General features: G+C 41.1%; 1 protein-coding gene across 5 annotated transcripts; it reads right to left on the bottom strand.

Annotated features, from left to right (window-relative positions):
- Positions 1-40520: 40520 nt before the first annotated feature.
- Positions 40521-125657, bottom strand: TET2 (tet methylcytosine dioxygenase 2). 5 transcript variants are annotated; one of them, XM_073340826.2, is made up of 11 exons: positions 125336-125657; positions 81828-82100; positions 68877-72267; positions 66876-66966; positions 58470-58563; positions 57005-57213; positions 55525-55675; positions 53151-53240; positions 51233-51370; positions 49140-49500; positions 40521-45218 (listed from the first exon to the last, which is right to left on the bottom strand). In XM_073340826.2, exons 3-11 carry the CDS (start codon positions 72220-72222, stop codon positions 43822-43824), a joined length of 5877 nt encoding a protein of 1958 aa, XP_073196927.2. In that variant the 5' UTR covers positions 72223-72267; positions 81828-82100; positions 125336-125657; the 3' UTR covers positions 40521-43821. The 5 variants fall into 5 exon arrangements, with proteins under 5 accessions (XP_073196927.2, XP_073196926.2, XP_073196925.2 ...); XM_073340825.2 differs by lacking the exon at positions 81828-82100 and adding an exon at positions 73531-73761; XM_073340824.2 differs by lacking the exon at positions 81828-82100.
- Between the last annotated feature and the right edge of the window lie 18522 nt (positions 125658-144179).

Here is a 144179-nt window from a genome sequence, read left to right as displayed (position 1 = left end):
GCAGGAGCTGCAGAGCTGCCCAGGAGCGGTCCAGAGCGCTGGCGGCGTGGCAGGCTGAGGCTCTGCGAGAGGGGGGGAAAGCGGGGGAGGGGCCAGGGGAGCCTCCCCAGCTGGGAGCTTAGGGAGCCGTAACAATTTTTAACAACTGGTTCTAAAACTGCTTCAAAATTTAACAATCGGTTCAAGCTCACCACTGGATACAGGCATACAAATTTGGATAATCACTTTTAGTAAATTACAACCTTTGGATGATACCTTACAAGACGCATCTTGCACAAAATATATCTGTTTGCCATATCCATATCATAAGCATATTTCCATAAAGACTGTGGGGGGTAACGTCACATAGTGTTTCGGTTGGGAACCAAGAACTTCTGAATTCTAATTCTTGGCTTGGATGCTGACTTGTTCTGTGGCCTGGACAATTCACAAAGGCCCAGATCTTCAAAGGTGGTAATTAGGCATCTAACTTTCTCATTGAAATCTATAGGAGTTTGCCCATAACTACCTTTGAGGATCTGGGCCTTAACCTCTCTGCCTCCATTTCTCCATCTGTAAAATTGAGAAAATACCTTTTTACCTCCCAGCGATGTTGTGAACATTAATTGATGCTTGAAAAACACTAAACATCAAGTAGTCTTTTATCATGATCAACAGACTGCTCTGCCACCCCACAGAAAATCACAAAGCTTCTAAATAAATTTCTTAAATCAAATCTATGTAGACAGCAATAGCTTTTGCAAGTGGAATTATGGAATTGTCAGACTAAATTTTTATTGCTGAGTGTGTGGGTATGTCTACACAGCAAAGAAAAATCCCCGGTTGGCCCGTGCCAGCTGGCTTTGGGCTCTTGGGGCTCAGGCTGCAGGGCTGTTGCACTGTGGTATATACTTCTGGACTTGGGCTGAAGCCTGGGCTCTGGGACATTGCGGGATGCACGTGTCCCAGAGCTTGGGCTCTAGCCCAAGCCTAGAAGTATACACCACAATGAAACAGCCCTTCAGCCCAAGCCCTGCAAGCCCTTTGCTGTGTAGACATACTGTATTTTGTGGGGGGGAGCGCTGGCAAAAAAAAAAAATCTTGCAAGACCAGTTGATCTGGGGTGTGAGGATAGTGCAGTTCAGAGAGGATCCGTTTAAAGTATGAATGGAAAAAGAGGACAACTTTGAAAGACTGATGTATCAGCAGCATGAGAAAAGGTCCAGGGAAAACAGAAGTAATTCAGAAGATACCTGAGGTATGGAGGTGATGAGTTTCCATATATTACAGAGACTGGATAAATGTGACCCAGATGGAAGGAAAACTACACCTCAGGGTTCTGCCAATAGCAGAATGGACTAACACTTCAAGATCTTGGGGGGGGGGGGAGTTATATCCTCAGAAGACCTTGGTCTATTTCTATATAATTACAATTGTAATTGTAATGCAACGAAATTGTAGGTCTCTCTCTCTCTCTCTCTCTCTCTCTCTCTCAAAAAACCTTTTCAGTTCTCATTTCCTGGAGGCAATGACACAGTTCTTGAAAATATCATAATGGTGTTTCTGTGACGTATACATTCCTTCAACTGTACACACAGTATGGCTCATCAGAATCATACGGGTACCCTCAAAGTCTACCTGAAAGTATCTTGGGTGCTCGTGGCAAGGCCTGGGAAATTTTTGAAATTTGAATGTATATTTGAATGATGTCATATAGAAACAAAAGAAAGACCTAGAGGGGAGGAAGAAAAAAGGTTGACAATTGTTTTTGTTCAATAAATTTTGATCAACTGTAATGCGAATTCTGAATTTTTAAAAGTTATGCTGCTCTGTGTGAATAAAAAGTCATAATTCCAAATTGGCTACAGGGATTTTCATCAAATTGTTCATATACACAGAAATCCCCATTTGCACTGAAAAGACCTGGAAAATCAGCTTGAGACATAGTTTCTGACAGGTTGGGGACTGAACCTACTTCTGAAGCTCTTTCCAATGTCCTAACCTCTAGGTCTTCCTCCCTCTCCTCCTTCCTTCTTCTAGCCTTAGTCCTATATGAGGTCAGCTCTTTGAGTCCTTCTCCATTCCAGTCTGTCTTGAAGCAGTTGCTCGGAAACAACACAACTGATCAAATCCTTTTGTATCCATCTAATTTTGGGTTTTCCAACCCTTCCCTTACCCTCCACTTCTAAGTTTAGCACCCTTGTTTCTATATATTCTTCTGATCTTTTCACATGCCAAAACCATCTAAGCCTGGATTCCTTCCGCTATCCTTCCACCTTCACACTTCCCATAATTTGTTTGTTCTGAACATGGTACATCCTTGTAACTTCAAGCATCTGTCTTAACAATTTCATTTCTACCATATTCAAGATCTGCTCCCATTTCTTCCTCAGTGCCCAGAATTCAAAGCTGTACAAAATTGCAGATCTGATGACCATATTGTAGATTTTACTACACTAAAATCTTAATAGACATTCTTCTGTTGCACACACTCCGCTCATTTTTCTCCAGGTGAAGGGGAGAAAGGGTAACTGTGTGGTGGTGCAAGGACACACGGGGACGGGGAAGATGTGCCTGACTGAATGAGAGAGGCTAGGGGTCAGCCATGGTCTGCATGGTGGAGGCTCCTTATCAATCTCTCCCTGCTCAAAAAACCCCGTTCCATACTTCTCCCACCCACAGCTAACAACCCTCCAAGTTCACACCCAGGCTCCTTCACAGCAATTACTTCCCTCTCCCTCAGCTCCGTTACCCTGGACTCCCCCTGAGCCATTGCATTTCTTTTGAGGGGTGCAGGAAATATGCTTCTGTACAGGGGTGGCAGGTTTGTATTTTTTTTTTTGGCGGTGCACATAACAAAATTAACGGGGTGGGGCTGAGGGGTTTGGAGTGTGGGAGGGGGCTCAGGGCTGGGGCAGATGGTTGGGATGCCGGGGGGTGAGAGCTCAGGCTGGGGATGAGGAGTTTGGGGTGTGGGAGGGCCTCAGGCTAGGGCAGAGGGTTGGGATGTGGGGGTGAGGACTGCAAGGTGGGGCTGGGGATGAGAAATTTGGGATGCAGGCAGGCTGCCCCAGGGCTGGGGCCAGAGAGGAGGACTCCACAGTCCCCCCAACCCTCTCCCCACTGGCAGCAGCGAGCTCTGAGGGAGCAGCCTCCCTCTCCCGCCTGGCAGCACACTCACCTGGCACCGTCACTGAATGTGCTCCTAGGGGCCAGGCCCCTCTCAGGTCCAGGAAGCCCCCTCGCCTCCCCGGTAGCGGGTGCCGGGGCGATGTGAGGGGGGCCGCCATCACATGTGTGCATCCTCTCTCCGCAGCCTGCCACCAGCGCTGCTCCCTTTTGTAGCTGGCAGCAGCCACTGAGGGAGCGCAGTGCGGAGCGGCAGGGCAGCCGCCCGCTGCCCAGGGCGCAGGCAGGGACGCTCTGGGGGAGGCACGTGGAGGAGGCAGGTGAGGCGGGGGGATGTTCTGGGGGAGGAGTGCAGGTGGCAGGCAGGGCCGGGGAGAGACCGGGCCCCAAATATTGGTGGAGCCGGGTCCCCAGGCCCTGAATTTGCTGGAGCACGGGCACCACGGGCCCATATAAATTGCTGCCCCTGCTTCTGTATTGTAGTTTAAATAAATTATTACTCCGAGTTCTGTATTCATATGTGTAGTAAGGAAACTATTTGTCAAAAAAACATTTCCTGAATCTCTCTTGTTTGTATTGTTACAGACATACTTACTGACAGGTATTTTGAAATAAATGCCAAAATAATTGAAACTGGCATGATTATATTGTGTTATTTTGACAAAATATGCAGATTCTTGCCAAATTTTAAAATATAGTATGCAGAATTTTTTATTTTTTGGCTGAGAATTTTTAGGTGTCTCGTCTCCTCCCCATCCCCTGCCCCCGAATTCCCCCAGGAGTAATATGCTCTTTCTCCAGGCATCATCTCAATCCTCACGATGCAATTAAGCAGTTGTCAATATGTTCATGCATTCTTGCCCACGCACTTCCATACTTCTGCTGTTATGCCATAGAAACCGAGAGCTTTCTTATTTTTCATGTTTCAGAGTAGCAGCCGTGTTAGTCTGTATCCGCAAAAAGAAAAGGAGGACTTGTGGCACCTTAGAGACTAACAAATTTATTTGAGCATAAGCTTTCGTGAGCTACAGCTCACTTCATCGGATGCATTCAGTGGAAAATGTATTTTTGAATGCATCCGATGAAGTGAGCTGTAGCTCACGAAAGCTTATGCTCAAATAAATGTGTTAGTCTCTAGGGTGCCACAAGTCCTCCTTTTCTTTTTTGCTTATTTTTCATGTTGCTCAATGCTTCTGCAGCTTCTTTCAGACTAGTGCATCAGACCCTGGTTTGGTTTTATCATACTGCGTAGTTCTCTTGGATTCTCTTCATTCGTAAGTCTTTCCAAGTAATTTCTCCAATGTTTTCATTGGTTGATGTATTTCCACTTTCATCTTTAATGAATTTGATGTCACCATTGTCTTTAGTTTTCTTATTGTGGGTCTTTACCTATCTATATATTTCTTTCTCACCCTCCTTTGTTTCAAGATAGCCATATAAAGTCATCTTCCATCTCTGAATGCTATTATTCAGTAAGTAGCAGCAAAGTTCTCGGTGCTGTACCTGGCCCAACATACAGTCCCTGTTCCAAAGAGCACACAATTTAACCAGGAATAGTTTTAAAAGAATTTCTAATGTACTTCCAAATAATAAAAGTATAATACAGCAAGGACCTCATTTAAAAAGAAACTCTTCCATTAGTTTGATCTATATTCTTCCATCTTCATAGCACTGTCTGTCTGGACTAAGTATCACATTTTGCTTTTGTCTGGAAAGTAAAGTCCTGTATTCCCAAGAGCGATAAAGTGCACTATTCAGCTTGGGGAGATATTTTTCTTTCCACTGGGCTAAAAGCTGGTAATTTTGTCCTTATGCCAGGTGCATGTTAGAGCTTCCTGAAAGAGAACATAAGTTCTTTTCTGTTGTGTAGCCAAATTGTGATGTGACTTATTGTCCTTGGGGAATTAAGCTGCTGTCACTTCCATCATTTTTGTTAACCTCTTAAGCTTGGTAATCAGAATTTACTGACATGCTCTGTTAATGTAAAACACACACTACTGTCAGGGAGCTATCAGCCTAGGGCTGGTCCCAAGGGGATGCGGTTAAAATTGTTCAGCATGCAAGGCACTGTACATTAATTTGCTCATGAGATGAGATGGCTCTGAAAATGAGCGCATAGTGGGGGGACAGAGCGTGGGGGGAGAGAAGAAAGGAGAACAGGATGCCAGTTTTATCTTTGTTTACTACCAATCTGTCATGTAGATAAATGCATGAAGTTGATACCTTTGGAGTTACAGAAAAGCACTAGATCCGTATTGGTACAATGGGATGAAAGTCATTCTGAACACACTACTCCTACAGTGTTGATAACTAATTTCAGTTGCTGATTTTTCCATTAACCAGAAATTCTGGTGGACCAGTCAATGCATATTTTTGGCTTTATCCAAGCTGATGACGTTCTTTCATGGAAAGTGTGGTGTTTTGACCACATGCTTAAGAGTTAACATGTTCTATGGCAGCTGCCTCTGCATGCTTACATTAAAGAACTCTAAGCCACGTCAAAGTCCAAGAGGGCTGTTTGCAACTTTATTAAGTGGATTACACTGTTAGCGGCAGAAGTAATTGGGACGATTGAATAACCTCTTGCTATGTTAATTTTCAAAGCAGGTTCAGGTAAAGATATCCTCATTCCAAGATTGTTTTAAATATTAGTGGAACTGATAGTGCTGTTCAACAGAGTGAGAATAAAAAGAAAAACTCTAATTGGCCCTTGAGTGTACAAGAAAAAAGAAAAGCTAAGTCCAGGTTTTACCCCTAACTCTTCCCTCCTACCGTTGACTAGAAAATAATGTGTATTTCCTTCATTTGACATTTACTATATTTTTCCAACATTGAACTTCACAATACTTCATGGAGGTAGATTATACACAGGGGCAAACAGAAGCATGGAGAGGTTAAATGCCTTACCTTGGGTCACAAAACAAGTCAAGGGCAGAGTTGGGAATAGAAGGAGCCCCGACTTTTGTTCTTTGCTCAAAGCACTCGTCAATGCTATTTCTACATCTCCAGTTGGGTTAGGACTAGTGGTGGGAGGGTAACCTCAGAGTCTGTAAGAGCATACAGTATTTTGGATGCTGATCTAAGGCCTTGTCTACACTACACAGTTTTGTTGACAAAAGACAGCTTTCTTTGACAAAAGAGTGGAGGTGTACACACTGAAATGCTCCTCCCGCCGATGTAACTCTCCTGCTACTCTGCCATAAAACCACCTCCAGGAGAGGCAGAGAACTTTTTGTGACCTCGTCAGAGCAATGCAGTGTCAGTGTCAACCCTAATTGGCTTCCAGGCAGTGTCCCACAATGCCCATCATGACCACTCTGGTCGTAAGTTTGAACTCTGCTGCCCTGAAGGTACACAGGTATGCGCCCCTTTTAAAGCCCTGGGAATTTTTGAAATTCCTCTTCCTGTTTGCTTGGCATGGACAGTTCATCTTCCCAGCTGACCCTGCTCGCTTTCCACAACAGATGAGCTCCCATGTGGAGTAAACCAGAGCTATTGGATCTGCTGGGTCTGTGGGAGAGGAGGTTGTATAGTTGCAGCTTTGCTTCAGGTTTAGGAACTTTGATACTTACATGCTGATTGCTAGTGGCAAATAGGAGAAGGGGCATGAATGGGACATGCAGCAGCTGTGCTAAGATCAATGAGCTGAGGCAGGTGTACCAGAAGGCAAGGGAAGTCAACTGTTGCTCTGGTGTGGTGCTGAAGACATGCCACTTCTACAAGGAGCTGCATGCCATCCTCAGTGGTGGCTCCACTGCGACTGCCAAGAGCTCCGTGGATACTTCTGGGGGACTGGAGGCAATAGCCAGTGGAGTCAACCCCAAGAAGAACGTGGAAGACCAGGAAGTGGTGTTGGAGTAGGATGTGGAACACACGACAGAGTCATCTAGTGGTGTGGTGAGTCAGGATCTATTTTTGAGTCTGGAGGGGTCTAGCCAGTCCCAGCACTCTGGCTCTGGTGTGCATGAAGCAGGGGACACGAGCAAGGGTAAGCACACATTTTGCTTTGATATGTCACTGAGAGAGGAGATTGAGCGCTCACTTACTTTGTTATATGGTGGAGAAGGGATATGGGACATAAATTAACAACAGAGCCTATGCAGCTACACAGTGGGGGTTCTGCGGAAAAGTTTAATGTACACCAGGATGTGTCGGGAATCCTCCATAGAGATCTCTAGGAAACTTTCTTATCAGTATTCTGCAATTCTCTGCCAAAGGTTCCTTGGCAGAGCTGCCTTGTTTCTTTCCCCGCTGTAGGAAACTTTTGCCACGCCAACCGGCAATTATTTCCACAGGGACCTGAGCGGCACACAGTCAAGCAGTATACAGAGCTGGTCTGAAGCTGCACACCTGCGGGAGATGCACTCTGGAATCCTTGGTAACCCCCAGGAGTAAGATATTTGGTTTGATTACGCCTGCCTGTGGAAAAGGGCGCCAATATTCATTGCTTGTAGGAACCCCCTTCACTGACCACCCAGACCCCTTGTACTTTCTTGTCCATTCCGCCTTCCCACCCACCCTGCCAAACTCACCATATTTCAGACTCGCGCCAAGCTGTGTGCTAGCGAAGGGACAGCGAGAAAGAGATGTGTGTAACTTTTGTGATTCACGGCTGCGAGCACATTTACAATACTTTCTCTGTTCGTTGTTTCTTTGGCTTCCGCAGATATGCCCTTGAGGACCCACTCTGCTACACTGGCAGAGCGCCTCTGTCAGATAAGGCGGTGAACCGGGAGGATTAAGGAGGATATATTTTGTGAAGAGCTGCAGTCAACAGATACAGAAGACAGCAAAACAAGAGCGTTGAGGGAGACAGTTAATGAAAAATGCAGGCTGGAAAGGAGAGGGGGCAGGAGAGGATGATTAAGCCACTAAAGGACCAGAGAGAGATGCTCAAGTCTCTCATTACACTGTAGTCAGAGCACATCCGTGTACAAGTCCCCTTGCAGCCAATACAGAACACCGTTCCATGCCCTCCCCAAACTCCCCCACCACATTCTGTGCGTGTTCCTGGTCCCTCGCATTACCCCTTGCGCTCCAACCCTAGGGACTGGTTTCACAGTGAAAGCTAGAGAGACTCAGCTGTGAGAGCAGTAACCAAGAGACTGTTCCTCATTTCCATGTCCCCTGTTTGACGAAAAATGTGTATTTTTTCCTGTTGTTAAACTTTATTCTTTGATACAAATTGACTCTTTGTGTCATACATACGTTAGTTAGTGCTAACATTCAAACGCAATGGCTATTGGCAGGAATATTTTCTCAGTACAATTAACGCTCAGGAATCAAGCACTACAGGGGTCATTCAGGGCAGCAAGTAAAGATTGCCTGGACAAATGCCTCACATATAGACACATTCCCAGGAATCATTGTCAAAATGCTTCTTCAAAGCCTCCCTAATTCGAGTAGCATTCCGCTTTGCACTGCTAATTGCCCTAGTATCTGGCTGCTCAAAATCAGCAGCCAGCTGATCAACCTCAGCATTCAACCCCCGGGAAAACATTTTCCTCTTCGCTTTACAGATATTATGCAAAGTACAGCAGACTGCAATGACCATTAGAATATTTTCCTCACTGAGATTTAACCTGCCAAAAAGGCAGCACCAGTGACCTTTTAATCTGCCAAAGGCACATTCAGTGGTCATCTGGCACCTGCTGAGCCTGTGTTTGAAGCACTCCTTGCTGCTGTCTAGGTTCCTGGTATAAGTCTTTATGAGCCACAGGAGCAAGGGGTAAGCTCACTATAGGCATGTCCACATTCCCCCATTGGAATCTTTTAGTCTGAAAAGAAAGTCCCTGTTTGCAGGTTTCTATACCATTCCTAAAGATGCGTGCATAATACACCTTCTCTGACCACCCCACACTGTTGTCCACCATCACCCCTGGTGATCCACCATCACCTGCAAGACCATGGAGAAGTAGTCCTTGCAGTTGATATACTCTACTGCAAGATGGTCCGGGGCTAAAATTGGGATATATGTTCCATCTATCACCCGCTACAGTTAGGGAATCACATTGCCTTGAAGCCATCAAGTACTTCCTGCACAATACCAAGAGAGACAGTCCTGCGCAGAAGGAGATGATTAATGACCCTACACACTTGCACCCCCGGTGGATTTTCCAACTCCAAATTGATTTGCGACTGACTGGTATCACTCTGGAGTTTCCAGCTGCCACACAGTGATCGCTACTTGCTTTTCAAATGTGAGGAAAGTTCTCATTCTGGTATCTCTGTGTCACCAGGAAGGTGGATTTGCACATCTGAAAGTTCTGCAGCCAATGCTAGTTATCCCATACATGCATCACAATGCAATCCCACAGCTCGGTGCTTGTTTCCTGAGCCCAGTACTGTTGGTCTACCATGTGCAGCTACTCTGTGCATGCCAGCAGCATTCTTGAATTATTTCTTTCCATGGCACACAGCAGGGCAGGCACCATGGATTCACTTTCTGTTTCGTAGCTCATTAAATACTGCAGGACCAGGCGCATTGTGTTCCTAACATGCATCACCAGACTGGGCAGCAGTTCAGGAGCCATGCTTTCAGGCAGAGATGTAGGCACACAGTTTACAGAGGCTGTTAAAAATGGTGCAAAATGAAGTTGGAAGCCCACGGGATGATGGGACAGTAAGCATGCTTCCATGATTCACCACAATCTGTTCCCAAGGTTCCCAGTGGCAGAGGGTTGTGAGTTGCACAGTGGGATAGCTTCCCACGATGCAACACGCTCTGTCGATACAAGAGCAGCAACCAAGGATGTGCTGTGTTGACGTGCACAACCAATGCAATTAAAGCGGCTTATGACTGTCGATGTCACTTAAGTTGACTGAACTCTGTAGTGTAGACATGGCCTTAATCTCTTTGGGATGGAGCGAGGTTGAAAATTGCATGAGAAGAGCCTTTCTTACAGTGTTTCCTCTTCCATCTGAAACCAAGAACTATAGAGCCAAACTGGCAAAAAAGAAGAAGCTGAAAGATTTTAACGGTTTGTGGTTCACATGTTGGGCAAATGTTCCGGTGGTTTGTTTCATCCAAACTTGTTTACATGTCCCCAGTTATCTCAGAAAGAGCAGAATTAGAGGCTAATGGGGCTAAGCCCCACCAATATCGACACAACTGTGTTATGCTGCCAAGGTACTGCAGACTGCAGTATCACCTTCTGCCACTGAAAGATTTCAGACCTTGGAAGTTGCAGTATACCTGACTGCCTTTTAAGAACTTCTGCCTTGCAGCACAGAGGGAACAGGGTACAGAGCAGAGCTGATGATCAAAATCTGAATTTCAATTTTTTTCACAAATTGTTTGATCAGCCCTAGAGCTCCTGGAGAAATTTCAAAATGTTTCCATATGCAAAAGGGACACTTCTGCATCTGGGCATGTGTTTTTTGAGTCTGGAGGGTTGTCTATGTGAGAGAGGTCCAGAGCCAGGGGATGTTGCTTGGCAGGATTTAGTGTGAGGGGAATTAAGTTAATCGGTGAATCAGGTGGGGTGAATTTGTGGCATGGGAAGGTGACTGGGGCAATGAGAGAAAAAAAGACAGCAGGATAAATACTATTCTCTCTCACTCTGCCCATTACTGTAGTGTCCTAGTTTTCCATTCTGAAGGAGGGAGGGAATGGGAGAGAACCCTTTCTTTTACTTCTCAGTGCCCCACCAATCTCTCTTAACTCCCAAGAAAATCCCATCAAACACAAACTGTGACCACAGAGTCAGTTTCTCACTTTGAAAACATGATCCACTTTGAAAACAGGGCTGGAGCAATGGTGGCGAAGAAGATTGCTACTTACAGATGCACCAATTATTTTGAGCACCAGCTGCCACTGAAGGAGGACCAGATTAAAGGGGTACAGTGTTTTGTTGACTCATGTAATTTATCACCTGCCATAAACTGGGGTTCTTTCCTAGTGAGTATCCTTTCCCCTCTTCTCTGCAGAAGAGAGCCAGAGATGTGCAAGCACTTGCTCCACTCTGCCTCCCCCACTCCCATGATGAGGTGGAAGCGTCAGAACAAATGAAGGGAGTACTTCCAGGTTTATAAAAGTGTAAATTTCTTACCAGTTTCATTGATGATTTCTGCATGACTTTAATGAAGAGATCCAGTTCCCCTCAATAAGTTACAAAAGACTCCCCTATCCCCCGCCACGTATGAAATAGATCATGTTTGGACATGAGTTGAAAAGCACATTTCAAAGGTAGGCAGGTAAACAGAAGTTTAGCATTTAAAAAAAAAAAACTTTGAAGAAAATGTAAAGCTTAATTACACACTTGTAACCTTCCATCCAAAGTAAACAGTTAGCCTGTCCAATTTCCCATTAATTTTTCCTTTCTTGGACTACCTATGAAGTGACAACTGATTCTGTGAGTTCAAGATTGAAAGCACAGCCACATATAGCAAGACTTGACTCTCAGTAGATGTTTTATAAATGTTGATTTGTATACACACTTTAGTGATGACAGCCAGAGACAGGTTAGGGCATCAGGATTTTCGAGTTTTATTCCAGACTGAGTTGCTTTGTGACCTTGAGCAAGTTAATAAGGTCAAATTTTCAAAGCTGGGTGCTTAAACTTAAGCACCTTACCTCATATTTAGGCACCTGCAAAAATGGCCTAATCTTAAATGGTGGTGAACACCTCCAGTTTCTGTTAATTTCAGCTGATCCAGAGCAAATGCAAATCCACCTTTATCAGGCTTTCACTACAGGAAAGCAGAAACGACCTCTGCTAGGAGGCTTTTAAACTCTGAACAGCCTGCAGTTCCTGCCTCTCGTCAGTTGGAGTAGCTGAGCTGCAGCCTTCTCTCTTGTTTATCCAACAGCAAGCCCTTGCTCCTTATCCCCTCTGACCATAGCACTGGCAAGGGGGAGGGAAAAAGAGACACCAAAGTTTCATTCCCCCCCTCATGCATACACATGCACTAACCATGGCACCATCTTCCCAGGAATGTGAGGCAGGAGGAGGAACAGACAGATGAGCCAACTCATTGACTGCTTTGCCTCTAAATTTAGAGGTGGGACTCAGAATTCTTAGACTTCGCTCTTAACATTAATGTTGCTCTGTATGAGATTGAGATTAACACCACTCTCTCATAGCTGGCCCTACTGAACAGTCAGCCATTCAAGTGCCTAACTGTAGGTCCTCAGCAATGTTCCCTCTAATTTTTGACAGGCCGTGTGCGCAAAAAATTTCTTCTATGCAAATTTTTGTGCGCGCGATGTTTCGCTGTGTGTGTGAAGTTTAGGATCTGTGTGCGCGCGCACACGTGCACAGCTTAGAGGGAACAGTGGTCCTCAGGTATGTCTATTGCCCTCATTTTGTTCCTTACTATGTCCATCTACCTAATGGCTGTAATACCATTTACCTCACAAGGGTTTCATGATCCTTTATTAATGCTAGTAAATAACTTTTAAGATCCCTATGAAAGATAGTATAGACTGGGGTATAATTTCATATGGCAGGGCCGATCCAATATTCTGCCATGTTCAGCGAAAGTTAATAAAACAGAAACAGATAAAGATAAACCAGGTTGGTAATTTACTTATATTCACCATTTGACTTATCTGAAGTGTCTTTTTCTTTGACTTGCCAGTTTTGGGGTATCTATTCTCTAGTTGTTGAATAAGCACTCTTCAGTGCCACTTCTCCTCGCCTGGACATGTACCATCTTCTGCCAGACATATACCTCTACAGAGCTTCTTAAATGGAACCAAGTGGTTCTACACTTGTATGTGAGGTTTTGTTGGATTGCTGCGCTGAAGTCTAGACTGCACGAGTGTGATTTGTAGAGCTCATCACTGTATTGCACTTTAACTTCCTCGTGTGGACCCTGTTGGTATGCACTAGATGTTCTTTCGTGTGCATCAACATAGTCCTGTTTCAAACAGACTTACATCAATGCACATGCTAACCAAGTCTCTACAAGGGAGTTAGAGAGCAACACACTGGTATGCTCCACAAATCTCCTCCAGTAGCATGGACTCGGGTTGTGCAGACAAGCTCAAAGTTTCATGGGAAGTCTGTAGGCCCACTGAAACTGTTCTTAGGGCTGGATCCAGCCCGCGGGCCTTACATCTGACACCCCGGGTATAGACTGTAAGTGGAAATTAGTAAAGTCATGTTGTCTAGTTCTTACAAGAATTGTTTGCATATATATAGCTCAGTAGTCTGTGTCTTTGTGCAGCAACTACTGTACATGTCCAATCTAGTCTGGACAACTGAGAAGTCACTCATGCTGCATTTTTCTGTTCAAGCTATTAAATTGTTTTGCCTCCCCTCCCCATGGTTTTTAACATTAAAAATGATGAAATTCTAAGGCATTTAGCCAACAGTCTTGCAGTGTGAAAATGAATCAAGGATTACTTAGAGGAAGTGAAACCAGTGAATGACTGCATGTCCCTCTGTTTCACATTATACAACATCAAAAAACACGCTACGTAAAAAAAAAAAAATTGGTCATATCATTACCCTTAAAAATACTAAAACACAATGGGCCAAATATAAATGGTGTTCCTCAATTGGTCATCAGTGGAGTTACACTGGAGGAGAATTACATTCTGTTTTAAAAATACATACCATGGGTTTAACCCCAAGAGTAAGCGGGAGAAGGAATGTGGGGAGAAAATGGGAAAATAGCTAACTCATTTAGCCCCTTTGTCATAAACCTACCACACAATGAGGACTTTTTCATAGGGCAGCAGAAGAGTAGGGGACAGAAGAGGATGCAGGGGGTGGGAAATAGCACCACTCATGCCCCACTTGGGATGGGCTAAGAGGATATGAATCAGAAACCTCAAATCATCATGACCTCAGGCGAGTTTCCTGTAATTAGAGGGAGGGATGGAATTAGGATGAAGAGGAGTATGGCATAGGCCCAGTCCAGCACCAATTAAAATCAAAGGGCGATCTTCCTTTTACAGCTGTGGGAATTGGAGTGGGCCCAGAGTGACTATATGATGTTGGGCCTGGCCACCAGAAAAGATTAGTGCCCCCTACTCATGTATGACTGAGGCCTGTGTTTTGAGAACTGAAAGCCACTGGTTCTCTGGGGTCTGTGTGAGAGATCCTTTTCTCAGCCATCTGGCTCTGTTATACCCATCTGCCACTCCTTGATGATGAAGGGCCTTAGGGAGATGGTGCCCTACAACCTCCCTGCTTATTCACTACCATAGGTCATTCTTACATGGCAGAGGTTATTTGGTTAGACAGTCATGGTGTAGCTATCTGGGCCATCCCTCATCAAAACCCATCAATGCGAGTGTATGTTTGCAAAACAGCCTAAGCAGATGAGTCTCTAGCACTGCAGTTCTTTCATTTTCTCAAACACACTCTCGCTCTCCTTTTAAACCTATTACTTTTTCATTGGGGAATTTTTGACTGTTCCGATTTAATGGCTATTCTTCAGATGTTGTTGTCATTAAAAATCTCTAGTGTGAGCCATCAAGAGAAAATAACTCTCTTCACTCAAGGTGAATGAAGTTCATCACTGATTTCCTGCAACTTTTCAACTTGCCACCTGGGCAATGGCTTACAAAATTTTTATGCTAATGGTATAAAAAGCTTAAATAATGATATTGAAGATGTATAAATGCATCCTGGGAGTCATAAATTATGGGAGCTACCATCAATTACAGTTGGAATTAGATGTTTGGAAATGACCTAGTGTGAGGAAATTTCATCTAACCAGATTTTGGTAAATGCTATGTACCGGTTAATACTTGGGTGACCACTTAATAACAATGCATTAATTTTTTTTTTTGCTTCTGTGTGTTAGCAGAGCACATTATTTTTTTAAATAAAAGGTTAATAGTGAATTTTGAATTCCATAAATTGAGACATTTTAATACAGTTTCCACCACAATGTTTTCATTATACTCTCACAATGCTGCAGGGTGATTTATTGCTCAGCAAATAATATAAAGGAAGGACACTAACAACTGGGATACTGGTACAATTTGTAGCATTTGTTTAACTCTATATGCTGATTCATCTTGAAGTGAAAAGACTGTGTTGTAATGAACAAGTGTTAAGGTTGCTGGGTGAATCATTCCATAGAATGTCCTGAGGCTATGGTCAGTAAAGAGACTATATATTAATAAAAAAGGGGGGGGGTTCTGTGTTGCTTAACAGATCTTAATAAGGCCAATCCTGAAAAAAATGGAATGTGAGAAAATCCCAAAGACCCCTGTGCCTGGAGGGTTCCCTGGTCAGATCTGTTTACTGTTCTGAGGAACCTATATTTGCTCTGCAGAACCAACATAGCTGAGAGACAGTGAGCTGCGTTGTATTCTGACTGGTGCATCCACAACAACGACAAAATTGAATTGTGTTACAGCTTCAAATAAGAGAGGAAGAAATAACATGAAATAAAGGCTTGGAAACGTACACTTTTGACTTTCAGATTCTAAGATGAGTTTCAAAGGCCAGCGATTACATAGCCCTCCCCCCATTTCTATCATGAAAACTGAGTCGATTTGATCTGGAATCACTAGAACACAGTAAAAATGGATCTCTGCAATGCTATTTGTAGAGTCCCTTTTCAGAGTAGAATTGCACTTCAGGGTCAATTAATTTAGCCCAGCGGTGGCCACCCTGAGCCTGAGAAGGAGCCAGAATTTACCAATGTACATTGCCAAAGAGCCACAGTACTATGTCAGCAGCCCCCCATCAACTCCCTCCCTCCCCCGCTCCCAGTGACTCCCACCCACCAGCAGTCCCGCCGATCAATACCTCCCTCTCCCTCCCCGCACCTCCCAATCAGCTGTTTCGTGGCGTGCAGGAGGCTCTGGGGCGGGCGGAGGGGGAGAAGCGAGGGCACAGCAGGCTCAGGGGAGGGGGCGGGAAGGGGTGGAGTGGGGGCAGGGCCTGTGGCAGAGCTAGGGGCTGAGCGGTGAGCGCCCCCTGGCACATTGGAAAGTTGGCATCTGTAGCTCCAGCCACGGAGTCGGTGCCTGTACAAGGAGCCGCATATTAACTTCTGAAGAGCCGCATGCGGCTCCAAAGCCACAGGCTGCCCACCCCGATTTAGCCTTTCTGGGTAAGATATGGAAGTAAAGGCACTGGAACATGCTGAGGCAGAAATGTCAGACGTGTCATAACCAAAACAGCATGGAACTTTGATTAAGCTCAGATTCTGGTCTGTACCTTGCGGTTTGGACCTCTTCTCAGCAATATATGCGGCACAGGGCCATTTCAACTGGGTGGCTGTGTGTGGTTTGCCAGGGACTTGGTGTGTGATGTAAAGAGCAGCGAGGGCTAAAGGGGGGGAGGCGGGGAATGGATGTGTCTGACTCAGGAGGTTGCAAGCTGTGGTGCCACCTGCAATGCCTCCTTGTAGCCACCATGTGGCATCAGGCACCACAGCAACCCTCCCCCCACAATGTCCTGCTTAGCTGCCTGCTGCCTGCTTTAGCTGTTCAGGGAAGCAAAAGGGACTCAGATTCCCAGCTGCAAGGAGCTGAGACCAAGAAGCCAGTGGAGCAGCTTTCCCCTTACCCAGGGGCTCTTCGGGCGGGTCACAGGAGAAGAGAACTGGGATGGAGGAAGGAGACTTGGAATAATGACAGTGGAAGAGAAGTGCTGGATTCTTCATCTGACTCAAACCCACGGTGTCCAAACAGTGATTTGGACAGAAGCCTGGCCTGATTTAAAATGCTGCAGCCCCTAGTAACTCACAACCTGATATACATTAAACATGTCAGAATAGAGGTAGCCACAGGAATTACATAGTGTAATAGGTTTCAGAGCAGCAGCTGTGTTAGTCTGTATACGCATCATCGAGGATCTTCAACCTATCCTGAAGGACGACCCATCGCTCTCACAGATCTTGGGAGACAGGCCAGTCCTTGCCTACAGACAGCCCCCCAACCTGAAGTAAATACTCACCAGCAACCACACACCACACAGTAGAACCACTAACCCAGGAACCTATCCTTGCAACAAAGCCCGTTGCCAACTGTGCCCACACATCTGTTCAGGGGACACCATCCTAGGGCCTAATAACATCAGCCACACTATCAGAGGCTCGTTCACCTGCACATCCACCAATATGATATATACCATCATGTGCCAGCAATGCCCCTCTGCCATGTACATTGGTCAAACTGGACAGTCTGTACGTAAAAGAATAAATGGACACAAATCAGATGTCAGGAATTATAACATTCAAAAACCAGTCGGAGAACACTTCAATCTCTCTGGTCACTCGATTTCTGACCTAAAAGTGTCTATTCTTCAACAAGAAGACTTCAGAAACAGGCTCCAATGAGAGACTGCTGAATTGGAATTAATTTGCAAATTAGATACAATTAATTTAGGCTTGAATAGAGACTGGGAGTGGTTGAGTTATTACACAAAGTAAAACTATTTCCCCTTGTTTATTCCCCCCCCCCCCCACACACAAACACTGTTCCTCAGACATTCTTGTTAACTGCTGGAAATGGCCCACCTTGATTATCACTACAAAGGATTTTCTCTCCCCCCCCCCCCCCACTCTCCTGCTGGTAATAGCTCATCTTAAGTGATCACTCTCCTTACAGTGTGCATGATAAACACCCATTTTTTCATGTTCTGTGTGTATATAAATCTCCTCATTGTATTTTCCACTGAATGCATCCGATGAAGTGAGCTGTAGCTCACGAAAGCTTATGCTCAAATAAATTGGTTAGTCTCTAAGGTGCCACAAGTACTCCTTTACTTTATACTGTAATAGCAAGGTCTAGATTAACACATACCCCATATCCATCTTTCTCCCTTGCTACCATTCTGGCAGTGTAGGTTTCTGTGGGGAAACACTACGCTATGAGGTTTGTGGGGTATGTGACACCCATAAGAGTTAATGTATAAAAGCCAGTTCTCTGACGCTGCATGGGCGGTGAGCCCAGGGGATCACTGATCAGCCAATGGCAGTTTGGTGTGATATGTTTTATTGGTTGAGTGCTTTGTCACTATAGCCTGCAGGGGAGTTTGGTGAGGGCTGTTTTCTGTAAACCAATATGAACTGGTTCAGCCTGTTTAGAGGGTATTGCAGTTTTCTTGTTCGTCCAGTTGAATTTCAGCACTTTCATTAGAGAAGTAGCTTTTCTTATTTGCTTCTGGACTCTTAACGGTGTCTGTAAACACAATAATGATGTGTGTACTGATCTTTTTTATCTTCTAACATGACACTGTCAGGCCTTTCTTAATATAAGAAGGGGGATATCGTCCTGCCTTGAATGACAGTTTTCTGTTCTCTTTGGAAAATAAATATTTTAATACACTACGGTGGCATCTGAGCTTGCTCTCATAAGATCACCATGATCCTACTACTCCCAATACCATGCATTTGAAGTGCCTCCTGTCCCCTTCCTCATGCTTTCTGAGTGTTGGAATCTTAGTGCTTTTTTGTCTGCCACCACGTGACATCTGTGTTAAGGATTTGGCCTGAAATATTCCCCACCGTTGTGCCCACTGATTCAGATCCATCAGTGATACTGACAGAGGGAGAGCTAGCATAGCAAAGGTGCTCTTGGTCACCAGATCTTTTACATCTTATGTCAGCTTACTCTTAGTATGGTTAGATGACAGGGTGCTAAAAACCAGTTGTTGCCTGGAGCCTTATCTACACTCATATTTTCGCTGTTGCTGGATGTGTTCCAATGCTAGCAACAGTGAGAAAAACTTAGTGTACTCACAGTTCACACTGAATGCTAGAATTATGGGACAGGTTTCAGAGTAGCAGCCGTGTTAGTCTGTATCTGCAAAAACAACGAGGAGTCCTTGTGGCACCTTAGAGACTAACAAATTTATTTGGGCATAAGCTTTCGTGAGCTACAGCTCACTTCATCGGATGGGAGTGATTATAATTTGTCATTTTAAAATAATATATACATCTTGTGTATAAAACTTATAATAAATGTAAGAAAAATCAGCCCAACATCAGCACAGGTTTTCAAGTTGGTTAAGGTGACCTAGCACCCAGCCTCATTATTACCACGATTCAAAACTACACTGTATGTTTTTCTGACTAAACAATATGCATAACAGCAAGAAATAGGAAAAGAATTCTTCCAGCTCTGGCTGGTACAATGTGTTAATAGCCCTGTTCATATAATACTTGAGAAGGGAATCAACCACAGACTGTCTTTAGATGACAAAAGATTTGAGGTGTTGTGTATTATGCACACTGCCTGTTGGTGGGATGGATAAATTCTCGCTTTCTGACCTAAGGTCAAACTAGTTTTAATCTGAGCACAGAAGTAATTCTAGTTGCATATAATGTATATCTGTGTATACAAACCTCCTCAGTGAAATAAAACTGAGGCCATGTCTATGCTCCTGTATCAGCTGCCTTTTACCTCAGGCTTCAGCATGATTATGTGCGTGTGGACAAGTGCATGCATGCTTTAACTTTTTACTAGACCCACAACTAGTCCTGGCAGCAAAGGTGGGGGCTGGGGCAGGCTAGAAAAAGATAGGATCACACAGTTACATTTAAAGTACACAGTTAAATGAAGGTTTTCTTCCACTTAAATCAATTAACTGGAATGAATGGAAGAACTGACTTTCACATTTTCACATTTTCAAGGTAAACTAGGAGGGAAATGTCCACAACAGGAAATTCATTTAACATTGAACAGCATAACATTTTTATGTGTAAAGGGAGGCAACAGCAATGAGTAAAAACAAGGAAAGATTATACATGCAACTGTTCTATTTCTACAGAGCTTACTATTGTAGCTTTGTTTCTCCACTTTATATGCTCATTTACAGCTGTGCAAAGTGGGTGTGAAAATGCTACCAAATCAAAATGGCAATGTGTTGCACACACTGTGCCCAGGTGTCATCTATAGTAAGGCAAGGGAGAATTTGGCCCCTTAGCTCCTCCCCACCCCTCTTTTGGGGGTTGGTTTAGCCACAGCTCAGAATGTAGTTTCCTGTGATGTCAGGTCCCCAGTTCTAAAAAGACAGACAAAGTTCTTCAGGAAAAGAGGTCAGCACTTGAGATTTATAATGCAGAAAAACAAAGGAGGGGAGGAGGGACTCACAAAGTAGGGCTTCAATCTCCCTTTTGCTTGAAGGATACAGCATATCTTCTCCAAATTTACTGCACTATCTGTAAGCAAATACTGAATTTTTTTCTGGAGATTTTTCAACTAAATCTGTAAGTTTGACCCAGACAACTTCAAAAAATGAAATATTTAATAATTTTTCAGTCTGGCCTATTTCTCAATCCTTTTGCTAAAAAATGGCTGGTTTGAAAGGAAGAGAGGAAGAAATAACATGAAATATAGTTAATACTCACTGCTAGCTACCTTTAAATGTATATTTGAAGTAATTAGGTTCTTCTCCATTGCTGCCCCACCCCATCCCACCCTTACCATTATATTCACAGTTTTCCTTTACTCAAAATGGCTGCCATTTCTTCTTGACTTACAATTGGACTGAAGCTACCTATACCCACAGGAAAGTATTACTTCACTGAGTCACACTGTGTGTCAAAAGCCATTGAAAAGTGTATAAAATAACCAAATGTGAAACATGTATTTTGTGGCGCAATACACAAACGATAGTTTTTTGCTATAACACTTGTTTTTATGGATATTTTTTCACAGTGTGAATTAAAATAAGACCATTGGAAAAAACCTAATTTCAATCATATAGCCCCTATTTCAAATATTCTCACTCTTTGCATGTACCTGCATGACACAGGCATTTAGGGAGAATCCATGACCCCTTTCCATGCCTCTCACCCCCAAACTGAAGCAATTCCATAAATAAAAAACTTCATTTAAAAGGGTTTATGGTTGGGCAAATATGAATGAGTGGACAGATTCAGTGTGTGGGGTGTTATGTTTTTATGGGGGAAGCATAAGGTTGTGATTAAAGTTTTGTGTTATTCTGTGAGGGAGATTAATGGGTTGTGTGTAGTGTGTTTCCTTATCAGTTGGAGGCAGAAGGAAGTTCCTTGTGATGATGCAGACTCTGTCACTGTCAGTGGAAACATGCTGTGTTGGCTTTAGGACACAGTTAAATGATATCCCATAATTTATTATTGCCTTGCTTCTGTGTATTTGGGTGGATGGGGATGTCATACTTTCACAACCATAATACATTTAAAAAGAGTTTTTGTGTGTGGTATATATATGAAGATATATAATCTAATATACAATTTTTACTCTTCGCCTGTATCATAAGGACATAGGAACTGTCAGTCCAGAATAGATCAATGGTATATCTAGTCTGGTATCCCATCTCTGACGGTGGCACAAAGGTTCACCTACATACTTTGGCTGGCAGGACCAGGGCCCTGGTGAACAGCTAATGTCTGGGGATTTATGAGCCTTGGGAGTTTTGAATCCTAGCTTGTTTTATAGAAAGGTTAATTTTGGAACACTAACTAAATGGGAAGATTGTAGTTAAATTGTTTCTGACTTAAGTCATTTCAGATAGATTGTTATTGATACATGAGATTTGCTTCTGTTCCAGCTAAAATGTGTAATTTAATTTGTCACCTGAATGTTACTGATTTCTTTATTCCATGTTTACTTTTACTGCTTCCTCAACATGTAAGCATGGGGTTATATTTTGCAATTGTTTCTCATGATTGGGTACATGAACATTTTTGTAAAGATTGCTGGAATGGGAAGCTTCTGTCTTTGGCCAATGTTGTGTTTGCTTTTATAAGATCCGGATTCGGATTCCAGCGTGATGGCCCAGAGTAAAGCACTACTTAGTGAGCGTGTCTGCACTAGGATTATTAACTAAAAAGTGTTAATTAACACACTTAAAAATCCTAGTGCAGACAAGCCCAGTGTGAGTAAGGCTGGCAGAACGTGACCCAAGGGGAATATATACATATATAGTGAAATTTAGGCCACCTTTATTAGGCAATCTTCTGTGTTAAGGCCACTTACAATGAAATCTTTAAAGTGCTCAGTACCGGTCTATTTCACCTTTACTAGAAGTCCATCTCTGTTAAAGAGCCATTTTTGTCTGCAAATGATTTTAAGAAAATCATTTTCTTTCCTTTTATGATGTATAAATAAGGCCTTATGCTCTTTAGGTTGTGTTGTGTTCATTTATTTTTTTTTCTCCCTCTCCTTACTTGTTTGATATCATGAAAATATGTGTTTCTAGGGTTTTTGTATAAAGATCTCTGGATGGTCTCAGGGATTTTTCTTTTATAAGCTCAAACATCTGACTTGAAAGGAAAACGGTGTTGATCTTTAAAAAGGCTTCCATTATCCAAAACTAGATAAAACTGCATTTAAATAGACGTTAATAAAAAAAAAGTTTTGTTTTATATAGTCTGACAAAAACTCCTTTCCTCTCTTTGCTACTTAACTTTCATTCTCTTGACTCTTTGAATGTCACGTTTTTACTAGATATCCAGTCATCCTACAGCCTTCTAGCCTGGATGGACCAAATTTCTGTTTAAATTTGCAGGTCACCTGAAAATTAAGTGCAAAGAAACTGAGGGCTGGATGTGGTGGTCTTGTTTAAGAAAGGATTTGAAGGTGAGTTGTCTGATTTGTTGGTTAATAACTTACATTGGATGAGATTATTCACGGTGAATGCCCTTAAAGTTTCTGTTTTTATGCTTCTCAGGGTAAAACATGAATATATTGTAGGCTACGCGAAGATGTCAAGAAACATGTGAAATGACTGTGAATTTTGACCTTTTAGTATATAATTTAGGTGTTTCTTTAAAAAGTTTTTCCCCTACAAGTTAAGAATTTTCTCCTCCCTTATCTTCAGTTGTAGTTTGAGCTAAACGTATTTATTAAGCAAGTTACTGTGTTGCTACCTTGAGAGGGGGATGGGAAACACAAACAAATGTTGCTAGCTTCTGTCACTTTGGCAGTGTGTTGTCCCAGGGACTGCTCTTCAGTTATTGTTTCTACTATGAGGTTAAAGTCCCTCCCCACCTAGCAAACATTAACTAATGTGCATGCCCCTCCCTGCTTACAAGTGAACACACATGACAGAGGACAGGATTTTCTCAGCCTTCCTGAATTGATGCAAGTGATCATGGTAACTCATCTTCCTGATGGCTTCTTGCCTAGGAGCTAACAGTGGGTGTTGCTTTTGGTGGGTAGTGAGTACCAGATGAGCACATGGGGGAGAGGGACTGCAAAACAATTTACTGAAATAATCAGCTTTTAAGGAAAATTGTATAATGCAAAATAAAAACGGCTAAAAATAAACGGAGTCTTGAAGCCCTTTTCCCGTCTGAAGTTTTTCAGCAGCCTTATTTACATTAATCAGGAAAAAGTGTTTAGTAGAGGGGAACAGTACAATACCCTGTAAGGTTGCCAACTCTGATGGCAGCTATTCAGTAGTCACTGGGAAATTGATGCTGATTCCAGGAGACTCCCGGCCAATCCTGGAGGGTTGGCAACCAGGAGACTTTGGGCGCTTTCATTGAGTTTAGCAGTGGGCTGTTCCTTGGTCTCTCTCTCTCTCTCTCTTATCCACAGGAAACTGTAATCAAGACTGGCCAATTTAAAATGTAAAGTTTCCTGGGGAGGAGGGGAAGAGCAATTTCTCCCTAGGGAGGATAAGCCGTGTTTCCATAGTGGTGGTGCTTGTCGTTATATATTTATATTGCAGAAGTGCTTAAGGATCCCAAACAGGGATAATGATTAATTATTATTTGTATTAAGGTGATGACTAGATGGACTATTAGTCTATGCTAGCAATTTAAATATTTTTAATGTGATGAATTAGCATTTCCCCTGGATGCTTTATCCATACCTCCTTCCTAGCTGGTACCACCCACTAATTAGGATGCACTGGCTCCTGGTGGATGGGTGTTGGTGGCTGCATTGTCTCATTGCAGATGTCTGTATGGTGGTCTTTCTACCACCAGGGAGCCTGCTACTGCAGAAGCTAGAGTAAGCCAAGAATGAATTTGATCTTTCTCCTGCATATTTCATTTCTCATTAATTTCACCAGCTGAGATGTAGACCCAAAGTCCTGATCATTTGCGGACCTTTAGTTATATCACCAGGGGATCCTTAAAGTTGTAGGGGTGTTAACACCACTGTTCAGCCAAAGGCCAGCTCTGAAAATTATATTCTGCCTTCCTAAATTTCCCCTGCAGTTTGTTTGTGAAATCACTTTCCGTGCTAAACCATTGTGTTCCATCCCAGAGGTGGCTGAATTTCTTGGGTAGATAGTAATCTCTTTTAATGGTTTGTGTCTTTGTAAATGCCTGGGGATATAGAAGGTGCTTTGTCAAAATATTATTTAAACAGATAATGTGTCATTCAGTAAAATACATTATCCTTTAATAGAGTGCAGAAATATTACAATCTTATAAACAAGCTGCCTCCTTTCTCTTTGACCTGGCTTCCTAGAATATTGCTGTAGGCGACTCTGAATTCACATCTCAGACTATCCTCTCTACTCTTCCTTTAACATAAAAACCAAAGAATGGCTATACTGGCTCAGACCAATGTTCCATCTAGCCAGAACTGTGCCATCTGACAGCGGCCAATGCATATGCTTCAGGGGGAATGAACAGGGCAATTATCAAGTGATCCCATCCCATGTCATCTAGTCCCAGCATTTGTCAGTCAGAGTCTTAGCCATCTTGGCTAATAGCCACTGATGGACCCATCCTGCATTAACTTCTGTAATTCATTTTTAAACCCAATTATACTTTTGGCCTTCACCACATCCCATGGCAATGAGTTCCAGAGGTTTACTGTGCATTGTGTGAAGAAGTACTTCCTTTTTGTTTGTTTTAAAACTGCTGCCTATTAATTTCATCAGATGATCCCTATTTCTTGCAGTATGTGAAGGGGGAATTAATACTTCCCTGTTTGCTGTTTCGAAACCATTCATGATTTTACAGAGCTCTGTCATATCGTCCATTAGTCATCTTTTTTCTAAGCTGAACAGTTCCAATCTTTTAAAATCTCTCCTCATAAGCTGTTCCATACCCCTAATCATTTTTGTTGCTCTCTCTATACCTTTTCCAATTCTAATATGTCTTTTTTGAGATGGGGCAACCAGAACTGAACACAGTATTCAAGGTGTGGGTGTACAATGGATTTATATAGTGGCAAATTCTGTCCTGCTATCTATCCCTTTCCTAATGGTTCCTAACATTTGGCTAGCTTTTTTGACTGCTGCTACACATGGAGCTGATGTTTTCAGAGAATTATCCACGATGACTCCAAGATCTTTCTTGAGTTGTAACAGCTAATTAAGGCCCCATAATTTCATATGTATAACTGAGCTTATGTTTTCCAATGTGGATTACTTTGCACTTATCAACATTGAAATTCATCAGCCATTTTGTTGCCCAATCACCCAGTTTTGCCAAATGCCCTTTTAACTCTTCACACTTTGCTTTGGACTTAATTATCTTGAGTAATTTTGTATGATCTGCAAACTTTGTCACTTCACTATTTAGCCCTTTTTCTAGATCATTTATGAATATATTGAATAGAGCTAGTCCCAGATCCTTGGGAAACCTTGCTATTGACCTCTCCCTGTTCTGAAAACTGACCATTTATTTCTGCCCTTTGTTTCCTGCCTTTTAACAAGTTATTGATTCCTGCGAGGACTCCCTCTTATCCCCTGAATGCTTATTTTGCTTAAGAGTCTTTGGTGTGGGACCTTGTCAAAGGCTTTCTAAAAATCTAAGTAAATTATATAAATGGGACCACCCTTGTCATATTTATTGACTCCCTAAAAGAATTCTGATGAATTGATGAGACATGATTTCCCTTTACAAATGCCATGTTAACTCGTCTCCAACAAATAGTGTTTGTTTATATGTTTGATAATTCTGTTCTTTACTTTAGTTTTGACCAGTTTGCCTGGTACTGAAGTTAGGTTTACTGGCCTGAAATTGCCAGGATAATCTCTGGAGCCTTTTCAAAAAATTGGCTTTACATTAACTCTCCTGCAGCCATCTGGTACAGAGGCTGATTTAAGTGATAGGTTATGTATCATAGTTAGTAGTTCTGCACTTTCATATTGGATTTCCTTCATAACCCTTGGGTGAATGCCATCTGGTCCTGGTGATTTATGACTGTTTAATGTATCATGTCACATTTCCAAAACCTTTCCTACTGATACCTCAGTTTGGGATAGTTCCCTAGCTTTGTCACCTAAAAAGAATGGCTTAGGTGGGGAATCTCCCTCACATCCTCTACAGTGAAGGCTGATGCAAAGAATTCATTTAGTTTTTCTGAAAAAGCCTTGTCTTCCTTGAGTGCTCCTTTAGCACCTTACTCATCCGGTGGTCCCACTGACTGTTTGACAGACTTCTGCTTCTGATGTACTTAAACCAAAATTTTCTGTTAGTTTTTGTGTCTTTTGCTAGTTGTTCTTCAAAATCTTTTTTTTTTTGCATGCCTAATTATATTTTTACACTTGTCTTGCCAGAGTTTATGCTCCTTTCATTTTCCTCAGGAGGATTTGACTTCCAATTTTTAAAGGATACCTTTTTGCCTCAGTCTGTCTCTTCTACTCTGTTGGTATGCCATGGTGGCATTATTTTGGTCTTTTTACTGTTTTAAAAATTTAATTACAGCCTCTATTGTGGTGTTTTTTAAGTTTCCCTGAAGCTTGCAGGCATTTCACTCTTGTGACTGTTAGTTTTAATTTCCATTTAACTAGCTTCCTCATTTTTGCATAGTTCCCCTTTTTGAAGTTAGGTGCTACTGTGGATGAGTTTCTTTGGTACTTCCTGCCTCACAACCCCACCCCCAAGGATGTTAAATTTAATTACATTATGGTTGCTATTTCCAGCTGATTGAGCTATATTCACGTCTTGGACCAGATCCTGAAGAATTGCTTCTGCTCTTGTGGGTTCCAGAACTAGCTGATCCAAGAAAGTCATTAATGATTTCTAGAAATTTTATCTCTGCATCCCGTCCTGAGGTGACATGTACCCAGTCAGTATAAGGATAGTTGAAATCATCCATAATTATTGAGTTTTCTGTTTTTGTAGCCTCTCTAATCTCCCTGAACATTTCATAATCACTGTCCTGGTCAGGTAGTCGATAGCATATTCCTACTGCTATACTCTTATTATTCAAGCATGGAATTTCTATCCATAGAGATTCTGTGGTACAGTTTGATTCATTTAAGATATTTTACTATATTTGACTCTGTTTTCTTTTACATATAGTGACCTTAGAACCTATTAAAAATTGGGTACTCAAAAGTGGAAGCACCCCAAAATCACTAGTCCCTTTTGGCATATTTAGGCCATGTAGCTCTCGAATTCTAGACCTTTTACAAAGTTGTTTCATATTTTTCCCCTGCCGAGAGAATCACAGGGGCAGCCTTTTGAATATTTGGTGTTAGACTTCAGTAAAGAAAGCTTAAATTTTTATTAACTTGTTTTGACTCTGAGATAAAACAAATGCACATTTAAGTCTGCTGTAACAGTGGATAATCCTTTTGCCTTGACTACAGCCTCATCATCTAAGAAAAATGTTCAAGCAGTTTTTTGTCATTTGCTATTCCCAGTTTATAATGATGTTGCCCTTAATGCCCATCGAGCTGGCAAAGAAATTTTAGATGCACTTCTCTGCAGCATTTCAGTCTCTGTGAGACGTTGTAGAGACTTTTAATCAGGGCAATTATGTCATGAAGGAGGCTCAGAGGAGTTTTGCACAATGGAATATTTTGTTTAGCACTTTTTTACAGCTAGCTTCAAATGATGAGACAGACAGTGTGTGCATAAAGCTGGAGGCTATTCTTTTTGCATTAAATGTTACTGTTGCAGACAACAAGCTATGCTTTTGTAGAACTGTGTGGCACTTCTTTAAAGCCGGCAAATAAAATACTAGTTGTGGTATCATAAGGCATCAGGAAAGAAATAATTTGCTATAGATCTTTATTAGCAACAGGTCAGCAGATCTATATTTGTTCTTTTGCAGACAGATGACAGCATCTTTCCTATCTCCTGGTGATGCGCACAGGATTTCACTGGCCATACTGAAATATTTTATTGATCACATTATGAGAAATCAATTCAAAAGTTGCCCAGGTTGTCAATTCTGTGATATCTTCTATGTATGCAACATCAGGTCTGATTGCTCGTCACTGTGGCTGAGAACAGAATACCTCGGGGTGCCCAATTATAACTGAAGTGAGGGAAAATTCAGAAAAGTAATTTTGGCTTCTTTCATTGCCTTTATGTTGGCCTCCAAATGAGCAACCATTCCACTCCTTTCAGATTTCACAGCAGCAAGAGCACTAATGGCAACTCTCTGCAATTTCAACTTCTCATGTCCATGAGTTTGAATCAATGCTTTCCTCTCCACGTTTAGTAAAACAATTTTCCACACATGCTGAGCAGCTATTCTTGTCTGTACATGTTTTCAGGTGGGCTAGATAAACTGGAAAATTTTATGGAGAACGTTCTCCCCCGCCCCCCCATCAGGTATGGATCGATAGCAGACCACAATTCTTTGAGGGGGTTGGGAGATCATGCAAGTAGGGGGACCATTCCAAAAGCAAACCCCTTAAACAGGGCAGAAGAAGTAGGAAAAAATGCAGGTCCAATTAGCAAGATCTTTTCCTTAGGGATAAATTTTCAGATATGAAAGTGAAATGAGTTAACACAGGGCTGGTTCTAGGGGTGGACACCCTAGGCACAAACATTATTTTTGTTTATTCTGCTGATGGACCAGGTGTGTTGTGGGTTTTTGTTTGTTTGTTTATTTGTTTTGGTTGGCCACTATGGAGGGGTGGGCTAAAAATGCTTTTCCACCCTGGCTGGCAAAATGGTTAGGGCTACTCCAGACTTAAGATAAGCAGGAAAGAAAAACAAACTCCTCCATTTCTATCTAAGGTACATACATTAGTCCCCATTACCAAAGTATCTGAGCACTCACAGTCTGTAACATGTATATCTTCACAACACCTCAGTGACATAGGGAAGTGAATATAAGACCGTAAGAATGGCCATACTGTGTCAGACCAATGGTCCATCTAGCCCAGTATCCTGTCTTCTAACAATAGCCAATGCCAGATGTTTCACAGAGAATGAATGGAACAGGGCAATTATTGAGTGTTGTCCATACCCAGCTATTTGCAGTTAGAGGTTTAGGGAAATCCACAGCATGGGGTTGCATCCCTGACCATCTTGGCTAATAATCATTGATGGACCTATCCTTCATTAACTTACCTAATGCTTTTTTGAACCCAGTTATATCTTTGGTCTTCACAACATCCTCTGGCAATGAGTTCCACAGATTGACTGTGCTATTTGTGAAGAAATACTTCCTTATGTTTGTTTTAAATCTGCTGCCTATTAATTTCATTGGTTGACCCCTGGTTCTTGTGTTATGTGAAGGGGTAAATAACGCTTCTCTATTCACTTTCTCCACACCATTCATGATTTTATAGAGCTCTGTCATATCCCACATTAGTCATCTTGTTTCTAAACTGAATGGTCCCAGTATTTTTAATCTCTCCTCACATGGAAGCTGTTCCCTACTCCTAATCATTTTTGTTGCCCTTTTCTGTACCTTTTCAAATTCTAATATTTTCTTTCAGCTGGGGTGAACAGAACGGCACACAGTATTCAGAGTGTGGGCATATCATGGATTTCTATAGTGGCATTATGATATTTTCTGTCTTATTATTTATCCCTTTCCTAATGGTTTCTAACATTTGGTTAGCTTTTTTGACTGCCACCTCACACTCAGCAGATGTTTTCAGACAACTATCCACAGTGACTCCAAGATCTTTCTTCAGTCGTAAATGCTAATCTAGACCCCATCATTTTGTATATATAGTTTGGATTGTGTTTTCCAATGTGCACTGTTTTGCACTTATCAACATTGAAATTAATCTGTCATTTTGTTGCCCAGTCACCCAGTTTTGTGAAATCCCTTTGTAACTCTTAGTTAAGTCCAAAGCAGACTGCTATCTTGAGTAATTTTGTATGATCTGCAATTTTTGCCACTTCACTGTTCACCCATTTTCCAGACCATTTATGAATATGTGAATATGCTCTAACCATTGCACTAAAAGTTATAAGGTGGCACCATCATCCCCTCCCTCCACCTCTTTCCATTTTGTGGGGAGTGGGACAGGCTCCTAACCATGGGCGGTGGCTGGAGCCCCCCTTTGGGGAGGTTAGCCCTGGCTCCACCACTTCCTCCCCGCCACCAGGTCTGGAGCCCTGAGATCCCCTGCCCCTTCTCTGCGGGTGGAGCCCTGAGAGCCCCCCGCCCCCAGTTGGCCGGAGGAGCCCTGGGCCAGCTGGAGGAGCACCAGGCTGGCCGAAGTCCCAAGCACCCCCCCCCCCCCCACACACCTGTTCAGAGGAGTCCTGGGCCAGCTGCAGCTGTGCCGCTCCTCCCCTCCCCAGATCCCAACCCGCCCATGGAAAAGTATCTCTCAGGTCCAGAAGAAGCTTTTTATTATGCCCCATGCATGTGACGGGGCGGCTGAGGAGTCCAGGGAGATTACTGATGAACCCAGGAAGCTAAATAGCACATACCGCCTCCTCAGCCAGCCCAGAACCTGCATGGGGCATAATAAATCAGAAACTCCCCCCCCGAATCCCACAATTGAGGGTCTGGCGGCCATGACAGCACCAGGGGAGGCTGAGCCTCTCCTGGCCTATTATATCCACCACCCATGCTCCTAACACGTTTTTACAAGACATGACTTTGGTGTCTAATCTGTCTGACTCCAGGAGAGGGGTTCCCAGTTGTGGGCCACTAGCAAAGGTAGGCACCCCTCTTTGGCCCACACTTAGGCACCTATCTCAGTGAGAGGGGTAGAGCTGAAAACATACCTCTGTTGTCAACATCTCCATTTGGCTAGCATAGGCAGCTCCGCACCTAAGAATGTGAATCACATTCTTAGGTGCCTAGCTCTCCCCAGGCATTGTATAGGAACCCTAGATACCTAACTCAGGTTTTTTGGATTGCAGTGTTGTTCCTGGGATTTTCTAGGCACCTGAAAATTAGGCATCAAAGTTCCTTGGTGGATCCAGGCCTCAGTGACTTGCCCAAGGTCACACAGGAAATCTTTAAGAACAGAGAATTGAGCCTAGATCTCCAGTCTCAGGCTAGCATGCATGGGTCAATCTTTCTCTCAGTTGGTGTTCAACCCAATCCTCTGAGACTGGGTGTCCAACCTTGCCATACGATATAGGGGCACTGCCCCAGTGAACAAGGGATTAACCTCAAGTCAGATTCCCCCATCCCTTGAAAATGTGCTCAGGGTAAGAACTATAGAAATGGTTTGTACCAAAAACAGAAGGGAGAGGAGGGGCCTTTGAGAAGGTCAGGTTTCACACCCAGGATCTCTAGAACTTCTATTTGGGCTAGGTTTCACTTCTTCCCATTACAGGAAGAAGGGCGAACATATGTTAACTTTATGATCGGTTTCTTTTATGGTATATAAATGTGTCTACTTTAGCTGATAGAATAAGAACTCAGTTAATTTACTATTCACGAGAAGCTAATATCAGTACAGTTCTTGCAGCAGACATCAAGTCTCTGACTTTGTTGAGTCATATGTACTGGAATTGTGCAATTAAATATGACCAAATAGACAACAATCATATCTGTAGGGAATCTGGGTTTTGTGATATTTCTAGTCATGTGTATTTATTTAAAAAAATCTCGATGAGTGCAATGTTCTCTCTAGAGACAAAACCAACAAACTGCGTTGTGCGATTTATATAAAGAAGCAATTAGTCCCACTCAGAAAACACATTTATCATATATCCCAGCTGTAACTAGAAGAATTAACTGGGGTCTTTCTCAGGGAAAAAACTAGCAGCTGACACTCCTATCTAAAAAGGCATATATTAGTCCTCTTCTGCAAGCACTTACACCTGTGCTTAACTTTATGCACATGAGTAGTCCCGGTAAAGTCAATTGAACTACTCCTGTATGAAGTTAGGGGGTGTCCACCCACCGTTTGGAACACTTTGCAACACTGAAAAAAAACATACAAAATGAAGCACCACCGCCTTAATGTGTTATGTAATTTATGGGCAGCCCCTTAAGCACATGTGTAAATGCTTCCTGCATCAGGGCCATACTTAGAAAAGCCCCTCCTCTGAGGAGATCACATAATTTTCCTATTTCAGTTCTTTCTGGAAGGTAATTTAAAGCTCCTGTCCCCCTCCACAGTTAGTGCTTAGGAGTTCTTTGTTTAAGTACAAAATGTTTCCTTCCATCTACTCTGTTTCATCAGACTTCTTCATGCAATCAAGTTATAATATCCTAATTTGTTACCAGACGTATTGTCCTATCAGAACTAATGGACTGTATCATCTTTGCATAGAAAATGATCATAAGATGGACTCGGAGGACCTCCCCCAAACATTCATTAATATTAAAAATTAAGTTAAAGTTTCCGTAAATAACAAATGTTCTGATTCTTAAACATTTGATTTTAAAATGGTCCATGCTGTTGCTGAGATTTGTAAAGACTCTGTTTACACAGGACCCAACACATTTTTGCATTGCTACTGTAAAGCCAACCATCAGAGGGAGGACAAGTTTATTAGCAAGTTATTTTCCCAGAGTTATATGTGGGAGAAATCAATGTGACTGATGCATAGATGAAGAAATTGGCTAAACTTTTAATTTTATTGGTTAATTTACCTACTTAATTTCAAGTTCAATTAGGAACAGATGGTGGTGGTGACAAAGCAATAGCTGCGAAATAGCAATAATAAGCACAGTGGTGGAGGCAATGCTTTTTTCATGCACTGTAAGACGTTGCAGACAATAGAGAAGGAGAGAGCTAAATAAGCTGGATATTTTTAAAGCACATTCTTTGTTATCAAAAATGCATTTTAAATCTTCAGGCTTTGTTCTGAATTTAACAGATATCACAGCAACCGTGACACTATCTGTGAACACTGAAAAGTATGTGATGCTACCTACTCAACAAAATCTCCATCAGCTGAAAATAAAGATTACAAATCTGCAAGCAGTTCAGTGTCCTTTAAGCAGTCATCTGGCAGAAAAACGACTTTGTCTCATTTTCTTTGATGTCTAGAGTTCATACTGTTGAGAATGTCTGTACTGCAGTATGCCATGGAAAGCCTTTTAAAATCCCATTTTAATTTTTTGTCCCCTCTATTGTCACCATTAGACAGGCACCACAGCAGTGGAGGTTGATCATTGCAACTATCTACTGTCCTAATATTAGATCCTTGGTTCCATCAGTTGGTGTTTGGTGCCTAAGGCTTCAGAAGGATCTAATATGTAGCACTCTTTTCATGGCCAGGGCACTTTATGGTTGTTATCCAATTAATCTTCACAAGAGCCAGGGAATCTGAGACAGAGAAGTTAAGTGACTTGCCCAAAGCCACTGGTGGAGTCAGTGTGAAAGTAAGGACTAGAATTCAGAATGTTCTGATTCCTAAATCATCTGGCTGCTCCCTATACCTCAGTGTAATTTTTTCTTTACCTGAAGTAAGTACATTGGTAAGTGAATGCTTAGCACCTTCTAATTGCCACAAATTATAATTCTAAAGGTCCACTAAAATGCACTCTCCTGTGTGAATAGTGGTAACCAATCAATACACAGCATAGCAGGGAGGATCAGGGAGAGATATTTGGTCAAGGCCAGTGGGATTAAAAGAACCATGGCTTCTTTAAATTACATGCAGAGCAGAGAGGACCTAGGTTTTAAAGGTCTTTCCTGCAAGACCTACATGAAATTCTTTTAACCTGGATGAAGGACGGAATCAACCCTACTGGGATTTGAACTTTTGTTTGCAGGGAATCTGGGTATTTGAAACTTGATGCTGAGGTTCTACCTCACAAAATGAATATGGAAAAAATGAGATCTTCTTACCCGACAGATCTACTTCCTTTATGTGGTCTGTCATAAACATACAGCTAAGGGTAGCATAAAATCCCTCCTTTATCTGTAAGGGGTTAGGAGCTCAAATAACCTGTTTGGCACCTGACCAAAAAGACCAATAAGGGAAGAAGATCCTTTCAAATCGGTTGCGGGGCGGGGGGAGGCTTTGTTTGTGCTCTCTTTGTTGTTCTCTCCAGGAAAGAGAGAGACCAGGGCAGGAAAAAAATTCTCCTAAAACCCTACCTGAAATAAGCATCTAAGATTGCAAATTGTAAGTAATAGCAAGGAAATGCATTAGATTATCTTTTGTTTTAGCTTGTGAATTTTACCTATGCTAAGAGGGAGGTTTATTCCTGTTTTTTGTAACTTTAAAGTTTTGCCTAGAGGGGAATCCTCTCTGTTTTAAATCTTATTACCCTGTAAAATTACCTTCCTTCCTGATTTTTACAGAGGTGCTTCTTTTACTTTTTCTTTATAATAAAGTTCTGTTTTTAAGAACCTAATTGGTTTTTAGTGTCCGGTCTGTGCTCACCTTGTTTACCTATTTGGTTGGTATATTATTCTCAAGCCTCCCCAGGAAAGGGGGTGAAGGGGCTTGGGAGGATATTTTGGGGAAACAGGAACTCCAAGTGGTCCTTTTCCTGAATCTTTGTCTAATTCACTTGGTGGTGGCAGCAATACCGTCCAAGGACAAGGAAGAATTTGTGCCTTGGGGAAGTTTTTAACCTAAGCTGGTAGAAATAAGCTTAGGGGGTCTTTCATGAGGGTCCCCACATCTGTACTCTAGAGTTCAGAGTGGGGAGGGAACCCTACCATCTCTGCCACCATGTCAGCTTTTAAGTGATTTAGGAGCCTGAGGCTATGTCTTGACTACAAAAAAGAAATGTGTGTTTCACATTGAAATAGCTAATTCACTGCAAAATCCTAGTGGAGACAAGACACAAGTAGTTTTTACCTCATTATAGCTAGTCAGGCCCAAGTGGGGCTGTAGGATTGACTTTGACTATGAGTCTATTAGAAATTAGTTCTTTAAAAGAGAGAGACAGGATATTTTTAAATTAAAACACAGTAGAAGTTTCAAAAAGTTGAACTCAAAGAGAGGTTCTGTGGCCTGCGATGTGCAGGAGGTCAGACTAGATGATCATGATGGTCCCTTCTGGTCTTGAAGTCTATGAGTCTATAATCTGTTTGAATCCAATGCTAATTAAATTGAAAAGTGTCATGTTTTTAGAAGAGAGCTTCATGAAGGGTTTTATGACTTCTTTTGAATCATTGTGTTCTTATCATGATGTGTAAACAAGGGCTGAAATGTTTATTTTATTTATAAATATATTTTATTTATAGTGATATTATTGCTTATTACCTTTAATATCAGAAATATCACATCTGGTTTTTCTGTAATACTGTTTGGAGAGCTCAATTTATGTGGACTGAATTCTCTCTCCTTAACTGAAGGATAGAATAAAGTGATGATGGTGGATCTTTAATTAAGACATTTCATAACAACTGGGGAGTTTTCTTTGTTTGGGTTTTTTTTTTTTGAAAGCAGGGGAAAAAATTGAAAAACTCACCAACAGCAAACCTTCTCAGGCCTCTTTTATACAACTTTATTTTCCCTATGCAGGTCACTATTAGGCAGAATGTAAAGTTTAATTCTGTTGAACCATCACAAGCAGTTAATTCCTTTCACAATATTTATCTTAACAAAACAAAGTGAGAGAAAAAAGTCACAGACCAAAAGTGAAGGGACTTGCTTAAGTACATGAGGTCAGTTGAAAAACAAAATATGTGGTGGTGAGTGATAGAGAAAATTGTCAATTGGCTCTTGGAAAAATAAAATTGTCAGGCCACTCTTTCTGAGACAAAGTTGTCAACTGCTGTATGTCTCAAAGAACAAAATGATTAGTTGCTGAATAAGGTAAAAGTAGTTGGGTGTAAAAGAAATTTCAGATGCGTATTTTTTATGCAAAGTTCTTAGCCATGTCAGTAAAATAATAGAGTATTAATTCACTTGCAAACTGAAATTTATCATTTTTAACATCTGCGCTGTTTGAACTGAAGTAAACGTCAGCAAGACAAGCACGATATGCATAGCATAAGCACAGAAGAAATTAAGGCCCCCCCAGTTCCGCAAACATTTAAATACTACTACTTATCTGAATGATCCCACTGAGTTCAAGACATGAATAAAAGGTGGCGCGTGTATCTTTATTATACATAGATAGGCCCAGGACACAAACTACACATTTGAATCCAGAGTTTAATTTCCCCACTTTGTGGCCCATGTAGGTAAAAGGTTTTGTTTTTAAAATATTTCCTAATGTGTGTCTTAGATTAACGGTAGGTAGTCCATACTGGGACGAAGTCTTCCACTTTTAATAGGTCATAACTTTCTTTGTGGCTGATATTTCCAAGCTGGGCATTATCTCAGACGTTTGAGCAAAATCACTATAATTGCTTTTGAATTCTACTTGTATACATTAAAAAAAAACACCCCATGATCCACTCCTCAGTTTTGCATATTTTGTAACTCAAATATGTCTGAAGAAATCTTGTTCTAAGTTGTCTTATTTTGTAGACATTACAAAGATCTAAGGCATTAGCCAGTTTTATAGGAAATTGGCTTAGTCGCTTCATGAGCATTTGAAGTTCATCCAGGCACGCTAATATTTGTTTTCTGCTTAATCTAAATCTAGAGCAATTTAGAACATTTTCAGTGCAAAGAAGTGCTTTAGCTTTGGATTAGTATAAAGTGTGGCACCCTAAATGATTTCAACAATGTTGATCTACGTGAATATGAGGAAAAAGCAATTCTACTTGGCGTTAAGGCCTGAAATATCACACCACCTTCCTTATTTTACACACACAATAAGCCTCTTCAAGTAGAATTTAATGGGACAAAGTTTGTGTTTAAGTGTTTTGCTGATTCAGGGCCTCGTGTAAGGAGATAGGTGGCTTTTCAAACTTAATGGCATGTCTACACAGCAAAAAAGTGTGTATGGGTTAGCCTACCCAAGCTAGCTTGAATCCAGTACGCATGGGTAACAATAGCAGTAAAAATGCTGTGGGTGTGGGAAGTGCCCAGACATTAGCTCCCCAAAGACAATATCCAGGGGGGATAACCAACACCTGGGTGTGTGTTGAAAAACTACCAACAGCCATTGTCCAGCAAGGGAGCTACAACGCAAGGACTCACCTACACAAGGCCACACCAGTGGAATTGCTCAACCTTGCCAGGTGGTGACTCAGCAATGCCCACCAGACATGCCTGGACTTGTGTTCTCCAAGCACATGAACTAAGGGTATAAAACAGAACACAGGGGCCTCATGCTTGGCCTTTTCTCCTCCCCCCACCTATGCTGCAAGCAACAAGGGCACTCAGAAGACTGATGGTTTCAACAGAGGAGATTGCCCAGGTTAAGGGAGAAACCTGTATATTAAGGACTGTAAGATCCAGTGGGGTGAGAACATTGCTTGATCTAAATACTGTCTAGTTCAGGAGTTCTCAAACTTCACTGCACCATACCCCCCTTCTGACAAAAATTACTACATAACCCCGGGAGGGGGGACCGAAGCCTGAGCCCGCCTGAGCAGCACTGCCCTGGGCGGAAATGGAAGGGGTCAAAGCTGAAGCCCAAGGAAGGGCTTCAGCCCCAGGCAGGGGGCCTGTAACCTGAGTCCCAATGCACAGGGCTGAAACCCTCAGGCTTTGACTTCAGCCTCAGGCGGTGGGGCTCGGGCTTTGGCTTCAGCTCAGGGGCCCAGCAAGTCTAAGCCAGCCCTGGTGACCCCATTAAAATGGGGTTGTGACACACAGTTGAGAACTGCTGGTCTAGTGTGATAAGGTCTCTCTCTCTCTCTATATATATATATATAAAAAAAATTTGGTAACCATTCTGCCTTTTTGCCTATCACTCTTTTGTAATCAATAAACTTGTTTTACTGTTTATTTTTACCAGTGAGTTTGCCCGAAGTGTGTGGTTAATCTGCGCAGGTTTACAAAGTATATCCACTTTCCATTGATGAAGTGGTGAACCAATTAATAAACTTGCATTGCTCAAGAAAGGGTCTTGAGCAGTGCAAGATGGTATATTCCTGAGGTACAAGGCTGGGAACTGGGTGGATTTGGCTGGTGTCTTTCTCTGTGTGATTCATAAGTGGTTTTGAGAGCATTCATGCAATCTAGATGGGTGTGGGGCTCCACATGCAGTTGTGCTGAGTGATAACAGGGCCGGGGGGGGTTTGCTGCTTGTCACTAGCAAAAGCATTGTGAGAGACAGCCCAGGCTGGAGAGTTAAGAGGGCACAGCAGTTCAAGGCTGCACCCCAGGAATCCCATCACAGGGGTATATTATAGAACTCTGTAAAATCATGAATGGTGTGGAGAAAGTGCGTAAGGAAATATTATTTTCCCCTTCATGTAATACAAGGACCAGGGGCCTCCCAATGAAATTAATAGGCAGCAGGTTTAAAACAAACATAAGGAAGTACTTCTTCACACAATGTGCAATTTGTGGAACTCATTGCCAGGGGATGCCAGAGGTATAACTGGTTTCTAAAAAGAATTAGATAAGTTCATTGAGAATAGGTCCATCAATGGTTATTAGCCAATATTGTCAGGGATGCAACCCCATGTTCTGGGTGTATCTTAAACCTCTGACTGCCAGGAGGTGGGACTGGATAATGGATGGATCACTCGATAAACTGTCCTGTTCATTCCTTCTGAAGTATCTGGTGCCGGCCACTGTCAGAAGACAGGATACTCGACTAGATGGACCATTGGTCGAACTCAGTATGACCATAATTATATTCTTGTACCAATAAAGTCAGTGGGATTATTCCCTCATTTAAATTTTCTTAGCCAGCTCCAAAACAGGTGTTAGTGAAGCCGGTATTAGTGAAGTCAATGGAACTATGCTGATTTGCAGTAGTTCTGGCCCACTGTGTTTGTCAAGCCTCTCAGTGACTGAAGTCATGCAGCTTGCAGGACATTCAGACAGTTTCAGAGTGCAATATTTTAGATTTTAAACAGTTAGACCATTAGATTTTTCCCCATGTTCAGCCTAAACTTTCTTGTACTCAACTGTATCAGGAGTAATTAGTTAGACTATCCTTCTTAACCCACCCTAAATAATATTTCTTTTGTGGCTTCAAACTTTAAGTATTTAATAGTTATGTTTTCCCCTTAGCTGCATTTAGCAAAGCAATACCTATTTAACTCTAGTTTCTCCAATACCCATTTAACTCTAGTTTCTGCAGTCCTTTTGTGACATTGCATCCCATAATGCTTTATAGCAATATGCTTATGAATGTAAATATGACATAACTGGAATATGTTTTATGCTAGATATGCCGTGTAAAATCTCTCTGCAGAGGTTATGATCTACTGAATATATTCATCCTATTTGTATGCATGTATCATTTTTGTATTTGAAGTTATGAATATTGGCTATATATTTCTTTGATTCTAAGTAGCCTCAGTGAAGCATTTGGTCAGCTTCTTAAGAAAGGACTATTCTCAGTAAGTGCTCCGTCAAGAAACACTTAACTGACAATGGACTTTGGAAGATGCCAATCCACATCTGAGCTTTCCTGGGAACGTTCAAACTAACAATGTAAACAATGGCGTCGGCCTGCAAAAAGCTGAATCATTCATAGACATGTGACTTGCCCAGGTGGCTAGAGACCACATCTTGTGGCTGTGATGTTGCACAAGAGAGAGGATATAAAAGGCCCTGAAAGCCCCTCCATTTTGTCTTCAGCTAGCTCAAAAGATAACCTCAGCAGCCCCAAAGAGATACCTGAAAGAAACTGGAACAAAGGACAGTAACTACTGGGGTGTCAGTGATTGCTGGACCCAGACTAGGAGGAAGTCTAGTCTGCAAAAGAAGCTCACTGGAATATCTCTGAGAGTGAGATTTACCTGCATTTAGTTTCCTACTGTATTAGGCTTAGACTTGCATGTTTTTATTTTTCTTGGTAAATTACTTTGTTCTGACTGTTATTACTTGGAACCACTTAAATCCTACTTTTTATATTTAACAAAATCACTTTTTACTTATTTAATTAACCCAGAGCAAGTATTAATACCTGGGGGAGCAAACAGCTGTGCATCTCTCTCAATCAGTGTTATAGAGGACAAACAATTTATGAGTTTACCCTATATAAGCTTTATACAGAGTAAAACGCATGTATTTGGGGTTTGGATCCCATTGGGAACTGGGTATCTGGGTTGGAGACAGGAGCACTTCTTAAGCTGTTTTTGGTTAAGCCTGCAGCTTTTGGGGGACGTGGTTCAGACCTGGGTGTGGGTTTGTAGCAGGCTAGCGTGTCTGACACAACCACACAGGGTACTGAAGTCCCAAGCTGGCAGGGAAAACGGGCTCAGAAGTAGTCTCAGCACATCAGGTGGCAGTCCCAAGGGGGTTTCTGTGACCCAACCCATCACACTTTTAAATAATTTTTCTTTGGCTTCTTCAAATCCTTTTCAGTTTACTGACCTCTTCCTTGACCCGAGCAAACCAGAATTGCATACATTCTCTTGTTGGCTGTATGTGCTTGGTAAAAATTATTCATCATGAAAGACAAGTTTCTGTAAGACAGACTTTAGAGTGCATTAAATAAATATAAATTTTATTAAAAACACCCACATCTCAGCGTTATCAGGAATGATATAATAATAAACAGCTTTAAAATAACCTGCATTCATTACATTACAATACTTACAGTATTTATAACCATCCTCAGATTTTTATAGACTTACCAAACATTTCATGAAAATGAGTGAAACTAAAGTTTTTTAAAAAAAAAGTAGAACATAAGCATGGAAAACACACACAGAAGTTCATTATCTTAGTGTCAAACTGCTAAAGTTTCCTACACAAGTTAACCACTAGCTTTAGAAGTGAACTTTACACCACTGTGCATCAATCAAGATGAAAAATTCATTCAAGTAAAGTTGACACCACTCAGAAGCATCTTCAAGTATGGCTATAGTCAACCTGATAATCCTATACACGCAATTTTATGTCTGCTTTTTCATTCATTCTGAGGCAGGGTTCTGTACACCTAAATTACAGTTCAGGTATTTACAATACATAATTGAATCCCCAACTAAGCTTCCTGCTATTGTTTGCCAGCAGTTTGGCAAATGACAGTGAATGGTATATTAACCAAACATCAACTATGGATGGCATGATGGATATGATTCAAATAAAAAAAATCAAGAGATTAAATTTAATGATTTAATTAACCTAATACATAAGGAAATTATAGTTAAGGTTTTAAAAACTTAAAACTCCTGTTTCAATGAAAACAAACATTTTTTTTAAAAATTTTGTATTTATAGTGGTTAAAGCCACATATTAAGAATTTCAAAAATTGCCAGAATATAAATATTTGACCAATAAAACCAAAAGGCCTCCTTTTATTGAATAGAGTTAGTTTGTAATTCTGCTAGACAACATGTGTTTAGATCAATCTTACAGTATATTGCACAACAAATATCTAAGTGATGGAGGTTTGCTTGTTTAGGGAAGCCCTCATGCAGACTGTACCTTTTTTAAAAAACTTATTTTATTCGTTACAGTATCCCAGAAGCCTTGTTTAGAGAGCGATTTGAAACACTCTAGCAAACGGTCACTTGCCAAACCTCTGCCTTACAATTTTCCCTTTAATTAGCTCAGTGCATTCTACTTTCTTTGTCTGAAATAGGCAAAACAAGTCTAAAACTTTTAAACACTTTCATTACAATAAAAAGAGCTAACAAATTTACAAAATTAGTTTGTTACATCAATACATATACAAGTAAAAGTAGAAGAGGGATTCAAAAGAGAAGAGTTAAATCCCTGAAAAAAATAAAAAAAACCCACAAGAATAATATATTTATTAACCTACAACAGCTTACATACACACAGGTGACATGTTGGCATAAGGAGAACAGGAGCTGAAATATCCCTGAATTTTTAGGAAAAAAAAAAAAAAGCTTGAAGTTCAAGTTATACTTGCTAAAATATCAAGTACTGAGAAAAAAGGTATTTTTTTCAAAGGCTATGGGAGGTGGGGGAGGTGGTATACAATATTATAAACTTTCACTCTCAGTTCAATATCCTATTGCCAAACTAGTGTTGAGGTATATGACAAGTAGGAACATCACTCAAATCTTTTAATGTATTTTTAGCTCACATTATGATATATTTGTAGCAGGCTGAGTAGCACCATGATGTGAATTCAGCTTCAAACCCAAATATATATCTGTGTGTGTGTGTGTGTATATACATATATATACACACAAATTTTTACAGTACTAAAATACTAAAGCATTGCATTAAAAAAGGTTTTGTTTACAATTTAATTTACTATACAACTTTTGCTTTTTTTTATAGAAATTAATGATTTAAAACCACCACAGCAAGCCAGCTGCCTTTTCCCCTCCATTTAATCAATGGAATCACACAGAACTAACCCTTCTTCATTAATTTTATGTAGGCATCAGTCTGCTCAATCTTCCTGGAAAAGAGGACACTTGCACTGAGAAATGACATACACCACAATTTACATAATTATCAACACAAAAACAATCTGCCATTCAATTATCTGAAGAAGCATACAGATCTTTTAGAAATAGCAGAAACCTTAGCTAACTAGTTGTAGAATCTGTCACATGCTGCCAATTATTACCTGTGGTTACTATAAAATTCTCTCCTTAAAACTGTACTCATTTGAGCAATAAACTTGTCATAATAATTGTAAAAAACTGTTACAATATAGCTGTGAGAGATGAGCACCAGTAAAATATGTGTTGTGTACTAAAGTATTCCCTCTTGTATCCAGTAAACCCCATTTCTACTGTAACTGACTTATTAAAAATGGATATGTAGCCCACCAGCAGATGTATGGCTAAAGCCAAAAGTATTTAAAAGCTTTTTAAAAAAAAATTCTTTGCATTTTAAAATCAAAGTAAACGTTCTTTCTTTCTTTTAACGTCTTAGTACCTTAGCACTGTTCAAGTTGCCAAGCTTAGGTAGACAAAGTGCTTCTGAAACACTATTTAAAAAAAATATCTCTCTCTATATATATTATTGTCCCTTAACCAGGACTTGACTGGATGAGCAAAATCCAGAGGTCTTTAATTCCCATAGGTTAAAAAGTAAGCGTGTTTTAGTAACAGGCAAATTTGATACAAACATGAATGAAAAGGTCCCCCCTATTGTTCAAGGATATTTGAATACACCATTAACATTTTAAACTATTATAAAGGCATTAACTGTTCAACGGTTATAATAAAGACACCATTTTCTTAGATAGCACCATGTTTTAGAATATCCAAACAAATTCAGTGTTTTGCTGTCTATTCATTATGTTCTATATGTATCTATTTTGTTAAATAAAATCAAGAGACTATTAAGATTACAGTAAAAACTGCATGTTAAAAAGCCATAATTCCAGTATTTCAGTACATCATAGATTCAGCACCAGATGGTATTTTAAGATTCCTTCTGTTGTAATACTACAGTATTTTAATTTTTTGCTCCTGTTCCATGACTATGCAAAGTCGATATTATTAAAAGTGGTCACAGATGTGCAAAACTAAGGAAAAAAGTTACATTTGCAGATTCTCTCTTCCAATAATGGAGCCAGTGTTTTTTAATGTAAATTGTGAAACACTTTTTTTTTTTTTTTTTTGCATAGGATGCTTTGGTCTTGTTTCCACATGCCATCTGTGACCACTTACAAGTCAGTGGAAAATAAGTGCGGTGGTAAGATTACCTCTTTTTGCTGGTGTGCCGAGGTTTTTCCACTGACAAGTCTAATGAAAATACTGTTTCTTTCCCTGCCCACCCCTCCCTGCAACCTAAATGAGAACTATTCTATTGACAACTTGTTTTTTAAAATGAGGTAACCAAAAAGGTGTGAAGTTATATATATCTGTTGTAAGGCCCTGTAACCCGTGTAAAGGCATATGGAGATGTAGTTACTGTGGAGTTTGTGGTGACTGACATAGTCCTTTGTGCAAGAGACTTGACAAAGCGCACGTATGTTGGTTCTGAGGGTTCGTGTGATTCAGTAGGCTCCCGCTTTGATTTTTTGCCATAAGATTTTTGAGGCACGTAATCAGGACCATATTTTTCACACTCCTCTTCTTTTTCTCTTGCCTTCTCAGCCATCTTTGCCTCCCACAGAGCCAGACCGTGTTTTGGCTCATTCATACTCTTATGTTGATAGAAGACAAGTGATATCCTGGTGGGATGGTTCCTGTTGGGATTTTTCAAGGGGGTCGTTGCATGGAGCTCACGTTTTGCACATTCAATGAGAATTGACCCATGAGATGGGGCAACTGCCACTCCTCCAATATCTGCATCCAGAAAGCTGTGCTCGCTATCTGACCAGACATCATCGGGATCCTCTGCTTTTTCTGCATTCAGACTATCAGTTTTATTTAAACCATGTTGGGGAGTAGTCCTATCGTGGTTAAGACCTGGAAGCATATTAGACAACCCATTAGCTGTGTGTGAAGTCATTTCACTATCCTTATTTTGGAGATGTAGTGAATGAGGAGGACCACTGAATATACTTGAAGCTGAGTGGTAATCATGTGCTAGATGTGAAGGTGGATGTAGGGGATGTTCACCATTTTTATTCATGGAAGTATAGTCCACACTTGGATTACTAAAATTAGATTTTAATCTTGAGGCAACATCCATAAAGTGGCTGTCAGCCTCAAGGGTGGAGTAAGGGGAAAAAGACCCTGCGTGGTGTACATTTGGTCTATTGGTGCAATTATTGAAGGAGTCTACCTGCATATTTTGGTTTCCATAATTCAAGTACTTGGGACCAAAACTCTGGTTATTCCCAAGTCTATGCTGGTATAGTGTATGAATGGGTGGCAGACTTAGTTTAGATAAAGGGTCTTGACTCTGACACCTATATAAGTCCAAGTGTTGAGGTTGTGAAGGGTAGGAACCCAAGTAAGAGGGGAGGTTGTCCATAGGCATGTTTCCATTGCATTGGTAAGGTGGATATTGGTTATTTTGACTTAATGATCCTGAATAAGGGTTCATAGGATTGGAAGAATTCAAATAAGACCCTGAAGGCTGTGATGAGGTTCTATAAAGGTTCATGGGGTTGGACCCTCCATAGAGATCTGAAGTGTATGAAGAGCTTGGATGAGCATTGGCTGGATTAGGTAGCCTCATATAAAGATTGGCAGGACCTGAACCAGAGTAAGAGTTGACAGAGTTTGACTGAGGGCTGTTAGCGAGAGTATGCTGTTGCTGTTGTTGTAACATGGCTGGTCCTGAAAGACGTAAAAGATCTGCAGACGTGAAAAGAAAAAAAAACATTTTACATTGACTCTAGATGAAAATATCAAAGCAATTTCCATTAAATTTCTCACAGATTAACAGAAAGATCCCTTTCACACAAATCAAAAACACAGTTCCTCTTACAAAAAGAAAAGGAGTACTTGTGGCACTTTAGAGACTAACCAATTTATTTGAGCATAAGCTTTCGTGAGCTACAGCTCACTTCATCGGATGCAACAGGTGCTCTTACAGTTGACTAAACACTTCTACTTTTCCAAGTTTCTGGCAAGGTGATATGTGAAAACTTGGAACAAAATTCATAGTGTGACCTGTCCTAAAGAAGAGTCAAATGCATAAAATCTAAGGGCTAAATTTTCAAAGCAGCCTCTAAAAGGAACCTGCCAGATTTTAAAAGGTATTTATGGTGCGTAGTGTTGCAGATAAGTGCCTAACTCCCACTGATGTAGAGTTAACACAGAGGGCTTTAGGTACCTATCTGCATCTCTAGACACCTAAATACCTATCAATTCTATGGGCCAGAGAATCAGCGAAATATAGGGCTGGAAGGGACCTCAGGAGACAGGACTAAGTATATCTAGACCATCCCTGACATGTGTTTGTCCAACCTGTTCTTGAAAACCTCCGATGATGAGGATTCCATAACCTTTTTTGGTAACTTATTCCAGAACTTAACTACCCTTATAGTTAGAAAGATTTTCCTACCACCTCACATAAAACTCACTTGCTGCAGATTAAACAGAGAACTTCTTGTCCTACAGTCAGTAGACATGGAGAACAATTGATCACAGTCTTCTTTTTTACAACCCTTAACGTATTTGAAGATTGTTATCAGATCCATCCTCAGTCATCTTCTCTCAATGCTGAATATGCTTAGTCTTTTTACCCTTTCCTCACAGGTTTTTTTTTGCTCTTCTCTGGACTGTCTCCAATTTGTCTACATCTTTCTGAAAGTGTGGCACCCAGAACTGGATGCAGCATTCCAGCTGAGGCCTCACCAGTGCTGAGTAGAGCAGGATAATTACTTTGTATGTCTTACACAGGACACTCCTGTTAATACAGCCCAGAATATTAGCCTGTTTCGCAACTGCATCACACTGTTGACTCATACTCAATTTGTGATCCAGTATAACCTCCAGATCCTTTTCAGCAATACTATTGCCTAGCCAGTTTTTCCCCATTTTGTAGTTGTACATTTGATTTTTCTTTCCTAAGTGAAGTACTTTGCCCTTGTCTTAACTGAATTTCATCCTGTTGATTTCACACTATTTCTCCTGTTTGTCAAGGCTGTTCTGAATTCTAATCCTGTCCTCCAAGTGCTACCAACCTCTCCCTGCTTGGTGTCATCTGTACATTTTATAAGCATATTCTCCACTCCATTATCCAAGTCATTAATTAAAATATTGACAAGTACTGGACCCAGGACAGACCCCTGTGGGACCCCACTAGGTATGTCCCCCTCCAGTTTGACAGCAAACTGCTGATAATTACTCTGAATATGGTATTTCAACCAATTCTGCATCCGCTGTACAGTAATCTAACCTAGATCACATTTCCTTAGTTTGGTTATGAGAATATCACGTGGGACTGTGTCAAAAGCCTTACTAAAATCAAGGTATCATGTCTACTGCTTCCCTCCATCCACTTAGCCAGTTGCCTTGTCAAAGAAGGAAATTAGGTTGGTATGATATGATTTGTTCTTGACAAATCCATGTTGCCTATTACTTATCACCCTATTATCCTCTAGGTACTTACAAACTGATTGTTTAATAATTTGTTCTAGTATCTTTCCTGGTATCAGTTACACTGACTGGTCTATAATTCCTCAGGTCCTCTTTGTTATCCCTTTTAAAGATAGGTACTATGTTTGCCCTTCTCCAGTCCTCTTGGACTTCATCCATCCTCCATAGGTTCTCAAAGATAACTGTTAATGGTTCAGAGATTGCTTCAGCTAGTTCCTTAAGTACCGTAGGATGAATTTCATCAGGCCAGGCTGACTTGAATACATCTAACTTACCTAAATATTCTTTAACCTGTTCTTTCCCTATTCCGTCTTGCATTTCTTTCCCCGTATTAATATTAATTGAGTTAAATTTCTGGTCACAATTTACTTTTTTAGTGAAGATGGAAGCAAAATAGGCATTAAACATCTCAGCCTTCTGGATGTCTTCTGTTATTAGTCTTCCTTTAATTAGAAGACCTACACTTTCCTTTGTCTCTCTCATATTGCTAATATATTTATAGATGCTCTTCTTATTGCCTTTCATGTTCCTTGCTAGATGTAACTCACATTGTGCCTTAGCCTTTCTTATTTGGCTGTACATGCTCATGCTATTCTTTTGTACTCCTTGTTAGTAATTCATCTATGTTTCCATTTTTTGAAGGATTCCTTTTTTATTTTCAGATCATTATAAAGCTCCTAATAGACATGTTGGCCTTTTACTATTCTTCCTATCTCTCCTTTACATCAGGGTAGTTTGCTGTTGCACTTTTAATATTGTCTCTCAGAGAAACTGCCGGGTCTTTTTTCCTTAGATTTTCTTTCTATAGGCCCTTATTTCCCAGTTCTCTGAGTTTGTTAAATTCAGCTTTTTTGGTGTCCATTGTCCTTATTCTGCTGCTCTTAAGTTTCCGTAGAATCATAAAATCTATCATTTAATTTTCACTCAAATTGTCTTCAACCTTCAGATTCACAACCAATTCCTCACTGTTAGTCAGAACGAAGTCTAAAATGGCTGTGCCCTTGGTTAGTTCCTCCAACTTCTGAAACCAAAAGTTATCCCAATACATTTCATTTTCTGGTTTGCTGTGTTACTTTAACTACTCAGATTTCTGTTGTTAAAAGTCCCCCATTACTACCAGGCCTTATGTTTTGGAGAGTTCCTTTATTTGTTCTAGGAATGCCTCATCCACCTCCTCCTCCTGACTTGGTGGCCTATAGTTAGGCTTGGCAGGATTCAATATAAATCAATTTATGTTGGTAAACATTGATTTCACTTGAAACATTGAAATGGATGGAAAAAAATATTGATCTGTAACAGTGGGACTGCAGTCTCCCCTGCTTGTGCCTGCAGGGATGGGATGTCACCAGCCCTGTGGCAGCGCAGCGAGCCATCTGCAGCTCCGAAGTCATGGCCTTGCTCACTCGCTCGCTCACTCACCCACCCACCATCCAGGAGTGTTCGAGCCATCCTCGGGCAGGAAATGTTCGTCAGTACGCCATGGCTGGGGGCTTGTCCACTTCATTGCAGTCCTGGCTGGGGGTCTCTGTTCTGCCAGGTCAGGACTGCAGCCTCTGTCACACCTTGCTCCCCAGTGTCTTGGGCCCCTTGGTCATATAGAGAACCCCCTGCAGCCCCGATGTCTGTGCTGAGAGCCCCATCCAGGCCCGCTGTCAGTTCTGCCCAAACCCCAGCCCCAACCCTAACTAGGGTGACCAGATGAAACAGACAAAATATCGGGACACATGGGGGAAGCAAAAACAAAAAAAACCAGCCGGAGCGGCCAAAGCCGCAATATCGGGACAAATGGCGTCCTGACCGTCAGGACATGGGACAAAGAACTAAAAATCGGGACAGTCCCTATTTTATCAGGACGTCTGGACACCCTAATCCTAACCCCCATTAATTTCCAAAAACTGTTAAAACAAAAAAATCTTAAACAAAAATTAATAGTCAAAATTAGAAAAAAAAATCAAATTCTGCCAAGCCTATCTATAATAGACCCCTACAATGATATCACCCTTGGTTTTTATCCCCCTTTTATGTTTACTAGAGACTTTCAAATGGTCTGCCTCTCACCCCTCTTTCCGTACCTCATGGTTTTCTCAAGACTTTTTATAAACTGCCTTCACTTCTATGGTTAATTACTGTTATTAACAAGTATACTGACTAATAGAAGATTCTTGCATTTACCTGCTAACTGTTTTGCATGACCTGCAGCCTCCGAGCTGGCTTGTTTATGGCGTGCTGCTGCAGACTTATCTTTTTCAGTTTTGCTAGAGCTATTCTCCAATGAGGAAAGCTTTTCTGCTGCTGCCTTCTTGGCTTCTAACTTCTTTTGCCTGCATGTCTTAACAGGCTCTGCCAGCATCCTTACTTTGCGCCTAAACGAGCTGAGGACTTGGATGCTGCCATTCTTCTTTTTCTGTTCCTGGCCTTCAGTACTTCCAAACTCATCCACATCAGAGACTTTGTATAATGGGAGTACATGCAGCTGCTCATCTTCTGGCATTTGGCCAGTTTCACGATTGTCTTCTCTGGTTAGTGTGCACACCTGTCCGAAAGGTATGGTAGAAAAACTATCAAAAATTTGCATTACGCTGTCAACTCAGATAACTCTATAATGGCAAGTAGTTGGCCAGTAACATCAGATTGCAAGGCTCATGACGTAACAGATGTAATGCCAAATAGAGCATCCAATGTGGGGGATCAACTGAATGCAAACCCCCCGCCCCCCTTTTTTTTTGTGTGTAGAAAATTTTGGTAAGCTTTAAATTTTTTTTTTTTTTTGCTTCTAGATTCAGCATCCAACTCTCTCTCTCTCCCGCCCCCCACCTTGGCAATATTAAGGGACACTTTATATAAAATGCCTATTTTCCTCACATTCCATATTCCGCCTGGAAGTAAGCAGAATAGCCACGTGTTCCCAAAAAATTAAGTGAATTCTTTGGCCAATGATTCCATGGTCAGGGAACTGAAATGCTAGGCTCCCTGGAACTCTACAGCCAGCAAGATTTTTTCTTAGGGTGTGACACGATAGCTAGCTACATATTGGCAATGCTGTTTAGTATAAAAAAAATCCCATGACATGACATATACTTTCAAAGACCACCCTAAAATTCCAAGGGCAGCGTAACAGTATGGCAGACTCTAGGGCCTTGTACTGGATGCAGGCTCCTTCACTGAGTCAACCACACGTTAGATGTTTGAATGCCAGATACAGATTCAAGGAACTGCTGCAGAGACATAGCAGTAGGCAGATCTTGTGAACTCCATCCAGGATATAAGAGATGATGGGGGTATCTCTCAAAAGGAATGAGAAACTGCAAGACAGAAAGATCTGCAGGAAAACCAGCCAGTCTTGGGGAGAAACCTCAGGCGAAGTGTATATTTTGTTAATGTTGTTTTGAAGAAAGTCAAGCCCCAGGAAGGGAGTAAGTTTAGACTTTGTAAAATACTTGGATGTTCTGCTCAGACCATGGTGGGAATAGCACCTGCTTACAGGCACTGATGCACTTACTTCAAATTACAGCAAGCTAGTCTTGATTTTTTTGCATATTTTCACTGACAGCATGCAGTAGATAGAAGTAAGTCATAAACTCTCCTATTCAATGAAGCCAGCTAGTCTTGCTCAGCTATTTCTTTCAGTGTCGAGTTTTGGAGAGAAGCAGAGTTTTGTGGGACAAGAGCAAGGGTTTTATTTAGTACTGGCCAAAGAACAGAAATTATGTTTGAGAGGATTTTGACATTTGTTTTTATTCTGATTTGAAATTAAACATGAACATTTTGAATTTTCTGCAAAATAAATATGAGGGGAAAAAAAATCTTTCCAGCTCAAAATGCTTTGGTTAGAATATAATATGAAATAAAGTTGAAATTTATAATGTAATACAGAATTTTAAAAATTCAAAGTGAAAAGTCAAAGTGAAAAATCACAATATTTCACTCCAAAATGTCATCATCGTAAATTCCATCCCCCTTTTTTCTCCAAAATGGAATTTTGGAAAATCTACATGATTTCACGAACTGTTTCAATTTCAAACTACATTTTCCAGTGGAAAACTGTTCCACTGAAGTTTTTCAGCCAAATCTATTTTAGATCTTTCTCTAAAGTCTGATTTAAATAAAAAATCCTGTCAGGATTGCACATTTTAGCTCCAGCTACTGATGAACGACTCTTCTTTTAGCAGTTAGCTTTATGTGCAAACTTAATAGAAATATAGATAATGAATTAAATATGAGAAATCAGTGCTGAAACAAGGCAGCTTTATGCAGCACTGACTTACCAATGTACTCCCATTCTGCATATTGTGCAAGTCTCTGTGAGCATGAGCACAAAAATCCAGGCAGGCAGTGACCCCTGAGAATGGACGACCTTCTTTTAAACCAAGACGGCACTCTGGCGCTCTGTGTTCATACTCAATCTGGAACAGAAGTCAAGTAATCACTGAAACTTATCTGGACAGCCCATTACACGGAATTACTACTGAATACCTTACCCTCCTAATATCTTGGCAATGGCAGAGTATAGTTCTTAGAGGTGAACAATTCCAAGAAATTACTTTACGGTAATAAAAATGGGAATACAAGCTCCTCTTTCTTTTCTTGCTACTCAGTTCCACGTTGCCTTCCATTGTTCAAGCGCCATGCTTCTGCCATTATCATATTTGTGTATTTAGCTGACAGTACTTCTCCTTCAAGATTACTTTTCATTTTCCTGCCATTGTCCAGTTTCTTCAGATGATAAAATACAGTATATAGTTTGAATGTCTGGCATGTTGTTAAGTTATAAACACAGGCTCAGAAATATTGAACTACCTAGGAAGAGTGCATTTCCTTGGAAAACTGACTTTCAGTGGGCTGAATGGAGAAGAAGTCAGTGCAGAATTTGACCATTAGATTGTAATTTCTTGGTACATTGACAGCCTTTCACTATATTTGATATAACACAAGCATGATGGTGCTCAAAAATAGACAACGGATAATCAGCATAATATTTTCTATTGTGTTTTCATTACTGATTTTGTGAAATGTTCACACTGAAACCAAAAGTCACACATAATTCTTGGTTTCACATTTTATTAGAAAGTTAGAAGTTCTCAAAAACTTCGCGAAGATTCATGAACCTTTCAGGCGAACATGGGCCCTATTTTGAGTAAATGTATGGACTGGCATTAAAATGTGAAATTTGAGGTTTGGCTTCCACACCAGGAAGAACCTGGCTAGTTTGGTGATTATTTTTATTTTTAATTTGAGATATTTATTTCATTCAAATCTGAAAATCAAAGCAAAGCTTGAGAGATGTGAACCCGTGCAATCTGAAACAAGAGACCGTGGTTGGATTCAAATCTGGATTAGAGTGAGGTTAGGGTTCTGGTTCAAGGCCAACACAAAGACAGGGTTCAGAGTAACAGCCGTGTTAGTGTGTATTCGCAAAAAGAAAAGGAGTACTTGTGGCACCTTAGAGACTAACCAATTTATTTGAGCATGAGCTTTCGTGAGCTACAGCTCACTTCATCGGATGCATACCGTGGAAACTGCAGCAGACTTTATATATACACAGAGAATATGAAACAATACCTCCTCCCACCCCACTGTCCTGCTGGTAATTACCAGCAGCTATTACCAGCAGGACAGTGGGGTGGGAGGAGGTATTGTTTCATATTCTCTGTGTATATATAAAGTCTGCTGCAGTTTCCACGGTATGCATCCGATGAAGTGAGCTGTAGCTCACGAAAGCTCATGCTCAAATAAATTGGTTAGTCTCTAAGGTGCCACAAGTACACCTTTTCTTTTTACAAAGACAGGGATCATGTTCAGATTCCATGGGGCTGAAGGTGCATGAGATGTTCTTGTAGAATTTCTGCGGGATCTAAATTGGAAAATCCAATAATGGATTTGCCCTGGAATCAAACATGTTGAGACAGGTTTACATTGGAGTAAATCAGGGAAATCGAACATCTGTCAACTTAGCCAGTGAATAATGCTGAATCTGGAAACCTTAAGGACCTTATCAATCACAGGAGCAAAGCTTTTGCTAGAGTGTTAAACACTATATAATGTATTGAGTGAGCAGGATTTAGTCTAAGTAAGAGAAATATTGGCACAAACTGTAAACAATTACTTACAGCAAAGAACATGCACTGGCAAAGTAAAGCAAAGATCAGATTATTTTAGTGACTTTGCCAACTCCTTTTGACCTACCTGGTTGTTATATGCGTCTGGTGCAAGTTTCTTGTAGGTAGGTGCCATTAGAGTTGATAGATTTTGCAAATTGGACTCTAGCTTTTCTTCCTGTTATCAGATGAAATCATTTTAACGTATCATCTAACCACCCACATTACTATACATGCAATCTACCATCTTTAGAAGCTACCGGACACTATGATACCACAGAGATGACTGAAATAAATGCCTAATATGCATTGTAAATGCCTTGTAATTCTTGCTGAGAAAACAGCCCCTATAAATTTCAGTTATAGTGATCCCTTTTACTGTTTTTAAAAGCACAATGTCCAGAAATGAGCTTCTATGATCCTTATGAGGAAGCATCATACAATGCTCATCTGATTTATAAGAAAAGATGTACCTTACTATGTAAAGATTCAACCCAAGCACGAAATAACTAGTTATTACAGTTTTTTCTGGAAAAAAAATTTCCCCTTTAAAAACCTTGAGAGGGAAAAAAGAAAAGAAAAGAAAAAATAACAGACTACCCAATCAGCATCAATTTAATCCATCTAATTTGAGAGTTTTACATACTGAAATCATAACACTTCAACACAATGAAATTCTCTCTCCATGTAGCAACTTAAAATTATTGGAATACTTCAGACTGAAAAAATAACAGTTTTTGAGCAATCAAGAGTTGTGGGTGTGGCTAGTGTAGTAGAGCAATTTGGGATACAAATGACCACTTACTTTTTGTTTTTGAGAGAGATACAATCTTTCAAAATGAAAGGCTCTTAAAAACATGAAGTGCTCTAATAAATTTAAGTTGCTCCACTAATTTCTCATGCCCAGAATCCTAATTTCAGATCTGTTTCTTAAATTAAAAATACAGGCCTCATTGCAAATGTTTAAAAAGAGCAGCAGATTTACACAGAGAAATGTAATCATTTTTGGAATTTGTATGTTCATGAAAGCATGTGAAAAGCTATGAAAAATCCATCAGTTTTGGTATGCACTAATTTGGTTAAAAAAGTTTGACCTGCCAGTTTCAATCTGAGTTCTGGGTTCACAGGAACCCAAAATCACAGTATGACATTATCAAAAACCTTTCACTGTGTCCCTTTTTTTAGTTGCTATCGAAACCTGGAATCATTATGTTGCTTTCCTTTCCAGCCTACAAGTTACAACTCATAAAATGTCACTTCTTCTTTGAGTCTTTGTGTAGAACCCACGTGTGATGTGTATCACGCTTTCTTTGTTGCCCTCTCATCAAGCATAGGTATTTTATAATAGAGGGAAAAAGAGGGTCAAAGGTTACAACTGTCTCAGAGATGCTAACATTTTTAATAGAATATCAAATGTGCTAACATAATCCACAGGCCATGTTATGCCTGCTAGATCTAGGCATAAAAATGTCACATGAACAGAAGGTTTAAAAAAAAAGTTTTAAAAATTCCATGAAAAATGTTATCAAAATTCTTGCCTTTTTCATAAAATTTTTGAGAATCCAAAAAATCTGACCCCCTCGCTAATTACATAAGTCACTGACGACATGTCTGAAATGCTAAATGTTATGGGTTTTGCATAAAATGCCCCAAGCTTTTAGTATGTTATGTGGCCCATCCATCACAGTGGACAAGCTCCATCGTAAGGGACACATTTGCTCTTGTATGTGCCAAAAAAGTGAGCCAGCCAATCAGAGAGTAGAACCCTCCACAGAAAGGTAGCCCATTAACAATTAGCAGGCCTGTTAGCTGAGGGTATCTAGAACCCACTGGAGTCGGAACTTCAAAGTCAACTTGTTCCCCAGCTACAGGCATGGCTGCTGAGCTCCGTGACATGCTTTGATATGATCAGCATGCAGTTCTGGGTCCAGTACTTACAGCATCTTAGAGGCCACTCTGGAAACCTTTCCTACACTGTCGGCGAGGCAGCAGCATCCACTGAATGAGTCCTCCCAGTCCTTTCATTCTGTCACTCCTACTGTATCTCACAGCTCCCTCATACTGTCTCCATGCAATTTAGTCCAGCTCGGAGCTGCAAAAAGTTATATGCCTCAACCGAGTACATCCTGTATTCTGCCATTGTGGAAACTGCAAGTGCAAAGCTTGTCTGTGGGCCTGATATAGCCACAACTGTTCTGGGTGTGCCCTTTCTTGCTCTTTCACAAAACCTGCATATATCATTTTATGTCTCATGGTTTTGACCTGCTGCCAGCATTTTGGCAGTCAATTAAGCTGGCTCAGTGGCTGGGGTAAATCCATTTTGACTGACACTGACTTAATTTCCCTATGTGGGTGGATTTCAAATGAGATTCTGGCCCTGTGTCTACTTTACCTCAGCTCCACAAGAACAACAGAAACATTTTATACAATGAGGCAAACTTCACTTTAAAATTAACACCAACCTCTTTTGGATCATCCCCCAGCAGCTTAAACTTCCTTGGGACCTTGCTTCTGGCAAACTTGCACCCATTGTAGTACATGCTCCAGGAGCAACCAAAGGAAAAAGAAGCACCACAAGTCTCAGGGTCCAGCCCTTGACATGCACAAGTCCGTCTAAGAAATAAGAGAAACATTTATGTGGCTATCAACAGCATGTAGAGCTGTACATGGGTAAAAGTCTGCATGCTTAAAATTCATGCAATACATGTAAACCATGTACATGTTCATGTATATGGGGATAGAGTTCTTTTGTGTGGCATTTCTCCTTATTTGCCCACCATCAGTGCAGGATTTCCGCTTCTTTTTGGCTTTCTGTGCTTGAATAGCCTGGCCCAGGTTTCAGCCCCGTAAGATAAAGCTTTGTTGAATAAATGGTCTTTTGACTTTCTAGGGAAAATGAGTTAACTCACTGCTGTTTGCCAACTGGGATAGGACTAAGTTCCTGAAACAAAGCCATGCCCATGTTACCAAAAAGAGAAAACAGAATATTTGTAATTAAGTAAGCCTTGTTCTGAAAGCAGTTTCTTTCTGTGTATAGCCATCAAAGGGAGAAAGGGAGAAAGAGGAAAAGGAGTGTGCCCTTTCTTGCTCTTTCACAAAACCTGCATATATCATTTCCTAGCTGTAAAATAGCTGACTCAAACAAAGATGTTACCAATCATTAAATATTTTTACAGACTATCAAGGTTTTCTTAGCCAGTGCTTCTCTGTTTAAACGAAGCCTTGAGAGAATTTGTGCTCAGTTGTCAAATTTTTTGTGGGTGATGGGAGATTTAAAATGAACTGTCATTAAAAACTGTAGCTACACAACTTAATTCTATATAGAAATCATACAGCTAATTCTCTTTATGCACTCCCATGAGCCTAGATGGAAAAGCTCATATATTGAATGTCTGTTTTATATTGAGATTTTTGTAATTGTGAGTGCCGAAAGAGGTCTTCATTGACTTTAATGAAGCTGAATTTGTCTCCCCCACAAGGACAGTAGGGTTTCAAAATCTCAAAAGTACCTTGCTTTTGAGAGAAGTTTCTGCGAGCCCTAAATACGTAACTTGAATTGGCTAATTTTAAAAACGGTATATGTACACATCTTGCAGCTTCTGAACTAAAATCCTCCCCCCCGCCATGACTTTGCTGGTATTACATGGGGGTGAAATCCAACACAGAATTTGTCCTACTGGATCTAGATAAACTTTTGTGAGTCAAATTCTGCTCTCAATCAGACAAGGGCAAGTACAGTTCCTACTGAAGTAATGAGCCCTGTCGTGTTCTCATTTACACCAGCCTAAATGAAGAGTAACTCCAGTGAGGTTAATAGTGACACCAGTGTAAAACCAGTGAGAGGAAAATTAGATCCAAGACGTAAGTAGAGCTTGTGTTTGTTTTTGGCTGTAGCTTGATTGCATACTCAAGGGAAAGGAGAATATGATTTGTTTCACTTACTCTTCATTCAGAGCACACCGTCGGTTTGTGAGTGTGCCATACTTCCTTAGAGTGTCGGTGAGTTCAGAATACAGCTTGTCTGCCAGACTCAGGGAAATCCCCTCCCATACCAGGATAAGGATCACTATCACTGCAGTTTCACAGGTATGGCCAGCTCGTTCCCGCACCAAGCAAAGCAGCTTTTCTTCGTCACTACTTCTACGAACTACCTGCATGTACGGCAACACCATCCCCCCACCCCCCAAAAAGCATTTCTTAGTGAGAAGCAAGAGAACATGAAACCTCAACAGTCATGGTAAAAAGTTACATTTGCCAATATACGTTTTCCCCCTTGATGCTTCTGACACACAGATTCTTGCCTCTATTGGAGTAATACACTGATAAGGGCCAGGTTAATTCTCTTCTGTTTCCTGAAACACAGGGTGGGTCTAGATGAGATAGATACTGTCTGAAGAGCACAGAAGAACTGGGGTAGGTGCAATGACACCTTTGCAGAATATCTCCTTTTTTCTCTGAGAAAACAGAAATGTGTCCAGGATGGTATTATGGCAGAAAGGACTACTGCTGTAGTAGAGGGGGCAGAAAAAGCTAGATACTCCCCATGGTGTTTCCCTCTGCAGAGATGGCAGCAGATATTTGTACCCAAATAAATCCTCCCTAAAGCAATGGTGAATAATTTAGGTCTCTCTTCTGCAAGAGCCACACAGATTTGGGGAAGAGACTAGAAAAGCTTCACAGAGGAGCCTGCCCTCATTTCTCTCCCCTGATTCCTGCTGTGCCCAGATGATAAATTGCAAACTTGAGGTCAGCCTCTGTGTTTTGCGACCTCATGTGTCCCTATTATTAATTTTCATGTATAAACATTATGGCAGCATGCACACAGTGGCAGGTAAAGTTCAAACAAAGTAGGAAGACAGGTCCTGCCTCTCAGTGCCCATATGACTGTGGGTATTTCTACAAGAGGGTACAGTCTGGCATACCAAAAGACTATAATTAAAAAGGCATCAATTTGTCCTCATCTTGTCTCCTACCAAGCGACCCAAAGTACTCAGTACTGAGTCTGCCAGAGCAGACAAAAGAGCGTGCTGGCTTCTGTTGATCAGTGTGCATATTCAAAACATTGTACTAGTGCTGTTGCACCTCTTAATTATTTCTACGCTAAATGTAACAGTAAGAAGAGTGTCTAACATTCTGGATCTTATATCTAAAAGAATGCATCTTCCTTTTCATAACTCTAGGCCAAGTTTTGCTTTCACTCACACACATGCAACTCAACTGAAGGAACTGCACAGGTGTGAGGTCAAAAACTGGCTCAGAGTGGGCAACTGGGCAGCCTGAGATATTGTTGGTACTTAGCTGTTTTAATTTTACTTCAATTAAAATAAATACATGTGTCATTCCCCTTTACTTACATGAATGATCAAACTGAAGTAGCTTATTAAGGACATGTAGACATCACTCTTACCCATTTAGCAATAGGACATCCCTGAGAACTTTTGCCTTCTTTTCCAGTATAGATGACCCTCTCAATCCTTATAGCTTTACCCTTCTGTCCAAATCTTAAACGAACAAACAAACAAACAAAAAAATACAACAAGCAGCTGAATTTGAATGTGGTCTGCACAAATACTTAAAGTTTGAGCACATTTCAGAGTCTTATCTTAAGAAATAAACTCTTAACTCTAAGCAAGAAGGGATGAATCATAATGTTTCAGTCTTATTCATATCAGTACAATAATATGTTGCTATGGTGAAAGAGGCCATTTTGTAAAATGTATTTAGTCGGTCATAAAAGTGTAAAAATTGTCCATCTGTGCTAGGCTGCCCAGGTGTCCTGATTTTATAGGGACAGTCCTGATATTTGGGACTTTGTCTTATACAGGCGCCTATTACCCCCCATCCCGTCCCGATTTTTCACACTTGCTATCTGGTCACCCTAATCTGTGCTAAATTTTTAAAACCAGATAGCTCCTTTCTATAGTGAATTTGCTGTATTTGATCATTTGGAAACACACATTTGACAGGTATTTTAACTGTAGGTAGTTGGTCATTTTTTAAGTTTATCGTTGTCATGGAATAGTTGGGATGTAATAGTTACATTCAACTCACTTTCTATACTGATTACTGCCTTAGACACAGCGTAAGTCAGCAAAAAGACATGAATCATTTATTTTAAGACACACTTGTCGATTATCATCCATTCTGAGTTACCTGTTGCATTTAGTTAATAAGTATGGATAAGAATTATGCCTGCCTTCTATACCTAAGCAGGGTTATAGGAAGTACTAAAATAATACCTTTGATAATGTGTCTGTAAACCTTTGCAGATTTGGAGATCTGGTTTGATTCTCACTTATCTTGGTGTAAATCAGGAGTAATTACATTTTGGAGTGGAATCTGGTCCAAAGCTGTGAGTGTGTATGAACCAAAGGCAGTAGCATACACCCCAAAGGGGACATAGTCAGCTCTCCATGCCCCCCCCCCCCCCCCACTCCCATGCACTAGCTGGCAGTTTGAGGCCTGTGCTAGGCAGAACAATTACTGCATCTATAAAAGAACTATGAGATCTGTTGTCATTTCTAAACACACTCCCCCTTCTGTGTCCCCCAGAGGCATTTACCGAAGGCCATTGCTGCTGTTGTGGTGCCCTTCTGCACAACACAATAGCGTACCAAAGTTGAAACAGCCCACTTAGTTGCAAATTTGAACAGTTCTCAGTAAATGCAACATCATGGTTCCAACAGCAACATTAACTTAGCCACATTTCACAACTGGGCAAAATTCTGTTTTCAGGTGCACTTGTGCAACTCCGTTGTGTTGTAGGGACATAAATGAAGGTAGCATTTGGCTCAGATCACAGACTACTATATATGTAATAGTCTAACCAGTAATAGAAAGCATTACACATGTTGTGTGGCCAAGTTAACTGCTTCTGGAACGTTCAGTTTGGCTTTTCTTATTTGTGTATTTAAATTAAATACAAATGTTTGTATTTAATTTTCTTCATCAGTAAAGGAAGGGGGAAAAGGAAGAATTCCCAATCATGTTGGACTACACGTGTGCTAAAGGCAATTACTAGATCACCTTTTTCCTAGTTAAAGGCTGAGATGTGAATGTACAGCTGTTTTTTAAAAAAAATTAACCATGTGCAAAAGTTGTAATTCTTTATAAAACCGTTTTTCCTATCAATTAGCTAATCAGGTTGCACTGAAATTTGTTTCTATAATATTATTCTCACTCTTCTGACATCTTTCCTTAAGTTGCAAAATAGGAGCTGATAGTTTTGAGTTATGTGAGCACTGTAGAGGGTGGATGAGGGAAAAGATAAACACACATTCCCATGGATTCATGCAACACATTTGTTGTCGCATAACTAGAAATTCCAGACCTAGCTTGTTTTGTAGATCTAAACACTTAAAACTAAAGCCAAGTGTGTTGAAAGCCAGTTCAGTAATGTCAACGCTATATTTATTTAAACTCAGTAATTGCATACATGTGTTTTAGAATATTTGTATAGGTATTTCAGGGTGTGTTTTAAAGGAAGGTTGACTTAGGGATGTAGTATTAGCTTAGAGAGCCAAATAGCTTTGTAGTTCCTCAGCCATCTTGAACCACACAGCTCTTACAATATAAAAGACTCCCAGCCTGTTCAAGTAATTTTTGAGCTTTTCTGGTGAAGCCAGCTGAGAGTATGAAGGCTGTCAACCAAAATACCTCTATATCTTCTCCTTATGCCAAAACAGCAGAAATTAAATGCAAACAAGTGAACACAATAAGCTGTGAAATCAAGCCCTCAAAAGTCAAAAAGTTTGAAAAATTAAGGTTTCTTCTATAACACTGCCAAAGTCTCATACGGAGGATTTTCTGTTTTACTGATTAAATATAAATATTAAGGCCTAAATGGAAGAACTAAAGCCCTGAGCTGGGAATGCTGTGCAGTTACAAACATACTGCATCCCAGGTGTGGCCTGTACCACCTTCTAAATGTGCGTGCTCCCTTGCACAGTGAGGAGTGTGGGATATGGTCCACCCACCCTCTCAAGCTGCCCTGCAGTGGCTCAAGAGCGTGAGTACTAACTACAGGGCAGACTGTCAGGGAACAGGGCACAAACCCCAAATTGGTTGTGAGCTCCTTACTCAGATTTCACCAACTAATTATCAAGTGTGAACTCCTCGGGCACTATAACAGCCTTAACATGGAGTCACAGACAGTCCAGTGGGGTACTCCGATCTGTCTTGCCACCCAGGTAAGCCTGCCTTTGTGACAGATGAACCCGTACATCAAAGATCACAGCAATATTCAGGTTACCCCCTGTCCTAAAAGACCGGTCACTTATCCCAGATCAGTTGCACTTTATATCTCACACCAAAGAAAATGCTTGTAGCCAATCTTATAATAAACTATCTACAGATTTATTAACAAGGAAAAGGAAACAGAGTTGTTTACAAGGTTAAAGCAGGTAAACATATATACACACAAATGAGTTTGAATCTTAAGTTTCAAAAAGTAATAGAAGCTTCTGTAATAAACAATCTCTAGATGTCCTTTAGAGCTAACCCAGGCTAAGCACTGGAGATCTTTTTTCTTATGCACAGTCCAAGCAGCATAAAGATATGGTTCCTTCTTGTTAGGGGTTTTTGTTTCTTTCCCCACTTGTGCTTTGAGTTGCAAACTCAGCTGATGGGAAGAATAAACTTGGATGTCCTTACTGGTCCTCTCTCCAAGGTTGGGGTAGGAATCAGGTTGGGTGATGGTGTGTACATTTCTAAAATCCAAACAAAATCTCATGATTTATACCTTTTAGGTACCATCACAATAGGAGACCCAGGGGCTTTTTGATTTAGTGATCACTCCCACGTCTACAATGCTCTACAATTCCTCCTGAATTTGTCTTTGCATTTCACTGTTAGCATAGGCTCTGCTAGGAGCAGGGCAGGGTGCTGTAATTACAATAGAATGCATTATTTTTTAAATTAAACCTGGGAGGTTGGAAAATGAATGCCCCTGCCTGTGGTATTTCAAGAGAGCCAATATCTCCTGCTTTTGGCTGGGTTCAAACCCTCTCAAATCTCAGTGCTCTCCAGAGTAGTCTCTTCCTTCTCTCCTTGACCAAATCCATTAAAGGCGAAGAAAATGTTCCCTCAGAAAACCTACCCTGCTATAATTGGTCATTAGGGCAGTAGCCACAGTTTCCGCTTGTACATTAGATAGAGCTCTCACTTCAGGGTACCTGGTGGCAGAATCCACCATAGCCAGTATATATTTCTTTCCATTCCTGGAGAGTTTATTTAATCTCTTATGCTTCTGACATAGGACACAACTCTTACAGTACTTTTTTTTTTTTTTTTAAACTTTCTCACACATGTGAGGGCCAATAAAAATTCTGTTGGAGCCTATCACAGGTTCTCTTCACCCCTAAGTGTCCAGCAAAGGGGCAATCAGGAACTACCTGCAGCCACACTGTCCTGTACTTATCAAACACCTGCTTGCAAGCTTCACCACGGTGCCTTTTTTTCCTTATAGAAGCCTCCCTATACAACAAACCTTCTTCTAGAAAAAATCTACCCTTTCCTTCCCCAGTCAGAGTATTATTCTGAGCTGCACTCCTCTCCTGGTGCAGGGAAAGATCAACATGTTGAGCCTCAATAAATTCCTTTTGTGTTTCACTTAAGTTAAGAGCAGACTCTGGCAAAGCCATGGAATCTCCAAACCCTTTCTCTGGGGACAGACTGTTACCCTCCGTCCTTTATAAGCTGTATTTCCCTCCCACTTGCAGCCCACCATAGACAAGCCAGGTGACGTACAGCTATACTCTTTCTCGCTGCAAGTTCTGACATTAACCTGCTTAGACATGGCTAAGGTATCACTACCTATTACAACATCAGTGGGAAGTAGATTCTGAATGCCCACAATAATATCTCCTTTAAAATCCTCAAATTTGAGGTAACCTTGGCCAAAGGTACAGAATATTCAGCCAAAGCTAATATATTTAAACTCTTATCGGGAAGTCTGTCTTCCTCCCTTACCAAACTTTCCTTGACCAAAGTGAGGGCTGTGTGTCCCTCCAGCCCTTACAATCTAAGCCATTGCCCTTTAGCATTTTAAATAAATTCTTCACAACCTTCCTAAGGTTCAGTCCTAATATAGTTCATGACTGACACTGTCAAACATTCTGAAGTTTCTATACTTCAACTGATAGGTCTCAGGGGTAATCTTAAATCTTTTCAATACATTTTCTTTCTATTTCAGATACCCCATGGCATCACCCTCCTTCATATCATTAAAAACTTAACTAGATTAACTGGGAAAGCCAGACAAGAGGAAAGACATCTGTTTCTCTACTGGGATATAGTGCATCCCACATAGTCCCTCAAAGGTGGACAGGAACTCTTCTGTACAGTCAGTTTCTTTATAAGTTGGGTGGACTTTCTCCCATTCCCTTGCATGGTGTATCGTAGAGCTTGGCTGCAGACAATGGATCGTGTGATGTGGTCTGGATGAAAGCTGGAGGCATGTAGGTAGGCATAGTGGTCAGTAGGTTTCCGGCGTAGGGTGGTGTTTATGTGACCATTGCTTATTAGCACCGTAGTGTCCAGAAAGTGGATCTCTTGTGTGGACTGGTCCAGGATGAGGTTGATGGTGGGATGGAAATTGTTGAAATCATGGCGGAATTCCTCAAGGGTGTTTTTTCATGGGTCCAGATGATGAAGATTTCATCAGTGTAGCGCAGGTAGAGTAGGGGCATAAGGGGATGAGAGCTAGGAAGCCTTGTTCTAAGTCAGCCATAAAAATGTCGGCATACTGTGGGGCCATGCGGGTACCTATAGCAGTGCCGCTGATTTGAAGGTATACATTGTCCCCAAATGTGAAATAGTTATGGGTGAGGACAAAGTCACAAAGTTCAGCCACCAGGGTTTCTGTGACATTATTGGGGATACCATTCCTGACGGCTTGTAGTCCATCTTTGTGCGGAATGTTGGTGTAGAGGGCTTCTACATCCATAGTGGCTAGGATGGTGTTTTCAGGAAGATCACCGATGGACTGTAGTTTCCTCAGGAAGTCAGTGGTGTCTCGAAGATAGCTGGGAGTGCTGGTAGCGTAGGGCCTGAGGAGGGAGTCTACATAGCCAGACAATCCTGCTGACAGGGTGCCAATGCCTGAGACGATGGGGCATCCAGGATTTCCAGGTTTATGGATCTTGGGTAGCAGACAGAATACCCTGGGTCGGGGTTCCAGGGGTGTGTCTGTGTGGATTTTTTCCTGTGCTTTTTCAGGGAATTTCTTGAGCAAATGTTTTAGTTTCTTTTGGTAACCCTCAGTGGGAACAGAAGGTAATGGCTTGTAGAAAGTGGTGTTGGAGAGCTGCCTAGCAGCCTCTTGTTCATATTCCGACCTATTCATGACGACGACAGCACCTCCTTTGTCAGCCTTTTAGATTATGATGTCAGAGTTGTTTCTGAGGCTGTGGATGGCATTGTGTTCTGCACGGCTGAGGTTACGGGGCAAGTGATGTGCTTTCCCACAATTTCAGCCCGTGCACGTCAGAGGAAGCACTCTATGTAGAAGTCCAGTCTGTTGTTTCGACCTTCAGGGGGAGTCCACCCAGAATCCTTCTTTTTGTAGTCTTGGTAGGAAGGTCTCTGTGGGTTAGTATGTTGTTCAGAAGTGTGTTGGAAATATTCCTTGAGTTGGAGACGTCGAAAATAGGATTCTAGGTCACCACAGAACTGTATCATGTTCGTGGGGGTGGAGGGGCAGAAGGAGAGGCCCCGAGATAGGACAGATTCTTCTGCTGGGCTAAGAGTATAGTTGGATAGATTAACAATATTGCTGGGTGGGTTAAGGGAACCACTGTTGTGGCCCCTTGTGGCCCCTTGTTAGATAGTTTAGTGACCTTTTTCTTTTGTAGAGAAGCAAAGTGTGTGTTGTAAATGGCTTGTCTAGTTTTTGTAAAGTCCACGTTATTCCTAGTCCCAAATGACCAGTAACTTACCCCAGATCAATCTCAATTTAGATCTTACACCAAAGACAACGCTTGTAGCCAATCCTACAGTAAACTGTCTAAAAATTTATTAAATAGGAAAGGAAACAAGAAAGCTATTTACAAGGTTAAAGCACATAAACATATATAGACACAAATAAGTTCCAATCTTAACTTTCAAAAAATAATAGAAGCTTCTATAATAAACAAACTCTAGATGTCTTTTAAGGCTAACCCAGACTAAGCACGGGGGATCTTTTTCTTATTCCCAGTAATCCTTGTCCTCCAGAATCCAAGCATAATAAAGACACAGTTCCTTCTTGTAAGGGGTTTTTATTCTCTTCCCCCCTTCCCCTTTCAGCGGCAAACTCAACTGATGGGAGGCATCCACCTGGATGTCTCATCTTCATTGGGAGGAACAGACAACAAAGTTTTTGTCCTCTTTAAATGTTCCACAATAGTTTGTCTGGTGTTGAGAGGCCTTCCTTTGTGCCAGGACATAACACCTTCTGTTGGAGATCAGCACTTTACATTAGTTAACGTCTCTCTCCTGTCCGGTGATATACACAATCACAGAGGCTTATAATACAACGTTCAAATATTACCTTACAATATGGGACCCTGATGTTATAATTAATGATGATTAATGCATGCAGAAACTTATAAGCATTCAATACAGTCTAAACAGTAATCACATTTTTATAATTCTAATACCTATTTTAACAATATTAACACACCGGTGAGCCAAACTGATGTCAGCTATGTATTTGCCAGTTTTCAAGTGAGGCCTGGGACTGTGCCATGAGCTGGCACTTGGCCAGCCAGCATCACACTCCCCTGTTAGAGTTGCTAATGCTGCTTACCATGATAGCCAGAAGTACTTGGGCTAGTGCAAGGTCTGCAGCTGAGGCCAGCCCTGCACGGGAGTCGCAGGGGAAAGAAGCTCCTTATACTGTACCACTCCCCTGTGCACCTGCTAGCTTCAATCTGGCCCCAATAGATCAGGTCCAAATCCTGCAGTTCTTACTCAAGCAAACTCCAAATAGCCTGGGTATGGAGTAAGTAAAAACACAGACACAGCAGAGTGAGGACCTCAGGATTTGGCACATAGTGTCTATGCATGCCATATAATATATGGGCTGTGCAATATGGCAGTTTTCAAGTAGCAGGAGAACCTTACTGTTTGCTGGAGTTCTCCGATTTAACACCTTATTAATGTTAGCAGTGTTTTATATTTATATAATATGTAAATGATCCACATATCTATATGACTATTATATGCATATCCTAAGCATTTGTTTTGCTGGTAATCTGGAGAATGCTAGTAATGTAGTATCTTGTGACATATAATTTATTCCATCAATCTGAACAATACTGTCTTCATATAATGGAAGGGGGGATGTTTTGCTAAAGAATTGCTTATTGAGTTTCAGGACCAAATCTTACTTTGCTCCCATTATTGTAATTGAACACATTGCAGGAGGAAAGTGAGTAGGATTAAGCCATTTGAAGTCTTTTTGTAGATAACATTTTGCTTGAATTTGCTTTTCGGTGCTCTCATGCCTCCATCTTCTTCCTATCCCCCACTGTGAATACCATAGCCAACACTCTTGCTTGGCAGGCTTATGAATACTTGTCCCCGCTTGGGTTTGCTGGCATCTGTCTCAAAGTGGGCAGCCTGTGCCAGCCAGCAGACTATTAGCCCTGTCAAATATTGTGACTCTCTGGTGAATAGCACAGTACGTAAAGCTGGCAACACTGGAGTAGCTAAGCCTACAAATAATTACTCCATTTGCAATTGTTTACTTCTTTATGTGCAAAGGCTGGAAAAATTCTGACATACACAAAAGGATAAATGTTAATCTGTCCTGTTCCTTTGCGCTAATTACCTTTCTTCCATGATTTCTCTAATAGCTGCCACGTTAGGACCGGCTCCTAGATGGGTATAGAAAGGACCTTCATCTTTTTCAATAATTTGCTCTGTTTAAAATAAAATAAAGGTTATTGCCTTAAAGTGTAATTATTTAATATAAGAAATTGCGTTGCAAAGCTTGCCCACAGCTGGCCAGGTAGGACCCTGTTATGAATTTTTGGGGGCCAAACTTTCACATATACTTGTCTAAAGTAGGCCCACAAATTATGCCCAAGTGTATTTGCAAACCATGAATTTACACATATATAATGGGTGACAGTGTATGCAAGTAGATATTGCATCCCATTGTCCCTTTTGCAAGCACAAATGCTTGTTTTATATTTTCAGTTACAGTGAAATTAAAAATTAGCATTTCCCAGTAGTTACTGAACAGTGATTTCTCACCCCCGTATTTAGAAGGGAGGATTTTTGTGGTCACATTGGCAAACATCACTTCGGGGGCTATCACGTATCTGTTTTTTGCATGTATGTATAACTTATATACCTAAGGCTTGAAAATGTGGCCCCTAAAGTTAAACACAGCTTGAATGGAGAGTGGACTCTTCTTGTTGAGTTCACAATTGCTGTATTAGCTGAAAAAGGGGTGGGGAAGACTGGGGCAAAGATGAGATGAATGCTAGATGTTGAAGAAAAGCCTCTTTGTGCCAAATACATTGAAGAAATTGTCTTAATATATCCATTATGTGAAAATGCAGGGTGACCATCTCTGTAAGTATCAGGGACAAGTTAAAACTACAAATGCAGAGAGTTTTGATTTCCCCATTTCATTTCTACAAGGTTTCTCAAAGTGTGGCAAGGAGAAACAAGAAACCAACTTCCAGTTTTGTATTTCTCCTTGCAGTATGGTAATGCACTACTTTTTCCCTTCGTCCCCATGTTAATTTTCCTGAGATTCAACTCAAAACATTTTAGAAGGGGGAAAAGATCAACTTTGCTTTTGTAGAGAACTATATTTTCAACTTTATACCCTGGGGCAGGCTCTGTGTGTGTGTGTATATAAAATCAGGGAGGTCACAACAAAGCTATTTGTCTTCACAATGAAGAACTGTACATTTTGTCTCAATCCAACACAGCAGAGAATCATTTCTCCAGAAAAATGACTTCAAAATGTGCCCATAGTAAGAGGCAGAGTGGAGACTCATTTCGCCAAACAAAACAGTGTGTGGCAGAATGAAAAAGAGGAGCATGCCAGCTATTACACTTATGCTCTCCCTACAGTTCCAGTCCTGCTCTGTGCAGAGTGGGAGGTGAGCCATGGTCTTGCCCCTTTGCTGCCTCTTGGAGGAGAGCAGAGAAGGAGCAGTCACTGTGCTTCCTAAAGCACAGTGACTGAAGTTCTGCTTGGCCCTGACACTGGTCATTACCAGGGGAGTGGAAGGGAAGAAAGGAAGAAGGCACCTATGTAAAGGGTCATGCAAAATCCAACCCTCTGTTTTTAAATCAGCCCTTACTCAGTCAAACTCTCAGTAATTTGACTGTGTATCTGAGTAAAAATGGAGTAAGGATCTCAGGTTTTGGTCCCAAGACATCTTTCATACAAACAGTATCTCCAACCTTGACTTAAATAATACTGCATCAAATTAAATTGTGAATCTGATCTTTTTATCAGATGTGTTTGCATAATATATGCCTGCTTCTGAAGGAGACTGGATACAAAGAGATAAACAGACTGAAGAATCTACTTTATATTAGATTTGTATGCCATACATTCATGTGCTAGCACACAAACCAGACAGCTTTGTTACAAACATACGGTGGAGTTCTATTTTTAATGTAAAAACTAGTGTTGCTGGAAAGAAACTGAAACTCTCCCTTGCTAATGGCTGGCATTCTCAAAAATCAACCCAAAATAAAACCAAACAAAAAACCAAACCAAACAAAACCCCCAACCACTCTGAAAGCTACCTTCCTAATTGTGAATTAACAATGTATTTTTAGTACATTTCTTGCCACTTACCAACACAACTGCATGATGGGAAATCATATTGGGTTTTGACAGGTGTGTCCAATAAATTTTTTACAGGAGTATCCAATAACTTTGAAGGGGACTCTAAAAAATTATTTAGGACAGATCCAGCTGGTTTTTTAGTTGGGGTTTTTTCAGCAGAAGGAATTGCTTGTTGATCTAAGGTGGAAGTGTGGCTGTCAAATTCTGCAGCAATAGAATTTCTTGATAGGATAGTGAGAGGACCTGCGGTTTCGACCTTCACATGCTTAGGTGATTTGATAGTAAGAGCTTTGTGATCAAACAGTGATTTGACCTGAATTTGTTTCAGCTGCTGTTCCATTGTCTCAATGATACTCTTTTGCTGCATGTTCTCACAACTGAAGTGCTGATTCTCTTGTTTAATTGTTTTTTTCCATGTTTTGTTTTCCAGATGTCCAGTTGATAGATGCATGCAGATATGAGACTTTGAGCCAGCCTCAACTTTTATAGGCTTGTGCGTCACACTGGGACAAATTTCAGGTTTGGGTTGTTGTTGTATTTGCTGCTCTTGCTTTTGTAAGAGATGCCACCTGAGAGCAGCATGATTTTGAAAATCCTTGTGGGGTTGAGCCTGAAGGTAACACCCTCTCTGGTCTTGTGGGAGAGTTTGTTGGCTGTGTGGTAAGTACCTTTGCTGAATCGGTGGAGCTTGCTGGCTGGACATACCTTGTTTCAAATTCCCACCACATCCCTCTGGTTGTTGGAGTGGTCGCTGTATAACTGAAGCTTGTTGAGATTGTTGCTCTTGTTCTTGAAAGCAATGATGCACCTCTTGCTTTGGGGTCATGCTATTTGGATAATATTGCATATGTTGCAAGTCCTGCATTTTGTTTATTCTGAAGAGTTCGGCATTTATGGTGTTTTCCTTCTTCTCAGAAACCAAGTGCATACGGCCAGGATGCTGCAGATTAGTATTTGTTTTCAGAATCTGATTGTAAAGGGAAGTTTTACTGTTGCTGCTTTGCTCCTGCTCTGGTCCAAGCTGAGGGTTATGCAGGAACTCAGTTGGTTTTATATACTTATTTTCGGTTTGAAAACATTCTTCTAGTTTAAGCTGACTGTAGGATGCCCCATCTATTTGCTGTTCATTGTTACTTTGGGAATGGGAAAAGGTCTGAGACAGTTCTTCGCTTTTCCTTTGCAGGGTTTGCTGGTGGTGGTGGTTTGGGGTTAACTGTGGACTGCGCGACAGTTGTGTTTGCTGAGCCTGTTTTTGCAACATCTGTTGTAAAATGTTTGAATGTAAGAATGGTTCATTCTCTGTTGTCTGGGGAGTCAAGTGCTGCTGTTTTAACAGGGCCCCCAAAGGCTGCTCAGTTTGTTGTTCTTGTCTTACTTGGAAATGAAGCTGCTGTGTATGGTGCACATAGGACTTCACCAGAGAATTCCCCTTTGTGAGCTGTGGCTGGGGAGAGTGCTTTTGGAACTGCCGCTGCTGGTCAGCTATAGGATGGACTTGCAGTTGTGCTGCCTCGCTTTTGTACAGTTGAGGCATTTGTTCCTGTTGTATTATTTTCTGGCTATGGGGCTGTCCTGAAGGCTCTTTTAATGCATCGGGATTCCCAGTATACTGGTTTAAATGCATCTGTTCCATTGGATTTGGCTGGAACTGGAGAATTGACCTCAATAAAGCCTCATTGGGCTTCTGTGGGGAAGCTCTATGGTGAAAATGAGTGGAAATCAATTCTATCCAACCTGGTTTTGGATAATGTTGTGGCTGCTGTTTCACTTGGTCTTTTCCTTTCTCAGGAGGCATCTCGTGTTCTTTTTGTCCCAAGTGCTGCTGAAAGTGTTGCTGCAACTCTCCGTTGTTCCCAACTACCTGCAGCTCTTGGATGTGTGGTTCTGATGTTGGCTTTATTTCTTCTGTGCGTTGCTGAATGGAGGTCATCATGGTAGCTGGCAGATCACTTTCACTGCCATCCTGTTGTGACACCTCAGGCTTCCGTGGAAGCTTCTGTTGAGAGTTAGGCTGTTGCTGGGCAAGGCCAGGACTCCTGGACATCAGTTCTTCCTGCTGCCCTTCATTCTTCACTTCTTTAGGAAGAGTTTCAACATTTCTGTTGTCATAGGGGTGATGTCCTTCTGTAACCCCAAGGGACAGAGTGCTGTTCATTTCTGGAGCTGGGGGAGGAACAGAAGCAGGAGGAGGAGTGAAGGAATCCTTATTGGACACTGAGTTGTGTTTAAACAAAGCACCATTTTTTTCTGCTTGCTCTGAAATCCCCTCCAGGCTATTGTTGTGAGATTGCAGATTACTGCCGGAACTTAGAGAGAGATCTTGGTTGGGTGCCCGCCCCATATTTCTATGAACACTACTGTTTCCTGTGGGTAACGGATGTGTATCATAGCCTGGGTTTTGTTGCTGAGGCTGTAGTTCCGATTTCTGAAGTGAACAGCTACCTGGTAATCCAGGTGGTTTACTGGAGTCTTCCGTATTGTAGACCTCAGTAGCCACTACAGCTGGCACTTGAGGCAGCTCAGAGTTTGAGGTCTGTGGGGAAATGATCTGCCCTGAGGTATGGGATGAATGTGTTGTCTCATAGGACAACACATTAGTAGCCTGACTGTTAATGGCATTTATGTGAGATGTGTTTTTCTGCATTGCAATGGAAACATGGTCTGGATAATATTGAGACAGTGTTTTTTCTAGGAGTTCACCATGCATGTTTTCCATGGAAGAGGCAGAAACTGTAGCACCATTAGGCATTGGCACTGCCTTGTTCTTAAGTAGTAAGACAATGTTCTTGTTGTGGCAATTAATGTTTTCCCTCTCTTGCTCATTCTGAATCTGGAGATCTTCAGGATTTTCTGAACCATCACAGTTGTATCTTGAAGACTGTATAAAATCAGAAGCTGCATTTTCTTGTCCAGTAAAACTCTCAGATTCCTTCTCATTGCATGAATTGGAGACAGTTGGTTTTTCATTGTTTTCCCCTGGCTCATCTTTTTCACCATTTCCCTCTTCATCTCGTTTAATTTTCTTGTTCTGATGAAGGCCATAGAGAGAAGGCTCACTAAAAGTGCGTTTTATCCCACCATTTTGCATATACTTGGAATACACTCTCTTTTCCTGTAGGAGGTCAGGGCTGGTACGGTTATTTGGGTTTCCCCTCACGTGAGGTATTCCATAGCTGTTCTTAAAAAGTAGCCACTTATGGTCACCATTTACTTCAGCATGGGTTCTCTCTGTTAATGGACTTCCATTCTGCAGCTTCACTGACAAAGGCTCCACCTGGGAAACATGAGAAGGATGTGGTATTAAAAATGGGCTCAATCTATTGCCATCAACCTGGTTGGTTCTATCCTGTTCCATCTGGCCTGCTCCAGGGCCATCCACAAGGCTGCCCTTTTAACGTATCTGAAAGAGAAAAAGGGAGGGAAAAGGGTCTATGTTTAGTTTTAGTTGATACACATCAAATCACTGACCAGACACAATATTTGAGCATTGCCCTCCTATCTATGCACAGCATCCCAAGTTACAGTGGTCTCTCCCGTTTGATTGGTCTCTTAATCAAACCAATGTTTTCTCAGGGTGTTTTCAATAGCATTGGACTTATAAAGTGTCATTTGGTATTATAAAGTGTCATTTTTTCATGCTGCAGTCTGATGTATTTTTAATAAATTAAAGGTGAAGCCTGAACTGAAACAATATCAGATTGGGCATGAACATGTGAAGCTGATGGTGGTATGCAAGCAGCGTGAAACTGAACCAGACAGACTCGCTTTTAAAATGGTGCAGAAAAAATGCTTGGTTTGTTAACTTGAAACCATTATGCCTTATAGCAACATACTGTCTTAGTTCATATTTTAATTTGACACGCTTTCTGAAGTTCAGCACATGATTAGTTCAAGTGTGTTTTCAAACTTGATAAGAACATTTTCAGCACTAAGTTCCTAACAATGGATGCATAGGTGAGAAACTCAGATTAGTATAGAAAAGGGCATGCAAAAATAAACTGGGGATGAGAAAATGCTCTTCTAACAGAAATATACTTATCTTAAGGCTAAATCTCTTGCATGATTAATGATAATTTTTTAATGAAAATATAAGTATTTACTGCTTCGCCTGAACTTTTCTGTAATGATTTTTATTCCAAGTAAGGTGGAAAATCATGCAGAAACTGTAGTTCCCAGACTTAGAGCTAATCCTGTTACTTGATTATAGTATGCCAAGCCTCTTTTGTCTGATTTGAAGGATTATTGCCACCAAGCTGGCTGGTTAGAGAGGCACCCCTGCACCTCTATTCATCAGCTGTTTGACAAGGTCATTTGAAGTTGGTTTTCCAAAGATCTCACCCTTAACAAAATACACGCATGAGAAAACAAAACAAAAACTGACTACTCTCCACTGGAATCCCTATACTTATTCATTATTGTTACAATACTAACATTACCATTATGCATTTATTTAAGGAAAAAAATTAAAATCATGGTACATATTCATATGCAACAGACTGTATTTGCTTGATATTAGGAACGAAGCCTGTGAGCATGTCTTTAGAATTGTATTTTTGTTGTTGTTCTGCAGCAAAGCCTAAAATCTGTGTGTCTTGGATATGAGTTGGGTCGTTTGGAAATTCTTCTCTTCAATAAATATCTTAATATTCAATAAAATATTTACCTTTTATTTATATAAAAAAGGTTTCACATTGGATAAACGTGCTGCCAGGGTGTAGTGAACAAATTCCACCTAACAACTGTCCAATTCTGGTTAGGCAGATCAGCTGAAGGTTCAGAATGACAGAAAAAGTAGAGAAAGCTGTTGTTGCACTCTCTCCATAATTTGTTCTTTGTGAGTTTTATCGTTCACCACCAACAGCCCAAATGACAGAAGAGAGACCGACAGAGCACCCTGCAGATGTTAGAAGGATTTCAGATTGGGAAAGTTAGGAAAATGTGTCAAATAATAAATACATAATGTACTAAAAGGTACAAATGAGTCTAACGTAAAAATTTTGACTCACGCAAATTTTTGCAATGAAGACATTACTTCTAGTTTGCACAGAAAGGGAATATGAAGGGCTCTCTATTATTAATTCATATTTGCTTGGACTGCTAAGAGCCTCACAAGTGGCTGATATTACCACTCCACAGAGAGGACTATTACATTTGAAAATTTCTCTTATCACAGTAGATTTGCCTCCAAGAGCACAGAACAGGATTATTTATCCTTCTCTAATTTTTTTACAATATCAAATTACACCTAATTTATACAATGTGCACTGAATTCCAGGGTATTATTACCTTACTAAACTCAAGTGAATAACAGAATTCAGAAACACTCTTTACATAAGAATTGCTCTTGGGCCATGTAAAATTATTATAAGCAGAATTGATAGCATTATATAAGATTACTGGGATTCCCTTTCTGTTCAGGGCGCTAACTTCAAAATAGGGACAATCAAAGCATCACAGGTGCATGCTAAGCAAAACTGGACAACTAGACATGCTAACCGCACCCCCTCATTTGTTCTTAAATGTGCTTTTAACCCTTAAAACTCTTTTCTCCATGTGCTCGAATTATTCTTTATACAATGAAAATATGCTATGGTCACATTGCTTCCCAAACCCCACCACTAACAAAGTGAGTTTATAAAGTAATTTGGAAAACAGAAACTAGAGATGGAGAAGATCAGTTATGTCATCTAGTCTGCTCCCCTAATAAAGCAGGATTCTTCTGTGTACAATATATATTCCAGCATCTTGGCTTGGCTAGCTTTAAGAGTCCCAGGTGATAAGGCATTCCCAACTTCCCTGGGGAGACTATTCCATAGCATAATAGACATCACTGTTAGACTGGCACATCAGGAAAACTTTCCAAGTTCCCCTCATTCCATATAGTTCTTTTAAGTAAAAAGGAAAAGTAAGGGATGCTGCAGAATTACATTCCCTCCCAACGGGGTTCAAGAAACAGACATTCACCCTAACCTGAAATTGCTTCCCTTTCATTCCCTACCTGCTGTCTTTTGATACCTGAGCTTGCAGCCCAACAACTCCCAGAGGTGAAAGATGAGTGTGTAAGCTGCTAAATGACACAGTATTCTGAGCAAAGTACAAAGGAACAGTAATTAACACTACCCTATCAGATTATTTTTTATTTCTATCAAAACAAGGTATTAGTCTGTGTGACTGAGCCATGGGAATCCTCTCCATGGTCCTCAAAGCATATCAGTATTTTAACACTGGTGGTTGAACTCTACTTTATCACAGAGGGTAAAGTTTAACTCTCATTAAAAGTTTTCAAAAGCTCCTTTTGCTCTGTGTTTTGTTGATGGATAAAAGAGCCTTACTACTTGAGGAATGTGTGGCCTGTATCTAAGCTCAGCATGCAAACCTCTGTGCAAAGTGTGCCTGCTTCTCAGGAGGGAAACTCATGATCCTTGAAAGCCACGTATTTCCTTCCTTATTATGTGACAAAAAATACATGCACTCTTCACAGGCTTCTCAAAAGCCTCACACTACAAATCAACCAATCCCTTGGATTCTGATTGGCTCCAGCATAAAAGGAGGTGGTGGAAGGCATTCCAAAGCAGGATTAAACCATTTGACTCTTCAAAGCCTCGTATGAACTCATTGGTTTAAAAAGCCTCACACTTTCTTTCTTCAGAATAACTGTTGGATTGGGGTTACTTTGCATTACTCTTGATTCCCCATGTATAAACTCAGTTATGATTCTATTCACAATCCTCCTGAGTCTCGTCTTATTACAGACCATAAAAGGTGCTCAGACAAACCACAGTAATGCAATTTAAAGTTAGAAAAAACCAAGCAATGGTATACCTCTGGTATTTATTTCAGCTAGTACACCATGCATGTGCTTTAGATGCTACTGTTGAATTGTTTAGGACTGCAAAATCTGGACTCTATGGTCTTTTTACATTTGTGGTGGGGTGAACTACATTTCTTTTAAAGAAAACTTACATTTATTAAAGGATAGTAGTTTATTTTTTCTCCTCCAGTAACAGGTGTTTGAGCCAATACACTTAGGAGCTCTAACATATTTTTCCCCAGCCATAATTTATTAGGAATTCAAGTCACATCAGCAGCATCTGTGAAACAATTACTGCATCTAGGACTGACTCTGCAGTCTAATCCATCAGAATTATGACTGGTCTCTTTGAAGATGCCATGATGCATGACTTAAAAATAACACATTACTGTGGAAATGGATCAGCATCTCACATCCCACCAAGTTGTAATTCTGCCCATCACTATTTGACTTCTTGAAGTATCCAGGAACATACATGTAATTCTTGCCATATACTGGGCACAAACGAGAGATAAGGAGTTAGAAGTAGATTATTGTTGGTTTTGTTTTTTTAAAAAGATGTGTAAGTGCCTCTTTGGAGTGCTCCTGCAATCTTCATGAGCACAGAATATGTAAGAGAGTGACTCATGTACAATTAGATGACAGGAAAAACATTTTTTTTTGGTCAAAAGTAACCTTGGTTATGTTGATTTGCTTTCTTTTGATAACTTATCTATTTTGAGCCAATTCCTGAGGTTCATATTTTATTAACTATTTGTATTGTGCTGATTTGCTAGCTAGGGACTTTGTGAATGCAAAGAAGTTTGGCTGAGTAAACATCCATGATCAGATTCTAACCAGCCCTTGTACATACATCTAGTGCAGGAGGCGTAGGAAGAAAATTGGGGTGAGTTCCCCCCTCCTCCGGCTCTTCCACAAGGGCAGGCCAGAATCCCATTAGGAAGAGCAGTGACTGTTCTCTGTTAGGATGTCCATGAACACTTGCTGGCTGACAGAATCAAGATGGGTGGTACTATAGCCCCTCCGTATCAACTAGAAACAGAGCAGAGAACACACTGCATCTTCTCCAAGGTGACTTGCTGATAGCCCAGCCATTCACAGGGTATTTATGCAACCAGACCTCCTTGGGCTGTGATCTCAAACATAAATGGGGTTGAACTTGGTCAGTAGTTGGATGGGAGAACACAAAGTAAAAGTCAAGGAAGTACAGATAATAGCAATGGTGTGACAGTCTTTTCTATGTCAATACTAAACTGCTGCCCTGCCCCAGCATGACGCTTGGGTCACTATACTGCTAGACACTTTTGGATGAAACAGAGGTCTAAATCATTTGCAGTCATTAAATTCCCATGGCAGTTTCTGCAAGAGAAGAGTGTTTATCTAGGTGCCCTGGCCAAATTCCAGTTTGGGTCGTTAAATTCTGCCTCCTTTAATTCCTCTTCTAATATCAACTGAATACAATAGTAGGCTCACTTCGGGACTTAACTTGTTTAGCGTTACTGTGCACAATTAAACAGTAGCCTATCCTACCCCAGCAGTGGCTGAATTTCAGTGATGGGCAACCTCATGCCTCTATCTAGTTTGTAAAGCACTTTGAGAGTCTTCTGGTTGAAAGAAGCTACAGAAGTAACAATTTACGAATTTCAGCAAAGAAAGGGAAAAAGCTCAAAACAGCCCTTCTCTGTAACATCATAAACCATTACAAACCATGGGCTAAATCCTGAAGTCTTTACTTGGGTGAAAAGCTCCTGAAGCCAATGGGAGTTTTTTCCTGAATTGCACGTGGTAGATAAGCTAATGAAATTTTCAGAGTCTTGATGCAAGTTTATCCCTGAAGGTAGTACTGCCAAGCAGTCAAGCAGCCACAGTTTGAACTTCTGTGTGGTCCTCAAGAGTAGTCCTATGTACATCACAATGGATTATTGTAATCTATAAGCAATAATGGCATGGATAAATTCTATATCTGAGGAAATGACCACAGTTGCCTTAACAGATGAAAAAGGGGTGCTTTTGACCACCAGCACCCACTGAGAATCCAAAAGCAGTCAGAGCCAAACTCACCAAGCAATAAAGCTCTTTGACAACTTCCCCAAAAGAAATGTGGGCAGGGTCCAGTGCCTCCACACCCTCAAGATGCCACCAACATACCCCAATCTACTAGCATCACCCTTGACTTCTCTGGATTGAGCAACATTTTCATCCAAGTTCCCATCTCAGTCAAGCACTTGGAAAAACAGATAAATCACATCATCTGGATTAGTTATAAGCCTCATGTCACCCATATATTGATGGCATCACAGTGAAAATCATCTTGCTATCCTCAGCAGTCTTAGAAAAGAAGCCTGCAGAATCTCTGAGGTTTTCATTGACTCCAATGGGCTTTGGAACCCAAAATAATTAAAATACCAATATTTATCTCTCTCAGAGATGCAACAGAATGAATATACATACATAAACACGTGGTTCAGTGTATTCGATCCATGGATTTCTGGGCCCCAAATCCCTTATGGACTCTCAAAATTCATCCAATTGCCTTGTTTTAGATTTTGTATTTGCACCACTTATTTAGCAGAAAGTTCTATAGTAACTATACATCTAAGGAAGCACTAAAGAATAATTTATCCCTTCCCAAGTCAATTGTAATTGATGCTTGCTAAATTGTTTCTAGATCCACCTTTTTCAAACAGTAACATACGAACAGCTTAGGAAAATAAACCCTCTGGTGAAGCTCTGCCATCAGAAACGCAGAGGACAGGTGGAATTGAGGAATGGCATTTTTTTTTGGAGGACAGCAAAGCACCTTAGGAGCAAATATTTGGTATGGATATTGTCATCCCTTCAAATACATGATGACATTTTCAGCTTCTGGAGACTGGATTAGAAAAGAGAATTTGGTCCCAAGTCTTGATCTTATTTTTGGACTAGCCAATACATTATTTTAAGAAGATCTTAGGCATCAACTAATCTCAAAGAAAACAGCATAAATCCCAAATTGTGCACTAATTATAAGTCAAAAGAAGCAATTTTCAAGTTACATCAATATTTAACAAGAAGCCACAGTGTGACTCCCTTAAGACTGTAGGAATATGGAAACCTTGTTTTCTGAGGTTAACATTCTGGCCATAGTATTTTTTTTTTTCCTCTAGGAGCTGGAGCCCCATTTTATTTTTATTTTTCTGGAAGGCCATTAACTAAGACATTGTACTAAGCCAAGTTTGGAGTTAAAGCCACAGACACCAGAATGCTCCAACAGCATTCTGACAAATTTTTGAGTTCTCCCTTATACTCAGCTTACTCCAGTACACACAACTTGTTTTATTTTCACTGCCTTTCAAAACTCTGCAACAGTTTAGTAAGAAACTGACACTGAGACGCCAAATTGATGTATTTCATGGCATGAAACATTTGGTTAGAAAGGTTTTAGGAAAAAAGTTGGAGGAAGACAGGTGGCTGGCCTTTTTTTGGAAACTGCCTTAGTGGTGAACCAGGAAAAAGAGTAGTCTTTATAGACAGGAAGTCTATTTAAAGGTACTGTCTTAAAGTTAAGCTTCACTGGAGCCACCGATTTCTAGAACAGCATAAAAATTCAGCACTACTGTGTTGACAAAGGTTATGGGTTGGAATCCCAGAATGAGCTGACATTTCAGCCTTCCTTCAATTTCCTATGTTTCAAAGCACATTCTTTCCCATGGTAAAATGTACTCTTTATGGCAAGATGCAGCAGGAAGAGCTAGAGAACTAACTAAAAGAGGAGAAAAATGGCAGATTGTGTTTTAACTCTAAGTAAGGCTTTTAGGCTCCAACAGTAGATCCTCGTAACAGTGATATTTATACAGTTCTACAGGGAATTTCAGTACTCCTCTCTGGCACTCCTTTTAAAATACTTCCAAAGCTTTGAAAACAGTCAGTCTTTCTTCATTCTGGCAGGCTGACATTCACTGCCAACTCAATTCAGCTCATAATCTTCCAAGGCCTCCAATAGCTCACGTGGATTTAAGAGAATTTTAAATGGCTGAAGTACTAAGACATTTTGGGGTATTAAAAAAAAAACATATATCAAATTTTAAATTAAAACAAAACATAGCTACACAAACTTTTGTTAGTTTTCTACAAAGTTAGCTTCATATTCTGCCATATTCTTCACAAAATGCTATTTCACTAATTGATTATTCTCTGTCCGGGATGTGGACATACTTCTGGCGCACAAAGAAGCAGTGTGAATTACAAAGCTCATCATTTTTAAGCAGTAGTGATACTTTTTTCAGGACACTGAGGTCAATGTATGTGTATATATACACACACACACACACTGACCTCGGTGTCCTGAAAAAAGTATCACTACTGCTTAAAAATGATGAGCTTTGTATACACACACACACACACCTCTCTTTGGCAGAGACTTGAGTGTTGTGCTGGGTTTGAATTAAACTTAGGATTCTCCTAGCTGAAAAGTCTGAGTTTGGAGAAATATCTTGGAGTTTATCAAGTAATTATAAGTCAAAAGAAAAAAGCAACTAAATAATAATTAAACTACTTCATCCATCCCTCCCTCTTTGCTCTTCCAAGAAAGGGCAGCAGATGAACTTTGTTTTTTCTTATTTTAATATACAAATCCCACCAGCAAGGCCGAGTGGAACTCCTCATGGTTGTAAGCACTATAGTAAGTGTTTGCAGGGCTGGACTTCCAGCTTGAAGTCTGATAAATATGGTCTTCAGCTAAAGTAAGAAGTTAAAGGAATGTCTTGCGTGTATAAGTCAAATTCCAGAGAGAAGTGTGTGTGTAAGCGCGTGTGTGCCGAAAGCTGTTGGGCTGCAGTCCTGAAAGAACTGTAATTGTATGCCGTTTCATACCACAGCTGTTCCTTATTATGCCAGCAGCAATCTTCAGGTTTGTGAGAGGTTTTTTCTTTCTTTTTTAAAAGGCAGGTAGGGGCAGGGAGGAGGGTAGTCAGGTTTTAAGCTCCAACACATACAACTGGTTTAGCTCAAAAGAAAAAAAAAATCTGCATTTGGTAATATAACTTCTATAGAGCCTTTGGGAAAATGAGCAGCTGCTTTTTCTTAAAAAAATGGAAAGACGGGGGAGGGGAGAGACAGTCATGAGGATACTAAATGTTCAGTGTAGCCATTTAAATTGAAATGCACACTGCTGTCAAACGCATAAAGAGACATTAGATTTTGGGTTTCCTAAAAATATGATGGCTAGCCAGGATGATTATGACAAAATGAGCGAATAATTTCACTGTGGGGGAAGGGGAAATTGCCAGCAAGAGCTATCTGCTCATTATGCAATCTAGCAGACCACCCATCATAAAAACCCCATCTAGCTCACATATGTTTGTGTGTATATATATGTAATAAATCCAAAATGTATTTCAACCAATATCTTAAAAATTCATGATAGGTATGGATGACTAAAAAATGTTCTGGAAAGCTAGCTATGCTAAATGTGGAAGACTGAAAATGAGAGATCTGCCCTGGGCTACATGCAATTAACTTGCAATAAAGTAGTACATGGGGAACCAAAGCAAATCAGACCAACATCAAAATTTTAATGGGAAAGATAATCTGGTTCACTGTGCACTTTAAAGGGCACAATTCCGCAAAGTTCTTCATAGAAGTTATTACTCATTTGTATTGTGGTAGTACCTGGAGGCCTAGAACAGCTCGGACCTGTTGAGCTAGGCTCTATACTACTGTGAGAGAGTGGCCCTAAAAAGTGCGGAATCTCCTCAACTCCCATGAAAGTCAATGGGAGTGAGAATGGTGAGCTGCTTTCTGGAGTGCTTAGCAACCTGCAGGCCAAACCCTCTACATTTAGAGCTTTAAATTAGATCTGACTCTGAGATCTCTATTTGCTGGCCTTAAATGGAGGGTGCTTAAGAACATAAGAATGAACCGTATTGGTTTATCTAGCCAAGTATCCCGTCTTCTGACAGTGGCCACAGCTGATCAGTGATCCATCCTGTTGTCCAGTCCCAGCTTCTGGCAATCAAAGGTTTATGGACACCCAGAGTATTGCACTGTGTTCCTGACCATCTTGGCTAATAGCTATTGATGGACATATCCTCCATGAACTTATCTAAAGGACAATGCCATTCAAAAAGACAATGAAAAAGAAAGGAGACGTTTCAATGAAAAGCAAATACCTATGTGCCATTGTCAATTATTTCTCTTCAGAACTTCTTGGTCCATTATCCAGAGCTTCTTTTTAACTTTTAATGACATGCTCAAATTATTTGGGTTCTTAATGAATATTTACATAGTGGTAGTCCAATGGTTGTCTAGGAGGCTCAAAATAAGAGAGATATCTATTTCTGTGAAAAAGTGTATGTGCAGCAGAGTTCTGTAGACCAGCTGTACAAAAGAATCATGTATTTGCATTAAAGTATAATCAGTATTCAGGATCAGGTTTTCTTGACCTATACAAAAATACAGGAAATGATCAGAAACACTGCAGCAGCGCAGCTGTAAATTACATTGCTTGGAACCATTACTGTTGAGCACATTAGTATACTTATAAGGGAATGTACATTTAACACATCCCTACAGGTGTGCATGGCACTTCACAGAGAGATCAATGACACAGGCCCACTACCTGCCCAAACAAGCTTAAATCTATCCTGCAAAAAGATCAAGTTCTTGCTTTGGTTTGTGGTGTATGAATCATGATGGTCCTGCATTTATTGGTTTGGTTAATTGTGTTTGTTTATAAAAATTTATCATAAAAGTTATTTTACATAATGAAGTCCACTTGTATTTTAAAAAATAAGCTATACTGATTGTGCATAGCAGGATTGAGGATAGCAGGGAGAAAATCTTGCACTGTGGATTTTAAACCAATATGGTCATCCGACTTTCTTTCATGGCAATCTGTTAGAGTCCAAAGGCGTGTGCTGACTATATAACAGTTAGAGGCATGAGGCCTGTATCCGTTAGCATGTGTAGTCTATCTCAAAAAACATAAATAATAATAATAATTTAAAAAGTATGGAGATGATTCAGGTTTTTTACAATAATGGCCTCATTTTTCTCCTTACCCTTATCAAGAATACAGATATGCAAAATACATTAATTTTACTGATAAATACTTCGTGGGCTGCATATCGCATGTGTGCTGAATACAATACATTCAGAAGAGAAACAGGTAACTAATTAAAATACCAGACTTCACTAGACTGGTTCCTGTGTTGTGTCCTATTCAGCAGTCACAGTTAAGGCCAAATTCTGTAGTACTCACATAGGATGCCAACTGACTTCATATAGGTGAAATGATCATTAAAGATACCTAGATTTGGGCCCCCCTTCAGCAAAGCACTTAAACATGGGTCTTAAATCTCATTTACTTCAACCTAAACATGCTTAAATGTTTTTACTAATCAGGGTCCTAGTCTTTAAATTCTGCTATCTTTAGCCCTTGCCACAGCCCCTTCCCCAAAACTGCTTATCTTACTCTGACCCAGGGAACCTCATTTGCTGACTATTGTTCTTTCTGAGGAGGAAGATACTTTTTATTTTAATTGGTGCAATGTAGTGCCTTGTTCCCTATCTGCTGTTTGTCATGGCAGATCACCACACTGCAAAGTCAGACTAACAGGAATAGCTAACTATTTGAAAAAAACAAACACTGAAATGTTCCATGGCTACTTGGGTTGGAGAACTCCAACGTTTACTGTACTGAATAAGCTTCTGATTCAAACAGGGTTGGTTCTGGTTTTTTTGTTCAATTTCCTTACTTTTGAGTAAAAGAGGCCTATATCAGAGTAGCATTACACATCTCAGTATTGATAAGCCTTATCTTTCGTACTTGCACCAGAATATTTTCCTCCCATCTAATCTACTTCATTACTTTTGAAGATGGCCTAACTTGAATTACTTCTTTCCTGAATCACCAACTGCAGGATGTATAAGGCCATAACACTGGCTCTAACTATATCTGGAAAACCTTCCTCCATCCTGCAGTACGCTGGGGTTACTGAATGGCTCTGTGGATTAACAGCATGCCCCGACACATGGTCAGCAAGTCATGTTCCAACTAAAACAGGACATCAAATAGTCAACTTTGGAGAATTATTTTTCTTATAGGTTACAGAAGTTAATACAAATTGATATTGTTATTCGTTTACAGGCAAATACAGTACAAAGTTCAGGTAATACTAATTTTGGAAGTATTCGTTACAAACTGTTGTCCCTTTATGATTAGAATTTATATATATAAATTGGATATTGTTGATAATCAGCAAAGCATAATGTAAAATTTAGCCAATTCCTTTGACAAACGTTTGCATTTCACACCAGGAAACTGGGATTGTGACTACTGCATGCTAAATAGTAAGAGTCTGTTTCAAGGACTCATGCTGGTTAGATAGCTCCCAGACCTATAAGGCTAGGAAACCGTATCACCACCCCGATCCCTGTTTACAGTCCAGTTAGAAAACTTAAAGTAGGATGTGGCATTTTGCAATCAGCCAGCTTGTAGGCTAGCACACACATATTTTGCATGTATAATCATTTATATGCACAATATCTGCATTTGAACATGCACATTGAATTGTGCTAGCATGAAACACTGATAACTGTACATCTAACTCCGCTATTTGTCATGTGTGAAACGGCACATTCCACCCACACAAACAGGCATATTTTTGTGGGGCAAAACTAAAGACAATGGTTCCAACCACAGCCATCTATGTCCAGAATTTCAGAGATGAAACAGAGCAATTATAATGGGCCTTGTGAATGGAATGGCAACTTTTCTGTGTAGCTAAATCTTAAATGAAAGCTATTCACTTGAAATCTATTTAATTTCTAGAAGTGGATTGAAAATAGTTTCAGGTGCTATACCTCTTCCTGAAACTCCCTACTCATTTGTGGTTTGTGGTTTGTGCAGTGAAACTGACCATAAACAAAGTGCTATCAAATGTGCTAATGGAACAAACTGGAAAGATAGAGGGTGAAATCCTGGCCCCGCTGAAATCATTAGCAAAACTCCCATTGACTTCAACAGAGCCAGGATTTCACCCAGAGACTATCGTTATAGTTACCGGAGGTGTCTGCTGTAACAATAGTAGGTTAACTCCTCTTCCCAGCAAAGATCAGGCAAAAGTACCGTCGTTTTATATTTGTGGTGTGTCTGTCATGCAGTTATAATTTAGCAACACTGAGTATTTTCATTCTTTGGCCATTTTTATTTGCATTCTTTACACAAAAATTTCCCTTCCTAGGAAGAATATAAATTCGTGAGGGTTTTCGGTTTTTTTTTAAATAAAAAAATAAAAATAAAGTTAGGGTTATACTGTACTTTTTTGATCTAGAAAGAGTAGAAAGTAAAATGTAGACTGAATCCACCAGGCATGAATAAAGAAAAAATGACTGTCAAATTGAAAAAGGACAGAAGTTTACTAAGAGTACAGATGGATCTCCTTCCCCCATACCACCTATGTATGATATCTAGAAAATAAGTTTGATAGACGTAAGCTATCAAATAGATCACATATTAGAAAATTTAATACAACATTCTATCATTTGTAATTAACTTTCAGGTTTGATACAATTTAGAATAAAAATTAAATCATAAGATGTATTTGATATGAGACTTCGTAATTTTCTTCTACTTGAAGAACCTTGATGACTTAGTATATGTGCAGTGTTCCAATCACAGTCTCGTGCTCCCTGACCTGGTACTTCGGAACATAAATCTCAAAATCCCATCAGTCTTCATTACCGTCTTATTGCATCACATGTGCATACTCAATTTAAGATCGAGAGCCTAATCCAAACCTTAATGAAATCAAAGAAAGGCCCCATGTCCTTACAAAGGACAGATGATAAAAGCGACCAGCTATAATGCCACTTAAGAGCAATATCCACGGGCCAGACATTTCTAGTATACATACAACTTTATTTTCATATAACATCTTTATTCCAACAGAATCCCAAGACACTTTACAGTTTAAACACAATTAGTGTGTTCATAACAAAAGGGAAGGGTGAAAAGATATATTTTCAGTTGGAAGTTTACATGAAACGATTAGTTGGGACTCTATCCTGAAAGGCACTGAAAAAGCTGGTCCTACTTCAACAAAGCACTTAATACTCCTGGGGGAATTCTGCGCTACTGCGGATGTGCAGAATTTATGTCAGAAAAATGACTTTCTGATGGGGAAGCAAAGGGAAGCCACAAAGTGCGACCCTCCCTAGCAGTATGGTTCAGGTGCCCCAGGCAGCCGGCAGAGAGGTAATTCACTGTGAGGCAGGAGGCGGGACTGCTGAAGACCCGGCTGGTGGCTCCTACCTTGTGCTAGGCTCAGCTGCTAGTCCCAGATGCGAAGGATGGGACTTCCTCTTCCCCTGCACGGCATCCGGGGCTGGGTCAGACCCACCCCCAGATTTCTCCCCCAGCTGCAGAAAGCTCTGAAAACTCTTTCTTCCCCCTCACCACCCCCCAGCTTCCTGCACCCATTGCTCCTCAGTTGCAGGGCAAAGGATGCCTGTAGAGGAAGCTGCTCCCCCACCCACCCAACCCCATGCATCCAGAACCCCTCATACCCAGACCCTCCCAGCAAGCCTCACCCCTCCGTACTCAGAACCCCGCCCCCAAGAGCCCCACTCTTCCTGCACCTGGACCACTCCGACAAGCCACCCGCACCTGGATCCCCACCCCACTGAGCCCCAACCAGCTGCACCTGGAACCCCATCCCACTGAGCTGCACTCCCCCAGCATCTAGACCCCCCACTGAGTCTTCCACACCCAGACCCCCCCGCTGATCCCCAAATACCTTCACTTGGACCCGGCTGCAGAGTCCCATTACTGTTGCACCCAGAATCCCCCAACAAGCCCTGTGCATCCAGATCCTCCACTGAGTTGCCCGCACCCAGATTGTCCCACATAGAAACCTTTCAACCCACACCTGGATCCCCCCACTAAGCCCCTTGGATTCTGCCTTGCTGAGCCTGCCTGACCACACCTGGTGCACCTGGAACAGAAGGGCAGGGTCCTGGGGTGTTTCTGGGGCAGGCCCGATCCTTGCGCTGTGTCAGGGTTGGGTGCAGCCTCACTGCTGAGTCCGTGTCCCAGGGGAAGCTGCACAGTGATCTCCCACCTCTGTGAAGCCAGTGGCCTGTGCCTCTCAATGCCCTGCTGGAGCCTCCACATTTATTGGACAAATAAAATGTGCAGAATTTTAAAATACTGTGCACAGAATTTTAAATTTTCGGTGCAGCATGCCCTCAGGAATAACGTAGGGCTTGTCTACACTGGCACTTTACAGCGCTGCAACTTTCTCGCTCAGGGGTGTGGTTTATTAATGTTTCAGGGACGAACTCTCTTGCTGGAGTTTAGGCACAGAATAAGAATCTCTTTGGATTAGGGAATAGGAGTTAAAGGAACAAGTAATCTTTGTCACCATTTTGACATTGTTTCTCCTTCCATTTTTTGGGGTGTTTTTCCAAGTAGTAGAGAATCTGCTGGCTCATGCTATGCAGGGGCAAGATAAAAACTGTGTATTAGGGGGAGCGTCTCTCAAATAAATAGGTTGCTATTTAAAGGGGAAGGGAAAGAACAAACTGGTTCGGGGAGATACTATACGCTTTCATAGATTCATAGATTCATAGATATTTAGGTCAGAAGGGACCATTATGATCATCTAGTCTGACCTCCTGCACAATGCAGGCCACAGAATTTCACCCACCACTCCTAAAAAAGACCTCACACCTATATCTGTGCTATTGAAGTCCTCAAATTATAGTTTGAAGACCTCAAGGAGCAGAGAATCCTCCAGCAAGTGACCCGTGCCCCATGCTACAGAGGAAGGCGAAAAACCTCCAGGGCCTTCCAATCTGCCCTGGAGGAAAATTCCTTCCCGACCCCAAATATGGCGATCAGCTAAACCCTGAGCATATGGGCAAGATTCATCAGCCAGATACTACAGAAAATTCTTTCCCGGGTAACTTGGATCTTACCCCATCTAAAAACCCATCACAGGCCATTGGGCCTATTTACCATGAATATTTAATTACCAAAACCATGTTATCCCATCATACCATCTCCTCCATAAACTTATCGAGTTTAATCTTAAAGCAAGATAGATCTTTTGCCCCCACTACTTCCCTCGGAAGGCTATTCCAAAACTTCACTCCTCTGATGGTTAGAAACCTTCGTCTAATTTCTAATCTAAATTTCCTAGTGGCCAGTTTATATCCATTTGTTCTTGTGTCCACATTGGTACTGAGTTTAAATAATTCCTCTCCCTCTCTGGTATTTATCCCTCTGATATATTTATAGAGAGCAATCATATCTCCCCTCAACCTTCTTTTAGTTAGGCTAAACAAGCCAAGCTCCCTGAGTCTCCTTTCATAAGACAAGTTTTCCATTCCTTGGATCACCCTAGTAGCCCTTCTCTGTACCTGTTCCAGTTTGAATTCATCCTTCTTAAACATGGGAGACCAGAACTGCACACAGTATTCCAGGTGAGGTCTCACCAGTGCCTTATATAACGGTACTAAAACCTCCTTATCCCTACTGGAAATACCTCTCCTGATGCATCCCAAAATGACAAAATTTCCTCTTTCCCTGAGCAAATTATCAGTGATACTGGTAGGACTCTAGCAAAGTTGCAGTGGGGGAGGTTTAGGTTGGATATTAGGAAAAACTTTTTCACTAGGAGGGTGGTGAAACACTGGAATGCGTTATCTAGGGAGGTGGTAGAATCTCCTTCCTTAGAAGTTTTTAAGGTCAGGCTTGACAAAGCTCTGACTGGGATGATTTAATTGGGGATCGGTCCTGCTTTGAGCAGGGGGTTGGACTAGATGACCTCCTGAGGTCCCTTCCAACCCTGATATTCTATGATTCTATGAAAAGTAGATGAAAATTAAAACAAACAAAAAAACAACCCAAAAGTTGGAAGAAGGGAATTTTATCCATGTAAAATTATCTGGAAACCAAAGATTAGCATTCAGCTAGAAAATTTAATTGAGCTTTCAGAGAGAAAGAGGAAGAACTTCCTTTTATCATCTGATGTAATGTTTCTTTGGAGGAGGGAACGGAAGGTAAAATGGAAGGAAAATTTTCCTGTTTGCTGGCTACAGGAACTAAGTAATTCCTGTAAGCCTCTACCTGTTAAAGGCAGGCATGACTTGCAATTCCCTGCTAAAAACAAAGCTGATTTACACTGATGCATGACAGATCCTACAATGTGACTGTGAAATGGTACAGTTTCTCCAAAACGACAGATGATGGGAGTTTATCTGAGGATAAAAGGGGAGGGATTCTGTGCACAAAGTCAGTTTAGGAGAGATGTTCAGAGCAAGAGCAGCTGTCTGCACTCTCAAACCTCTAATCTAAGAGGACCACGTCACTGCACTGCCTCACTAAAAGACAGGTTAGACTGCACTGCTATTGCACTATCAACCATTTAAGTTGTTTTCTCTTTCACTGGCTTTTGTTTTCTCCCCTATTCAGATGTAAAATAAAATCCAGGGGATTTCTGAATTGAGGTCATCTTGCTTCTTTTGTAATGGCAGCACCACACTCAACCCTGCTGTCACCCAGAGGGCTTTTTCAGCATTTCCCAAGAGCTCTGAGGATAATAAATTCATTCAGGTCTTCACCCAATAGATAATTTTTGTGGTCTATTTAAGAGAACAGATTTTGAGTATTGTATTATTTCCATTTTTGGTGCAGCCTTCTCAGTTGCTGTGCATTTCCTGTTTATTATAGAAACATCTCATTTGCTTTGAATCTACATTTTAGCTCCAAATATTAACAAGAAATGAAGCAAAATGGCAAGGAATGCCTTGCCAAATATGTGTACAGCAAGTCACTGATTTCAGGATGGTTTGAAATCAAGGAATGTAATGAACATTCAAATCTACTTTGACGTATGCCCTGTGTAACCCCATTGGTGTATCAGCATGACTACATGATACAAGTAATTGTTCTGCCTAACATGTTTTTTTAAACTTCATCACCTTCGCAATCAATATCATACTCCTCCTCCTGCTCCTCCATCAGGTCAGTTTTGTTTTTAGTAATCATGGTAGTCAAGAATACACCTAATTTCTCAGATTAAATGACTATTTTAAAGGTACTGCCACTTAAGTGGACTGTTTAGGTCAGGGGTGGCCAACCTGAGCCTGAGAAGGAGCCAGAATTTACCAATGTACACTTTCCGAAGAGCCACAGTAATATGTCAGTAGCCCACTATCACCACCACCCAAGCTCCCAGAGCCTCCCCCTAGGGTGACCAGATGTCCCAATTTTATAGGGACAGTCCTGATTTTTGGGTCTTTTTCTCACATAGGCACCTTTTACCCCCCACCTCCTGTCCCGATTTTTGACACTTGCTATCTGGTCAGCCTACTCCCACCCACCAGCAGCCGCACTGATCAGCGCCTTCCCCTCCCTCCCTGCACCTCCCGATCAGCTGTTTTGTGGCATTCAGGAGGCCCTGGGAGGGGGAGGGAGAGGAGTGAGGGCCTGGCATGCTCAGCAGTGGAGTGGGGGCAAGGCCTGTGGCAGAGCCAGGGGTTGAGCAGTGAGAACCCCCTGGCACATTGGGGCTGGAGCTACAGGTGCCAACTTTCCAGAGTCAGTGCCTATACAAGGAGCCGCATATTAAGTTCTGAAGAGCCGCATGTAGCTCCAGAGCCACACGTTGGCCACCCCCGATTTAGGTCCTCTGCTGTTCAGTTTACCATAGAAAGAAGGGCACAAATTGAACTCTTGACTAACTCCTTTGACATCAATAGTTACACTAGGGATTAATTTGGTCTATTACATGTACATTATGCGTAGGGTTTGCAGAATTTAATTTTTATTTTTATATGCTTTTTAGGATTTTTATCCATTAAAATGTTCATAATTGTGGGAAATTATGGATGGGGGTCAGACACTAATTATTTAATGACAGACAGATTCAAAAAGTTAAAGCTTTATAGCTGTTAAAATACTATTTGTCAACATCAGATATCAAAACATACAGAGTAAATATCCTTAAATCAAACCCTAAGTTCTCTAGCAGCATATTTTCCCCTTTGCCTACCTGGAAATTTTAATTATTGATGGTTATTATTGATATTTTGACTATTGATTATTAATATTTTTGTCAGTTGGTGTATATACAGTGAAATTGAAATTTACCAATAAAAATCTAATCCTTCCAAGCCTAATTATGTACTTGTAACAGTACATCAGTCATTAACATCAGGAAGTTGCATAAATAGGAAAGTGGACAGGACAGTCAAAGTTTTATTTATTTTTGCTTTGTGATCTGCACAGTAATGACAGTTTCAGTCTTTGGCACAGAGCAGTCCTCAGGCTGATGTTCTCTTTTCACTAACACACTGTATTTCCTCAGGGTGCACACCCTTAACTTGCCATCTATTTCACAGTTCTGCACCAATCTCTCAAACTCCCTCTTGCATATGGCTTTGTGCCAAGCCTATCTCCTACCTCAGGGTCTATTAAATTGAGGGGAAGAAGAAGAAGGCAATGAGAGCAGGTGATCAGAGTGGTGGCCTAATTGCTACGTGAAGAGCTACACACAGAAACATTATTCCCTTGTGCCAAGTGAGGGGAGAGGGGATAGTGATAGTCCCTTTTATAGTCCCCTGGCAGAATTTTTCCAGATTGTTCCACTGGAGAAGGCAAAAGCTTGCTTCCACCCCTGCAGGACTGGCAATGGATCAGCTCCAAAAGCTCACATGTCCTAAGACCAGCTGGAGGCCCAGACCCCCTGACTTCAGACCACCTGTAGCACCGAATAAAGTCACACAACCATGGGCTATCCTATGCAGATGGAAACTGTAGCAGCTCTGTTGGCTCCTGAAGTGAAAACTATGATAGGCTTTTGGCTAGAACAAGGCTCTCAAAGTCAGGCTACAATGAGATCCTCCTGGGTTCACTCTGTTCCTGCTTCTTCCACTAACTTAAGTGACTTCTGCAGGTCACATAATAAAACTTGCCTATACTAGGAAAATAACCCATTGTTGACCACTGCTGTCAGCAACGGGGGCAGCTGGAAATGGTGCTGAACATGATTTGTCTGTTCACATTTGCAAAACTTGTAGTTTAACTGTATTTAGCACCTGTTACTGACACACAGCAACGGATAGCCCTCATAGCGTAGTCCACAAATTAATCTGTCTGGTCCTCAGTTTTACCATCTATAAAATTGGGATACAAAGTATTTCATCGGGGTGCTGGGAAAAACATGTTTGTTAGTTACTTTGAGATCATTTGCATTTCTATAAAAGTTTTCAAAAGTAGACTATGATGATGTCCCACTATCACACAGATGACTTTTTTTTTTTTTTTTGATGATGGAGTTGAGGCAAGGAATGATGCTGGTGCAAACCTGAGCCATAACTGAGAGGAAGAGGGTATGTTCAAAGAACTGAAAAACAATGAAAACTTCACATTGAGGTGCCTCCTCTGCCCTGTTAATATCAGTTAAAGCTCTTCCAGCATAATCATCTCAGAAAGTCCGATTCTTTGGAAAGTTGGTCACCAGGGACAGGCAGATTTCCCTGTGTCCCTGATTGAATCATGATCACACTTTTTTTCTTTTTTTTTTTAAAAACCAACAGCTGTCACACACAGAATCTACCTTCTGCATTATCTTACAATTAACATGCTGAAAAAAATGCCACTGGTGTCTTCTGGGAGTTTCAGTGACACAAAACATCATTTCATTGTGAGACACAAAGCTGGAACCCGTTAACAGTAAAGTAACCTGTGTTTTGAAGCCTGGAAGCATCGACTCTGTTGTAAGAAGCAGTCACATCATCTTTTTCAAGAAATCTTTAAAAAGAGAGAGAGAAAAACTCTCCGAGGCCTGGTGGATGCATTAGCTTTTGCAAAGAAGTTTCAGTCACTGACAAAAGCTACCCAACTATTTCAGCTCATTGTGCTGGGATACATTCACACTGTTTTGGCTTGAATCCTTCCTTCCTCCCTCCTATTCCTATTTGTCCATAACTCATCCTGTTTCAACATGAGCTCTGAGCAGGAAGCTCCTTCTAATCAGTGTTCCCAGGCGGCCACTGCTCCTGCTCCATACAGCTACGGTGAAATCCCACTCCAGTCCTAAAGAAGCCAAGCCAGAGTTTACTGAACAGCTGGTCACTGGCCTCGCTTAGATACACCCACAGCACATAACCCCTCCCCTCCCTCCCTAGCAAGGAAAAAAAAAAATCCCTTTGCAAGCCAGAGATCCTGGCTGACCTAGGTCTGCCCACGGGGAAATGTTAATTGAGAATGCTGCTTGCCAGCAGAGACTGTTCTTACACAAATGCCCACAAAATGACCAAACAGTATATAGCGGGGTAAAAAGCAAATATCTTTCAATACCTCTTCAGGAAACATAGTGCTGTGAACACAGAGATTTTTCCTTTGTTTACTTTGTGAACAAAAGGAAAGAACAGGGGTGAAGAAGGGACCCCTTAAGGAACAGTTGCAGCTGAATTAAAAACAAAATGTTACTTCCCAACTGTAGTCGTTTTAGCTAACATTGCTGTGAAGATTTGTTCTGGTTCTTTAAAACTGGGACAGGAAGCCAGGCAACAAGGGAATGTGGGTGGGTTCTAGACAGAAGTTTTACCCAGAAGGTGAGAAAGACAAAGGAAATCCAGGATAATAACTGTTAATTAGAATAATAAAAACTTTCTTTTTCAATGTTAGAAGAAAGTGACTCTTTCTGTAAGTCACAGGAGAATTCTGAGAATCTACCCCAATGCCACCTAGAACTCTCTTGTTCAACATAGTAAGGGTTTGTGCCTCATATCACTGTTTTTAGAAATTAGAATGCATTGCAGAAGGGGCGTGGAAAGTATGCTGCATATTATGATTCCCCTGAGAAGCATGAATAGTGCCAAATGGACATACTTCTTAATTGCATTGTAGATAATCATACTGCAATCACAGAAACATGTAAGTAATGGGAATTTTAATGCATGAAAAATAACTAGATTGTGTAATGGGGAAAACCATCACATGCAGAAGAAAGCAACCCTGAGATGGTCACTGATTAATGAGGAAAAACAAGAATTTCCTCATTAATCTGAGATCATGGGGCAACAGAGAGGCTCTTCAGATAAATATATACGTACAATAGTGGGTATATTTGTCCCGTACAATAAAGAGCTACAGAACTGATTATGATTTCACTCTGGTGTGAATCAGGAGTAACTCCATAGTCACATGGGATGTAGAACTGTTATATGTGAGATCAGGCCCTGTGCCTGCTCTGTATCCCATTAAATTGAAATCTTTTAACAAGTACACACTAACTAGCATGCTGTGCAGAGAAGATGAATTTGCTCCTTGTGGAAGCCTCAATAGGCAGGGCTGGAGAGGAGCGTGGGTAGATGCACTTTTCAGAGGAAGGCGTGTGCACTTCCACATGCCAGAGAGGTGGTCTGAACAGGTGACCAGAGAGAAATATGCTGAGAAAAGGACCACTGGAGCCATTCTTATGCCAACCCTGTAGTCAGGAACCCCTGCATGTGGGGTATGGAGAGGCAGCAGCCTTTATTCCAGCCTATGATCTGGAACAGTAGCTGTAATAGGCCTGTGCTGAACTCCCATGACTTGACCCTGGACTGCAGGTAGCCTTTTTTTCTCCCTTCAAACACTCATTTAGGACAGCCACCATGAAATTATTTCAACAGTTTCATTTTTTTCCTTTATCCGAAACAATTAACCTAAATAGACACACAGTCACAAAGTGTTTCAGGAAGCCCAAATCTGCATTTTCCAGTGAAAAAATATTTTAGATGAAAAAGGTCAACCAACTCTGAACTTAGGTCAAACTGTTAAAAAGAAAAAGGCAGCAGCCATACCACTTTGAGCTGTGAGATCAGTTTTTGCAGGCTGAGCATGGTCAGACTAATTCAGGAGAAAAAAAGCCAGGTGCAGCAGGAAGTGGGTCTAATATTTTGTTCAAGGTGTGGTTATCTTCTCTTGGTGCCAGTACTGGGCCCACACCACAGTAAGGTCAGCATAATGAATTTTACTGTTCACTTCCACTCTGCACAAAACCATGGTCATGTTCCAATTCAGAAGTGACTGAATTTCTGTCCTGGGAGAAAGTAACCCCCAGATTGTGTGTGAGTTTTCTATATTTATACAAAGTGTGTAAAACACCCTGAAATTCTTCAGGATAAATGGGGCTAATAATATGTGAAGTTTTATTAGTGAGACTATTGCCCTGGATTTTTCAGTCACAATGGATTTTGTTTTGTTTCTTGCTATAGTAGTTTTAAATCATGTCATTGTTATTTAGAATGAAATGTTACCGCTTGTTATGGTGATACAATACTCTATGAAAATTGCATGTTTTGAGACTTCCTCAATTGCCCAGTTGTTTTGCAGTTTCTACTGGATAAATACCCTAATCAAGATTTTTACATTTTTTTTTGAGGTAGCAGCTCTATACCCTGAATCAGGTAATTCTGCAATTAGTGGGTTATTGTAAAAATCAGCTCTTCAAAAGAATGGAGCCATTACCGTGTATTGTATTCGTATCACTGTCCATTTAGAGAGTCAGTGGATCAATAAACCAGTAGACGTTGATGGTTCCCTTCAGAGCTGCCACAAGTCTATAGCATCAAAGATCACTTGGAGAACTTATTCGCTCTTGCATCACTAACCCAATCACCAACTCTCTCAAAGCCAATGCAATGCAGTGAATTAATATGGGTACTGAACATGCATAAGTAATCTGACTGCTAAAAATGTTTAAAAAAACCCATACTGTGGATGCACAGGAGCTACTTATAATAACTATAATAATAATAATTTAATTGTTTTAATTTTTTTAAAATGCAACTGATAACTTAAATAAGCAACCAACAATTGATGACCTTTAAAAATGGTTTTCTAGTTAAAACAAGGTGAGTCACAGAAAAATGGCAGTAACATTCCTTGGTAGTGGTATGAATGATAAAGTCAGAGACCACTAGTCTTATTGGAATTAAAGGGTTAAGAGACATACCAAGAGTAGAAAACTATCCAAGAGGCAAAGACACAATTGTGATTTTTTTCTTCAAACACTAGAAAAGGAGAGGAGACCAGACAAGACAAAATATGGGAACAATATTTGGAGGGAGAGTTTGGAGGGAGGGGAGAGAAACACAGAGAAAGTTGTAACTCGTGCAAAGCTAGCTAGTACTTCCAGAGACTTCTTGACTTTGTGAAACAGAGGGGGATTAAGTAAGTAGGTTTGTTAAAGGCAGTGTAACTTCATAGCTGCTGCTGCTGCAAATGTCACAATGGTAGCAATGCAATGGAGGGCCCTAATCTTTGGGTACAGTGAGATGGGGGTGGGGAAGACAACACATACAAACAAACAAAACTTTCTGAGCCAGGGACAACTTATCCTTTGTGACTGACAGATCTAAGGAATGAAAACCAATAGGTTGCTTTGTGACAGAGGTGGTAATTTGCGTCGACTGTTTTCCTGTTGTTGTAAAGAGAGAAACTTTTTAGGGTATGTCTACACTCGCATTAGCATTATGCATCGCAGATGCATCCCATGAAGTGAGCTGTAGCTCATGAAAGCTTACGCTCAAATAAATTTGTTAGTCTCTAAGGTGCCACAAGTCCTTCTTTTATTAGCATTAGCAACTCTAGTGTTTTGTGGGAACCAAAGAACAGAATGGTTTGGTCGTAAAATGGCAGCACTGCTGACAGGAACAATGCAGTGACCCAGAGTAGTGCATTTTAGAAATATCTCCTGAACTCATGTGGTTTCATTCACACAGCTGGTTTTGTATGAATTTTATTATTGTGATCATGGGTTATCTCACAGAAACATTTAAAAAGCTTTAAAGTGAAAGACACGAGGTTCTCAAAGCCAAAAAGGGAAAGGAAGTTGGGAGTATGTTAACAATCTACAAAGGAATTATTCTAATTTGACCACCTTTGGAAAAAAGTTGGTTGCAAAGTTTGATGATAGGAATTAAAGAGAAAAAATGAAGGCTGTGATGGGGAACAGGGTAGATACTGGAGCACAAACCATAGAGTAGAAGACTGGGGGTGGGGGAATCCACAATCAAACCTAGTGCTATAACAGCAAACGGACTGCAATGAATTAAGCAGGGGAAGGGAGTTGTACATTTCCCGATATAAATGCAGGTCTTAATTAGATTAGAGAAATCAGATGTGAGGCCTTCTTTGGGCATAGAAAAAAGAAAGATCAAAAGAAGGGACCTGAAAGGGAGCGAAATGGATGAATGAGAATGTGAAACAAGGAAGGTTAGATTTAAAAGAAAAGAGGTTACAGATACAGTAGAGGAAAAAGCCTATGAAGGCTGGTTTTGAAATAAAGCAGTGATCCTTTTCACTCTGTAGGATGCGAGCAGAGCAAGGAAAAGGTGAAACCAAGTTTGCAGTAAGAAAGGAGACCATAAAGATATTAAAGACCTCCTTGTCTCTATCCTTTTAAAGCTGTGGCACTAAGGGAGCTGTGAATTATTCACTCTCTGTACTTGGTGGTAGTTCTCGCCTCATTGTAAGCCAAGTGCCGAGTGACCAGATACTTTACCATAATGGGCAAGATACAAATGCCTATAATAACTGAAGACAATAAAATTTCCAAACCTAATGAAGACAGTTTAGGAGAATTTATAAAACAGGTTAGTTGTGTAGTGGACACGTGACTTTCTTATTCAAAATGATCAACAAGCAAATACAATTCTCCTCCATCACCAGTGGAACCGAATCTGTGTCAATGTAAGGTCACTGCACTGTCAGTTGGCTGACAAACCTAGCTGAAGAGCTGACTAGGGCTTTCAGCCAGTGGATGTGGAGCAAGTCACAGAAATGACGCATTGGCTGGAACTTATCCATCAAAAGAGCTAATCAGTTTTATACAGTGCCTGTATAATTAGCTAATTCATAGAGAGGCAATTGTGCCATCTCTGAAGATGGTTGCTTGTCTGACCACGCGGATGGATGCATAGCTGTCCTGGCCATGGTTAAAGTTCTATATAACAGAGAAAAAGACTAGTCAATAATCAGGTGCCAATTCATATCTAGATTCCTAGGAAGTCTGAGATTGCTCACAGTGAACATCCTGTTTGCCTTGGCTAGGAGTTTCTGGTAATTTTGTGAGAAATGAAGATAATCAGCCAGATCTTCAGCTGGTGTAAGTCAGGATAGCTCCATCAATTAACAGATTGACACCAGCTAAGATCTGGCCCAGCTTTCCTGTACGATTGTACCAGAATCTGATCTCTTTTATACCTGTCTGAAAACTGGAGTAACTCATGGTTTTTCAAAAGCGTTATGCTGGGAATACAATGGTGTAATTACCACACTGTTGTTTAATGCTAATACTTGGTGCTCAGATTTTGTTAGTGGGTTACCATAAATAAAAATGATCTTGGCTGTAGTTCAATCCTCTAAACAATACCATGACAACTGTATGTGGCTCTGCCTGTCAGGTTCAAGCAAGGACAGAGCCATGCACACCATCACTGGCGCGGCAAATGAGGTAATGCGTTATCAGCAGGCAGGTCAGAGGCTGCATATATCAACTCTTATAGTGTACAGAGACTAAAAGTAACTTTCTGTTTCAAGCACCCTTTTCCTGAAGAAGGAAATGCACTTATTTTAACACCTTCCACCCCAAACATAACCAGGAAGGGCTTATCACAATTCCGATATCCTCCAAGAGTAGGTCTGGCTGGATTAGCGGATAAAGCATTCTCCTTTCACCCTAGGACCAGAAATCAAGTGTAATGTAAAGTCCTAAATTAAATGAATTTGGTAATCCTAGCTCAGTTCCCATCACTAAACTACCACTATATGTAATTTTGCATGTAAATCTGTCTCTGCTCAGGCAATTCTCACACCAACTCAGTCATGACCATTAACTAACTCTCATCCCTAAAGAAGCAGATATCTCCAGGTCAAGACCAGCAAAAGCATAAGCAACTTCACAGGGCAGCTGCCTGATTGACATGAATTGTAGGTAGAGAGACGAATTCTATTAGTTACTTTCATAAGCTTGAGCATTCACTCATATTTAAAATATGTAAATAAAGAGAGAGATCTTGAACAAAACTATGGATAGTATTTACTATCGAGCATGCAAAAAACCCTCAGGATGGTAGGACTAGGTTCATTTTCAGCCTATAGTATATTCTGAGGTATACATTTTGGGTAGGGTATAACTGGCGTTTTTGGTTTCACCATGTTTGCAAAAAGCTGCATTGTACAGTGTGCAAAGATGGTGGGTCTGATTCTGAAAGTCACCAACTCCAGTGTTGGTTAGGAGTGACTCCAGTGAAGTCTCTGTTCTCAGATTTCTAGTGGTGTAATTCCAGAGACAGACCCAGTTTCTCTAAGAATTCAGACAAAACCTGGGTGCCTAAAGCTAGGTATCCAAATCCATATTAGAGGCTGCTTTTATTTGGGTGCTTAATTTAAAACATCTGTGGGAGACAAGTTTTACTTTTTGTACAGCTCTGAATAATTATGGTCCTGTACCTTTCAGTTCCTCATGGTGTTTCTACTTCTACTTTCCCCACTGTTCTCTTCTAGAGGTTTATGCTAATAATTTACTGACCATTCTAATCATGTCTAATTAGGATGAGTGGAAGAGTTATGACTCTAGAGCACCACAGCAAAAGGCCAATCTAATCTTTTCCTAAAGATAATACTATTAGGACAATGCCGAATGAAGGGCAAGATAAAAAAATAAAAACAACCTTATTTATTTACTTTAAATCAAGTGCTATTTCAGCCACTTGCCTTGCTTATCAATATAGTATCTGACATCAAATGACGCAAGATGATTGCTTCAGTGCCAAAAGCAATAGCACATTTTAAAACATGATTCAAGTTTACTTAAATATATAAAAAATAGCATGTATTCTGAAGACTAAAAAATTCAGTGCGTTGTTAACACATTCACAAGGGACTGAATTCAGCCTTAGTGTAAGAGGAGCAATTTGGCCTGCTTAAGTCTGGATTTGGTCCATGACTAACTATATGGCAAAAAATTGTGCTGAACACAGTCCTCACCCCGACATACTGCACATCATAGCAGCAAGTCAACTTTATCTTTAATAGTAAGACTTCCTATCCTTCTCTCTCTTGAAACTACTCTCCCATCATCCTACTCAGGCAACTTTCTCTAATTTCGCTTTAAAAAGTTTACCCTGACAATTGCTACTTGGGTAAATAGCAGATTGCAAATGGTCATTTTATTTTTCTATTCCTTTCAAAAGTTAAACTTAGGTGAATGTTATTCTTTGTAACATGTAATTGATGTGCACGAGCCAACTTTCCACTCAGAACAAAAACTGTATTCTTGGGAGACTGTTGAGTATTCTTGTTCATATCACTGGTTCCCTGAAGGGATGCGGATCAGGGGGAGGTGGGGAAGAGAAGCAACTTTTAAATTTTGGCTCACAAGAGTCATACAGATACATCTTGCTATTTGGCTCTATCAGATAAATGGTAATATGACAGCGCACGTTGCCAGAATAAGAACACAGGCAAAATTTGAGAGGGCTGGGAGAAATAAACTGGTTTTGGCATTAAAGGATTTTTATCTCTTTAGATATGCATTACCAGAAGCCTTGATTCACTGAGTAGCATGCTTGGTTCCGTGCGTAACTCTTTACTTAATAAGGCTTCAAGTCAGCAAGATACCTAAAACACATGCTTTACTATAAGCATATGAATATCTAACTTAAAAAAAACCAAACCCGATGGGACTATTCACATGCTTGCTGAATCAGAATCTAAGGGCTTAATCTGAAGCCTGCTGAAGTCAATGAGTCGTCCCATTAATTTCAATGGGCTTTGGGTCGGGCCCAAGAAAGCACCACATATTTTCTTAGTGTTTTAAGAGGATTGCTTTTCTCAATATTAAAAAAGGAGAGAGAGAGAGAGAGAGAGCACGCGAGAAAGAGCGTGTCCTTTCATGCAGTTTCATCCTTTGTGAGAAATGTATACATGTCAACACACACTATTAAAATGCAACACCTGTAATTTAGAACATTGCTCACAGGAGATACACTCATGCTCCTCAAAGATGTCAAAAAATGTGTTGTTTCAGAGGAACAGCCGTGTTAGTCTGTATTCGCAAAAAGAAAAGGAGTACTTGTGGCACCTTAGAGACTAACCAATTTATTTGAGCATGAGCTTTCGTGAGCTACAGCTCACTTGTTGTGATACAGTCCTTATGATGTCATAACTTCCCAGCTATCACTGCAGGCCATTGTTTTTGACACAAAGGGGAATCCTTTTCTGGAATACAGATCTTTGTGAACCCTCACAAAAGTCATTCTTTTAAATTTGCAAGAGGACCTCTGTCTCACAGCCTCTAGCGGCTACCAGCTTTAGTAAACATATCAAGGACTGTGTGTTCAATGTCAGTTCATGTTTAAGGACTTGATATTCACACTTTTTTCAAGCAATAAATATAAGGCTAAATCCTGCCTGCCTTGCTATGTAATTTCATTTAGGCTACTCACAGTTCTAAAAATTAGATTTTTTTAAAATAAATCTATTTTTATACCAGAAATGTGCACAAAGGATGAAATATACCCCTATTCAGATGTCAGCACAAGATTATGCACTTAAGTATCACTATGATAGCTTAATGAGACTTAAGTATTGGATAGGCCTTATGGTTAGTCCTCTGAACTGGGTTGAATGTCACTCACTATCAACTTACTTTGAAAACTGCATTGGATTTATATTGCTTATTATAAAGATGGAGTATAGAATGCCAGTAACGATATCAGGCACTTTTGGAACCAATCATGTAGTCCTTACTCACAAAAGACTCCCATAGACTAGGGTTGTTGAGAGCTATTTTTGTTAATTTTGCGGTGTTTATTTTACTTGTGTTGAATCAGTGCTGGTTAGATGTGGAACCCTACAAGAGTTATTGCTTTTACCACCCTATGCATCCATCGATAAGAATTCTGGACACTAGAATTGTGTCTATTAAAAATTTACTCTGCAACTTCTATACACACAATAAAAACAAAATAACCCACATGCTAGTTATTCAATGGTAGCCTGGAAAATAAATGAGGCTATTCATTCTGCTTTCACTTTATTTCAATCAGATGTGCATATGGGACACACCATAATAGATTAAGTAGAAAGTTAAATAGGCTGTAAATTCTTACCTACACCCCCAGCCTTATTAAAGCCATGGATGTACCCCCTGAAAGTTGAGAAATTTGTTCAGATAAATCAATGTATCAGAACTATCAGATGCCAGAAAATGTTAGCAGAAGAGAACATTCATGTCGCCATGTTCTTAAGATATTGTGATTGCCATTTAAATATCAGTATTTCCCAACAGCTATAATTTGTGCCTGCTGGACAACTGTTTTCACTTATCATGAGCAGGTACCGGAAATCCCAGTTATTTCCTATAATAACTATGGGTCGGATTGTGTGTTCCTTGTTCACATCGGCGATCAGTTAATCCCATACATGGTTCCATTGACTGCAGTGGGAGCATATGTGGTTAGACATTCATAGTATAGCCCCGTGAAAGGAACACTGATATCTCGGCTACCTATGGGAGATCATCAAAGACAGTATTTGCCAGTAGTCATCACTGCACATTTACATTACTGCTTACGCTATTGTGAATGACCATCTATATTACAACAGGCAGCATGTCACTATTGCATACCATGTCAAATTTGTTTTTTTTTAATCTCATGATCCTGCCATGTGTTTGATTCATCTACCTGTTGTATTTTTCCATAAAACCTATTTTAAACTCTTTGGGGGCAGGAATTGGTTTTTTACTACATGGTCGCACAATACCTAGCATAACTGAGCACCGGCTGAGATAGGGCCTCATTGTGCTAGGCACTGAACAAATGTATATTGAGAGATAAGTTCTTCAGAGTAGGGGCTACAAGTCTAAATTGACAAACAGACAGAGGCCAGGTGAGGAATCACAGGCACAGAGATGTGACCACTTGCTCATGATCACAGTAGTTCAGTGGCACAGTCTGAAATAGAACCCAGTGGGCTATCCACTGGACCACATGGTCTCCCAGGACTCCTTATGACAGGATACTAGGGACCGATTATTCCTGTTGAGCTTTGCCCTGTATGAAGTCTTCTTTCTTGAGAGCTGCCATGTAATTACCTAAAATAGCCTATAATACATCTACTCTGAGCACAGCTGGGAAAAGTTCCTTCATGCTATCAGTCATGGATAAAAATATTCCTGTTACAAAAACAGGCATGTTATATTGGGCTGAGGGAAAGAAGAGACAAAATTATGTCAGTCTCATGGCAAGTTAACTAGTCCAGAAAATGTGCATGTTCTACTGAACACACTGAGCACTATAAGGATTTGGAGTTAGTTTCAATGATTTTTCCATATCAGCTGCATTTCTGAAGTATAAACAACTCTCTGGTTTGCTTCTTATTTATTTATTTGGTTGTCTTAGCAGAGGGATAAAGTAGAAACAAGAAAGTTGATGTCATTACTTCATGTGGCACTTGTTAAACGTCATCTGCAAAACTGTGTGCAGCATTGCTCCCTGTACCACAGAAAGAATCTTAGTGAACTGATGAGGGATACATAAATTAAAGATATTTAATCTAAAACACTATTATAAATAGACAATGGAGTCAGGAGTCCGTAATAGTGTGTATGAAATAAAGCTACCAAGTAAAGTGATTAAAGCAAGGAATATAAGTATGGCCAAGAAACACTCTGATTTGTCTCTGGAATCAGAAGTTGAGGATAATGATAAAACGGGAAGGTGGGATTCAGATCAGGCTCAAAAAGAAGAGGCATTTTGGGTCACACATGTTTTTCTTCTTCCTAACTTTTTTTTATGTTGTAACAGGAATTTATAAAAGAATCAGATATTGTCTTACAGAAATAACTAATTAAATGAGTGAATTTGAAGATGAGGAAATTGTCATATTAATCAGGTATCTCATAAGTGACAATGTGCTCAACACTGTATGAGACAGACTACAGCCAATCCATACTCTGAAGACTTTAAGTAAAGCAAGAGAAAATGTTTTTAATGGGGAAAAAAGAAAATAAATACAAACAGGGCAAATGGGTGAGGTAGGCGTCGAAGGGACCCACTGGTTAAAACTTATAAAGGGTGGAGCAAAACTGGTCTGCGAGCCTCTAGGAACCTTTATTTAGTGTAGGTCAGGACTTTTTGCAGATTAGACCTCAGCTCATGAGTTTTAACAAGATGCCTAGATTTTATGAAAGGGTATCTATTTCTTTTAATTGTTGTTGCTGGAACTTTGTGAGTCAGATTCATGTATTTCTTTTGGGATCTTAAAATTAAAGTACCTCTTTATATATATATATATACACATACATACACATACATACATACACACACACAATATATACACACACACACACACACACTTACAATGGACTTCTGATTCTTTCTTCCCTTCCTCTCATCATTCTTTCCAAGGATCTTTCATAGAACCCTCATTTCCTGCGCTACAACTGTAGTGCGACTGACACCCAACTTTTCAATCCGCTAGACAGCCAGAAAAGTTTGCTCACATCCAGATGAGGATGTAACTTTTCTGTGTGGTTTTGCACAAGAGAGTTTCCCCATCCACCCAAAAAAGACCTGCTGTTTCTACTGCAGTACTAAGTCATTAGTACTTTTCTTCATTTTTTATTTACTGGGACACTTAAAGAGAGTGAGACAGCTGTAAAAACTCAGCTACAATTTTTTTAAATTCTCCAAAAGGGAAGTCAAACCAGTAAGCACAACATATTAATATGAAAAATGGAATAAAGCACCAAGAGTGCGGGTATTTTTCTACACATAGAGGAAGGCAGGTGCGTTCATTCTGAATTTGCTTTTATTCTAGATGAAGAAAAACAAGAAAAAATGAAACCAAAGTCTCCTTGAGAGAGCAGTGTATATCCCCATGTAACAGGCTGCACCTACTTGGAGAATATGGTGGTTGCACTCTGTGTTTTGTGTTGTTTTTTTTCTTTAGATATGCAAAGGTGCAATAAAAGGACACAGGCACCACAGTTTCATAGCTACACATCTAAATGTTGGATTTGAAAACTCTAAAAGCTCATGGTGTCTGGATTATTCATTTATTTAGGTTCCAACCCATCTCTAATATAAGATCATTTAAAGTTGTCCATGTTTCCTGTGGATTTTTCAGGAAAACTTCCTAACAGAACTAAGGTTCTTGTGGATTTCTTTTCTAAACTATCTTTGCTTATCTCCTTTCACTTTTGGTGTAGTTTCAAGCAGCTCCTCAGTAAGCCACAAAAATGTTAACTATCCAATTCAGTGTAAGTGGGTCCCAGGTTAAATAAATAGTCTGCACAGGCATACTACCTTTCTTTTCCCTTCTATGTTAGTCCTGAATGCACTCACTTCACATAAATCAAGGGCATTTAAGTTGTTTAGTGAGGAGACCATGCACTGCAAAAAGTATTGCTTTCATAGTGCTGTGTTTCTATAGTAACCATCTTATTAAAGCACAGCAGCCATCTGCTTTAAATATTAACTTCACAAGACCATCAGGACTGGTTTTAAAACAATATCACATGTTCATTAAATATTAAAACTAGAAACAAAGGGCTAGAAGAAAGAGCTTTCCTGTTCCTTGAATTTCCTCTGTAAAAAAAGCTGTTTGTTGCCTTTCAAAGTTAAACAATTTTAGACTTTGTTCCAAAGAATGGTTTAGATAACCATGCTAGGTCACGTCTCTAAAGCTTAAGCTGAATTTTTAGATGCTCACCAAATGAACGAAGAATTCAGTTAAATGAGTCATACATTTGCATATATTTATTTGTAATAGTCAATTTTATGTACCATGTTTTCATAGTAGTAGTCTTCTGAATACTGAAGTGGAGAATGTTTTGGGGGCTGCACACACAGGGATACACTTCTCATGTACACGTGAAGTGCCATATTGAAGCAGAACAATTGTCCATTTAGTTCTGGTCTGCTACATCACACATGCTTCAGTGAAAGGTACACGGTCCCACAGTAATGTACCTATCAAGTGAGCAATATTGTTTTCTTTCTGATTACTTCTAGAGTTCAGTTTATATCCTGAAGCATGAAAACTGAAAACCCCTATAACTTTTATCCTAGTTAGTGTAATGGCAGGGACAGTTCTTATTTCATACAACTGTCCGCTACTGTCACTACTTGCATACTAAATGACTTGCCTCAGTAATATCCCGTGACAGCAAGTTCCTTGTGTGATTGCACTAGTTTGTATTGATTTCCTTTTATCCAGTTGAAGTGTATGCCTTTTAATTTTACCAAATGCTCTCTCTTTTTCTCATACCATACTATGGGAATGAGTAAATGCAAATGCCTGGCTGGCCATACCATACATACTTCTATCATACTATATCTACTCTTGTTCTTCTACATCATTCCTTCCCTCGTTTCTTTCATTGCCCTTTACTTGATCTTTTCTATTTCTGCTCTCGCCTTTGTGAAATTATGTGACCCAAACTTGTATACTGTATGCAAAGTGATGATGTACATGGCCTTCTAGGTTGCTCAGAACTCCATGGTAACAAGGGGGATAGAATTCAGATCCTCCTACTGCAGCAGGACAGGCCTGTGTCACTTGAGCTAAAGAACAGGAGGACTTGTGGCACCTTAGAGACTAACCAATTTATTTGAGCATAAGCTTTCGTGAGCTACAGCTCACTTCATCGGATCATGCATCCTTTTTGACTATTACTGCAGAGATTCACAATAAAGTTTAAGTGCTGTGCAATTGGTTCGACATGCAGAGTGATCATGAGGAGTTCTTTAAATGGGTAGATAGGAGTTATCCATTTTCAATAGTGCTGTTTTTAAAAAGAGCTAATTTCTAGGTCTCCTATATACAGTGTAAAGAACACTTACAACACCCATTAGTAAGAAGACATCAATAATTAGGGCCCTACCAAATTCACAGCTGTGAAAAACAGGTCATGGACCATGAATTCGGATCTCCCCCGTGAAAAGTTCCAGTCTAGTTTTATTTTCAGACAAAAAAAAGATTACAACAAACTCAGAACTCAGCATTTCTCGTACTTCAAAGTTTCATCCAATATACGCTTCTTTGTACTTGTCAACATTGACTTAATCTGTTCTCATGCAATCTGATGTTTTCTTAGGTGCTTCTGGAGTTTCTTGTATTCCTAACCTAAATATTGTGTCTCATCAGCAGATCTTGCCACCTCACTCAGTAATCACACCATCTTCCTTGTTATTGGTTCTAGCACTGATACATGGGGAATACTTACTATTCACATCTTCCTGTGGGAACTCTTCCAAGTTAGGTTCTAATCAAATTTGTAGTTTCTTAGGTCACAGGCCTTGAAGTTCAAAAAGATCCTGGTTTAATCAAACCCTGTTTTCCCATAGTCAAATCTTCATGCAAATACATAGGCAATGTTCAGGTTGGGTTGGTTGGTACACTTTTGTATAGATTCTTGCGGGATTTGCAGGATTGTGGCATCCTTCTCTTCAGTGACAGTCAAACTACTACAAGAAAAACCCATCAAAAATTTAGTGTTGCTCAAAACATTGGGCCTGATGTACAGCTGTCTGACATCTATAGAAGTATTTTTCCATATATTTAAATTGGCTCTCCGTCAGGCTCATTGCATAATTTCTCCTTTGTTCTGTCCACTGAAAGAGGAAATAGGTTGTATATGTGGTAGGGAACCATGTTCCGTTTAGGGAACAATAGGTAAAGGAGACCCAAGAGCAACATGGAGAAGTAGATGCTCTCCACCAGATTCATGGAGGGCTTCTTTTTGTGAATCACTAAGATCCACAGGTTTTAGTGGACATACCTCATACCACATCCACAAGGCCATAACTCCTGTCCCTCAAGGGTAGAATTCAGTGGAAAATCCATAAGATAAATAAGTCTCTCTCTCAAGTCTGATTCACCTCTCTGTGGGATTTTAATCTGATCTTCTGGGAGGTTATGATATATGTGTCCCCTCTACTGGCATGCTCCAAAAATCAACTGTTCCTAGATGTAATTATTTATTGTGTTAAGAAATGCTTTCTCCAAGTCATGTGACTATCAACCAGCAGATTTTCTACACTAACAGAAATTAGAGGAGGGTTCCAAGTCTTCTCTCAGATACCTGGGTGCAACTCATTCACTTCAGCAGGAACTGTGCCAATGTATCTGAGGACATAATTGGACTTCAGGTGTGACTTTTGCTAAACTTGTTAGACAGGATTTCCTTTACCCTTTTTATCTAGATGACAAACCCATGACAGAGTCTGCATTTTGAGATATTCATCTAAACTGACACAATATCATTACTTACTTTTTACCACGCAAAACTAATCTCACAGCACTCTCTCCCCCACCCCTCTCACCTCCAGTGCAAAGAAGTTCATTTTCATCAGCAGTAACAGCTCTTTGATTACACCTGCTTTATGGAGCAACTTAAAGATATTCTTTTACAATGAAAATTACTATGAGAAAAATGTCACCAGATAGGTTTCTGGTGTCATCAGAATCTGTTTTTAAAAAACACTAAGTTAAATATGCACTACAGATGTGTTAATTACAGTCTGCATGTTCACCTCACCTCCACCTATGTGGATCTTATAAGTTAAGTGTGAACTTCCACTGCAAACAAAATACTGTGGGTGTCATTAACACTAATAATGAGTAAAAGGCAACTTTTTGTTTCATATAAACAAGCCTTGAGTCTTTTGGTTTCTGAGCATTTTCAAAATGCTTTCAGCTTTTCTTGAAAAATGTTCCAGTATTACTCTTGATGAGAATTCTAGTGCAGGATGTGCACAGTAAAAACCTACTGTTATATTTAAGAGAGGTTTTTAATACCAGCACCCTACTTTGCCTTCCATCCTTTTTGACTATTACTGCAGAGATTCACAATAAAGTTTAAGTGCTGTGCAATTGGTTCGACATGCAGAGTGACCATGAGGAGTTCTTTAAATGGGTAGATAGGAGTTATCCATTTTCAATAGTGCTGTTTTTAAAAAGAGCTACTAATTTCTAGGTCTCCTATATACAGTGTAAAGAACACTTACAACACCCATCAGTAAGAAGACATCAATAATTAGGGCCCTACCAAATTCACAGTTGTGAAAAACAGGTCATGGACCATGAATTCTGATCTCCACCGTGAAACCTGGTCTTACCTGTAAAATCTGGCTAGTGTAGGGGAGGGGCAGGGCTGGGGATTCTTACTGTGCACCTGTCTCCAGATGCTAGTCCCAGCTGGGCTGGGGAAGGAAAGGACTTCCTGCTCCTGGGCTGGATCTGACCCATCTCAAGGGACCTCCCCCGGCTGCAGGTAGCTCGGCAGCTGCTGGTTGGGAGCCCTGCTCTGAAGACAGTGCCGTCACCAGCAGCAGCGCAGAACTAAGGGTGGCAATACTGCGAGCCCCCCTACAATAGCCTTGCGACCCCCCTTCCCCGAGAACCCCCTTTTTGATGGGGACCCCCATGTTTACAGTACTATGAAAGTTCAGATTTAAATATCTGAAACCATGGAATTTACCATTTTTAAAATCCTATGGCAATGAAACTGACCAAAACGGACAGTGAATTTGGTAGGGCCCTATCAGTAATCAATGCAAATGCCTTTGTTCTCACATGCTGAATACAATTTAAAATTAGCCAAATGAGGAGGCTGTGTGCATCCAGTGTCAAGTCAGGGCCTAGGATACAGAGCATTTCTCCTCCTGCTGTAGTTATCTGATAACTATTTGGTAGCCCATATGAAATGAATTCGTGGTTAGTTCAGAACTGGCATGTGTCTACATAAAAAATTACCATAGCTGATACAGGATAAGCTTTTGTGAGCTCAAATAAATTTTAGTCTCCAAGGTGCCACAAGTCCTCCTTTTCTTTTTGTGGATACAGACTAACACAGCTGCTACTCTGAAACATAGCTGATACAGATACTGGCAGACCCAGCAGAGAACATGCATGGAAGTGAGGTATTGAAAATGAATGGGGAAAACATATGGAAAATGAACTACCACCATACTTATAAATGGTTCCTCCAGTAGTGAGTTCGAGGTATATTGACAGCGTGATGTGGGAAAGATTGTACTGAATGTTCAGGAATTTATTCTCTAGGGCTTTCAGTCTGGCACCTTTGTAAATATTAATCTCCTTTTAGAGATAAAGGGTTAATAAAATATATACAGCATACCATGTAACTCTTAAAGTAAACAGATTTAGTTATAACTTCCTCCTAGATCCTCAATTTATTTTTAAAATACGTACATATTAATCTACACTTGTAGAATGATTTATGCCTAATCAAACCCTTACAATAATCATACAGTTTGTTATTCTAGATGATAGTAACACCCAACCACTCTGGACTATGTAAATTCAAAATGGAGAAGGAGAATTATTATTAAATACCATAATGACATTAACTTGAGTCATGTAGTGTAGGAACCATGTAAAAACGTGTGAGCCATTCTATATTTGATATATTTTTATGACTAAGCAGAAGAGGAAACAAGTAATCTTTGCTACTTTGGGGGAAGAAAGTCCTTCATCAAATAATTGGTTTTTATAAATTGTTTCATTCCAAAACTGAAAACAGGAAGTGGTTTATTAAAGGGCCTGGATTGTTTTCAGTTAATTTAGCAGCATTTTCAAGAAAGGCCTGTCCATCTCTGGCAACCAGTCACATTTATGGTTCTCTTTTCAAGATACAAAATAGCATCTTCTCTTAAATAATATTTTTTTTCCTAGATCCTCCAACCCATCAGTGAAATCTATGTCAAAAGTTAATTTTCTGATGGGTTGCTTGCCGTTTCTAGTGAACTGCTAATTTCTAGCAAGACTATTGCCTTCATGGAACTTAAACAGTTTTTTAAAAAGTTTGGCATATTTAACGTACCAAAATATCAGTGAACTTTCATTGCAACAGAATATGGAGCATGCAGTACATTAATTCTGATTCTTGGTTTGTTCCTGGGGCAACATGACTATTGCAGCACCCTTTTTCCAAGCTTCTTGGTGAACTTACAATTGAGTCTTTAAGCAGTATTCCTATTCAGCACACCCAGGTACGTTACTTCAGAATACTGAGTCTTTTCATCTTTCCACAACTGAATTTTAAAGCAGGAAGTTTTCTACAAAACATGCACAAAATGTCTGAGGAAATGTTTTAATAAGGAATAAAAAGGGACTGGGAGACTGGGGTCACAAGATCACAGTGTTCATTTTTTTTAATGCAGTGAGAGTGTGACAGTAGCTTTACATTGCTTTGTGTCTTTTAAAAATATTTTCTGAGTTAGTTTGGTTAAGAAACAAAATTACGATGCTTAAGAACACAGTCACCTTTATCCCTGCATTGCTAAAACACTTACTGCTATTTTATATCTGCAGTAGAAAATTCTCTTCTGATGGCAGTGATGTTTCCAAACAACTCAGAAGTAAAATTATCTGCTTGAACATCCAAAGTGTTTTCTAGTTTATGTTTTGTACAAGCGTCTCAATATTCTCTACAGCACTCACAATGCAGGTCACCATAGCTTGCGAGATACGACACTTGCCGGCTGTTTCATAACAGACCTTATGAATTCTGGGATCATGTTTGTAAACACTGTAACCATGTGCGCGTGGCCACGTGGCGAGTCATCAGAATGACCTGGAACTCCTACTTGAGAGGTAAACCCTGGCGCCAATACTAATGTAACTAAGCCAACTAACTCTCTTTAACTCTCTCTTCAGTAAAAAGAAAAGGAGTACTTGTGGCACCTTAGAGACTAACCAATTTATTTGAGCATGAGCTTTCGTGAGCTACAGCTCACTTCATCAGATGTTTACCGTGGAAACTGCAGCAGACTTTATATACACACAGAAATCATGAAACAATACCTCCTCCCACCCCACTGTCCTGCTGGTAATAGCTTATCTAAAGTGATCAACAGGTGGGCCATTGCTGGAAATGGCCCACCTGTTGATCACTTTAGATAAGCTATTACCAGCAGGACAGTGGGGTGGGAGGAGGTATTGTTTCATGATTTCTGTGTGTATATAAAGTCTGCTGCAGTTTCCACGGTAAACATCTGATGAAGTGAGCTGTAGCTCACGAAAGCTCATGCTCAAATAAATTGGTTAGTCTCTAAGGTGCCACAAGTACTCCTTTTCTTTTTGCGAATACAGACTAACACGGCTGTTCCTCTGAAATCTCTCTTCAGTGTACTCCCATTGCAGGCGCGTGAAGCAGAGCAGGAGGTCATCTGAAGGGGAAAGTGAATTATTTGCTTGCATACAGCACACATGAATGTATGTTACATTTGTTTGCATCAGGACAGGCCCCCTCCTCAGATGTAAACAAATTAACAGTGCCGAGTATTTCATTATTTTCCTTGAAAACCTAAGAAATATTTATTTCTGCTCCGAGAAAGAGAATGCAACTTTGAGCTTGTCGGTCCCTGTAACACAGCCCTTTGAAAAAACAAAATACCCTCCCCACATACACTACCCCAAATCCCCCAACATTCATGATTTTCAAAGGGCGTGTAGCCAAAGTTTCCAAGTCAACTTTGGACACAGATAACACAGATACCAAGTCTGTAGTATATTGCTGGATCTATGCTGTTGAAATTAAGACCACAGTTCAGGAGTTTGAGGAAGTAGCCTCTAAATTATTTCTGTTTATCAGCAGAAGTTGCAAGAAGCTATAGATATGGCCAGTACAAATAAAAGTCACAAGTCTTTCATTTCCTCTTAACACAGGATTAGCAATTACAGCCACCCAAAGAAAGTTTCTTGGGACCTGACCATGTGTTCTATGTGTTCCAATAAATACCACAGGAAAAGGGGGGCGGGGGGAGAGGGAATAAGCAGTGTCCCTGCCCATCTATAGTGATTCTGTTTCAAGTGTAGCTGTAATCTCATTTTCTGTTGAGAATAGGACAAAGAGTTAAACTGTTACCAATCCCTGCTGAGTTCGTACTTCTCAGGCCATTTAAGCTTCTGTGGATGGGAGGGGAAGGAAGAAAGACAAATAAATCACACCCCAAACCAAAACAAGGGGGAAAAAAGGATACAAAATGTGATTTTTTTTTTATTTTCCTGAGTAGTTATATCTTGTTATCTTAATGCAAGGTACAGTAGATAAATGAGTGCTTGAACTGTGAACTCCTAAGGAGAGCTGCAAAAAGTCAATACAATTTTAGCTGAGTGACTGGGAATAAGAGTGCTGTGTCTTTTCTGCTTAGGCTACAGGAGGCAATTTAATCCAGTGACACACAGCTATTTAAACCTCTTGTGTGCTATATTCCAATGGCCTGCTAAAATAAACCAAGATGATGGCATTTCTCTCCTAGCAATAATGGGAATGTGGCATCAAATGTTAGTGGCTCCAAACTATTTACATTTTGCTGAGGCTCATCACTTGAACCTGAATAGAAAACGCTCCCCAGTTTGCTACTTAAACTGAAATGAGAAAAAGTATCCACTGGTTTTAGAATGTTTTTGAAATCTTGCCAAATCATAAATGTTCCTGGAATTCCTAGTAGCCTTTGTGGCAAGCAGAAAACAAATTTACTTTCTGTCTTACGCAAGTTCAACTAGCGTTGTCCAGCTCCAGTTCTTTGTCAAGCAAGAAAGCTTCTATCTTTAGTTCACCACATACAACCTCCTTCTAAGCTCTAGTGCTGAATATTGCTTAATCGTAACACAAGGGAGATTGAAACAGAATTTGTTCGTGAACTACCCTGACCAGTCAGCCCTGTAATTTGCAATGGTGGCTATTAGTAATTGGAAACCTGCACTGGAAATATGGATTTTGGGAATCTCCGCTAACACAGCTGACGCTTGAAATATTGCACCCTCTGGACTGTTACATAACAGCCCTGGGAATTCTGGGACCATGTTTGTAAACAGTGCAGCCATGTGCGCGCAACCCACGTGGTGACGCGAGTCTCACTGGATCTGAAAACTCTTAATGAGAAGAAATGGTGTGGAAGCAAGGGAGAGAAAAGTCTAAGTGTGTTTCTCTCAATCTCTTTCCAAAGGTGTCGATAGCAGCACTGGATCCCTAAATATGACCCAAAAAAAAAATTCCTTATACTCTAGTGACCATTTCCTTGGACAGCATTTGTAGGAATAGCTATATGAAACTCAGTCTCTATATGAAAATTGTTTAAATCCTAAAGAAACAGGATCCATTTTTATTTTGCTTTAGAATACATTTCAAGATTAATTATAATATACCATAATTCCTGGTACAGCCTTGCGTAAATGCACTGCAAAATGAAGTTTACAGATTAGATTAGCCAAGATTTCACAGAGCAGGGATATTCCCAAATAAAAACTAAAGAAAGAGCTGAGTATCAATGTGAAAGATCAGTGAATGAAGAGAGAGAAATTTACCCTGTGTGATTCAGGTTTCAGAAATAACAGATGACATTTAAAGGCCATTAGTGCTTTTAGGATTATGTTACAGACCCCTCCTCTCACTGCTAACCACATCTGTGTACGCTACCTCCTGCAACAGGGAGTATTTTTGACAACAAATGGAACTTGCTCTTTTGATGAGCTCAACTGCTACGTATGACATTTATGTGAGGGTTCATGAGTTCCACTTGGCCTTAAAATTGATAAGCCAAGTTATAATGACATGCACATGGTAGCTTTGAGCAAATTCATGGGAACAGTTTGCAGACTGTGGGAGATCTCATCTTTATGGGAGGATTTAGGGCACTAAAGGTTAATGGGAATTATCGGAGTACCTTGCTCATTAAGCTGACACTATACACCCCTCTTCCATACACTGCAATTAGCTGACACAACATGCTATTTTAAACTCAAATGAGCTCATAGTGAGAGCTTTTTTTGTTAGAGGTGTGCAGAAGTACTGGCATTGGCAGTGAAATTGTGATAGTTTCCTTTCCTCTCCACACCCCCCCCCCCCAACATTATCCCCATTTCACCTGAAGGGGTTGTTTTACCTATTTTGCTATCAAAGTAATAGTGATCAGCAACCCCTCCTCCAAATGAAAAACTATATTAAAATACAACTTGCATCATTTTGTTTGAGTGGTGCCAGCTTAAAACCACAGAACAACTCCACCAAAGGAGGTTGTACTCGTTCATGGACAGAAAACACGAATAAAAATTTGCCTTAGAAATAAGCGAAAAGCCATTTGCTTCTGCTTCTAGTTTCCATTTCCTAACATTGCTACTTCTGTTATCTCAGTAAGAGCAGCCAGTTATCTGTTAAAGTCTGCTTGGACAGGAAAGAGGGTTAAGGCTCTGGGACTCAGGGTTCTGTTCCGCCTCTGCCACAAACTTCCTGTGTGTACTTGGGTAAGCCATTTAGGGTTTGATCCAAAGATTACTGAAGTGAATGGAAAGACTCCCACTGGCTTCAATGCTGCTTTGCATCAGCACCTTAATATATCTGTACCTTGGGTCCCAACCATTGCCTATAAATTGTATCTCTTCCTCCCACCTTTTGTCTGTCTTGTCGATTCATAATGTTAGCATTTTAAGGCAGAAACTTTCTTTTGTAATGTTGGTTGGGATTTCTATGCCTTCTGTATTACAAACATCAAGTAATTTTAGTTTGTTTTGAAAATTATTCAAGAAAGGGATTGTCTGAGTCTCCCCCTGTAGCAATGCTTCTGTTGTTGAGTTCTGAAAGCAAGCTACTTCTACTCTTATCATTTTTCACTGTCTTACTTTTTGACAATCTACTTTGCTGCAGTAAGTGGGACAGGGGCTGCCTTATTTTATGTTTGTAAAGCTCTGGGCACAAGGGGACCCTGGTCTTGATCGGAGCCCAAGGTGCTACTAGAATACAAATAATAGTCATTCGCTATCCATTCTGCTTCTATTTAAGAACATCAGGACTGCCACTACCAAATTAAACCAGTGATCCATCTAGTCCAATATCTGGTGTCTGACCGTTTAGTATTCCATACCAGATGCTCCAGAGGGAGGTTAAAAAAAAAATCTGAAAAACAATTGCAGTAGATAGTTATAGACCAACCTGTCCACAGGGAAAGTTTCTTCCCAATCCCCATTAGCTACAGGGTTTATTTTTAAAGGGAAATCATTAACCTGAAATCTAGTCAAATTTTTAGAAGTATTACAAGTAGTTTCAGCTACTACACCTGCCCCTGAGTCCTTCTGCCCATTTTTTATGGTTTAACAGCTACATTTCCCCCCTTTTTTAACCAAAAACAAAATAACATTTTTTTCTCCCACCCTGCCCCCATTTCGGAAGAATGTAAGAAGCTGACTAAATAATGCCTCAATTCTCCAAGTTGCTGTGTGCGCACAGGCTCTTTTGTCCCTGTGGAGCCTCTCTGAAGCCAATGGGGTTCTATGTAAGCAGCATGGTTTGTGAGCACAGAGTAATTTTCAGGATCACAGCCTGACTATACAGAGGAGACAGCAGAACTGCCAAAGAGTGCTGTCAAATACAAAAATACACTTTTTTCCTCTAATCTCTTTCAGTTACAGTTCTCAGATGTGACTTGTAGCAATAACAGGCAGACAAGATTCAGAAAGAAGTGTGGTTAAGTTGAAGGTGTCCCTTCCCATTATATGGGCATCACTGGGGCTGTTGATGATTTGCTCTTCTTTCTCATTCCCTCCCCCCCTCCAAAATCTTCCTTACTATGACCAAGGTGATATGCAAATAAGAAGGGCACAACTTTTTTTTTTTTTTTTAACTTTTTAAGGATGTATGGTGGCCTGCAAAGAGTTTTATTTTATTCACTCTCATTGATATTCCTAAAGAGGAGAAATGCAAGTCTGATCTTTCCTATTTTTGGTGGCTGACCTCCTGGAAGTCTCAGAGGAAGTTGCACACATCAACTTAATGGGCAGAGTGCTGAACATTTAACAAAGACTTCCTTTTCCCAAAATGTCTTAGTCATACAAGTTAAATAGGTGTTAAAAAACAGCCTAATTTATAATCCCTTTCCCTCTCAATTACTCAGCTTTCACTTTCTTGACTTTCATGATGTTGTCATTTCAATAACTCCATTAGCTTTCTGGACAGAAAAGATCTGAATTTCTGATGTTTTTAAAAAACGCAAGAAAAAACAAAACAAAAAACTTAGTTAATTTAAAGCAACATTTTTCAGGTCTTCTTTAATATACTAATAAGGACCAAGGGAAAGGCAAAGTCCAATTTATTTTTATCTTTTGCAGGTTCCGTTTCAAGAGTGGCAGTGCGTTTGCTCTAAATTCTGCATGTATTTTAAAACTTCCAGGCTGTCACAATTCTGTGACTTTCGGGGGTGGGGGAGCAACTTCTGGTTTTAGTGCAACAACAGAACATTTTCCTCACAGTAGTCGTTGCCACACAAAGGGAAGTAAAGCAATTTTTACACAAGAAGAAATATGCAGTCATTCTTTTATTTTTGCTTACATAACAGCTGAAAGAGTGGTGTGTGCTCTGGCAAGTATAAAAATGGTATAACTTCAAAGTATGAGACTTCAAACAAAAATGAAAGGGTACCGAAAGAACACACAGATTAAACAAAGATTTAAAAAAAAAAAAAAAGGTAGCAGGAGCAAGAAAGTGGGGTGTGATCCAGGAGTAGTCGCTACCTCTAGTGCTAACTAGAGAAAGAACACCAGTAATAATGGAACTGGATAAGGCCTTAAAGTCAAGGGCAATGCCCTCTAATATCAAGATCAGGCCCAGTATTAACACGGTGTACTCTTTTTTTTGCCTCTCTCTGCACTGGTGGCCCAAGAGGAAGAATAAAAAGGCAATGCAGTCTCAGAAGAGCCATTTTCTAACATCTTCCCTTCTCCATAACCTTTACTCCTGTCTTCCTTACTTTTATACTCAGCTGCTGTGAAACTAATCTTGGCTCAAGGAAAAAACTCCAAAAAGAAAACAAGACAAGTCCCTCTTCATACATTGTGAAGAGTCTGAATGAAACAGAACCAGAAGTTGGATGCTATATAGACAACTGCACCAAGGAAATGAAAATGATAGATCAAAAAGAACCTGTCGGTATGCAATGGTAAAGCACAACCACTGTAATTAAATTAATGCAAGATGGAAGCAACATGAAACAAATGAGGACATGTCACTAAATAGCAGCAGAAATGCATATAACACGGCACATGGATTATTATACAGAGTCTGTTTTATGATAGCAATACCCAGACTCATCTGGATGAAATCAAAATATGCAGAAGGATCCTGCTGTAGGTTCAAGCATCAATTGCTTTCCTGTTCACAAGAAAATAAGCACGTACCCCGGATTCATTTCCCAAAGCATGTGATATGCATTGCCGCTCCCCAAGTACTTGCCTGTGGAAAGTGGTTGTAAGGGCTTTAGAATTTTATCAAACAGCAAAGACTAAAACCCTGCTTTAAGCTGGAGGTAATGTTTTCAGGATGAATAATACTTTGGGAACCTCAGCCAAAAAGGTCTAACAATATGCATGGTGTAGCCAAAAGGCCTCTCTCTACTCTTCCTTATACCATAACCTGTTTGGCAACTTTTTGTCAAATTCACAATGAAGTATGAACTAAATTATCAATTGGGGTGCTTCCAACAGATTTATTTTCATCTGCTCTTCCGGTAACCAGCCTGGCAAATCAACAAAATAATGACCATCCATTTGACACAGATTGAAGGCATTGTTCCTTTGGTTGAGCAAACAGGGAGATGTCTACAGAGCTTCTTATGCTTTATTGAGAACTGAAACTTGCCTTACAGTGGTATTTGCTTTCGCAACAATAACGCCTGTGTGTGTGTCAACATGTCTCATTAAGTAATAACTCCTTCCAAAAAACTGATTTTATTTATAAAGTTGGTATGATTGAGGATTTCATTTTTGTTCGGTAAAGATGGGATTGTTCCAGTATTCAGAGGCAATGAGTCATTCCAAATTAAGGAAGAAAATATAATTTACTGTGGGATTGCTGTATTGTTAAAAGCAGCTTGTGGTGAAAGCTTTTGGTGATGGAATCTTCAAAGAAGAGGGGGAAAAAGGTAGCCTCAAATCAAACACCTTTACAACAAACCCTCTTGAATCTAAAGATCAGTCAACCCCAAGCAAGTGTGCTTGTAAAGCATGAATGCCATCAGGACAAGGGGGCAGGAAGCATTATTTGACAAAGTCTCTAATGTAAAAGAAAATGCAGAAAGTTCAGCCAAAACCAACCTATTGCATTCCCCCTCAACCCCCCCCGAGATCCCAAAGTTCACAATCATTATTTCCCTGTGAGGAGCAAGGACGTTCCCTCTGGTCTGTACTCACTGACTATGCCAAGGCAGTTACTAGGAATTCTGGGATAGTGTTTACAAACACTATAACCATGTGCATGCAACCGCATGGAGAGTCGTCATCCTGATCTTAAACATGTACCCACCTGGTAAGTCGTTGCATCAGTGTTACTGCACTGAAGCCAAATCAGTATCCATTATTCTACTTATGGTGTCTCATGCCAAACCATTTGGAAGACGGACAGAACTCTGAGTTCTTAAGCATTATAAGGGGACAAGTCATTTTAATCTTAAGAACCAAAATGTAATAATAAGTATAGTGTGTTTCATGTTCATAGTAAAGAATACATAGGCAAGGTTGCGGTAATTATCCTACTCTTACATGCCAATGAAAAATTCATGTTTAAACTTGAAGAGTCCTCTGGGATGTTTCTCTGGTGAAGCACAAGTTTTCAAAGTCTCATGCTAGTTTCTACAATGATGCAAGCTTAGTAGTGATATTATACAAGAAAGATACTTTTTCTTACAATTAGATTACATCAACTTAGTTATTTAGAAAACTTGAAGATGGCTGACCTGCATGTGTGGGAAAACTGTCTTGTTGAGCTCCTTATTAAAGCCCACTTTGTAAAGTTATCTAACACACTCATCTCCTCACTTTTTTTTTTACCTCACACAAGAAGAGCACAGAATACTCTTCCCATGCACAGTAGACTTTTTGTAAACTCAGCCTCACTAGCTCACTCTTTTAGCTAGGCACCTTTGAAGTGCCCACCCAAACCCGAAGTGCTGTACTCACTGCCCTAATGTGCAAAATATGCTTTGATAGTAAAAATCCAGAACGATTTTCCAGTAAGTAGAGGTGTAAGACACTGCAGTTGAGAACTGGGAAAGCATTGATTTATATCTCATCATGGAAATTTTACTCATCGCTTTGCTCTTAAACCAAGGTCTACAAAGTAAATACACCTTCCATGCATTACATTTCTACGGTATCAGTATATGGAGGTGCCTTCTTAAAGCACATACTAATACACTTCTGAAAACTTTGAAATACCATTTAAGGTACTTAATTTTAATTTCCTGCTAAACCTGAGCATATGACAGGCCTGCTACATTGCACACGGCAATGGAAATTAAATCATTTTTCTTTATATGTAAGATCAAGCTGAAGGCCCAATCCTGCAAACCATTACTCGTGTCTGGACTTTGCTGGGACTTCTGGCATGAGTAAAAACTATCGCATTAGGGAAGGTGGGCAGGATTGGGCCTTGCCACAAACCGCTACAACACAGCATCTGAATCTTTAACTCCAAATTCACATCCCTCTAGAACACTTTTCAAAAAGGCCCTGAAGTTTGCTTGGATTGATAAGTTTTTGGAAAATGCATGGAAAGCAGTATGTGCCAGACTCTGAAAGGAACAAATCTAGATGTTGCCTCTTAAGAGCCAAGTCTATGTTAAAGAATTGTATGTTAAAGGGGGCTTTAAAGCATCACACTTAAGTGCATTTTACCAGTTTAAAGTTTAAAATTTTTCATTACGAGTGATTGGTTAGGTTTTCTTCGTCTTTTAAATCAGTGCAGTTTTTTAAAATGTGAGCCAAACTAAGCATCTCTTCTCTTCCACCTTTAAAAACTGAGTTCAGGTTATTTGGAAGGTCTTGAAACAAATCAAAACTTTAAGAAACTTTTATTTCCTCTCCCCTCCTTCACTTGCCTACCCTCACACCACAAGACACATGTCTAATCTTTTGAAACTGAACAACCCTTTATTTCCAGTCAGCGGGTCATTGATTACCCTTGGGATTAGCCCAGTTGATATTTCAAGTTCATATTCTCATTACTTGACCTCAGATGTCTGTATGCATTGAGCAATTCCCTGGGACTATGGTAACTGACTTAAAGTCATTTTTCTGATATCCAATCTCTTTCCCCATCTCCATCCACATGGGCACTGAGAAGACCATTACTCGTGGTACTTTCTAGTTCTATGTGTGTGCAGTATACTGGGCAAGTTAAATATGCACTCACTGATAATCTGAAAAACATACTAAATCAAGCCACAATAGTTTGTTCAGTTCTCACCAAACATTCAGTATATAAAAATACATGTCTTCCAGAAGCAAGTTAAATGGATAGATGGGTGTTTGCTGAGTTCAGGATCAGAATAATGCTGAAAATGATTGATGCACATAATTCCTATTTGGCTGACAGCCATGATGCAGTCATATGCTTTATCTCTGGTTCAGACTACAGTCTTTTATTTCCCTTTCCCTTTTGAATCATAGTACATCCCACTCCATCTCAGAATCAGAGGATCAAGCACACAGCCTTTCTAAATGATGTCACAACACTGATTGTTGGCAGAGTGCCTTGACAACAAATTGGAGAGCTGGACTACGTAAATACTGTATATTATTTGGCGAAATCGCTTGTGGTTGTGTTCTGCAGCACAGTTTCCAAGATAACCACCAACTTTACTTGAAACTTGGCAACTTTATTCTACCACTTGTGGGTTCCAATTGTAAATCTGGCTTGCAAGAAGTTTCGCTGCTGCTGGCTTTACTGTACTACCACACTTAAAGCTACTGTGTGGCAGTCAAATAAGAGCGGAAGAGGGTTAGTTTGATAAGCCAGAATTTGAGCTCATCCAAAGTTTCAGCTTGAAAAAATACGTGTTTTAATGAGAGATCCTCTTTGCTTTTGGAAAAACAAAAAAGTATACCACTTAGCGTTTAACTGAACAAATTATTTAAAGTGACTATTTAGACACTCTATTAGAAAACCACTGCACTGCCTTTTAAACAAAAATAATTTAGAAGAAATCAAACATGAAACTTTCCTCATAGCTCCCAGAACGTTTTGGTAATGTTAGCACTACCAGTAAAACATGCATTGAAAATCTGAGCACGTTTATTTTGAAACATGCTTTGTTTTTAGGACCACTTAGATGTCACTAATATTTGTAAATGATCAGGTAGGGGGATAAGTCCCAGGAGTGCAAGGAGTTGTAGTATGTCTTACGATGACTGCTCAGATTAAGTGAAAATGGCCCCTTCTAGTTGTGGCAGCTAAAAATTCCAGCTCTGCAGGTAGGAGAGTAATTCTGAAAGTGCCCTGAGTCATCACACTGAAACCAGACATTTATGACCACCTATTTCTGTTACCTAATGCAGTACCAGTGACAACGAGAGATCTTGGAAATCTGTCTGTCATAACAGTGCCTCGGAAGGCACACGTTCCTTGTTCTTTAAACAATGTTGACATGCCAAAGTCTAGGACCATGCGCACTATATCAAAACAATATCAGTTCCCCTGGCTCTTGGCCAAGAACCAATAAAATGCCAAAGTCCTAGTTCAAAAATCTTACTACTAACAACAATTTGGCAGATTTATTAATCTACGTAACAAAAATGCCTCCCTTCCCTCCCACCTCTTCTTGCCAATATTTATTAATGGTTAGTTCAGTATGTGAAAGCTTCTAAAATGGGAAACACACACAACTAATCTCAGAGGTCCTTGGAACCATTGAGCTAATTCTGAGGAACTCTTCTCCAACCAAATTGTTTTCCACTGAAAGATTGTTCACATACAACAAAGAACAAGAAAATAGAGAACTAATTCAACAAACTAGTCACTACATTTCCCCCAGCCTAGCTGCTGGATTTAAACTTTTGTATGGATTTCTCTGACAGGATTTCTTTGGTACTACACTATATTTCCTGGTTTCAGAGTAGCAGCCGTGTTAGTCTGTATTCACAAAAAGAAAAGTACTTGTGGCACCTTAGAGACTAACCAATTTTTCCTGAGCAACTAAGGAAGTGTGTCAATGTATTGCCCATTAGAGAACTATTTGGCTCCAAATTCTTGCCTTTTACTTGTTCTACAGGAAAGCAACAGTGCAAACAACAGCATAAACTGTATGATACACATAAATAGTACCTGTATGTAGCTTATGCGTATATAGTGGACTACACAAAATAATGGGAAAAGCTTTATTTGCTTGACGGAGTAGGAATAAATCCAACTGTCTCAACTCAGATTTATCAAGACTCTATGGATATTAATGTTTAATTTTGTTCAATCCTTTGAAAATTAGATACTTTAGTAATAGAGAAGTGAAGGGAAATGATCCACAACGGAGTAGAAAGCTTTCAAGGAGAGAAGAGAACACATTAAAATATTACAAGTCTGAGAAATGAAGAGCTGAAAGGAAGTGTTTCTTTATGACATTAGATGGGTTATACATACAATGTGATTTACAAATAGTAATGTATAAACAACTAAATGGGTTGTAACCTGTTTGTTTGTTTGTTTATTGGGTGGAATGTGTTATGTAAGATGGGGAAATACCCAATAAAAAAATAAAATCATCATTATAAGCAGCCATAAGGACTGGCCAATGAACTGTGCTTATCTTCTGGAGACATGAGTAAAGTGTTCCTTTAATCTGCAAAAGCAGCTCATCTGATGGACACTCAATGTTTAAAGCAAATTTGCCTAACTCCTCAAAAGATAAGTAGAAGAATGATTTACAAGTGAAATGTTCAACAAATAGTTTTTGGGGTGCAATTTAAAAAGGTTGTGTATGCTTTGTGGTGTGGGTTTCTTCACCTTTTGATAATCCACATCACCTTCTAACTGAAACTTATTCATGACTCTTGACAGTTAACACCTCTCTGCTGAATTTCTTTTACAAACATGCCCTATTTTGCAATTCACAGCCTCCAATACAAGTGTCATCATGGAATACACATGCAAATACACAAATGAATATACATGTTATCCCTTCCACTGCAGTAAGTCAACCTGCCATTATAATGCAAATATAATGGCCTCATTAGCCAGTAAAAAACACCCACTTACCTGCTTTTACTGAGGCTAATGACTCCTCAATTCTGAAATTCCTACATTTCTGGTTTTAAAGATAAATTATACAACCACACTGCTATTCACTGTTCCTTTTCTCAGTTGCTTATCATGTAGTTCTATCACAGTGTTCATTTGCATACTCTCCATCATGGAAAAAAATCTCATAATGAGACCTTTGGTTGAAACATTTCAGTGGAAGCCTACTATACCACATCACTTTTCTCCCCCACTTCACACTTTGAAAAGGAAAACAGCTAAGCAGAACAAGGACTAGCTGAATTTCCAAGAATCAAAGAGCAAACAAAAAAGCCTCATTTTTACCAAGGGTATGAAAATGACTGCAACAGCTGGAAGAATGGTTTAATGCTAATAAAAACACAACATCAGGATACAGTGATGTCAGATCTGAAAATCATATGTTTTGGATTTTTTCCTATCAGACTGTAGGTGCATGCCTTACCTGGCTAAAGACATTTTTAATCTAATGTACAGTAGAAAGCATTTTTTCTTAGTCACATTGTGTAAGTTGCCTAGATCACAGGATTTAACAAGGATGACAAAAATCATAAAGAAAAAGGAAGGCCTTGTTACAAATCTCTTCTCCATTTCTCTCTTTCTCCTCTAGGATTGGGTTTTATTTCCTTCAGCGCCCCTGACCTTGTAGTCCTCAAACTCCACAATCCTCTTCTCCCCCCCCACCACCTTCTCCCCCTTTGACTGCGCCTGCCTTTGTGTCTGTCTGTCACTCACCAGCAAACCAAATGAAAGCTGATTCATGAGAAGCACAAAGCCAGAAAAACACACTTTCCACGTACAAATTCTCTCACAGATATTTCCTCAAACTAGCCAGAACGCCCAGGCTGTGGGCACCGGATCTATCTTTATCAGAAAGAAAAGACGGTTTTTTTGTCCAAAGAAACTATTCCTCTCCTCCTCCCCCCGTTCTCCCCCATAGCACCAGGCACCCCCTTTGCATTCAATAAACCAACAATAAATGAAAGCTAGATGCAGAAAATCCCACCAGCTATCACATTCAATCGGAAAAATCCTCCTGAAGTGGAAAAAGAAAACAGGCATCCACCGCAGTTTTAAAACACCTCTTGGGGCTCTTTAAAGAACACAATAAAATACAGTGACAGACACGGCGCAGGAAAAGAAGGAAACCCACCAAAAGGGAGGAAAGTGGGACAACAGCAACAACTGTTCATAAGAATCATGAAGTCTTTTTAAAAAAAAATGATGAGCACACTTCCCTGCATTACAAAAATAAATAAATACACCAGCCAGCCCGAGATGCTGAGAGGAGCTGAAAAGCAAAGTTTGGGGTGAGAGCAGCAGCCCAACCCACCGGAGGAAAGCCACCAGCTCACTAGTTTTTAAACATTTTTAAAACTATATTTGTCAGCCATGTTGGAGAAGCTTCAGAACAAAATTTCGTTCCCCTCTTTCTACTTGTAGATCAGGCAGCGGAGCCCGGCATCCCAGCCCCCAGCAGCACGCTAGCCAAGCCCCGCTGAAGGAAAGGGAGAGTTTCGTGGCATTAAGATAACCGCTCTGACCTCTTTATGTCCCTCAGCCTTGCAGCAATCCAGCAAATGCAGCCTGCTCCCCTTGCTAACAAATCCTAAAGGGCAGCCATCTTGCTTCCTTCTGCTCCTTTACGAAAGCAACCCGAGCCTCCACATCAATATTCATAAGGCCCCTTTGACGTCTGTTCTCATCACTTGGTGAAGCCCCAGTGTGGCTGTTCTCCGGCTCCCGGCAGCGGGCGTGACTCGCATGTGAACTGGCTCCACCGCGCCGTGGGTGCTGCTGCGGCACTACACCTCCGGGCTTGCTCGGGCGCTATAAATCCCTCCTGAGGCTTCCCACACAAAGCCTGGCAATGTTTTGGGGGCTGTACATGGACGAGCAGGGCAGGACAGGGCTGCCCTAAAGCTATGGAGTGGAATCCAAAAAGAGAAGGGCCTGGATGGTTTGCCTTATGGGTGTGCGTGTGTGTTTTTTGTTGTTGTTGATTCCCCTGTGCATTGACAGTCCCTTTCCAACCCAGTGCAGCCGGAGGAGCCGGCACTCCTGCCCTGTGCTAGGGATCCCGCCCTGCTCCCCAGGCCTTATTTGGCACCCTTATGACACCCCCCCCCCGTTGTCACCCTCCTCCACTGCCTGCAGCCTAGGTGGGGGGAGTGCTTAGCTGCTCCCCCATCTCCGGTGTTAGCTCCTGTCCCTTCTCCCTGGATGACAGGAGGTGGCCGCCCCAGCTTACTCCCCCATCCATCCCTGTGGCTACTACTTTGACTGCCGCGGCTGGGCCATTGCCAGAGCCCCCACCAGGAAACAGCAACAGCGGTCACGGGTAGGGACTCCACTGCTGCCATGGCTTCCACCTCTACCACACTCAAGGGAGCTCCTCAGCCAGAAGAAAGGGCCAGGGGAAGAAGAAAGGCAAGAGCCCTGCCTGGAAGGTGAAGCCCCCCATGGCAGGGACCGCTTCCCCCACCACGGCCCTGCTATCGGCCACGGCTTCCCTTCCCCCTGCTATTCCCTCCACCAGCTCTGGGGGCACCTAACCCCCACCCCCCAGAGTGTACGCCGAGGTGGCCAGTCCTTCCGCCCACCGCCCTGTCATCTGCGCCTGCCACCTCCCCTAGTTCCATCTCTGGTGGCCAGAGCCCTTTTCCCACCCTGACCAGGCAGCATGGTGTCTGTTGCCTCCAGATGTCCGCCTTGTCCCACGTGGAGACCTACATGTGGACATTGGCGTGGGTGGTGGGGCCCACGGCCATTGTGGCAACCTCCAAGATGTACAGGAAGGTTGTCTTCTTCCTGTCATTGGAAGGCACTGCCCAGGAGGCTGTGGAGAAGGGCCTTGCGATGGAGGGCATCTGTGTTCCTCTTGAGCCCCTGAAGGACCTAAGCATCTGGGTGGTTTTCACCCCTTAGTGCTGTCCTATTGCCCGTCCTCTCTACCTTGGGGAAGTCTTTATCTGTCATCAGCCCTCTCCCGTTGGGCTGCAAGGATCCCGCCCTCCTCCACATTCTCTCATTCCGCCAGCAGGTGCAAATCCAGCTGCCGCCAGCGGTGTGTGACTGAGAGGAACTCGAGGGATCCTTCCTGGTGCCCCATCAGGGGGCCCAGTACCTGGTACATTATTCCTCAGGGGAGCCCGAGGTTTCCTCTGCCAGGCAACGGGGCACGTCTGGAGCCCACCATGGAGGGGTTCTGGGGACCCCCAAGATCTGGGAGGGCACCGGCCCCATTACCGCTTGCAACCCTGACTGCCTGATCTCCTTAACCACCCCTCCTCCTCCTTCGCCCATTGCCGCTTCCACTCGGGCCCCGGGGATAGCCCCCCTATTGCACTCAGATGAGCAGTTGGGCCCATCACCACTGTGCATAGTTGGGTAGGGCCTGTGGAAGAGAAGGCAGCAGAGCTGTCACCATGCTCGGGAGAGGGCCCGCCCCTGGGGGAGATTCCCCTTCCCCTTGTTGTCCCGCCCTTGCCTCCCAGACTTTGCCCCCTGGACCCATCCACACTGGTCAAACCTCCACTACCACGTTGGGGAGCGGGGCGCTTGTCCAAGGGAAGTGCGACAAGTGGGAAGTGCAGGCTCAGCACCTCCCACTTGGTATGGAAGGGGAGGAGGCCCCCCGTAAGACCATGAAGGGTGCCGCCGCCGCTGAGCCTTCAGCCATGCCCCCTGAGCGAGCCCAGTGGGTGGAGCCAGCTGATCGGACCATGGCAGTAACGCCATCCTGTCAGAGTCCTTCCCTGAGGAGACCTCAAAGTGAGCCCCCCACCCCTTTGTCATCTGTGCCCCCCATCGGTGCCATGGTAGATGTTGCCTTGGTTGCTGACAGGGTGGACTCTGTGGCAGAGGATGGGGACTTTAGCTCCATCTCTGAGGAGATTGAGGCGCTGGGTCTGATCCCAGTCACCCATGGAGAGGATGACCATCTGCCAGTGGGCCTGAGTTTGGGCAATGATTTTATCGTGCTGCCCTGTCCTACCCTCTCTCTCCCCTTTCCCAGGCTGCTGCCCCCACTGTTGCCTGTGGGGTGCCCCAGGTCTCCTCCACCTGCCTGGCCGCAGACGGCACCCCACCTGAGGCCACCAAGCCCATTGTCTGGCCACTGCAGACATCCTCAGGGAAATTGTTGACCATCACTCCCTGGTGAACTCCTGGTGTGACCACCACCTGGATGTTGAATCCACCTTCACTGATATCCGGGTGGAGGTTGATTGGTCGCACTACTCCTTGTTGGACAGCATTTATTTATCTCATTTCCACCTTTTGCGGGCCAACTCCACAGCATCCAGCCATCCCCACAGCATCCAGCCATCCCCATTTTCAGACCACCATTTCGTGACTGTGACAGCCTCTCTCACCATGGAGAAGCCGGGGCTGGCCTACTGGCATTTTAATAACAGCTTGCTGGAGGACGTGGGCTGTGCCACATCCTTCCAGGAGTTCTGGCTGGCCTGGTGAGGGCAGAGGTGTGCCTTTCCCTTGGCACAGTCGTGGCGGGATGTGGGGAAGATCCGCTCCCGGTTCTTCTGTCGTGACTACAGCCCGGGGGCCAGCTTGCAGAGGGATGTGGTTATAGAGCAGCTGTAGCAGGAGGTCTTAGAGATGGAGAGGCATCTGGCTGTCAGCCCTGGAAATCTATCCCTCTGCGGAGCATGCCAGGAGAAGCAGGAGGAGCTCCGGGCTCTTGAGGACCATTGGGCTTGGGGTGCTTTTGTTCAATCCTGCATCTGTCTCCTTCGGGAGATGGATTGCGGCTCCCGCTTCTTCTATGCCCTAGAGAAAAAGAGAGGGGCTAAGAAGCATGTCACCTGCTTTTTGGTAGAGGACCGCACCCCTCTCCTGGATCCAGTGGAGATGCATGGAAGAGCCAGGGCCTTCTACACCAGCCTTTCCTCCCTGGATCCGACCGACGCCGATGCCTACAGGGTGCTCTGGTACAGATTCCCAATGGTCAGCTCAGGAAAACAGGACCAGCTTGGCTCTCACTCTGGTCACGTTCTCAGCAGCGCTGCATCTCATGCCCAGTAACATGGGTGGCTTATCGTATAGGCTGGGGAAGGCTGTGCCTCCCCAAACAGTCTGGCATGGCCCTGCCCCCGCTCCTCCCTGAAGCCCTGCTTGCCTTTTCCCCTTGGCCCCAGCCCAGGCAACTGCTCCTCTTCAGGGAAGCAGTGTGCTGGGGCTGGGTCTAGGGCTAGGGTGGCCGGGACTTGGGGTGTCTGGGGCCGCCCAGCACTGGGAGGCCCTGGGCCCTGGGGTGGGGCTGCACTGCCCAGCGCTCTAGGCGGGGGAGCTGGAAGCTCTGGGGCTGCTTACCCTGTGCTTTGGGGGGGACCAGTGGGGACTGCCTGCCTGCTCTGGGCTCATAGGACGAGGGAGCTGGCAGCCACGGGGAGGGGGGCTCCGGCGGGGGGAAGAGAGCGGGTCCTTGGGTGTGGGGGAGCCAGCCGGGGGCTAACCTCCCTCAGCCAGCAGTTCTTCTAATGTTCATCAACTAATAAGTCACCGGGCATGGTGACCGAATCCTTAGGGAGAGGAGTGCTTCCCCTGTCATATGGGCGAGCTGTGCTTGCCTTGCTACCAAACAAGGGAGACCTCCGTGGCCTTAGGAAATGGTATCCAATCTCACTCCTCAGTACGGACTACAAGGTCGTAGCAAAGGCCATCTTGCAGCGCTGGGATCCATGCTGGTGGAGGGGTTCACTCTGACCAGACCTACACTGTCCTAGGCTGTACCATCTTTGATAACCTTTATCTGGTCCGGGATCTCGGTAATAGGGATTGTCTGTCATTTGCCTTCCTGTCCTTGGACAAGGAGAAGAGTGAACCACGGATATCTCCTGGGCACTCTGTGGGCATTTGGCTTCACACCCCAATTTGTGGGTTTTCTACAGGTGCTATATGCTTCCGTGGAGTGTCTGGTCAAGCTCAACTGGACCCTGACCAAACCTGTCAGCTTCAGGCGAGGCGGTGCATCAAGGCTGAGTGCAGTCAGGCCAGCTGTATACTCTGAACACTGAGTCTTCCCCTGGACGAGGAAGGACAGGGCCTGGGCTGCCTTCACAGTCAGGTCCATGTCTTCCGTGTCCAGGCCCTGCAGAGACTACTTTACAGTACAGGTGGTCCAACGTGAAGCATGTTGGCATATGCCTTCCTCTGCCCCCTCCAAGGGCTCCAATATAACCGGCAGCTCTCTTTTACTTCATCCAAACGGTTTTCCATGATACCTCTCCAAGCTGCTGGTCTTCTACCAGGACCTCCTCCAGACCTGGAAGCTGGTCTCAGCGATCAGCTCCATGGTGGTCACCGAGGGGGTAGATATCCTCATAGAGCCCCGCCACACAACCCTCTGCTTCGTGTGCAGGTGGTGGAGTCCCCCTTGGTGCGCCATAGGTTCGTCCCTGGCAGGAGCCACCAGAATCAGAGACCTCCTGGCACTTGGTTGGTGGATGGGGCACTACATCCCTCATACTCACCAGCGTGTACTCCAGGAGGTGAGGGCAGCCTTACCGTCTGCCTCTCTGGCTTTTGTTTAGTGGATCTGTGGGAGGGTGTTCCCTGCCTGGCCTGCACCCATGGCCCTCCGGACCTTTTTATTGGGCCCCTGCCCTACGAGTCCCTCTCTCTCCCAGCCTCCTCCTCCCTTTAACCCGAGCCGGCTATGCAATTTGTAGCTGATTCACTTCCAAACTGCACCAAGGACACATTTGTACACGCTCATGCTCCACACTTTTCATTTCCTCACCCTTGTGTCCCAAGTGGCAGGACCTTTTGCTATCTATTAAAACCAAGCACTTTGCCCATGCTTGTGACCAATGGGTGCTGGAAGAGAATTGCTTGTGGAAATTTGGGGGAGGGATCTCTTGCTGAGCTGAGCTTAGGATGGCAAGGAGTTGTGAAAGTGGGATAATCCTAATTAAAGCGTGAGTATATAGCCTGATCTAGAATGCCAATAGAAGAAAATTTTTCTGGGGCAAGTGATGTGCCCTTTTTGAGTGCCAGAAGGGAGCTGACACAGGACTTTCTCCAGTCATTGCCACAGTGAAGCTGCAGTGCAGCAGAATGAACAAAACATTAAACACTACCACCACCACCAAAAAAAACCTACCCCATGGCGAACTATCCAGGCCCTTGTCTTTAGGGCAGCCCTGCCCTAGTCCTGCTCGTCCATTGTACAGCCCCCAAAATATTGCCAGATGAAAACAGACGTCAAAGTGCCTTATGAATGTTGATGTGGTTGGTTCTCAACCTTTAAAAGTCATTGAGTCATCATTTCCCCCCCCACACTATCCAATGCCCACCTACTGTTTATCTGGCTATGTGAGCTGCAGGGAGAGCATAACAGTCACCTTCCACAAAACAGAACTTTAACTTCTTTCTCTGACTTTTTCCTTAAACATTTTATGACCATAATAATGGATAATATGGTACCTAGCCTCTTCAACAAAACATCCTGTGTTCTCAGCATTTCAGTCCATGTGCTGAAGCAATGGATCTGGAGATAATTAAAAAACAGAGAACACTAGACATCCAGCAACATGGGCTAGATAAACAGCCACTTTCACGCATCTCTAAAATGTGTAACTGGGTTACACAAGTGACTTTGGTTGTTTTGTGAGTGAGACTCACTATAGCACTCTGAAACAATAACTTTATTTGTCTTTGCTAGAGGAAATGATTCCATGTGCACTGACAGCTTGAGTCTTGGAGCCAAATTCTGCTTTTGGTTATACTTGTGCAATCCCACTTACATCAATGGGCTTCTATATGAGTAATCAAAAATGGAATTTGGCCCTTGAGTATTTTATTTTTTAAATAGTAAGTCATTGATTACTTCAGGGCTCAATCCTGCAAACACATATGTGTGTAAGCAACTTTACTCACATGAGCAATCCCACTGAGCTCATGCCACAAACAAAACTTGGACTCCATGTGAGTAGTTACTTATATTTGTACGTGATGATTGCAGTCAGGCCCTTAGTGTTCATACTATAAAGGCCCAGCTTTCAAATAGAGATCTAGATCCTCAGGTTGGCTACTCAATATCCAGTGCAGGACTCAAAGGAAAGGAAAGGAAAGCCACCTTTGCACCCTTTATCTTGGGGCCTCAGGGTTGCTCTAACCCATCCTGGCTAATCATGGTCCCTAAGGATTGCTGGAGTGAAGCAGTATTCTTGGCCAAGCCCTCTCATATCCAGAGGTGCTTACTACACTGGTGAGAACAGAAAGGGGTGGCTTAGAGCCAGCTATGGTAGACAGTAAGCCCTTATCTGTCCTGCTAGGCTATGAACATGGAAAAATACAAAGGAAATGTATCAGGACAGAAGATCTGGCTCAGTAATTTCAGTGAAGAGCAATTTAGAGGTTATTTTGGCAATAAATTATTACATCACAAACCATTTTATTGCATGTTCTCTGGGGACCGGAACATGCACAGAAGGGGGTTGCCTCTCACCCATAGTGCACCACATGTTCATGGGGAACCTGGTGCCAAATCATTCATAGACAACGTGATTCTGGATCAGGGTTTCATATGTAGCAGAGCAGCTACCTCACTGTGATCTGTTGAAAGCCAGCCCTTGCCACGAGCTCATTGCTTGGTACTTTGACGGATTTTTAAAAACATTTCTGCAATGTGAAAATCTATGTAGTGAAAGGTTTCCCTTACTTAAAAAAAGAAGAAAAAAGAAAAGAATAATGAAGATAGATTTCTTCTTAATAACAAGGAGGGACGTGGTCCAATGTATCACCATTTTTGTTCTGTGTTTATACAGCACCTAGCATCATGGGACCCTGGTCCATGACTGGGGCTTCCAAGCAGTATGATGATGATAGAAATCATACTGAAATGGTTTGTTTAAACAATGTCAGAACAGCATGTCAGTCTCATTTTAAAAGTTCTTTTTTAAAACCAGAACCAGAAAAAAAGAAAAGAAAAGAAAAAGCTAGGAATTCTTAGTTCTGTGTGGTATGAAAAGAAAATTTTCTGTACAGTGAGATCTTCTTGTTTTCAAAGCCTGGACCCAATTCTCCTCTCACACTGATTTTATAGTGGTGTGAGATAATTAACTTCAGTCGAGTTTCACACAGTTTAAACTGATGTTTGTGATATCAGAATGAGGCTCTCTGCAGACTAGTTTATCTGAAGATAAGAAGTTTTTCATTTTGTTTGCCAGCAGTTTTTGTCCTTTTGCTTCAGGCTGCAGTTGCCTAGCATCTACCAGGCTTTCACCAGTATTTCAAGCTGTTTAAATTCTACACATTTAATAAAACAAAGAGATTTCCCCCTTCCTGTTATCTTTATGAGACAAATGATATAAAGAAGAGAACTATCTGACAGGCTACAGGCTAGCTGGTGAACACTGGTGTCACTGCATTGAATTCAATGGAGCTAAGCTGATTTTATACCAGCTGAGGTTCTAGGCCTATATCTTTTGTATCTCCTCAGTTTGCCTAATGAAGATACAACATTTACATGTTTAAATTAGGGAGGCAAGATGGGTGAGGTAATATCTTTTGTTGGACCAACTTCTGTTGGTGAGAGAGACAAGCTTTTGAGCTTACATAGAGCTCTTCTTCAGGCATTTCTATCTGCATTGTTCTTTGGTGTTTGCATTGTGTTTGGTAAAGTGATCCTTAAGGTCACCCCTTTTTCATTTCATCTTTGAAATCTCTCCCCACCTCCTTCTACATCCTTCTCTGTTGTAACAGGTGGTTCTTGTCAGCCTGAAATCTTCTCTGGCTTGCACCCAGCTTGGAAACAAGCCTGGCCTTTCTTGCCAACTCTCCCACCCCTTACTTCCACTATGACATTTGTTGATTTAAAAAAGGAGAACACACCCCCTCTTTTTCTCCACACTAGCAAGCCACTGCAAACATGGATAACTTGAGGTTTACAAAGAAAACAGCAGGTTCTGTATAACGAATTTGGATTTATTTTTCTGTCTATGCAGTTAGGGCAAAAGAAAAGCAAAAGACAAGGCAGACAGGACTCCCAAAGTTAGTTGCACTAAATGGGTACATTCTTAAAATGCTTCCTCTTATAGGTGTGGTTAACTGCTTTTGCTCTTTTTTTTAATTTGTGTGTGTGTGTGTAAAAGATAATTTACTGCTGTAACAACAGTCTGTTATAATCAAGTTCCTCACAGACTTGATAAAGCCAGGATCAGCACTTCTGATGAAACAGCAGCACTTTCTTTCTCCACAAAATGTAACCCACACTTACAACAGTATCCTCTGCTCAGTTCTGCTGTTCTAAACTACCTTAGCTGCAGGCCTCCTGGCTGACCCAGTGCCCCTGTCACATATTGATAGCAGCTATCTTTTGGCTTTCAGATCTACTGCTGTCCATTACACATGCAGCTGTCAAGTGCAGCTTGCTTTACAATGCAAATCTCCTGACTTCTATTAGCAGCCTAATAGGAGGCACATAGAGCCAAAATTCTCTCCTGGAGTAGTTCCATTGACTTCAATGGATTTACACAATCAGAAAATCTGACCCATGTGCCTCGACCTATCTCCGCTTATAAAATGGGGAAAATGCTTCAATTAAAATGCTCAGATACCATGGTGATGGTTGATCTTTTGAAAACCTAACTAGATAGGAAGGAAAAACAAAACAAAGTCACAACTGGTAGCCAGTTCCTAGACTTGAAAATTAAAATTGAAATCATGATGCAATGTATTTGCATTCATTCCTAGCTTCCAAATGCTGATTCCTGAAAAACAAGAGACTAAAACATATGCCACATATTTGTGGGAAAAGTGACCTCTGTACAGTACATCAGTAATTGTTGTGAAGGATGCCAGACCTGCTTGTTTCTTTTGTCTGATGGCAGCAGTGCTTGCAGAGTTAAAGAGCATGTTAAACTCAGCAGGAATGCTGGAGGTCTCGGAAAAGTTATTTTTAAAGAAAACAATCCCTCCTCATTAAACTTTTACAGTTTGGGCTTAAAGTTCTAGCCTGAACTTATAAAAAAAAATTGTCATGAATATTTTTCAAACAGGGCATTTTTTTTTTTTAAAAAAGGACACCCAACTTTACTAGGTCTTGAAATTTACTTAGCTCAAAAGTTGTTTGTTCCGCCTTTCTTTAGGCCTATCTTTTGATCCATCTTTTTCTTCTAATCAATTGATCCTTGCAGTTGTGAGAAATGCAAATGATTAAATATATGGCTTCTTGTGAATCCTACAGAAAAAGCAGTATCTATGCATACACTGTTGTAGTGGTTAGGAACATCTTCTGCTTATTTTAGGACATAATGAATTGGACAATGTGACTTTTCAGAAAAAAATGTGGTCTCACAGCCAGAGCACAGGACTGGAAACTAGAAAGTTCTGCGGCCTATTGTGGCACTGAGATTTAATAATTCTGTGGCCTTGGGCAAGTAATTTTAGGGTTGCATTTTAAAACTGTGTGCTGAATTGTGAGTGTGTTTGCATAGTTTGGACAAGCTGCTACCATAGTTATATGTGCAAACTGGATAACCGCATGCACAGAAGATCAATTAGAAGCATTACTGACCATTTGCATATCTGATTATGACATTTGCCTTTACAATTGAAGTAATCACAGGTACATAGTAGGTGAATAAGTGTGACCTAGTAAATAGTGCACTAAACAGGGATGTGAGATGCCTGTCTTCTATTCTCAGCTCTGCTGCTGGCTGAACTTGGGAAAGTCTCTCTTTTTGTGGCTCAGTTTTCCCATCAGTAAAATGGCGGTAATGATATTGCCCTGCTTTGAGATTTACTGATGAAAGGTGTTCTATAAGTGCTAGATAGTATTATTTATAAATCTCTGATCCAGCCCTCAGTTCCCTTCTCATTTCTATCATTTTATGAATGGCAAAGTTTGTGAAGGATGTCAAAGCCGTTTGACAGAGATCCAAATTGCGAGTCATAGCCCAAAGTTTCCAGGGCACTTCCAAAGCATCAGTGAGCAAACTAGGCTCAAATTCATTGAAGGGATGCTATCACAGGGAGGTTGGCACCAGTAAATGAATTAGATCCAGTGCCCAGGAGAGATGCTCCCATGTCTTCAGTTAAGAGGATGAAGTTATAAAGGATCGTGGAGAGACCTAGGCAAAGGGAGTCTAGTGAGTCAAAGCAGACTGGTTCGGTCAGGGGCAAGTACAAGCTGCCTGAGAACAGGAGGAAGTTCTGGAAGGAGGCAGAAAGCATTTCCTGGGGGAAGGATGAAAGCAAGAAAAGCAACAAGAGATGAAGAGCCCGGGTTGAAGGTAGCAGTGGCAACAGCAGCAGAAGGTGTTACCTGCTGGCTCTGAGCTGGAGAACTGGACTCCAGGTTTGGAGAGGGCTGAAGGCCTGCGAGCAAATAAGGGTCTTACCCACAGACATCTCTAGAGGTGAGAAGCTGAATCCTGAGGAACAGTACCAGGGCCATGGGGCGCAACGGATGTTCCCCCTGTAAAGATGATCTCTCAGCAGAGAGGCTGTGAAGAGCAGAATTTCACTGCAGCTGGAAAGTCTGGGGTGGCTGTCCTGGCAAAAGGATGGAAGGGGATGGACAAGGAGACTAGGGGTGGGGGAAGCCGGTGGGAATGCACTCCCAGCAGAGAAGATGGGGTGTTTCCCACTGGGAAGAGTGAGGTTTTAAGGACTACGTGCCCTGGAGGTAATAGGGACTATCTTTTGGGACTCTTGTTATGGGTTGATTTGCATATGTTTTGTAGTAAAGTGGCTCCCAGGAGGGGTATTATTCAAGCAAGAGAGTCTGTGTAGAATCCTGGGGTTACCTGAAAAAGGAAACTGAGACAGACAGGCTTGTCATGCTGTGGACTGCAGCAGGAGGGTGCTCCAGGTGGGTCCTAGTGAATCTGTTTGTTACTTATGTAGGAGAAGATAATGAGTTATATGATGTGAATTCTTTGTCACACTGTACCCTATGTTAATGTAAAACATGGCTTATTTTAACTGTATACAGAATGCAAGACCAAATTCTGCCCTTTTTAAATTTCAGTGCAAACCCCTTTGACTCCATTAAAGTTGCACACGATTTATGTCAAAACAGAATTTTATTCATTATATTTATACCCTTATTCAGCCTATGGTCATTGTTGTGTTCATGAGTCCATTAATGTGTTATTTAGAATAATAAAGAGTTGCGGGGGAAGGGGGGAAGAGGAGTACATTAACCAGAAAATACTCATATTCTATCTCACCTAACAGGGGTGCTGGAGTAATTTGTATAGTGGGGGTGCTGAAAGCCATTGAACCAAACTGTAAATCCCGTATATGATGGAAACCACTTTAAACCAGTGCGTGTGGCAGCAACCCAGCACCCTGAGTTCCAGCACTTATGTCACCTAATCATTTTATTCCCTATAATCTAGAAAATTAGCAAATACAAATCAGCAGGCCTTTACATTCTCACACTCCCTTTTAGCTTTCTCTTTTACTCAGCAGGTATATCTACACTGCAGCTGAAGGTGACTACCCATGCTCAAGGCCTGAGTTAGGGGGTGCTGGGCTTGGGCGGTGCCGGGCTTGGGGTGCGGTCGTTGTTAGTGACAAAAGGGAAAACAGAATGTTTGGAGTAAAATGTTTCAGGTATTCCGTATGTGGATTCATTTTTCACTAACCTCCTAGAATGTTCTGGACCTTTGTAGAATCTCATGGAACCTTCCAGACTTTCTGAGAACTACATTTTCCATGAACCTCCTAGAATCTTGCAAAGATCTCTGCTGTCTGAGCAGGGAGCAAGCAGTTAATGAAAGAAGGGTGGAGCAGGCTGCCTCAATATCTGCTCCCAGAGGATGAAGTGGGCGCTAATGGTGGTTCCATGAGAAGCTCTGTCCCTGCTGAAGAGGCCTAATGATGGCCTATCCTCAACAGCTTGCTGCAGTAAAAGTTAATGGCATATATCACCTTCAGTTCAGTTCATTTAGACATTAATCATCAATCACTGACAATTCCAGATCTTCTAAAGAACATTTTACAGAACCCATGTTATCAGTGCCCCATGATGTAACTAGTGCAAGTGTCACATGGATAGATTTATGTCAGATCTGGCCTATCTTCTCCTTGATGTACATTGGATGTAAGTAGTATTTTGTCTGTAGGGTTCTTTGAGAGAAACTTAGTGTGTGACTACTACTGAATGGCTCTGATATTGGGCTGATTTGTTTTGTCAGTCATGAATTCCATTATTTTTAGATTATTTAAAAGTCTGCCCATGATTTTTGACATCTGGAGATTTTTCTGATGGATGTGTGGGTGAGGAAGCAGGTGCCTGGGGGAAATGAGTAGGTAAGCAACTGTATTCACAGCGTTAAGAATGTAACCTGTAGTTCAAAACAATATCCAAGATATTCTTCCTTTAGTGCCACTTTCACCATGTCTCCTACTTTTCTGAATCTGTACTAGGAACCTTCTTTAAAATTCAGGCTCTTTCTCCTCAACTTCAAAGCTCTCCATAACTCGGCTACTGCCTTCATCTTCGTCCTCATCTCCTCCTCTGTTCTCTCCTACTCTTTGCACTATGCCCAACCTAGCTTCTGTCTTGATTGCTCCTGGATTCATGTCTGTACACCATCCTGTAATCTTGGAATAATATTCAGGAGGCTTTTAGAGAGCAGGGATCGGTGACAATGTTGCAGGAAAATAAGGGACCGAATTGGTGTACTCGCATGGAAGTTTCCCAGCAACTCAGTCAAATACAGGGCAAGAAATGATAGCCATGCTCCTATGTAAGGGGCAAGTATAGCACTCTGGTTCCGCAAAGACAGTTCAGGTACTATAATACATGTCTGACTTGTCAGAATGTTGCCATTATTTCCATGAACTGTGACATTGTCACTGTGACTTCTCCATAATTTGCCATGAGAAACTGACAGCTCTCATCATGGCTTAAAGCCATCACGTCTTCAATTTAACATTATCAACCAGCAGACTCATATGCATTGTGAAGAGAGATTGACAGTCTGGTCTTACCTGAATGAAGCACTTGTGTGTTTGCCAGAAGATGAGGTTGCTGTATTTTAGGATGGGTGCTCCTACTTTCTTTAGAACTCAGCATTGTTTTCCACGGATCTCTTTATTAGCAGTCATTACCTTTTTTATGATGGTTGTGTGGGTGTGGCTTTTTCCATGATTAGATGTACTAATGAAGTCTTGATGAGACGTGGATGTTTGATTCAGGATGCTATCTTTGCTTTTTGCCCTCCACTCTCCTGCCTGTACAAAATAAATAATACATTGCATATTTGTTCTCTGTGGCTGTATAAACAAACTCAGTGAGAAACAGATGGGAAAATACATGAGAAGTAGGGTGCATTTAAATGGGAGATCTGTGGCACCTGGGTTTTGAATATGAACTTCAGTATGACATTTATGTCTGTTAGCCCCTATATATACTGTAGCTATACTAATTTAAATCAAATTGTGTGTGTGTGTGTGTGTGTATGTGGTGGTGGTGAGGGTGGGACTTTAAAGTGTCATTCTGTTCTCTGAATCTGAATGTCTATAAGTCTGTGGGGACTTTGTAAGCCCTCCTGTTAGTTTTATTGTTTGTTTCTTCTAGGGTGTCTTGGGAGTAGAGCCCAGAGACATAGGAGCTCTGAAAAAAAGGAGCTCTGATTGGCTCTAGGGATTGGTAAGGGGCTTTGCCTCTCACCTCGAGATTATCAATTCAAATGCAAATATAATTTCTTTAACAAACTACTGGGGATTTTGTTGGTTGTTTTCCCTTTCTCCCTGTGCAATCAGAATTAAAAACCTGAGAAGAGGAGTTGGTAGCACCTCTCCCCCTTTCCCTCTTGATCTCTGGGCTTTGTCTACATTAGAAATCTTGCACTGCCAGAACTAAAAGCACTTATTTCATTCGGCTCAAAATCCTAATATAGACAAAATTAAACCTGTTTGTATTCTGCTTAAACTAATTTAGCTTCATGCAATAAGCATTACCTCATTATGACATAGCATCAATATTCCATTCTATAATAGAGCATTTCTATTTCAAACTTTCTTTTTGCATACACCAGCTCCAGGTGGAACTAAACATTGTTTTTGGCTCCTATCTCTAATAATGTGTCAAGACGAAATCCAAAACATACCAGAACTTGGGAGAGTTTGCCCATGTCCAGACTTTGGGACTGATCCACCGCTTATTCACACCATTTTTAGAGAGTTGTAACTGTTGTAGTCAATGGAGTTACCTCAGTGTCAAACTCGTGCAGCAGAGTGGAGAATTATGTGCCATTAGGCCCCTCTGAAAGTAAGACTAAGCATGTCTAAGCTGTGTGCTTGTAGTATCATGCTCTTCTAGAATGAAACCATAGTTAGCCAAGGAGACTACTTACTCCCTCCAGCATGGCTGCTTTCTAAGCTGATATTAATCTCACTCATACTCCCAAGTCAACGTGAAAATTATATTTAGCGTAAGTTGTGGCTATACATGAATTTTTTTTAAAGCAAAGGTGGTTAGTCTGTCAGAACAACCCCTCCAATTCCTCTCTATTGTTGATAATGATTTTTAGTGGGAGATTGTTTTTGTTTATGATTTTTATGGCAGGAAAGAACAAACTTTGGACCCAATTTTACTTCCATTGAAGTAATTGGAAGCTTTGCCTTGAGTTTCAATGGGAGCTTTTGTTTAATAATTTGTTCTAATAGATTGTTTACAAGAAAAAACCCTGCCTAAAGAAAGTGTTCATTTCCAGCAGGTACATGAAAGGCTGCCTAGGAGCAGCTCAAACTCTTGTATAGGAAACATAAGAGGGCATGTAAGGAGACTGGTGAATTCAAGATTTTCAAGAGCACATGTGAAAATATTAAATTAATAGGAAGCTCATTGAACTGAGAAAAATGACTGAGAGGTGAGGGAGTTTAATTGTAGTTTAACAAAAGGACAGAGGGGCGGGGGGGGGGGGAGTTTAGCAAGAGGTGACTCTATTACCAGGGAAGAATGTTATTGGGATTTTTAGCTCAAATAGGAGAGACAGCTTGAATAACAGGTAATTAGGTGATTCTTGGGTGTTGCCATATCCCTCCTGGGCAGTTAGAGAGCAGATAAGGAAATATAAGTAAAACAGTTCTTAGTTATTTTCCCCCTGAAAAGCATCTGAGAGAGTGAAAGCCATTTTAGTTTAATATGATAGAGAACAAAGTCATCAAAATCTAAAATATACTGTGTATTTAAATGACTTTTCTCTCTCTCAAGATCTTTACTTTGTTTTAATTAAAAATGGACATTCGCCAAAACATTCATATGTTGATTTGGATCTGAACTTCCTCAAAGCTCAGGGTGTTGGGGATCTGAGATAGTGACTTAGCTCGGCTAGCTATGAGGTCTGGAACTGGATCTGAGTTCAAACTTCTCCAGAGTTCAGGGGACGGGGGAAGTTGGATCTGAGGTTGTATCCTCTAGTTTTAACATATCTGACCACAGAAAGGATAAAGAAAGAAAAACTGTCTTGTTTTGAATCAGTGATTCAGGTCTTTTATTTAATGAAAAATGAAAATCACTATAGAGAAAATAGGCCACAGCCAATAAAGCAGATGTTATACCCACAAATACTGTGATAACAACCATACCAGAGTCAGTTAGGCAGCTTATCACACTAGAGTTGCACAGAAATGTTATGCTTCCTTTCATGAAAACAGAAACAATTTATCAGCACCATAGGAATAATAAGACAAAACTGATGGAGATTTATGGGTAATGGTGAGCAATTAAACATGCAAAAGCAAATGATCAAACTCCAATAGCCACCAATATGTACAGAATGCTCTCAATGGCTGGACAGGAGGGAGATAGAGCATATTATTATCTAAAACCCTCCCACCTTTTTCTTCATTCAGCTATTAATAACCTCAGGTCTAGAGCGCCCTCTGCATTCTGTGCCGTTGTATGAATTGTCAGACTGGCTCACATCCATCCAGTTCAGTATCCTGTTTCCAGCAGTGGTCGGAATCATATGTTTCAGAGGAGGGCCTAAAAGCTGTGCAGTAGGGTGATGTGAAATAATCTGCCCTCCTACATTAGTTCTCATCTTGGTCTCTGGTAATTAGATCTCAAACCAATCCCTAAGCATGAGGTTTAATAGCCCTTTCAAAAAATTGTATTGCCATTAATTGTAATTCTGGATATTCTCATTATCCATATAAATATGGAATCTTTTTTTGAATCCTGTTTAAATTCTTGGCCTTCATGTGGCAATGAGTTCCATGGCTCAATTGCACATTGTGTGAAACAGAATTTCCTTTTATCAGTTTTGAATTCCAAACATTCAATTTAATTGAATGTTCCCTTGTCCTTGTGTTATGAACAGGCAGAACAGAAGTTCCCAATCTATCTTCTCTAGAGCATTCATTATTTTATATACTTTTATCCCCCTCTTATTTGTCTCCTTTCTAAGATAAGCAACCCCAGTCTTTTCACTCTCTTTCATACAGTGGCATCTTAGCCCTAGACCTCACAGCAAGCAAATTCTATAGCAGCATAAAATAAATAGAAAAAGATGGCTCCAGAAATTGGCAATGGGCTCTATAGCCTTTCACTGCTAGGTCTCCAGGTCAGCAGAGTTTGGAAGTTGTTATCACCTGTAAGCGGTTTGATGGCCCACATGAAAGGAATTGGTGATTTACGACTAGTTCCAATTATAGAGGTATTCACATCACAAATGGCACTAGCTGACAGTGTAAGGACCTGAGCTATGTTTTCCCTTCTCAAGGACAAGACAGTGGAAATAATATTATTGTTCTAATAATTTATTATCTATATGATAGCAGAACTGGGTATTCCTATGCACTTTATAGATATCCAGGAAGACACGTTTCCTGCCTACAACCTAAAGAGACAAATAAAGTGATGGGGAAAAGGAATAACACACATACAAGCAAATGTGGTCAGGCTGAGATGTGTTAGTTCAGTATTTCATATATCACTGCACAATTTCTTTTATCAGACTACTTCAGGTGCTTGGCTCAGTGCTACTTACCCTTTGATTACTGATTAGTTGGTAGCTTTTATCCAAAATTTAGAGTGCCTTTTTTCTCTTCCTATCGCTCTCTTTCCCTGATCCTTTTCTGTTTGTGTGTTTAGAATTGATTACAGCTATACTGGTTCCAAAGGACAGAGAGGAGTCACTGAAATAAGAACAGGTTTCAGAGTGGTAGCCGTGTTAGTTGGTATCAGCAAAAAGAACGAGGAGTACTTGTGGCACCTTAGAGACTAACACATTTATTTATTTGAGCATAAGCTTTTGTGGGCTAAAACCTACTTCATCAGGTGCATGCAGTGAAAAATACAGGAGGAAGATATATATACACACACACAGAACATGAAAAAATGGGTGTTGCTATACTCACTATAATGAGAGTGATCAGTTAAGGTGAGCTATTATCAGCAAGTGAAAAAAAACCTTTTGTAGTGATAATCAGGATGGCCCATTTCCAACAGTTGACAAGAAGGTGTAAGTAACAGTAAGGGGAAAAAATAAGCACAGGGAAATAGTTTTACTTTGTGTAATAACCCATCTACGCCCAGTCTTTATTCAAGCCTAATTTAATGGTGTCCAGTTTGCAAATTAATTCCGATTCAGCAGTTTCTTGTTGGAGACTGTTTTTGAAGTTTTTTTGTTTGAATTTGAAGAATTGCCACTTTTAGGTCTGTAATCAAGTGACCAGGGAGATTGAAGTGTTCTCCGACTGGTTTTTGAATGTTATAATTCTTGACATCTGATTTGTGTCCATTTATTCTTTAAATTATTTTTTAAAAAGAGTGGAAAAAATATTTGTCTTCTGTGTCTAGTGGCAATATTGGCAAAGTTACTAGTTTAAATGTGAAATATGTCCTGGAAAATTCTGTCTGAAACCACTGCCTCTGCCATTCCTGTGTCCCTTTTCTTCTATCACGGAGGAGCAGAGCTGCCCGGCCAAAGAATAGGACAGCATGAAAACAGTAGCAGGATAGAAACAAACACTGAAGTGCTATTCAGCATAGCATGAGAGTGCACTGTCCTTTTTTTCCTTCATTGGTGGGGACAAAAGCCCTCAAATTCAACATCGGATGTGAATCACTTTCTCTTTATAACTCAGCAGATATGTCAAAGGATGGTTGATATCTTGACAGTGAAAAAGTGAGCGGTGGTAAGCCTTGAACCTGTGTCTTGGCACATTTCCACATAGGTAGTGCCTTAACTGCAATATGCTGCTGGCTGTCAGACTGAAAAATAGCAGTGATGGTATTTGCAAAAAGAAAAAGGAGTACTTGTGGCACTTTAGAGACTAACCAATTTATTTGAGCATAAGTTTTCGTGAGCTACAGCTCACTTCATGACAGCCTGCTCTGTTTCCTCCATTTAATAGAATGTTGAAAGACCAAGGCAAAAAATTGTTGTGAAGGTG

This window comes from Lepidochelys kempii, chromosome 4 (genome assembly GCF_965140285.1).
Source record: "Lepidochelys kempii isolate rLepKem1 chromosome 4, rLepKem1.hap1, whole genome shotgun sequence".
NCBI classification, from domain to species: domain Eukaryota; kingdom Metazoa; phylum Chordata; order Testudines; family Cheloniidae; genus Lepidochelys; species Lepidochelys kempii.
This window is presented reverse-complemented; position numbering and strand designations above follow the sequence as displayed.

What these genes read in the sequence shown, in the direction of transcription:
- TET2 (XM_073340826.2), bottom strand. Translation starts at nt 72,222, where the DNA reads ATGGAACAGGATAGAACCAACCAGGTTGATGGCAATAGATTGAGCCCA. An exon ending in TGGGGGATGATCCAAAAGAG is followed by an intron (nt 53,241 to 55,524) that starts GTTGGTGTTAAT and finishes ATCTGATAACAG; the next exon opens with GAAGAAAAGCTAGAGTCCAA. An exon ending in TCATGCAAAACAGTTAGCAG is followed by an intron (nt 45,219 to 49,139) that starts GTAAATGCAAGA and finishes TCACGTCTGCAG; the next exon opens with ATCTTTTACGTCTTTCAGGA.